At 42.8% G+C, this 141,819-nt stretch overlaps 7 protein-coding genes across 10 annotated transcripts in view; 3 read left to right on the top strand and 4 right to left on the bottom strand.

The window, feature by feature from the left end:
- The window catches only part of LOC148096525 (uncharacterized), a 3,360-nt gene extending 1,077 nt beyond the window's left edge, over positions 1-2,283 (top strand). Inside the window, exons 3-4 of the mRNA XM_087835451.1 lie at positions 1-715; positions 1,427-2,283. The exon at positions 1-715 is cut by the window's left edge and continues 355 nt beyond it. Of these exons, the coding sequence (XP_087691577.1) occupies positions 1-715; positions 1,427-2,283 (1,572 nt within the window). The remainder of the gene's footprint in view (positions 716-1,426) is intronic.
- A 12,123-nt stretch (positions 2,284-14,406) lies between these two features.
- On the bottom strand, positions 14,407-17,650 carry LOC148096524 (uncharacterized). Its single transcript, XM_087835096.1, has 5 exons — positions 17,611-17,650; positions 17,504-17,516; positions 15,788-17,356; positions 14,709-15,682; positions 14,407-14,645 (listed from the first exon to the last, which is right to left on the bottom strand). The coding sequence occupies exons 1-5, from the start codon at positions 17,648-17,650 to the stop codon at positions 14,407-14,409; spliced, it is 2,835 nt and encodes a 944-aa protein (XP_087691222.1).
- Positions 17,651-24,392: 6,742 nt separating this feature from the next.
- LOC148096523 (uncharacterized) lies at positions 24,393-27,690 on the top strand. Its single transcript, XM_087835097.1, has 5 exons — positions 24,393-24,432; positions 24,527-24,682; positions 24,998-25,732; positions 26,531-27,433; positions 27,476-27,690. The coding sequence occupies exons 1-5, from the start codon at positions 24,393-24,395 to the stop codon at positions 27,688-27,690; spliced, it is 2,049 nt and encodes a 682-aa protein (XP_087691223.1).
- A 4,558-nt stretch (positions 27,691-32,248) lies between these two features.
- Positions 32,249-38,246, bottom strand: LOC148096522 (uncharacterized). The gene is made up of 7 exons (XM_087835450.1): positions 38,219-38,246; positions 37,806-38,124; positions 36,721-36,878; positions 35,922-36,549; positions 35,056-35,690; positions 34,635-34,947; positions 32,249-33,029 (listed from the first exon to the last, which is right to left on the bottom strand). Exons 1-7 carry the CDS (start codon positions 38,244-38,246, stop codon positions 32,249-32,251), a joined length of 2,862 nt encoding a protein of 953 aa, XP_087691576.1.
- Positions 38,247-47,468: 9,222 nt separating this feature from the next.
- Positions 47,469-49,779, top strand: LOC148096521 (uncharacterized). Its single transcript, XM_087835401.1, has 2 exons — positions 47,469-47,508; positions 47,738-49,779. Exons 1-2 carry the CDS (start codon positions 47,469-47,471, stop codon positions 49,777-49,779), a joined length of 2,082 nt encoding a protein of 693 aa, XP_087691527.1.
- An 11,220-nt stretch (positions 49,780-60,999) lies between these two features.
- LOC148096520 (uncharacterized) lies at positions 61,000-92,202 on the bottom strand. Its single transcript, XM_087835449.1, is given in 21 exon segments — positions 61,000-61,139; positions 71,264-71,414; positions 71,712-71,919; positions 72,106-72,419; positions 73,869-74,370; positions 75,226-75,301; positions 75,590-75,744; positions 75,988-76,071; positions 76,324-76,458; positions 76,633-78,339; positions 78,826-79,125; positions 80,290-81,156; positions 81,769-81,940; positions 82,457-82,551; positions 82,888-83,682; positions 84,295-84,621; positions 85,015-85,547; positions 86,214-86,660; positions 88,794-89,514; positions 89,847-90,906; positions 92,175-92,202. Coding segments are annotated over 21 exon segments (8,817 nt in total).
- An 8,388-nt stretch (positions 92,203-100,590) lies between these two features.
- Positions 100,591-108,829, bottom strand: LOC148096519 (C-type lectin domain family 12 member B-like). Of its 4 annotated transcripts, none has more exons than XM_087834998.1 (8): positions 108,580-108,829; positions 107,604-107,714; positions 106,946-106,993; positions 102,379-102,447; positions 102,186-102,298; positions 101,799-101,933; positions 101,438-101,544; positions 100,591-100,708 (listed from the first exon to the last, which is right to left on the bottom strand). In XM_087834998.1, exons 1-8 carry the CDS (start codon positions 108,734-108,736, stop codon positions 100,591-100,593), a joined length of 858 nt encoding a protein of 285 aa, XP_087691124.1. In that variant the 5' UTR covers positions 108,737-108,829. The 4 variants fall into 4 exon arrangements, with proteins under 4 accessions (XP_087691124.1, XP_087691125.1, XP_087691126.1 ...); XM_087834999.1 differs by having other exon boundaries at positions 101,799-101,938; positions 102,194-102,298; XM_087835000.1 differs by lacking the exon at positions 106,946-106,993.
- Positions 108,830-141,819: the final 32,990 nt, after the last annotated feature.

Here is a 141,819-nt window from a genome sequence, read left to right as displayed (position 1 = left end):
GCAGCAACAACAACCACAACTTCCCAAATAACAACCACAACCGCAGCAACAACCACAGCCGCCCCAACAACATCCACAACTGTAGCAACAACAACCACAGCTGCCCCAACAACAACCACAACCACAGCCGCCCCAACAACAACCACAGCCGCCCCAACAACAACCACAGCCGCCCCAACAACAACCACAGCCGCCCCAACAACAACCACAGCCGCCCCAACAACAACCAGAACCGCAGCAACCACAACCACAACTGCCCCAACAACAACCACAACTGCGGTAACAACAACCACAACTGCAGCAACAACAACCACAGCTGCCCCAACAACAACCACAACTGACCCAACAACAACCACAGCTGCCCCAACAACAACCACAACTGCAGCAACAACAACCACAGCTAACCCAACAACAACCACAACTGCCCCAACAACAACCACAACTACAGCGACAAAAACCACAACTGCCCCAACAACAACCACAGCTGTTCCAACAACAACCTCAACTGCAGCGACAACAACCACAGATAACCCAACAACAACCACAACTGCAGCAACAACAACCACAACTGCCCCAACAACGTCCACAGCTGCTCCAACAACAACCACAACTGCAGCAATAACAACCACAACTGCCCCAACAACGTCCACAACTGCTCCAACAACAACCACAACCGCAGCGACAACAACCACAACCGCAGCGACAACAACCACAGCCGCAGCGACAACAACCACAGCCGCCCCAAAAACAACCACAGCCGCCCCAATAAAAACCACAGCCGCCCCAACAACAACCACAGCCGCCCCAACAAAAACCATAACTGCCCCAACAACAACCACAGGTGCCCCAATAACAACCAGAACCGCAGCAACAACAACCACAACTGCCCCAACAGCTACCACAACTGCCCCAACAACAACCACAGCTGTTTCAACAACAACCACAGCTGTTTCAACAACAACCACAACTGCAGCGACAAAAACCACAACAGCCCCAACAACAACCACAGCTGTTCCAACAACAACCTCAACTGCAGCGACAACAACCACAGATAACCCAACAACAACCACAACTGCAGCAACAACAACCACAACTGCCCCAACAACGTCCACAGCTGCCCCAACAACGTCCACAGCTGCTCCAACAACAACCACAACTGCAGCAATAACAACCACAACTGCCCCAACAACGTCCACAACTGCTCCAACAACAACCACAACTGCAGCGACAACAACCACAACCGCCCCAACAACAACCAGAACCGCAGCAACCACAACCACAACTGCCCCAACAACAACCACAACTTCCATAATAACAAGCACAACCGCAGAAACAACCACAGTTGCAGCCCCAACAACAACAACTTCCCAAACAACATCCACAACTGTAGCAACAACAACCACAGCTGCCCCAACAACAACCACAACTGACCCAACAACAACCACAGCTGCCCCAACAACAACCACAACTGCAGCAACAACAACCACAGCTAACCCAACAACAACCACAACTGCCCCAACAACAACCACAACTACAGCGACAAAAACCACAACTGCCCCAACAACAACCACAGCTGTTCCAACAACAACCTCAACTGCAGCGACAACAACCACAGATAACCCAACAACAACCACAACTGCAGCAACAACAACCACAACTGCCCCAACAACAACCACAACTGCCCCAACAACGTCCACAACTGCTCCAACAACAACCACAACTGCAGCGACAACAACCACAACTGCAGCAACAACAACCACAGCTGTTCCAACAACAACCACAACTGCAGCAACAACAACCACAGCTAACCCAACAACAACCACAACTGCAGCAACAACAACCACAACTGCAGCAACAACAACCACAACTGCCCCAACAACGTCCACAGCTGCTCCAACAACAACCACAACTGCAGCTACAACAACCACAGCTGCCCCAACAACAACCACAACTGCAGCAACAACAACCACAGCTAACCCAACAACAACCACAACTGCAGCAACAACAACCACAACTGCCCCAACAACGTCCACAGCTGCTCCCACAACAACCACAACTGCAGCTACAACAACCACAACTGCCCCAACAATTTCCTCAGCTGCTCCAACAACAACCACAACTGCAGCTACAACAACCACAGCTGCCCCAACAACAACCACAACTGCCCCAACAATTTCCTCAGCTGCTCCAACAAGAACCACCTCCTCTGCCATCCTCAACAACATCAGCTTCCTGTCAGTTATTATTGCTGTGATGTCACATGTACTCAGCTCATACTGTTAACATTTTTCTCTTCAGTTCACTTCCTGTAAATAATATAAATAAAACAGAAAAATATTTATGAGAATTTATGAAATGTTTAAATTAGCATGTAGCTCGTTCTCAGTGAAATGTGTTTAACTGTTCTCAATTTGTGTGATTATAATGTTCAAAACTGAGCATTTAATCTAATCCCTGTTGCCGTTTTGTTGCCATTTACTGGTGAACTTGAGTATTTTACTTGTGTTTACACTTTTTTTGGGTTGTGGTTTTATTTTGCTGACAGAATATCTGTGTTTGTATTGCATATTTCACCATAGTTTTTCACAGTGTTTGCTGGTAAAGAGGAGATTAAAATACTGGGTAAACATCAGTTGGAGCATGGCCCTTTATTCTATATCAAACATCAAAAATAATTCGAGAGAAGTTACAAAGCATATTCTATTATTGTGTTCCAGGAAATCAAAGAAAATGGCAGACTTCCACCAAATATGAACTCTGCAAATATTGCACCCCTGACCTTACCAAAACAAGTCAAAAAATAAAGACAGACTCTGACCTCCTTAACTAATTCAAAACAGGAGAAAACTGGTGATCAAAAGAAACGGCAGCTCACCCCTACCCACTCCACTTCAACAACTTTGAAGACAGCACTGCAGCCAGCGGCTGCCACAGGTACACTGCTGGGTCGTGAGGAGAAACGCGAGGACCTCTCCCGCCGTGGCACTCCAGCCTCCTTTTAATGGGCGGGTCCTCCAGCTGGTGTATCCACGCACCAATTGGAGCAGGGCCCTGGCACAACTGAATTAACATAAACAGATATATTACCTGCATAGAAAAAACACATGTAAAATGCAAGTTTGTAACACCCCCTTCCAAAAGAATTAAACAACCCTCCTATTGTTTAATTCCCAATTGCTCTTGAAAAGGCGTCAGCGATGACATTTTCCGTTCCTTTCTTGATTTGCAGGTTAAAATCCTGCAAAAGTTGGCAGGAAGTGCTGTGTGGCAGGCAGGAGTTGGACCCAAAATGCAGGCACTCAGACTCGAGGGATGAACTCAGAATGCAGATTTTATTCGAAGACACCAGGAAAAGATACAAAACTAAGGTATACTGGGAAAATATAAACTATACTTTACGGAGAGGCACACGAGGGAACACACAGCTTGAGGGACGACGCGACTCAGAGAAACACAGGGTTTAAATAACGAGACACAGAAGGAGAGCACAGCTGGGGGAAATCAGAACTGACAAGACAAGGAAGCAAAGTAGGACACATTCACATAAGACATGGAACTTCAAAGTAAAACAGGAAATACACAGAGACACAGACCAAAGGGGGAGAGTAAAGCACAGAGAAGCACGAGGGGGGAGCACAGACATGAGGGGCTGGGAAAACATGGAATGAAACACAAGAAGGGGAAGCCCAGTAAACTAAACAACTTAGGACCGATAAAATACCTCCTAGAATAACAAATGAACTTAACATGAAACAGGAACACAGGAAAAACTAAGAACGCCAGGATCCTGACAAAAGTAGTGACCAACGCATAAGTCTCTCATTTGAGTTTTGCATCCGGGAGAGAAACACCAATGGTTTGTGGTCAGTGAATACTTGAATGGGTATAGAGCTGGATCCAATATACACCTCAAAATGCTGCAGGGCTAACAACAAGGCAAGGGCTTCCTTTTCAACAGTGCTGTAGTTCATCTGATGTTTGTTGAACTTTTTGGAAAAATAGCAAATTGGGCGATCCACCCCGCGATGGTCTTTCTGCATAAGGGCAGCTCCTGCACCAGCCGCACTAGCGTCAACCTCTAGCTTGAAAGGGCACCTGAAATTAGGTCCCGTAAGAACAGGGGAACTGCTCAGCAATGCTTTCGCAGACTCGAAAGCAATCTGACAAACAGGCGTCCACACAAAAGGCTTCACTGGGCTGATCAAATCGATGAGAGGAACGACAACAGTGGCGAAGTTCTTTCATGAACCTCTGTAATAACCACACATTCCTAGAAATCGGCGTAGCGCCTTTCTCGTTTGTGGGACCGGAAACTCGACAATAGCCTGTATCTTCACAGTCACCGGCCTTACCTGTCCCTGTGTCCCTGACCCACCTGTTTTCCCAGGTATGTGATGGTGGCTCTGCCAAATTCACATTTGGCCAGGTTTAGAGTAAGCGAGGCTTCCTGAAAACGGCTAAAAACGAGAGAGAGTGTTTGTAAGTGGTCAGACCAGGTGGATGAGTAAATGACAACATCATCCAAGTAGGCATCACAGTTATTCACGCCGGCCAGTACTTTGCCCATAAGGTGCTGGAACGTAGCGGCTGCATTACGCAACCCAAACGGCATAACCGTGTACTGGAGAAAATGATCTGGCGTGACAAAAGCAGATATTTCAGATGCTCTGGGAGTTAAAGGTACTTGCCAGTAACCTTTTAACAGATCAAGTTTGGTTACAAAATGCTGATCCCACTCTATCAATACAATCCTCCATTCAAGGAAGAGGAAATGAATCAGGTAACAGCGTTAACTTTCCTGTAATCATTACAAAACCGAGGAGTGTTGTCAGATTTTGGTACCAGCACACACGGCGAACTCCACGCGCTGGCGCTCGGAATGGCTAAACCGTGTTCTAAGAGATAGCTGCCTTCCTTCTGCATTATCGCTCTTTTCACTGGGTTCACTCGATAGGCATGCTGCTTAATCGGTTTATGTCCTTCCATGTCAATGTCGTGGCACAGGACTGCAGTTTGATGAGGATGATCAGAAAAAAGTGATAAATTATCCTCTGTCAGATCAGTGATGTCAGCTCGAGCGGGCTCAGATAGGTGGGCTAAATATGTCTCTAAATCATTTAAGATCTCTGAATTTTTCAACTGGCCGCTACCCAGCGCTTCACTTTTCTGGAGCAGTCCGTCATCAGAGGGTTCATAAGGAGAAACAACACTAGCGGCGCACACTGGAGATGGCGCACCCGAAGGGCTCCTCGAGTGATATGATTTTAACATATTAATATGACAAACCCTAGACTTTCTCCGACGGTCTGGATCACATAATTGTTGTCGCTGAGTTTCTGTTCCACCACATATGGGCCAGCGAACTGGGCTACCAAACTGGACCCTACCACAGGCAGCAACACCAACACTTTCTAGCCCGGCTGGAAACTTCTGTAAACAGCCTTTTTATCATAGCGAGCTTTCATTTAAGCCTGCGTATGTGTCAGATTTTCCCGAGCTAATTGGCATGCAAGGTGGAGTTTTTCCTGAAGTCTACTAACATAATCAAGGACATTATGTTGAGTTTCAGACGTTTCTGACAACCACTCCTTCAGAAGCTGGAGAGGACCACGGACCACATGTCCAAACACCAGATCCGTAGGACTGAATCCCAAGAATTCCTGAGTGGCCTCCCTGACGGCAAACAACAATAACGGCAGACCCTCATCCCATTCTCTACCAGACTCCGCACAGAACTTGCTCAGCATAGCTTCGAGGGTTTGATGGAATCTCTCCAGAGCACCCTGACTTTCCGGGTGATATGGACTGGATTTCACATGTTTTATCTGCAACTCATCCACAACCTGCGCAAACACTTTTGAAGTAAAATTTGTTCCTCAGTCTGTTTGAATAACCTTTGGAAGCCCGAAAGTAGAGCAAAACTTAATTAGTGCTTTTATTATCGTTTTTGCTTTCAGTGTGCGTAGTGGAATTGCCTCCGGGAACCTTGTTGCTGAACACATTATTGTAAGTATGTATTGGTGTCTGGATTTAGTTTTTGGCAGTGAACCAACACAATCCAATATTACTTTTTCAAACAGCTCACCTATTACTGGAATAGGATGTAGCGGAGCAGGTGGAATTGGTCTATTAGGTTTCCCCGCCACTCTGGCACAGCTGGCTGCTGGCGGAGCTCATGGGCACGTCACTGCAACCCCCCCTGGCTTCTGCTCAGCGGCTGCTGAGTGACCCCTCATCTGGGACTCTCCTCAGCTCTTTCTGGGACAGTGGTGCAGCTGCCCCTCTGTTGGTCTTCCTTGGTCTCTTGTGTTCTGGGGGCCTCTGGATGTCTGGAGTTTTGATCTCCTCCATACCTGCTTCATGCCCTGGAGGACGGGGCTGTGCCCCCCCCCCCCCCCCCCATCCCCACACACACCCTCTAGCAGATCATAACATGAAGGAGCCTTTTAAAACAAGCGCGTCCATGCTCACAGGTGCACACACGGGTGCTCACACACACAAACTACACCCTTTTTGGCTCCGACCTCAAAGCACACTGTGCTGTCGATCTTACGTGCTGCACAATAATGTTTAATATTTAGTATTTACTGTTATATTCACATAGATCATTGTGATGTTGTTTATTCTATTACTCTCGTTTTCTTCTGCTTGTTTTCTTTTTTCTTTCTCAACAGGTGAAACTAAAAAGTATCTGCTGTTATCTGCGGTTATCTGCTGTTATCTAGTTTATTGTGATGGTGTTGTTTTTATTATGTTGCTCTCTGTTGTTTGTTTTCTCTTCTGGTTTTTTATCTCCATACAGGTGATCCAGGTGTTTGTTTTTCTTTTTTTTCTCCCACCCTTTCTCACCATCTCTCCCCTCCTCTATTTTTCTTTCTCTCCCTCTCTTTCTTTCTCTCTTTCTCCCTGTCCTATCCCCCAGTCATGGCTGTCCCGTCTTTAAATAAGGAAAATAAAATAAATACATAATTATAATAAAGGTCAATCAAATGGACCAATATGGCGAGGCCATGATGATCCACTTGGCATCTTTCTGCCTTCAGACAACAATTCTGACGGCTAAAGATCCAAACGGGCAAAAACAAAAGAAAAAAAGAAAAATAAATGACAGGAAGGCATGTGGCTGCAGGATGCTGTGGTAGCCATGCTGGTTCAGTGTGCCGTCAATTTTGAATAAATCCTTGATAGTGTCACCACAAAGCCCCCCCACACTATCACACTTCCTCCTCCATGCTTCATGGTGGAAACTATGCATGTAGAGACCATCGTTCACCTTTTCTGTGTCACACAAAGACACGGTGTTATGGTGGCCCGTAATAAACAAGCCCTCGGCAAGGAACACGCGCCTCTTTAATGAATGCAGCACATAGACTTACATAGTGGATGAACCAGGGTGTTACATAGATGTTTGGCACATTTGGCAGTGCACACTTGTGAGACTGGCGTTGATTGCATGGATACCCTTTCTATGGATGCCCATTATTCATGTTTGTTTACAGCTTGACAAAAGCGGTCGTCCGTGTGTTTAAGCTCACTGTCTAGGCAGAGTATTCTACACAGCACATAGTGCATAGTGAGTAATACATAATTCACTCAAACATACCTCGGGTTATTCTTCTGGTGTTATTAGAATAGAATAGAATAGAATAGAATAGAATAGAATAGAATAGAATAGAATAGAATACTCCTTTACTGTCACTGTACATTTACAGCATGAATGGGGTGCAGGAGGAAAAAACTATAAATGGTACAGACATCAGGAATAAACAGCAAACAGAAGAAACAGTCAAGAGGAATATATACAGAATTACACATTAAAAGAAAAAGTGCTTTGAAGTAGTGCAAAAGACTTGATCTGCATGTGAGTGTCCTGAATGATGAGGGTCACTCAGACCATGGATCAGAGGTCAGAGGTCGTGGGCAGGGATGGGCAGTAGTGTTTGTCAACAGTCTGAATGGCCCAGAGGAAGAAGCTGTTAGTGAGTCTGGAGGTTTGGGGCCTGCCTGACCGACCAGAAGGCAGCGGGTCAAACGGGTGGTGGGCAGGCTCACCTGTGATAGCCCTGGTTTACCTGAGACAGGAGGATCTGGAGAATGCCTCCAGGTGTGTCCAGGTGATATTTTTGGTTAATGACCTTCTGTGAAGCCTTCCTGTTCTCAGTCGTGGTCCCTGAGCACCAAACACCAGGCAGAAGGAGAGCATGCTCTCCACTGAGGAGCGGTAAAGGCTAGCAGCAGCTTCTGGTCCAGGTTATTCTTCCTCAGGACACGGAGGAAGTGCAGATGCTGCTGGGCCTTCGTTACCAGGCTGATGGTGTTGTGGGTCCAAGAGTAGAGTGGACCTGTCTGTGCCTCCTGAAGTCCAGAGTTCTTTGGTTTCAAGGACATTCAGCTCCAGGTTATTTTCTGTGCACTAGCTGGACAAGTTTTTAAAACATAAAAATAAGTTTTATAAGAAGTAACAGGCTTAGATTGTCTAAATAATTGTAATTTCTTTTTATAATTTCTGTTTTCAGCTCCTTTTTCAGGAGAGAATTTCAGCGTTCTCACACAACAATGGAAGCACAAGCTAAATAACTGAGGTCCTAAAATTGGTCCTTCAAGCACTCTAACTGTACAGACGTGTTCATTTGGACACAATGACTGCGATCAGCTAATTAAGATCTAATACAATTACTGAACTGGTTTACAGAGTCAACTGCTTTACACAAGACCAAAACGACTGCACCCACTATCCCTCCTTTATCAAAGTTGGGACTTAACAACATGCAGTTTCGGTCGATGCTCTAAACCCAGACTGCATGGAAGGAAGCAGGGTTTGTCTTTCTGTATGGATTTCATCTGCTTGCTTTACCTTTTCAATAAGCCCAGGTAAAATCACTAAATGTTTGTTTCCAGCTTTATATACTGGAGGAACAACTACATGTTTAAGGACAAAGAGAATTACGCCCTCTAATAGCTTCATATGGCAGCCTCGCCTCTGTCAGTCTGCCCCAGGGCAGCTGTGGCTACAACTGCAGCTGCCTCCAGCAGTGTGTGAATGTGAGAGTGAATGAATAGTGGCATTGTAAAGCGCTTTGGGTGCCTGAAAGCCTATATAAATCCAATCCATTATTATTATTATTATTATTATTATTATTATTTATAATTTGAGTGGCAACTGCCAAAAGAGGATCTTTTGTCTTTGAGTTCTTCAGTAATGTAATCATTTTTTTCTGTTACCAACTTATCCACCAGTTTATATTATCCATCCATCCATCCATCCATTCGCTTCTCCTTTTCAGGGTCGCAGGGGGTGCTGGAGCCTATCCCAGCTGTCATAGGGCGAGAGGCGGGGTACACCCTGGACAGGTCGCCAGTCTGTCGCAGGGCCAACACACAGGGACAGACAACCATTCACACTCACATTCAGTCGCACATTCACACCTAGTGACAATTTGGATTATCCAATTAACCTATCCCCACAAGCTGCATGTCTTTGGACGGTGGGAGGAAGCCGGAGGGAACCCACGCAAACACGGGGAGAACATGCAAACTCCACACAGAAAGACCCCGGCCTGATGGTGGAATTGAACTCAGGACCTTCTTGCTGTGCAGCAACAGTGCTAACCACCGTGCCACCGTGCTGCCCAGTTTATATTACATTTTTTTAATTGCAGGTACAGCATCTTATATATGTATATGATGCTGTACCTTGCACTGAAGGTTGAAGTTATTCTAACATATGGAACAGCAGTAAAGACAGCATTTCAGAAAAACTAGTGAGCAGGTTTAATCTGGCCGGTCTCCAAATCTTCAGTAATATGAGGAGCGGTTATTGAAGCGTGACACTGAAGCTGCTTCTAGTTACATAAACTTTCAGCCACACCTCAGAGTTTAGTCCACGCATTAACAGCTGCTTGGAATTAGCAGCTTAAGCATTTTCCTCAGGGTAGACTCAAGGTGGTTCAGTCTTCACTGAAGAATGCCACACTACTAAGCTGTAGAGCCTTTTCACTGTGCAATACTTTGTTAATATCCAACAGTACAATAGACTTCAATACGTGAAATGTGCAATTCCCTTGTATTCTTATTCATATTTATTCTATTTATCCCTGATAAAGTAAAATCAAAATGTGCCATTATATTAAGATTAAATATTAAGCAAAATGAAATCAAAATAGGGAAATTGTGTATGAAGAACATGACTGATAACTGCTCTGTCTTAAGTTTTGTTATAACACAGATTGCATTACAAGTGGGAAAATTGAGTTTTAAAATGAATTTAACAATAGGTTTTGTTTCTAAGCAGCTCTGAATGGAGTCAGGAGTTTAAAAGATTTAACATGATGATTGAACTGATTTTATTCCTGAACACAGGTTTGGAGGTCCAGAGGACGTGTACTTAGAGAGGAGAATTGCTGAGGGTTTTTTTTAGATTATTTTGGATTTAATTTGAAATAAGGGGCTTTATGATCATTTTATGACTTTTGGGGTGTTTTGATAATTTAGATACGGTAAAACTGAGGCAGAAATTGTTATTTTCATTTTTAAGCTAAAGGATTAAAATGAACTGAATCCTGTTTAGAAGATAAAATGCCGGTGTTCATAATAAGTTGAATACCAAACTTAAAGGGAAACTGTGGGACAGCTTGAATAAAACATATGCTTTGGTGAAAGGAGGGAAGATTTTTGGAGTAAAAATGTTTGATTTCTTTTTGATTTCTAGAATAAGCGGTTATAATGCACGCTTACAGTCACAGACATGACGTAGATTAGTTTCTGGGGTAGAGGTGAAAAACAGTTTGCTTTGTCTTTGCTTAGCAAGAAGTAATGCAGAAGGTGTGAAAATAGGCCTGCTCTGAATAGGTCGACAGGAAGGATATGAAGACTGAGACAGCCATGTAGGGCAAAATGTGGGTGAGCTTGCAACTGAATGTGCGCCTGCAAAATAACAGTTTTTTTTGTACAGGATGTTTATGATCAGATAAGAGAAGAAGAGAGCTTCTTAAAATTGTGTCAAAGGTGTCGCTTACCCAAATGAATAACATTGAAGATTATTTATGTATAAATGATTTTTTATACACACATTGCAATTGTGCTCATAGGAGTTGTCACTCAGTAAAGTGAAGGTCAAAAACGTCGTTCAGCGTGACTGAACTGATATATTGTAGGGATGACCTTGAGTGCCGATGGATGAATGCCAACACGCTTACACACATAATCAGACTAATCCTTTTGATTAGAGAGTCCCGAACATGATAGGTTGAACCAAGTTTGAAGAATTAAGAGAACAATTGATGAACATAATAGGTTATTGAGGCGTAGCAGGGAAAGGTGTTTGTTTATTTTTTTACAGGAGATTCCAGAACCAGAGCGAAACCATGGAGGCGTTGGCGAGAATCCAGGAACCAACCAGAGGAAGGGGGACCCCGAAAAGAAGCACAGCACAGAGAACCACAGTTCCAGCAAATGTGTTGTTTAAGAGACTAAAAGCTTGTTAGACACAAGTTAAATGTGAGCATAAAAGTAATGAAGAGTAATGAGAGGGACTTTAGGAACAGTTTGCAGGATTTCTATGTTGTGTAAATTGCCCAAGAATAGTGTAAAGACCGGATATATGTTACCCATAGAGGGGGTGAAAACCAGGAGTAAATTTTAAATTTTAACTCTATAGAGGCTGTTTCCAAAGAGTAATATGGGACCTTTTAATAGGAAAAGTTAATTATATGTGATTGGATTTTATAGTGAGCATTGAGGGAAGTCAGAAGTGGGGTTAAATTGTGACTCTGGGGTCAAAAGGGGATGGTAGGAAGAGAAGCAACGATAGCTCACAACCCAGCGTGGTGCTGAATAAGGGCGTGATTTATTTGTTTGATTCATTTGTTGCGGATACAATTATGCCATAGTAATAAGGGAACATTGAAAATGTATAACTCGTTGAGGGGACGGATGACCTAAAGGGTTGGGCAATTGAAAGGTTTCATTTTTGATATGATTTCTTTTGTTATATTTTAGCTATTATTCACACATGAAAGTAAACTTAATGGGAGATATTTGGAATAAAAGGGGAAACTGTTGGGATTTAAATATATAATCTGAATGCTTATTTGCTGATTATATTGTTTTATGTATAAGAGAGCCCCAACTCTGAGTACAGTCTGTGCCAAAAGTACTGACAGGAAACTGCATGCTTTTGCAGAGAAAATAGGAGCTGCAGCCAGAAAGTGAAACTAAGCAGAGTCTTTGATCGAAACTTAAAGTGTGTGTGACGTCTAGAGGAAGTATATAAATAACTAGGCTTCTTGTTTGTGCTTCAGACCTGAGCTTGTGTGTTCGTGTGTTCAGGTCCCCGTTCCCAGGAATGTAAAATAAAGATCATTTTTTGAGTTTGACCACTTTGAGCCGTGTCTTTCTTGGCCGCCAGAAGAATTAAAAGAACGGGATTTAATAATACTCTGTATTTATATAGGTGTATATATGGTATATTTCTGCTCACATTCTGTAACTTCTATCGGTGCTGTGCTACTGGAAACTGAATTTCCCGGAGGAACCCACCCGAGGGAGTAATAAAGTTTTATCTAATTTAATCTAACAGCCATCAAACAGGAGACAACACGTCACCAGCAGCTACGTCACAGTAAAACCTGTCCTGTGTCTCCTTTAATTCTATGATGATGACATGTTTCTACAATGTGGTGAGTCATGATAGAGGAATGATCTGTCAGCAATCCAAGTTATCTACCAAAGATCACAACACACACATAAGTGTAATATGTTCTTAAAAAAACAACTAAGCATCTACAACACAAATAAAAACACTCTGATATAACAAACTGTATTAATATAGCGTGTTAATCATTTTATTTATTTTTTATTTTTGAAATGAACTCGTGCTTACATGACTTTTCTTTTTATGTCAGGAGGTCATGTTGAGGCTTGTTGTTTCTGTTTGACATTGACAACACACCTCACAAACTAGAACAGCCTTTATTAAATCCATATATAAAGACTGAATGGAGGCTGGAGTGGATACTAATCATCATTGTGCTTTTACTTAACAAACGAGTCACCTGAACATAAAACATGTTTATTAAACATTAACAAATATTTATGTATTTTATGAGAGCTAGACAAAAGAAGGGTGGAACTTCAATACTGTCCTGGATGCATGCCGACTATAGTTTATGGCCAAGGACTGTGTGTATTTAATGCCAGTTTAGGTTCATTCTTGAATAAATTATTGTGCTTTTAAATTTCCAACAGCATCTTCTTAAACTCACTCACAAAAGCGAAGAACATTTCTGTGCATTGGGTGTGTTGCTGTTTAAATGTATCATCAGACATGCAATAAACTGTAATAGATTGTGCTGTCAGTCAGCTTGTTGGTATATTACCAAATGTCCATATGTGGCGCGGTGGGAGTGAGACGCCTTCCACTGAGCCCTTATTCTCAGTGTGTAATGTAATGTGTGAAACACTGTTTTGGGCTGAGGGACAGGGCTGTAAATCTTGTGCAAACACAAAGAAAGACAGAAACAAAATCAACACAAAGTTTCTGCTTACATCACATTCTTCTGCACCTCTGTGGTTGTAAAAGCAGCTGCATGTGAGTGTCAACTGTTAGTTGTGTTAGATTACCATTGTCAAGTTTAATAATAAAATTGGATATTTAAGTTGATTGTTTACATTACAAGGAGATATCAGACGCAATAAAACCACAGTCATATAGTCTGGATTATCAGAATCACTCATTTTTATCCTTATCTAGTTTTTTTTTTCTCCTTATCTTTCCTCATGTTGTGCATTTTCCATTGTTATACCTCTCTGACCTGTCTTCCCCATGTGATGTTTTCGTGCAATGTATGTATGGTCAGAGGGTATGATGGCGCCGCCATTGCGTGCAATTGGTCGGCAGCCTTAACATGAAATTTCCCACTCGTGGGACTAATAAAGGCATCTCATCTCATCTCATCTCATCTCATCTCATCTTCCAAATACTGCAGGGTCTTTAATTTACAACAGGAAACATGATGAAATAACTATTGTGATTTGCAGCAATATAAATAAAGCTGAATATAACTCAGTATTAACACTGACTATTGTAGAGAAATGATTATTATGAGAAATTATTCTCATCTTTAAAAAGTCAGGAGACACTTATTAATCAGTGCTAAAAGCCTTTATTTATGATAAGCTCAGTGTTGAGATTGTAGACATCACTATATTTTTAATACAGTCCTCTGATCACACATGTTTGGATGACACACAAACATCAGGAAAACATTGAACAACTTTTCTCTGATAGATATAAATAAATAAAACCATAATAAATAAGAATAAATATATGATTAAACATTTGGTTACTTAAACATTTAAAATCGTCACAGTTACTTCAGTTTGTTGCTTCATTTGGAGGATGTGAACTTAAGAAATGTTAAAAAATGATCTGAGTACATGTGACGACAGAGCCAGAACTACTGTAAGGAAGCTGATGTTGTTGAGAATAGCAGAGGAGGTGGTTGTTGCTGTAGCGGCACTTGTGGTGGTTGTTGGAACAGCTGTGGTTGTTGTTGGAACAGCTGTGGTTGTTGTTGGAACAGCTGTGGATGTTGTAGCTGCAGTTGTGGTTGTTGTCGGAACTGCTGTGATTGTTGTCGGAACTGCTGTGATTGTTGTCGGAACTACTGTGATTGTTGTCGGAACTGCTGTGGTTGTTGTGGCGGCACTTGTGGTTGTTGTTGGAGCAGATATGGTTGTTGTTGCTGCGGTTGTGGTTGTTGTTGTTGTTGGAACAGTTGTGGTTGTTGTTGCTGCGGTTGTGGTTGTTGTTGGAGCAGTTGTGGTTGTTGTTGGGCCAGCTGTGGTTGTTGTTGCTGCGGTTGTGGTTGTTGTTGAAGCAACTGTAGTTGTTGTCGCTGCAACTGTGGTTGTTGTTGGAACAGAAGTGGTTGTTGTTGCTGCAACTGTGGTTGTTGTTGCGGCAGCTGTGGTTGTAGTTGGAACAGATGTGGTTGTTGTTGCTTCGGCTGTGGTTGTTGTTGGAACAGCTGTGGTTGTTGATGGAACAGCTGTGGTTGTTGTTGCTTCAGCTGTGGTTGTTGTCGCTGCAACTGTGGTTGTTGTTGCGGCAACTGTAGTTGTTGTCGCTGCAGTTGTGGTTGTTGTTGGAACAGATGTGGTTGTTGTTGCTTCAACTGTGGTTGTTGTCGCTGCAGTTGTGGTTGTTGTCGGAACAGCTGTCGTTGTTGTTGCTTCAGTTGTGGTTGTTGTTGGAACAGCTGTGGTTGTTGTTGCTTCAGCTGTGGTTGTTGTCGCTGCAACTGTGGTTGTTGTTGGAACAGTTGTGGTTGTTGTTGGATCAGCTGTAGTTGTTGTCGCTGCAACTGTGGTTGTTGTTGGAACAGCTGTGGTTGTTGTTGGAAAGGCTGTCGTTGTTGTTGCTTCAGTTGTGGTTGTTGTTGGAACAGAGGTGGTTGTTGTTGCTTCAGTTGTGGTTGTTGTTGGAACAGCTGTGGTTGTTGTTGCTTCAGTTGTGGTTGTTGTTGGAACAGCTGTGGTTGTTGTTGCTTCAGTTGTGGTTGTTGTTGGAACAGCTGTGGTTGTTGTTGGAGCAGCTGTGGTTGTTGTTGTTTCAGTTGGGGTTGTTGTCACGGCAGCTGTGGTTGTTGTTGGAACAGCTGTTGTTGTTGTCGCTGTAGCTGTGGTTGTTGTCGGAACAGATGTGGTTGTTTTTGGAGCAGCTGTGGTTGTTGTTGGAACAGCTGTAGTTGTTATTACTTCAGTTGTGGTTGTTGTTGGAACAGATGTGGTTGTTGTTGCTTCAGTTGTGGTTGTTGTTGGAAAAGCTGTGGTTGTTGTTGCGGCAACTGTGGTTGTTGTTGGAGCAGCTGTAGTTGTTGTCGCTGCAACTGTGGTTGTTGTTGGAACAGATGTGGTTGTTGTTGCTTCAGTTGGGGTTGTTGTCGCTGCAACTGTGGTTGTTGTTGGAACAGCTGTGGTTGTTGTTGGAACAGCTGTGGTTGTTGTCACTGCAGCTGTGGTTGTTGTCGGAACAGATGTGGTTGTTGTTGGAACAGCTGTGGTTGTTGTTGCTTCAGCTGTGGTTGTTGTTGGAATAGCTGTCGTTGTTGTTGCTTCAGTTGTGGTTGTTGTTGGAACAGCTGTGGTTGTTGTTGCTTTAGCTGTGGTTGTTGTTAGAACAGCTGTCGTTGTTGTCGCTGCAGCTGTGGTTGTTGTTGGAGCAGCTGTGGTTGTTGTTGCTTCAGCTGTGGTTGTTGTTGGAACAGATGTGGTTGTTGTTGCTTTAGCTGTGGTTGTTGTTGGAACAGCTGTCGTTGTTGTCGCTGCAGCTGTGGTTGTTGTTGGAGCAGCTGTGGTTGTTGTTGCTTCAGCTGTGGTTGTTGTTGGAACAGATGTGGTTGTTGTTGCTTCAGCTGTGGTTGTTGTTGCGGCAACTGTGGTTGTTGTTGGAGCAGCTGTAGTTGTTGTCGCTGCAACTGTGGTTGTTGTTGGAAAAGCTGTCGTTGTTGTCGCGGCAGCTGTGGTTGTTGTTGGAGCAGCTGTAGTTGTTGTCGCTGCAACTGTGGTTGTTGTTGGAACAGATGTGGTTGTTGTCTCTTCAGTTGGGGTTGTTGTCGCTGCAACTGTGGTTGTTGTCGGATCAGTTGGGGTTGTTGTCGCGGCAGCTGTGGTTGTTGTTGGAGCAGCTGTAGTTGTTGTCGCTGCAACTGTGGTTGTTGTTGGAACAGATGTGGTTGTTGTCTCTTTAGTTGGGGTTGTTGTCGCTGCAACTGTGGTTGTTGTTGGAACAGCTGTGGTTGTTGTTGCTTCAGCTGTGGTTGTTGTTGGAGCAGCTGTAGTTGTTGTCGCTGCAACTGTGGTTGTTGTTGGAACAGATGTGGTTGTTGTCTCTTCAGTTGCGGTTGTTGTCGCTGCAACTGTGGTTGTTGTCGGATCAGTTGGGGTTGTTGTCGCTGCAGCTGTGGTTGTTGTTGGAGCAGCTGTGGTTGTTGTTGCTTCAGCTGTGGTTGTTGTTGGAACAGATGTGGTTGTTGTTGCTTCAGCTGTGGTTGTTGTTGCGGCAACTGTGGTTGTTGTTGGAGCAGCTGTAGTTGTTGTCGCTGCAACTGTGGTTGTTGTTGGAAAAGCTGTGGTTGTTGTCGCGGCAGCTGTGGTTGTTGTTGGAGCAGCTGTAGTTGTTGTCGCTGCAACTGTGGTTGTTGTTGGAACAGATGTGGTTGTTGTCTCTTCAGTTGGGGTTGTTGTCGCTGCAACTGTGGTTGTTGTTGGAACAGCTGTGGTTGTTGTTGCTTCAGCTGTGGTTGTTGTTGGAGCAGCTGTAGTTGTTGTCGCTGCAACTGTGGTTGTTGTTGGAACAGATGTGGTTGTTGTCTCTTCAGTTGGGGTTGTTGTCGCTGCAACTGTGGTTGTTGTCGGATCAGTTGGGGTTGTTGTCGCTGCAGTTGTGGTTGTTGTCGGATCAGCTGTGGTTTTTGTCTCTGCAGTTGGGGTTGTTGGCGCTGCGTTGCAGCAGGCTGTGTAGAAAATCTTACATCATTTTCATATTTCATCACATTAACCACATCTTTATAGATAGAAAATTCTTTGACAAATTAATTTTTTTATTACCAACAACAAGAAGAATGATGACAAACATCTTTGTGATCATGGTGATGCTGATTTTCTGCTCCTGTCTCTGAAAATAAAAATTCACTGTGGTTATTATGATTTAAAGAAAGCATTATTCCTACAATTGCCTTAATTAAGCTTTCTAAAGTTTTCTTGAAAAGAAGTTTGAGATCTAAAACCCATAATATAAAAAAGTTCCTATTCAATTACATAATTGAATAGGAACTTGGGTGGCTGTAGCTCAGTTGGTAGAGCAGGTCATCTACTGATCGGAAGGTTGGTGGTTCGATCCCTGGCTTCCCCAGTCTGCATGCCAAATATCCTTGGGCAAGATACTAACCCCAAATTGCTCTCCGATGCATCCATCGGAGTATGAATGTGTGTGTGAATGTTACTTAGAAAGCACTTAGAAAGATGTGCTTGTCTGAATGGGTGAATGTACAAGTTGTGTACAGCGCTTTGAGTGCTCAGAAAGAGTAGAAAAGCGCTATATAAGAACCAGTCCATTTACCATAATTTAAAGTATAAAGTTTTTCTATAGTACTGTTTTTATACTTTAAATTTAAAGTGTGGACTGAAGGACAATTTGCTTCTTCTACAGCTCTTAGGTTATGTCTTGATTAATAGTCCACATCTCTCAACGAGGTGCTTGTACACATGTAGTTTGAAGCAAAAGCAACAAGAAGAAATTAAGAAATCATGAAGGAAAGGCTCTGACTATGATGACCTTATTGTTACTGACTGTAAATCAGAGCATAAGTCACCACTTCATGTTTATAGTGTTAATCAACTCCAATATTGACATATATCACTCACCCTATACATATATATATATATATATATATATATATATATATATATATATATATGTGTGTGTGTGTGTGTGTGTGTGTGTGTGTGTGTGTTGTGAATGTGTCATATATTATTTATCAAGGGTAATAGCAAGAAAACAAGTAAAAAACAGAAGCATGAAAAAAAACTTCTGAACTATAAGATAAACACAACCCAACCAATTGTTGCCTAAATTACACCATATGTTGCCAAAAAATCATATCCAGAAATAAATATATCAATTCATCTTAAAAATCACATGTAGATGTCAGATATATATTTAATATTAGGGTTACTTACATAGTATTTCTTTGCTTGTAAGTCGTCCACTGCAGTGAAAGAAAGTGATGTTCTCTGACTTCATCTCCTGTTTTTATAAGCAGCCAACATGAACCTGAGGACAAATATGTGCAGGTGGAGTAATGGTCGTTATCGTCATGGTTTAAGGTGTGTGCACTAACCTTTTATTTACCTGCATCTCTCTCCTATTGTCCTCCTGAAACAGTCATCACTTTAATTTTGGCAGTTACACACACACACACGCACACAGACACACACACATATATATTTGTGACATGTTTTGACGTGAGCTTCTACATTTTCTCTGTGTGACTATGACTACATGTGATTGTATCTTTATGGCTACATTAGGACTCCATGTCGTCCATAAAATCTGACAGAATAAAACAAATATTCTGTGATTATTTTTGGATTAAACAAAGCTCATAACCTGCTGACTAGATTTAGACCAAGAATCAACATTTACAGGTTGGTGGTGCTTGGTGGGCAGTCAGCGTCCACATCAAAATAACTCTGATTTCTCTCTTTTTAGTAGAACCATATTTTAAAATTATTCTTTGATTTGATTCACAACCAAAAAACATTCATGTTCATATACACATTATCTCACAAAATTGAGTTCACCCCTCACATTTTTGTAAATATTTTTTTTTACATCATTTCATGGGACAACATTGATGATATGACACTTTGATACAATGTAAAGTAGTCAGTTTACAGCTTGATTAACAGTGTAAATGTGCTGTCCCCTCTAAATAACTCAACACACAGCCATTATTGCCTAAAATACTTGCAACAAAAGTGAGTACACCCTTAAGTGAAAATGTTCAAATTGTGGTTCAGATGGAGTCAAGAATGTTTTGCGGCAACCAGGTGAGGAGCACAAAGACAAGTGTGTCTTTCAAGCATGGTGGTGGGATGTCATTGCTTGGGGCTGCATGACTGCTGCTGGCACTGGAGAGCTAGAGTTAATTGACGGAACCATGAATGCCAACATGTACTGTGACCAGAGATGGGCAGCAGAAAAAAGTAATCGGATTACAGTAACGTGTTACTTGCGACGGTCGTGGCAACAGCTGTGTGCAGACCAAATATTGATAATATATCGAGTGCGGGAGAGAGTATGAGCGTGCAGCATTTAAAGTGTGGAAGTACTGACCTTACTTTGAGTTTGATTTCGTAAAAAGTGACAAAAACATTAGCGTCCCCTGTACAGTGCGTGGGAAGAAAACGTCTTTTTACAGCGAAAAAACCCCTAAACCTCTGAGCAAGGACCGAGTGCGCTGCCACAGGAATGTGAAATCCACAGAGAAACTCGTGGATTCTTCCACTGACCGCAGCACACCTGCACCAGGGTAAACCTCCGCCTGCCCCACTCCTGCTATACAGGTGAAAATAGAGCAACAGGACCGCTAATCTTTGACTTTATTTAATTTCTGCCGTGTTTTACTTGCATCTATTTGAAAGAGTGAGTGTTAACACAAAAACCTTTTTATTTTATATGCTGGAATATGCAGAAAATAGGTTTAAATAATAAAGGATTTGCCCATCATACCTAAACATAACCTGTGTGACCTTTAATAAGCTGCTTCTTGTGGCAGAGAAGCATTTCAAAAGTGTGACAAGACGTTAGTGGAACAGCAATGATCTGTGTGTTTGTTTTCTCAAATCAGCGGATGGCTGCTGTTTCCTGTCGCGACACCAACCCTGAAATATCCACCAGACATCACAACCTACACATATGCAGGTAAAAAATCCTCAGATGTTTAACTGGAGGAATCACCACAAAAAACAGCATTTTGTTACAAGATGAAAAACTGAATGAGAAACTGAAGATTTAATAGTATTTCCTGAGAACCCTCTTTTGAGTGAATGGATTACACAGCAGTGGGGAATAGACTTCATCACAGTAGATGTCTGTCTGAGAGTGCTGTAACTAAGCTTAAGGATATAATTCACCCACTGTTAGCATTTTCAATGCCCCGTACCAACACAGAGCAGAAAAGCTACCTGAAAGCTGCTCCCACAGAAGTTAGTTATCTTGTTAATAATGTTCCTGCTTCACTGCATATGAATCTGGATAATGTTGCTCCTGTGAAAAAGAGAGCCTAAAATCAGAAGTACTTGATTCCTTGATATAACAACAAATGTCTGGTTGTAGCTGTTCCTTTGGCTTCAACCTACAACTGTCACACTGGATGGCCTCCACCCTGTTCCACACATCATTGTGGAGCATCAAGGTTGAAATCTAGCTGTAATTTAATATAAATGTATGCATTTTTTAGCGTGCAACACCGACTACAAGTTGGAATTTGATCATTAAATTAGTTTGGAGTCTTTCCACTGTATGGGGTGCCTGTACCTGATTTTCTTTGTTCTTTAGAGACATAGGGATGAACAGCAGTATGTCAGCAGGTTAGAAAAGTACACTGTGACTACTCCTGTTTTTCTAGTGATGCTCACTCAGTCATATGAGGTGTGGTTTTGGAAGCATGAAACTGAAGTTGCTTCTAGTTACCTAAACCTTCAACCACACCTCATTATTTAGTCTCCTGTCTGTTAACAGAACTAGAACTCGTTGTTTGTGCAGTTGGGTACACAAACAACTCAAAGCATTTTCCACATTCTCAAGGTGGTGGAGTCTTCCCTGAGGAATGCCACATATCTATCAAACAAGAGACAACACGTCACTACTGAGTATTGAGGATGCACCGTAGGCAACTACGTCACAACAAATCTTATCCTGACTCACAAACATCACAACACACGTATGTACCATGTGTTCTAAAAAAAACAATCCTCAAATCCTCAACTGAAGCATCGACAACATGAATAAAAACACTCTTGTACCGGGTGGAGTCCTGTAGTGATGTGTCCAAAAGTTTCCTCTTACAAGATGCTGCTGTCATACTCTCATCTTTTAAGATGTCAAAGTTTAATTGCATGTATGAGCCTTGGGTTGCACCTTATTAGCCCCAGCAATAAGTTTCACCTGAATCCTCCTGGAGCCCTAAAGTCAACAAGAAGCCAGCCATGGTAGCATTTTTGTACTAGTGAACTCTTCCTGGAGATTTGATTGTATCAGTGTGATCCTTGGTGAGTTCAATCTAAAGACCTTGTTGATCATAGATTGGAAAACTTTTAATCTTTTTGAAAAGGGCCTTCTATTTTTTGCCACATGAAGCAAAACTGACTTACAATAAAAATTCAATAAAAATTCACATCGTCCAATTTACATGCTTGATAAATGAGACTGTCTCTGGACATCTGTTTGTCAGTATTAGCTCATTATCATCAGATTTACATGGAAAATGTCCAATGTGTGTTATCAAACACTATTTAGTGGGCACAAGAAGTGATAAAGAAATTGTGCAACATTATAATTAAAATGAAAAGAAGAAGCTCCTGGACTTAACCCTCTCGAGGCAGGCGTTGCTGATTTGCAACAGTTAAAAACTAACGACCTGATTACCCCACATACATATTTTATGAGTTTTTTTACTCAGAAGTACCACTGCAGGACTTGGTTGTGCATTAGTAACAAAAAGTTTAATTTGAGCCTGAGGGGGTTAAAGGATACCTGACTGCCAGCCCACTGAAGTGTGAAGGCCCCATATTTTTCTGCCTGCAACTACCCTTGTACATCTTTTTCTTAATTTGTGTGTATGACGTATAAAGTTTCCTTTTATTATGTGGCTGTTTTGTGGCAAATAAGTTCTGTAAACAGGTGTCTCTTGCAAACCAGATCTCAGTCTCAGTGAATCCCATTTAAATAAAGGATTTAATTATTTCTATTCCAGCTACTCTGCTTAAACGCCTGAGAATTGAGCTTGGAGAAATAAAAGTTTACACCTTTGAAGACCTTAGATTGTAAGAATGCTTTACCCTCACTTTCTCTTACCTGTGTATATTTGAAGATTTGAAGGTGCAAAAGATGAACCAACTCAGGTCTAAACAGTGAAGATAATGCTGAAATGCATTAAACCTCCATTTTAACTGTTGCATGAGTATGGTATGTATTTGTCTGATTAACTGAGAGGCTCAGTCAGCATTTTCAGGTCTTGTTTATTACAGCACAAGTGTGTAAGTGTCTTTTAGTCAGATCTCACCTTGTGTCTCTGATAACTGAGGAATGACTTCCTGCATTAAGTGTTGCAATAACCTAGAAGAAAATGAAAGCAAATAAAAAGCAAATTCCCAACTCTCAAGAACGCCTTTAAAACTGACTTCTTATTTACATTGATGAAAACTTCTTCATTTCAAGTAAATGAACCAGTAATATTTAGAATGTGTGTAAAAGAAAAGACAAAAAGAGAGAAATCAGAGTTATTTTGATGTGGACGCTGACTGCCCACCAAGCACCACCAACCTGTAAATGTTGATTCTTGGTCTAAATCTAGTCAGCAGGTTATGAGCTTTGTTTAATCCAAAAATAATCTCCGAATATTTGTTTTATTCTGTCATCTTTTATGGACGACATGGAGTCCTAATGTAGCCATAAAGATACAATCACATGTAGTCATAGTCACACAGAGAAAATATAGAAGCTCACGTCAAAACATGTCACAAATATATATGTGTGTGTTTCTGTGTGCGCGTGTGTGTGTGTAACTGCCAAAATTAACGTGATGACTGTTTCAGGAGGACAATAGGAGAGAGATGCAGGTAAATAAAAGGTTAGTGCACACACCTTAAACCATGACGATAACGACCATTACTCCACCTGCACATATTTGTCCTCAGGTTCATGTTGGCTGCTTATAAAAACAGGAGATGAAGTCAGAGAACATCACTTTCTTTCACTGCAGTGGACGACTTACAAGCAAAGAAATACTATGTAAGTAACCCTAATATTAAATATATATCTGACATCTACATGTGACTTTTAAGATGAATTGATATATTGATTTCTGGATAGAATTTTTTGGCAACATATGGTGTAATTTAGGCAGCAATTTGTTGGGTTGTGTTTATCTTATAGTTCAGAAGTTTTTCTTTAATGCTTCTGTTTTTTGTTTGTTTTCTTGCTATTACCCTTGATAAATAATATATGACACATTCACAAAACACACACAGATAGATAGATAGATAGATAGATAGATAGATAGATAGATAGATAGATAGATAGATAGATAGATAGATAGATAGATAGATAGATAGATAGATAGATTTAATGGGTGAGTGATATATGTCAATATTGGAGTTGATTAACAGTATAAACATGACGTGGTGACTTATGCTCTGATTTACAGTCAGTAACAATAAGGTCATCATAGTCAGAGCCTTTCCTTCATGATTTCTTAATTTCTTCTTGTTGCTTTTGCTTCAAACTACATGTGTACAAGCACCTCGTTGAGAGATGTGGACTATTAATCAAGACATAACCTAAGAGCTGTAGAAGAAGCAAATTGTCCTTCAGTCCACACTTTAAATTTATAGTACAAAAACAGTACTATAGAAAAACATTATACTTTAAATTATGTAATTGAATAGGAATTTTTTTATATTATGGGTTTTAGATCTCAAACTTCTATTCAAAATAACTTTAGAAAGCTTAATTAAGGCAATTGTAGGAATAATGCTTTCTTTAAATCATAATAACCACAGTAAATTTTTATTTTCAGAGACAGGAGCAGAAAATCAGGATCACCATGATCGCAAAGATGTTTGTCATCGTTCTTCTTGTTGTTGGTAATAAAAAATTTAATTTGTCAAAGAATTTCCTATTCATAAAGATGTGGTTAATGTGATGAAATATGAAAATGACGTAAGATTTTCTACACAGCCTGCTGCAACGCAGCGCCAACAACCCCAACTGCAGTGACAAAAACCACAGCTGATCCGACAACAACCACAACTGCAGCGACAACAACCACAACTGCTCCAACAACAACCACAGCTGATCCGTCAACAACCACAGCTGCCGCGACAACAACCACAGCTGCTCCAACAACAACCACAGCTGATCCGTCAACAACCACAGTTGCAGCGACAACAACCACAGCTGCAGCGACAACAACCACAGCTGTTCCAACAACAACCACAATTGCACCGACAACAACCACATCTGAAGCAACAACAACCACAGCTGATCAGTCAACAACCACAGCTGCCGCGACAACAACCACAGCTGCTCCAACAACAACCACAGCTGCTCCAACAACAACCACAGCTGATCCGTCAACAACCACAGTTGCAGCGACAACAACCACAGCTGCAGCGACAACAACCACAGCTGTTCCAACAACAACCACAATTGCAGCGACAACAACCACATCTGAAGCAACAACAACCACAGCTGTTCCAACAACAACCACAGTTGCAGCGACAACAACCACAGCTGAAGCAACAACAACCACATCTGTTCCAACAACAACCACAGCTGAAGCAACAACAACCACAGCTGATCCGACAACAACCACAGCTTCCTCGACAACAACCACAGCTGAAGCAACAACAACCACAACTGTTCCAACAACAACCACAGCTGAAGCAACAACAACCACAGCTGTTCCAACAACAACCACAACTGAAGCATCAACAACCACAGCTGTTCCAACAACAACCACAGTTGCAGTGACGACAACCGCAGCTGCTCCAACAACAACCACAGTTGCAGCGACAACAACTACAGCTGCTCCAACAACAACCACAGCTGCCGCGACAACAACCACAGCTGAAGCAACAACAACCACATCTGTTCCAACAACGACCACAGCTGAAGCAACAACAACCACAGCTGTTCCAACAACGACCACAGCTGATCCGACAACAACCACAGCTGCAGCGACAACAACCACAGCTGATCCGACAACAACCACAGCTCTTCCAACAACAACCACAGTTGCAGCGACAACAACCACAGCTGAAGCGACAACAACCACGGCTGAAGCGACAACAACCACGGCTGAAGCGACAACAACCACAGCTGCAGCGACAACAACTACAGCTGATCCGACAACAACCACAGCTGTTCCAACAACAACCACAGTTGCAGCGACAACAACCACATCTGAAGCAACAACAACCACAGCTGTTCCAACAACAACCACAGTTGCAGGGACAACAACCACAGCTGAAGCAACAACAACCACAGATGTTCCAACAACAACCACAGCTGCAGCGACAAAAACAACAGCTGATCCGACAACAACCACAGCTGTTCCAACAACAACCACAGTTGCAGTGACAACAACCACAGCTGAAGCGACAACAACCACGGCTGAAGCGACAACAACCACGGCTGAAGCAACGACAACCACAGCTGAAGCAACAACAACCCCAGCTGCAGCGACGACAACCACAGCTGCTCCAACAACAACCACAGTTGCAGTGACGACAACCACAGCTGCTCCAACAACAACCACAGTTGCAGCGACAACAACCACATCTGTTCCAACAACAACCACAGCTGAAGCAACAACAACCACAGCTGATCCGACAACAACCACAGCTTCCTCGACAAAAACCACAGCTGAAGCAACAACAACCACATCTGTTCCAACAACAACCACAGCTGAAGCAACAACAACCACATCTGTTCCAACAACAACCACAGCTGAAGCAACAACAACCACAACTGAAGCATCAACAACCACAGCTGTTCCAACAACAACCACAGTTGCAGTGACGACAACCACAGCTGCTCCAACAACAACCACAGTTGCAGCGATAACAACCACAGCTGAAGCAACAACAACCACAGTTGCAGTGACGACAACTACAGCTGCTCCAACAACAACCACAGCTGCCGCGACAACAACCACAGCTGAAGCAACAACAACCACATCTGTTCCAACAACAACCACAGCTGAAGCAACAACAACCACAGCTGTTCCAACAACAACCACAGTTGCAGCGACAACAACCACTGATGTAGCAACAACAACCACAGCTGTTCCAACAACAACCACAGCTGAAGCAACAACAACCACATCTGTTCCAACAACAACCACAGCTGAAGCAAAATCAACCACATCTGTTCCAACAACAACCACAGTTGCAGCGACAACAACCACAGCTGTAGCAACAACAACCACAGCTGTTTCAACAACAACCACAGCTGAAGCAACAACAACCACATCTGTTCCAACAACAACCACAACTGAAGCATCAACAACCACAGCTGTTCCAACAACAACCACAGTTGCAGCGACAACAACCACAGCTGTAGCAACAACAACCACAGCTGTTTCAACAACAACCACAGCTGAAGCAACAACAACCACATCTGTTCCAACAACAACCACAACTGAAGCATCAACAACCACAGCTGTTCCAACAACAACCACAGTTGCAGCGACAACAACTACAGCTGCTCCAACAACAACCACTGTTGCTGCGACAACAACCACAGCTGTAGCAACAACAACCACAGCTGTTCCAACAACAACCACAGCTGAAGCAACAAAAACCACATCTGTTCCAACAACAACCACAGTTGCAGAAACAACAACCACAGCTGCGCCAACAACAACCACAGTTGCAGCGACAACAACTACAGCTGCTCCAACAACAACCACAGCTGCCGCGACAACAACCACAGCTGCTCCAACAACAACCACAACTGCAGTGACAACAACCACAGCTGCGCCAACAACAACCACAAGTGCAGCAACAACAACCACAGCTGCTCCAACAACAACCACAACTGCAGTGACAACAACCACATCTGCGCCAACAACAACCACAAGTTCCGCCACAACAACCACAGCGTTTCCGACAACAATCACAGCTGCTCCAACAACAACCACAACTGCAGTGACAAAAACCACAGCTGCTCCAACAACCACCACAGCTGCTCCAACAACAACCACAGCTGTTCCAACAACCACCACAAGTGCCGCTACAGCAACAACCACCTCCTCTGCTATTCTCAACAACATCAGCTTCCTTACAGTAGTTCTGGCTCTGTCGTCACATGTACTCAGATCATTTAACATTTCTTAAGTTCACATCCTCCAAATGAAGCAACAAACTGAAGTACCTGTGACGATTTGAAATGTTTAAGTAACCAAATGTTTAATCATATATTTATTCTTATTTATTATGGTTTTATTTATTTATATCTATCAGAGAAAAGTTGTTCAATGTTTTCCTGATGTTTGTGTGTCATCCAAACATGTGTGATCAGAGGACTGTATTAAAAATATAGTGATGTCTACAATCTCAACACTGAGCTTATCATAAATAAAGGCTTTTAGCACTGATTAATAAGTGTCTCCTGACTTTTTAAAGATGAGAATCATTTCTCATAATAATCATTTCTCTACAATAGTCAGTGTTAATACTGAGTTATATTCAGCTTTATTTATATTGCTGCAAATCACAATAGTTATTTCATCATGTTTCCTGTTGTAAATTAAAGACCCTGCAGTATTTGGAAGATGAGATGAGATGAGATGAGATGAGATGAGATGAGATGCCTTTATTAGTCCCACGAGTGGGAAATTTCATGTTAAGGCTGATGACCAATTTCACGCAATGGCGGCACCATCATACCCTCTGACCATACATACATTGCACGAAAACATCACATGGGGAAGACAGGTCAGAGAGGTATAACAATGGAAAATGCACAACATGAGGAAAGATAAGGAGAAAAAAAATAACTCTCCCCAGACAAAGACAAAACAAGTAAACACAAACTGACAAACACAAATTTGTCTTTGTCTTTCTTTGTGTTTGCACAAGAGTTACAGCACTGTCCCTCAGCCCAAAACAGTGTTTCACACATTACATTACACACTGAGAATAAGGGCTCAGTGGAAGGCGTCTCACTCCCACCGCGCCACATATGGACATTTGGTCAGGACCTGTTGTCATCACACTTTAATGCAACAGGTAACTGACACAACTTTTCCCCTCAAATAAACGAGACCTCAAAGAAGACCAATACGAATCTTACTGCAGGTACGAGATTTCTAATTAGAGGACTGAACCTGTTCACAGTCACAGCGGTAAAATGTAGCAGGTCACTTCTGAAAAATGTCACAGAGCATGTGTGAAACAGCACTGCAACAGTCAGTGTTGTTGGCTGTTTCAGGAGGACAAAAGCAGAGAGACACTTGCATTCAAGCCGTTTCTGCACACACCTTTAACCAGGACGATATCTACCATTACTCCACCTGCACATATTTATCTGGATGCTGATGTTATCACATGTCGCTGGCTCATAAAAAAATCACAGTTTCTCTCTGCAGCTGAAACTACCAGTCAGCCATGACACAAATCTGCATTCAGGTAGCCTAATGTAGGCAGACTGGAAAGAACAAGAAAGCATTACTCTGATTTAAAACTTCAGCACCAAGTAGTCTGTGAGTCGTGGAGCCAGAACTCTGTCAGATGGACTCAAAACTCCACAACACATTTCATGTTCAAATGTTGAACCCATTGTGAATTGGACCTTGGTAACATTCAGCTTATCATTTTACTCTAATAATTAATTGTCCAAAACCCCAGATAAGTGATAGTTTAAGATTTTGTTACAATTGTGCCTGTGCTTTGAGACAACAGCTGTTTAGCCATACTGCCATACCACAATCATTTTTATTCAGCAGCGAGCAGTGTCTATCAGCCATGCATCCATTTCATTTATCATTCAATTTCATTAGCTCACCATTTCTGTCGGCAGCAAATGATTTTAAACATTTATTCAATTTTGGACCGTTTTTCAGTGGTCTGTATTTGAGTTTTACACTACTGCGAAAGAAAGCATGTAGAAAACTTTAATGTTTAACTTTCATCATCGATTGAGCCAATATGACAAATTGTACGAGAAAAGCAAAAATACAGTCAAATCCAAATATAGCAAAATGCTGGAGTTTCCAAATGGTCCTCTAATTATAATTCAGAAAATAACTTTCACTAGTGTTTCTTCCCATCAACAAAAATCCGGATCTGTAATTTCGGACCGATATATTTGGTGATAGCAATGTGAAAAAATCACACCGTCTTGTAAATCTAACATGTGAGCACACACACCAATAAAAGCTTCACAATGCAAAACACAATTGTGTCCGTTTATAAATATGTTTATAGTAATATTTCAAAATATTGCAAAAACTATTTTATTTTAACTATTTATTTTGTGTTTGAAGAATTTTACAATGGTACTCCACAATTTTTCTTATTTATGACTGAATTTCTTCACCAGTTTGATAGGTAAGGTTCAGTCAACATAAGTTACTTTTACAGGAAATGTTTTGCAGGAAGTCTTTGCTAAATATTGCACAGAGGTGATTCATGTGTGCAGCAGCTGCTGGCGTCAGTGATCACAACCAGGAACTTTTTTTAATCTCCGGGTGTAAGTGTCTTTTAGTCAGGTCTCACCTTGTGTCTCTGATAACTGAGGAATGACTTCCTGCATTAAGTGTTGCAAGAAGGAAATGAAAGGAAATAAAAAGCAAACTCTCAACTCTCAAGAACGCCTTTAAAACTGACTTCTTATTTACATTGATGAAAACTTCTTCATTTCAAGTAAATGAACCAGTAATATTTAGAATGTGTGTAAAAGAAAAGACAAAAAAGAGAGAAATCAGAGGTTTTGTGGGATTTTTGGCATGGTCCGCCCCCCCCCCCCTCCTTTTTGGTGGTCCTCCTCGGGTCTTCGTACTCTGGGGCCTGTGGATATCTGGGGCCTGTATCTCCTTCATACCTGCTCCATGCCCTGGGTGACGGGGCTATCCCCACACTCCCTAGCAGATCGTTACATGGAGAAACCTTTGGAATACAAGCGTGCTGATCCACACAGGTGTGCACACAGGTGTTCACAGACACGGACTACACCTTTCTTGGCTGCTGCCTCAAAGCACATTGTGCACTGTCGATCTTGCGTGCTGCACAATATCGTTTAATATTTAGTATCTACTGTTATCTACTGTTAGCTAGTTTATTGTGATGGTGCTGCTTTTATTATGTTGCTCTTGTTTTTTTGTTTGCTTTCTCTTCTGTTTTTTTCCTCCATACAGGTGATCCAGGTGTTTTGTTTGTTTTTCTTCCTTTCTTCCCCCCTTTCTCATCGTCTCTTCTCCCCTCTGGTTTTCTTTCTCTCCCTCTCTTTCTTTCATTCTTTCTCCCTGTCCTATCCCCCAGTCATGTCTGTCCCGTTTGTAGCAACCGAAAATAAAATAAATACATAATTATAATAAAGGTCAATCAAATGGACCAATATGGCGAGGCCATGATGATCCACTTGGTAAAGTAAATCCACTTGGCATCTTTCTGCCTTCAGACAACAATTCTGATTGCATGGATACCCTTTCTATAGATGCCCATTATTCATGTTTGTTTACAGCTTGACAAAAGCGGTCGTCCGTGTGTTTAAGCTCACTGTCTAGGCAGAGTATTCTACACAGCACATAGTGCATAGTGAGTAATACATAATTCACTCAAACATACCTCGGGTTATTCTTCTGGTGTTATTAGAATAGAATAGAATAGAATAGAATAGAATAGAATAGAATAGAATACTCCTTTACTGTCACTGTACATTTACAGCATGAATGGGGTGCAGGAGAAAAAACTATAAATGGTACAGACATCAGGAATAAACAGCAAACAGAAGAAATAGTCAAGAGGAATATATACAGAATTACACATTAAAAGAAAAAGTGCTTTGAAGTAGTGCAAAAGACTTGATCTGCATGTGAGTGTCCTGAATGATGAGGGTCACTCAGACCATGGATCAGAGGTCAGAGGTCGTGGGCAGGGATGGGCAGTAGTGTTTGTTAACAGTCTGAATGGCCCAGAGGAAGAAGCTGTTAGTGAGTCTGGAGGTTTGGGGCCTGCCTGACCGACCAGAAGGCAGCGGGTCAAACGGGTGGTGGGCAGGCTCACCTGTGATAGCCCTGGTTTACCTGAGACAGGAGGATCTGGAGAATGCCTCCAGGAGTGTCCAGGTGATATTTTTGGTTAATGACCTTCTGTGAAGCCTTCCTGTTCTCAGTCGTGGTCCCTGAGCACCAAACACCAGGCAGCAGTAGAGCATGCTCTCCACTGAGGAGCGGTAAAGGCTAGCAGCAGCTTCTGGTCCAGGTTATTCTTCCTCAGGACACGGAGGAAGTGCAGATGCTGCTGGGCCTTCGTTACCAGGCTGATGGTGTTGTGGGTCCAAGAGTGGAGTGGACCTGTCTGTGCCTCCTAAAGTCCAGAGTTCTTTGGTTTTAAGGACATTCAATGTCAATGTAAGAAATGATTATTATGAGAAATTATTCTCATCTTTAAAAAGTCAGGAGACACTTATCAATCAGTGCTAAAAGCCTTTATTTATGATAAGCTCCATGTTGAGATTGTAGACATCACTATATTTTTAATATCAGTCCTCTGATCACACATGTTTGGATGACACACAAACATCAGGAAAACATTGAACAACTTTTCTCTGATAGATATAAATAAATAAAACCATAATAAATAAGAATAAATATATGATTAAACATTTGGTTACTTAAACATTTCAAATCGTCACAGGTACTTCAGTTTGTTGCTTCATTTGGAGGATGTGAACTTAAGAAATGTTAAAAAATGATCTGAGTACATGTGACGACAGAGCCAGAACTACTGTAAGGAAGCTGATGTTGTTGAGAATAGCAGAGGAGGTGGTTGTTGCTGTAGCGGCACTTGTGGTGGTTGTCGGAACAGCTGTGGTGGTTGTTGGAGCAGCTGTGATTGTTGTTGGAGCAGCTGTGGTTGTTGTCACTGCAACTGTGGTTGTTGTTGCTGCGGTTGTGATTGTTGTTGCTGCACTTGTGGTTGTTGTTGGCGCAGCTGTGGTTGGTGTCGCTGCAACTGTGGTTGTTGTTGGGGCAGCTGTAGTTGTTGTTGGAACAGCTGTAGTTATTGTCGCTGCAGTTGTGGTTGTTGTTGGGGCAGCTGTGGTTGTTGTTGGGGCAGCTGTGGTAGTTGTTGCTGCAGTTGTGGTTGTTGTTGAAGCAACTGTAGTTGTTGTCGCTGCAGTTGTGGTAGTTGTTGGGGCAGCTGTGGTTGTTGTTGGGGCAGCTGTGGTTGTTGTTTCTTCAGCTGTAGTTGTTGTCGCTGCAACTGTGGTTGTTGTTGGGGCAGCTGTGGTTGTTGTTGGGGCAGCTGTGGTAGTTGTTGCTGCAACTGTGGTTGTTGTTGGAACAGATGTGGTTGTTGTTGGGACAGCTGTGGTTGTTGTTTCTTCAGCTGTAGTTGTTGTCGCTGCAACTGTGGTTGTTGTTGCTTTAGCTGTGGTTGTCGTTGCTTCAGCTGTAGTTGTTGTTGCTGCAGTTGTGGTTGTTGTTGAAGCAACTGTAGTTGTTGTCGCTGCAGTTGTGGTAGTTGTTGGGGCAGCTGTGGTTGTTGTTGGGGCAGCTGTGGTTGTTGTTTCTTCAGCTGTAGTTGTTGTCGCTGCAACTGTGGTTGTTGTTGGGGCAGCTGTGGTTGTTGTTGGGGCAGCTGTGGTAGTTGTTGCTGCAACTGTGGTTGTTGTTGGAACAGATGTGGTTGTTGTTGGGGCAGCTGTGGTTGTTGTTGTTTCTTCAGCTGTAGTTGTTGTCGCTGCAACTGTGGTTGTTCTTGGGGCAGCTGTGGTTGTTGTTGGGGCAGCTGTGGTAGTTGTTGCTGCAACTGTGGTTGTTGTCGCTGGAGTTGTGGTAGTTGTTGGGGCAGCTGTGGTTGTTGTTGTTTCTTCAGCTGTAGTTGTTGTCGCTGCAACTGTGGTTGTTCTTGGGGCAGCTGCGGTTGTTGTTGGGGCAGCTGTGGTAGTTGTTGCTGCAACTGTGGTTGTTGTTGGAACAGATGTGGTTGTTGTTGGGGCAGCTGTGGTTGTTGTTTCTTCAGCTGTAACTGTTGTCGCTGCAACTGTGGTTGTTGTTGGAACAGATGTGATTGTTGTTGCTTCAGCTGTGGTTGTTGTTGGAGCATCTGTAGTTGTTGTTTCTTCAGCTGTGGTTGTTGTCGCTGCAACTGTGGTTGTTGTTGGAACAGATGTGGTTGTTGTCGCTGCAACTGTGTTTGTTTTTGGAACTTCAGTTGTGGTTGTTGTTGCGGCAGCTGTGGTTGTTGTTGGAGCAGCTGTAGTTGTTGTTGGAACAGATGTGGTTGTTGTCGCTGCAACTGTGGTTGTTGTTGGAACAGATGTGGTTGTTGTCGCTGCAACTGTGGTTGTTGTTGGAACAGATGTGGTTGTTGTTGCTTCAGCTGTGGTTGTTGTCGGATAAGCTGCAGTTGTTGTTGCTTCAGCTGTGGTTGTTGTGGCTGCAACTGTGGTTGTTGTTGCTTCAGCTTTGGTTGTTTTTGGAACAGCTGTGGTTGTTGTTGGATCAGTTGTGGTTGTTGTTGGATCAGCTGTAGTTGTTGTTGCTTCAGCTGTGGTTGTTGTCGGATCAGCTGTGGTTGTTGTTGCTTCACCTGTATTTGTTGTCGCTGCAATTGTGGTTGTTGTTGGAACAGCTGTGGTTGTTGTTGCTTCAGCTGTGGTTGTCGTTGCTTCAGCTGTAGTTGTTGTTGGAGCAGCTGTAGTTGTTGTTTCTTCAGCTGTGGTTGTTGTTGGATCAGCTGCAGTTGTTGTCGCTGCAACTGTGGTTGTTGTTGCTGCACTTGTGGTTGTTGTTGGCGCAGCTGTGGTTGTTGTTGCTGCGGTTGTGATTGTTGTTGCTGCAATTGTGGTTTTTGTTGGCGCAGATGTGGTTGGTGTTGCTGCAACTGTGGTTGTTGTTGGAGCAGCTGTAGTTGTTGTTGGAACAGCTGTAGTTATTGTCGCTGCAGTTGTGGTTGTTGTTGGGGCAGCTGTGGTTGTTGTTGGGGCAGCTGTGGTAGTTGTTGCTGCAGTTGTGGTTGTTGTTGAAGAAACTGTAGTTGTTGTCGCTGCAGTTGTGGTAGTTGTTGGGGCAGCTGTGGTTGTTGTTGGGGCAGCTGTGGTTGTTGTTTCTTCAGCTGTAGTTGTTGTCGCTGCAACTGTGGTTGTTGTTGGAGCAGCTGTGGTTGTTGTTGGGGCAGCTGTGGTAGTTGTTGGGGCAGCTGTGGTAGTTGTTGCTGCAACTGTGGTTGTTGTTGGAACAGATGTGGTTGTTGTTGGGGCAGCTGTGGTTGTTGTTTCTTCAGCTGTAACTGTTGTCGCTGCAACTGTGGTTGTTGTTGGAACAGATGTGATTGTTGTTGCTTCAGCTGTGGTTGTTGTTGGAGCATCTGTAGTTGTTGTTTCTTCAGCTGTGGTTGTTGTCGCTGCAACTGTGGTTGTTGTTGGAACAGATGTGGTTGTTGTCGCTGCAACTGTGTTTGTTTTTGGAACTTCAGTTGTGGTTGTTGTTGCGGCAACTGTGGTTGTTGTTGGAGCAGCTGTAGCTGTTGTTGCTTCAGCTGTGGTTGTTGTCGCTGCAACTGTGGTTGTTGTTGGAACAGATGTGGTTGTTGTCGCTGCAACTGTGTTTGTTTTTGGAACTTCAGTTGTGGTTGTTGTTGCGGCAGCTGTGGTTGTTGTTGGAGCAGCTGTAGTTGTTGTTGCTTCAGCTGTGGTTGTTGTCGCTGCAACTGTGGTTGTTGTTGGAACAGATGTTGTTGTTGTCGCTGCAACTGTGGTTGTTGTTGGAACAGATGTGGTTGTTGTTGCTTCAGCTGTGGTTGTTGTCGGATAAGCTGCAGTTGTTGTTGCTTCAGCTGTGGTTGTTGTGGCTGCAACTGTGGTTGTTGTTGCTTCAGCTTTGGTTGTTTTTGGAACAGCTGTGGTTGTTGTTGGATCAGCTGTGGTTGTTGTTGGATCAGTTGTGGTTGTTGTTGGATCAGCTGTAGTTGTTGTTGCTTCAGCTGTGGTTGTTGTCGGATCAGCTGTGGTTGTTGTTGCTTCACCTGTATTTTTTCTTGCTGCAATTGTGGTTGTTGTTGGAACAGCTGTGGTTGTTGTTGCTTCAGCTGTGGTTGTCGTTGCTTCAGCTGTAGTTGTTGTTGGAGCAGCTGTAGTTGTTGTTTCTTCAGCTGTGGTTGTTGTTGGATCAGCTGCAGTTGTTGTCGCTGCAACTGTGGTTGTTGTTGCTGCACTTGTGGTTGTTGTTGGCGCAGCTGTGGTTGTTGTTGCTGCGGTTGTGATTGTTGTTGCTGCACTTGTGGTTTTTGTTGGCGCAGATGTGGTTGGTGTTGCTGCAACTGTTGTTGTTGTTGGAGCAGCTGTAGTTGTTGTTGGAACAGCTGTAGTTATTGTCGCTGCAGTTGTGGTTGTTGTTGGGGCAGCTGTGGTTGTTGTTGGGGCAGCTGTGGTAGTTGTTGCTGCAGTTGTGGTTGTTGTTGAAGCAACTGTAGTTGTTGTCGCTGCAGTTGTGGTAGTTGTTGGGGCAGCTGTGGTTGTTGTTGGGGCAGCTGTGGTTGTTGTTTCTTCAGCTGTAGTTGTTGTCGCTGCAACTGTGGTTGTTGTTGGAGCAGCTGTGGTTGTTGTTGGGGCAGCTGTGGTAGTTGTTGCTGCAACTGTGGTTGTTGTTGGAACAGATGTGGTTGTTGTTGGGGCAGCTGTGGTTGTTGTTTCTTCAGCTGTAATTGTTGTCGCTGCAACTGTGGTTGTTGTTGGAACAGCTGTAGTTGTTGTTGCTTCAGCTGTGTTTGTTGTCGCTGCAACTGTGGTTGTTGTTGCTTTAGCTGTGGTTGTCGTTGCTTCAGCTGTAGTTGTCGTTGCTGCAGTTGTGGTTGTTGTTGAAGCAACTGTAGTTGTTGTCGCTGCAGTTGTGGTTGTTGTTGGGGCAGCTGTGGTTGTTGTTGGGGCAGCTGTGGTAGTTGTTGCTGCAGTTGTGGTTGTTGTTGAAGCAACTGTAGTTGTTGTCGCTGCAGTTGTGGTAGTTGTTGGGGCAGCTGTGGTTGTTGTTGTTTCTTCAGCTGTAGTTGTTGTCGCTGCAACTGTGGTTGTTCTTGGGGCAGCTGTGGTTGTTGTTGGGGCAGCTGTGGTAGTTGTTGTTGCAACTGTGGTTGTTGTTGGAACAGATGTGGTTGTTGTTGGGGCAGCTGTGGTTGTTGTTTCTTCAGCTGTAACTGTTGTCGCTGCAACTGTGGTTGTTGTTGGAACAGATGTGATTGTTGTTGATTCAGCTGTGGTTGTTGTTGGAGCAGCTGTAGTTGTTGTTGCTTCAGCTGTGGTTGTTGTCGCTGCAACTGTGGTTGTTGTTGGAACAGATGTGGTTGTTGTCGCTGCAACTGTGTTTGTTTTTGGAACTTCAGTTGTGGTTGTTGTTGCGGCAGCTGTGGTTGTTGTCGGATCAGCTGCAGTTGTTGTTGCTTCAGCTGTAGTTGTTGTCGCTGCAACTGTGGTTATTGTTGGAACAGATGTGGTTGTTGTTGCTTCACCTGTGGTTGTCGTTGCTTCAGCTGTAGTTGTTGTTGCTTCAGCTGTGGTTGTTGTCGGATCAGCTGCAGTTGTTGTTGCTTCAGCTGTGGTTGCTGTCGCTGCAACTGTGGTTGTTGTTGCTTCAGCTTTGGTTGTTTTTGGAACAGCTGTGGTTGTTGTTGGATCAGCTGTGGTTGTTGTTGGATCAGCTGTAGTTGTTGTTGCTTCAGCTGTGGTTGTTGTCGGATCCGCTGTGGTTGTTGTTGCTTCAGCTGTAGTTTTTGTCGCTGCAACTGTGGTTGTTGTTGGAGCAGCTGTAGTTGTTGTTGCTTCAGCTGTGGTTGTTGTTGGATCAGCTGTAGTTGTTGTTGGATCAGCTGTGGTTGTTGTTGGATCAGCTGTGGTTGTTGTTGCTTCAGCTGTAGTTGCTGTTGCTTCAGCTGTGGTTGTTGTCGGATCAGCTGTGGTTGTTGTTGGATCAGCTGTGGTTGTTGTTGGATCAGCTTTAGTTGTTGTTGCTTCAGCTGTGGTTGTTGTCGGATCCGCTGTGGTTGTTGTTGCTTCAGCTGTAGTTGTTGTTGGATCAGCTGTGGTTGTTGTTGGATCAGCTGTAGTTGTTGTTGCTTCAGCTGTAGTTGTTGTTGCTTCAGCTGTAGTTGTTGTTGCTTCAGCTGTGGTTTTTGTCGGATCAGCTGTGGTTGTTGTTGGATCAGCTGTGGTTGTTGTTGGATCAGCTGTAGTTGTTGTTGCTTCAGCTGTAGTTGTTGTTGCTTCAGCTGTGGTTTTTGTCGGATCAGCTGTGGTTGTTGTTGGATCAGCTGTGGTTGTTGTTGGATCAGCTGTAGTTGTTGGTGCTTCAGCTGTGGTTGTTGTCGGATCCGCTGTGGTTGTTGTTGCTTCAGCTGTAGTTGTTGTCGCTGCAACTGTGGTTGTCGTTGCTTCAGCTGTAGTTGTTATTGCTTCAGCTGTGGTTGTTGTCGGATCAGCTGTAGTTGTTGTTGCTTCAGCTGTGGTTTTTGTTGGAACAGCTGTGGTTGTTGTTGGATCAGCTGTGGTTGTTGTTGGATCAGCTGTAGTTGTTGTCACTGCAGTTAGGGTTGTTGGCGCTGCGTTGCAGCTGGCTGTGTAGAAAATCTTACGTCATTTTCATATTTCATCACATTAACCACATCTTTATTAATAGGAAATTCTTTGACAAATTAAATTTTTTATTACCAACAACAATAAGAACGATGACAAACATCTTTGCGATCATGGTGATGCTGATTTTCTGCTCCTGTCTCTGAAAATAAAAATTCACTGTGGTTATTATGATTTAAAGAAAGCATTATTCCTACAATTGTCTTAATTAAGCTTTCTAAAGTTATCTTGAAAAGAAGTTTGAGATCTAAAACCCATAATATAAAAAAGTTCCTATTCAATTACATAATTTAAAATATAATTTTTTTCTATAGTACTGTTTTTGTACTTTAAATTTAAAGTGTGGACTGAAGGACAATTTGCTTCTTCTACAGCTCTTAGGTTATGTCTTGATTAATAGTCCACATCTCTCAACGAGGTGCTTGTACACATGTAGTTTGAAGCAAAAGCAACAAGAAGAAATTAAGAAATCATGAAGGAAAGGCTCTGACTATGATGACCTTATTGTTACTGACTGTAAATCAGAGCATAAGTCACCACTTCATGTTTATAGTGTTAATCAACTCTAATATTGACATATATCACTCACCCATTAAATCTATCTATCTATCTATCTATCTATCTATCTATCTATCTATCTATCTATCTATCTATCTATCTATCTATCTATCTATCTATCTATCTATCTATCTATCTATCTATCTATCTGTGTGTGTTTGGTGAATGTGTCATATATTATTTATCAAGGGTAATAGCAAAAACAAACAAAAAAACAGAAGCATTAAAGAAAAACTTCTGAACTATAAGAGAAACACAACCCAACAAATTTCTGCCTAAATTACACCATATGTTGCCAAAAAATTCTATCCAGAAATAAATATATCAATTCATCTTAAAAGTCACATGTAGATGTCAGATATATATTTAATATTAGGGTTACTTACATAGTATTTCTTTGCTTGTAAGTCGTCCACTGCAGTGAAAGAAAGTGATGTTCTCTGACTTCATCTCCTGTTTTTATAAGCAGCCAACATGAACCTGAGGACAAATATGTGCAGGTGGAGTAATGGTCGTTATCGTCATGGTTTAAGGTGTGTGCACTAACCTTTTATTTACCTGCATCTCTCTCCTATTGTCCTCCTGAAACAGTCATCACTTTAATTTTGGCAGTTACACACACACACGCACACACAGACACACACATATATATTTGTGACATGTTTCAACGTGAGCTTCTACATTTTCTCTGTGTGACTATGACTACATTTATGTGATTGTATCTTTATGGCTACATTAGGACTCCATGTGGTCCATAAAATCTGACAGAATAAAACAAATATTCGGAGATTATTTTTGGATTAAACAAAGCTCATAACCTGCTGACTAGATTTAGACCGAGAATCAACATTTACAGGTTGGTGGTGCTCGGTGGGCAGTCAGCGTCCACATCAAAATAACTCTGATTTCTCTCTTTTTGTCTTTTCTTTTACACACATTCTAAATATTACTGGTTCATTTACTTGAAATGAAGAAGTTTTCATCAATGTAAATAAGAAGTCAGTTTTAAAGGCGTTCCTGCGAGTTGAGAGTTTGCTTTTATTTTCTTCTAGGTTATTGCAACACTTAATGCAGGAAGTCATTCCTCAGTTATCAGAGACACAAGGTGAGACCTGACTAAAAGACACTTACACACTTCTGCTGTAAAAAATTGAATATAGCCACTGAGTACCGCTGGCCATGATTAAAAATGCAGGTTTAATGTATTTCAGCATTATGTTCACTTTTCAGACCTGACTGGGTTCATCTTTTGCACCTTCAAATCTTCAAATATACACAGGTATCAAAAAGTGAGAGTAAAGGATGCTTACAGTCTTTCAAGGCGTCAACTTTTATTTCTTTGAGCCTAAAACAACACCAGTGTGAGTCAGTCACTTTATGTAAATAGTTTATTTGTAAAGACTTTAGATATATACATCCTTCATTGATCCCACGAGGGGTTTTTTTCTTGTAACAGCAGCATAATAAAGGGTAAAAAAAAAGTACAGTTAGAATAAACCACAAATTATCAACGCAGTTAAAATAATAGTACCACAGATACCCAGTAAGTGTCTTATACTGTAACACAGTTCAGGAATTTATATATATATATATATACACAACATATTTCTGCTTTGTTGAACTTTTTTTATGAATCTTGTTGCTCTGGTGCAACTCTGGAAATTAATTGATGCCGATTTGTTCATTAATTTATTCTGAAGTTATTCCAACACATGGATTGTCCTTTAGTTTTCTGGAGATATGCATATGAACAGCAGCACACACAACAGTTTATAAAATATTGCTGAGCAGGATTGATCCCGGCCTTTCTCTGACACACAATCAGTCATATGAGGTGTGGTTATTGAAGCTGCTTCTAGTTGCATAAACTCGCAGCCACACCTCATAGTTTAGTCTCCTGTGCATTAACAGATGTTGAGAATTAACATTCATTGTTTCTGTAATGAGGTCCAAAACCAGCTTAAAGCATTTTCCAGCATGTACTTGAGATGGTTGAGTCTTCACTGAGGAATGCCACATATCCGTCAAACAGGAGACAACACGTCACACGAAAACCTGTGTGACCTTCAGTTCTGTGATGATGCATTTCTATATTGTGATAAAACATGATGTAGGAAAATGGAGATTCTGTTAGGCAACAACACAACAAAACTAATATCACAACACACACGTATGTACATTATGGACTGGAGAAAGTCCCTAGATCTTCAACTGAGGCATCTACAACACAAATAATAACATGTCTTGACCCACATCGAGATGTCCGGTCTGTGTCTCTGGGGCTCCTGAGTGCCCGTTGGGCCACAAGGGGGTGAGGGAGGATGGGGTGCAGTTGATACAGTTTGGGTGGATGTTTGCAGTGACTCAAACTTACACCAGCCTGGGATCTGTGTGTAGTCTTGGGAAGTCCAACAGGTAGCCAGGGAGTGCTCCACTCTCCCTGTGGTAGGATTTAGGAAATAGGGGTGCTTACTAGCGCTCTCTTTCTGAGGGTAGTCCTCTACCCAGGATAGGCGGGGATATTGTCCCTGCTGCTCGCTGCTGGTTGTTGTTTCATTTTTTATTTAAGATATCTCAGGGATAAAATGTGTTGTCAAACTTCTGTGCACTAACAGAAAGGAGAGTTTCACTGGTCTGGCCCACATAGACTCAAAATGAGGTGAATGTGTTTCCAGATGTAAAATGAGTTTGACCTCGCTGCCCTAAACCCAACAACAAGTCAATTTTTGGGTAAAGTGTAATTTTGGTGGTGTTTTTACTGTAGTCAAACCTTGTATTTTCATGAACTCCTAGAGACTGAATTGGAGTAGCATGATCTTTGGTGACTTCTTGATGTTAATGCTCAAAACTTTTCAGTTTTCATGAAAAATCTTGATTATTTTCTACAGGACATGACATTATCATCACAAAAACATATTGTCCAATCTGTCCCAAATGTTACAGGTTTGATGAGAGTCAGTGTGTCGAGACATCTATGTGTCAATGCTGTAGCACCACCTGTTGGTAGCATTAAATAAGCAACAGGTGATAAACAGATGTACGTGAGATTTCTGTTGTGGATTTCAAAGGATACACAACTACATGACATATCAGACGATGTCTTCCCGGGACAGGAAGTGACCACCAGCCTACTTCAACTGCAGCACACTTCAACGTGCGCTGATGTGCAAGTTCCCATCATCACTGCTGGCAGCTTTAATTTATTTTACTTTTCAAAAGAACTCTACCTTTCGTGACTTTAATCTTCAGGACAGGTCATGTTGAGCCTTGTATTGTCTGTGTGACATTGTGAACACACCTCACACACTAGAACAGCCTTTATTAAATCCATATATAAAGACTGAATGGATGCTGGAGTGGATACTAATTGTCATGGTTCTGGGTCAGTTTTGACACAGTATTTTGAGTTCTCATGTTTTGGTTTGATTTTGTATTATGGATTATTTTCTGATTCTCTTGTTGTGCTTTGTTGATTATTATTCGAATTCTATGTTTCAGGTCATTCTGGTTGAGGGGTTAGTTCTTAGGTTCAGTTTTGATGCCCTCGTTTTTCTGCAGGTTTAGTTCAGTGTCTAGTCTGCGTCTTTGTGTTGTTATTTCCTGTTTCTTGTTTTATTGTGAAGCTCCGTGTTTTATGTGAGTGTATTCAGTTTTGCCTCCCTTGTCTCATCTCATCAATTACTTCCAGCAGCATTCGCCCCACAGAAGGAGCTTCGGGAGCTCATAATGGGCGTGCATCACCTCATCCCAAATCACAATGAACACTGGTGCTCCACAGGGGTGTGTACTGAGCCCTCTCCTGTACTCTACACCTACGACTGCACGGCCACTAACAACTCCAACATCATTGTGAAGTTTGTGGACAACACTACAGTGGTGGGTCTTATCACCAAAGGTGATGAGACGGCCTACAGGGAGGAGGTCAGCGCCCTGACCCACTGGTGTCAAGACAACCATCTCACCCTCAACGTCGCAAAGACAAAGGAGTTGATAGTGGACTTCCGGAGGTGCAGAGAAGTACACGCCCCCATCACCATCAACGGTGCTGCTGTGGAGAGAGTGAGCAGCTTCTGCTTCCTTGGTGTACATCTGGCTGAGGATCTTACGTGGTCAGTACACACAAACAAAACAGTGAAGAAGGCGCAGCAGCGCCTCTTCTTTCTCAGGAGACTGAAAAGATTCGGCATGAGCCCCCGCATCCTCAGGACCTTCTATCGCTGTGCCAATCAGAGCATCCTCACTGGATGCATCACCACCTGGTACGGCAACAGCACCGCTTACAACAGCAAAGCTCTCCAGAGAGTATTGCAGTGCTCTGACCGGATAATTGGAGGTGAGCTTCCCTCCCTCCAGGACATCTACAGGAAGCGGTGCCTGAGGAAAGCGGGGAGGATCATCAAGGACTCCAGTCCCCCCAGCCATAAACTGTTCAGACTACTTCCATCAGGAAGGAGGTTCTGCAGCATCCGGTCCTGAACCAGCAGACTGAGAGAAGCTTTTTCCACCAGGCCATCAGACTGCTGAACACTTCATAGACACCTCAGCTTCACTACTGGAACTTCAACATTATGCACTCCACACTGTATATAAATGCCACTTGTTTTGCACATTTCCAACTGCCAACCTCTGTATATTTTATTTTATTGTTTATTCTATTTAATTTTTATGTCAGGGTCCGTGGTCCTGTGTCTATGGAGTCTGTGTGTGATGCTCGGGTAGCCACACCCCCGGGCTGGGACATCACCGGCACACCTGCTTTCCATCGGGGCGATTACCTGGAGGATTACTTAACCCTGCGCTGACGGATGCTCCACGCCAGTCCGTTAATCACCTCTCTGTGGTAACTAGACTCCCGTGAAAGTGCTAATGTTTTATTTGAACCGCGTTAAATCTGCCTTCGTGTGTTTAAGAGTTCGATCCGGCGTCCAGTGTCTGCCACCTGCCTGTCCTCCTGCTCGATTGGATCACCTGGTGCATCATCTGGCCTCGTCACTAACTCCACGGATTCCCTTCTCACGGACTTTCCCACTCCCCCCCCCCCCCCCCCCCCCCCCCCCCCGAGCCCCACGGTCCCACTCCGATTGTAAGCCTGCTACTCTAGTCCTGTCTTGTTGTGTTCCCTGCTTCCCGGCTCACTAGTAATTTTCTCCCCTTTCTGTTGCAGCCTCCCACGGTCCCGATTCCGGCTTCCCCGTGTTATTTGCTCCTCTGGTTTTCCCGGGTCGCCTTTTGTTATTTTCAATAAAGCGTCCTTTCCTGCTAGCACTTGAGTCTGCTTCTGGATCCTTTTGTGCACACGCGCCTCGGTGCATGACATTTTAAAGTGTGTGTGTGTGTGTGTGTGTGTGTACACACACACGTAGATATACATATTTAGTATAGACATTCAGTAATGCGCATACAATCTTATATTGTACATATATTTATTCATATAATTCTCAGATTTAGCCATTCTTATATTTTGCTTGTTCTTATGTTATTGTATTTTTACACACCTGTCTTGCTTGTGAAGCTCGCACACAAGAATTCCACTCACATGTAGTGTACCTGCACATGTGATGTGACAATAAAAGTTTGGTTTGATTTGAAAGATTGTGTTTATTTAATGCCACTTTAGATTCAAATCAATCAATTCATGATGGCCATGTGCTTTTAAGTTTCAAAGAGCATCCTCCTGGAAGCTTTAAACTCAGTCACATATGTTATATAAAATTGCTTTTTAAAAAATGGTGTGATTGCAGTACTTTAATATACCTTTACTTCACTGATTCAATTTTACATTCAAATGATGTTTTCCTGATCATTTGGTGCTTGTCACACTGTTCACTTTTATCATGTTGTGTGGATTAGTTCAGATTTGTGACATTACTGTTTTTGCATTCATGGTTTTCATATTTGTTTGTAAGATGGCTCTGCAAAGCTAGAAGATGCATCTTAAATGGGTTTTAGTTTTGATAGAAAGAATTTAAGAGAATGACCACGAAAGCTAAAGCCCTGCAGCATCCTCCTGACAGTAAACAGCATATTAATAACAGATGTTTTCATCATGGAAAGCACCGTGATAAACAACTTTAAGTCCTTGGAGCTATAAACAGAAAATAATAAAGTCAGAACAAAAGAGCCCAGAGAATGAAGAGTCACCACCCAAAACTGAAGAACATTTCTGTGCGTTGGGTGTGTTGCTGTTTAAATGTATCATTAGACATGCAATAAACTGTAATAGATTGTGCTGTCAGTACTCTTGTTGGTATTTACCCGGAAATTTAAAAAAGTTCCTGGTTGTGATCACTGACGCCAGCAGCTGCTGCACACATGAATCACCTCTGTGCAATATTTAGCAAAGACTTCCTGCAAAACATTTCCTGTAAAAGTAACTTATGTTGACTGAATCTTACCTATCAAACTGGTGAAGAAATTCAGTCATAAATAAGAAAAATTGTGGAGTACCATTGTAAAATTCTTCAAACACAAAATAAATAGTTAAAATAAAATAGTTTTTGCAATATTTTGAAATATTACTATAAACATATTTATAAACTGACACAATTGTGTTTTGCATTGTGAAGCTTTTATTGGTGAGTGTGCTCACATGTTAGATTTACAAGACGGTGTGATTTTTTCATATTGCTATCACCAAATATATCGGTCCGAAATTACAGATCCAGATTTTTGTTGATGGGAAGAAACACTAGTGAAAGTTATTTTCTGAATTATAATTAGAGGACCATTTGGAAACTCCAGCATTTTGCTATATTTGGATTTGACTGTATTTTTGCTTTTCTCGTACAATTTGTCATATTGGCTCAATCGATGATGAAAGTTAAACATTAAAGTTTTCTACATGCTTTCTTTCGCAGTAGTGTAAAACTCAAATACAGACCATTCAAAAACGTCCAAAATTGAATAAATGTTTAAAAGTCTTAATATTAACAATGGTCAACACCAACAGCATATTCAAAACAAGCCCTCAGATACATAAAAATACGCTGTAAAAAGATTCCCCATCACTAAAATCACAACTGACTTACAATAAAAATTCAATAAAAATTCACATCGTCCGAATTAGATGCTTGATAAATGAGAGTGTCTCTGGACATCTGTTTGTCAGTATTAGCTCATTATCATCAGATTTACATGGAAAATGTTCAATGTGTGTTATCAAACACTATTTAGTGGGCACAAGAAGTGATAAAGAAATTGTGCAACATTATAATTAAAATGAAAAAAAGAAGAAGCTCCTGGACTTAACCCTCTCGAGGCAGGCGTTGCCGATTTGCAACAGTTAAAAACTAACGACCTGATTACCCCACATACATATTTTATATATACAGTGTTATTTCATTTCAAGTAAATGAACCAGTAATATTTAGAATGTGTGTAAAAGAAAAGACAAAAAGAGAGAAATCAGAGTTATTTTGATGTGGACGCTGACTGCCCACCAAGCACCACCAACCTGTAAATGTTGATTCTTGGTCTAAATCTAGTCAGCAGGTTATGAGCTTTGTTTAATCGAAAAATAATCTCCGAATATTTGTTTTATTCTGTCAGATTTTATGGACCACATGGAGTCCTAATGTAGCCATAAAGATACAATCACATGTAGTCATAGTCACACAGAGAAAATGTAGAAGCTCACGTCAAAACATGTCACAAATATATATGTGTGTGTGTCTGTGTGCGTGTGTGTGTGTGTAACTGCCAAAATTAAAGTGATGACTGTTTCAGGAGGACAATAGGAGAGAGATGCAGGTAAATAAAAGGTTAGTGCACACACCTTAAACCATGACGATAACGACCATTACTCCACCTGCACATATTTGTCCTCAGGTTCATGTTGGCTGCTTATAAAAAGAGGAGATGAAGTCAGAGAACATCACTTTCTTTCACTGCAGTGGACGACTTACAAGCAAAGAAATACTATGTAAGTAACCCTAATATTAAATATATATCTGACATCTACATGTGACTTTTAAGATGAATTGATATATTTATTTCTGGATATGATTTTTTGGCAACATATGGTGTAATTTAGGCAGCAATTTGTTGGGTTGTGTTTATCTTATAGTTCTGAAGTTTTTCTTTGATGCTTCTTTTTTTTGTTTGTTTTCCTTCTGTTACCCTTGATAAATAATATATGACACATTCACAAAACACACACAGATAGATAGATAGATAGATAGATAGATAGATAGATAGATAGATAGATAGATAGATAGATAGATAGATAGATAGATAGATAGATAGATAGATAGATAGATAGATAGATAGATAGATAGATAGATAGATTTAATGGGTGAGTGATATATGTCAATATTAGAGTTGATTAACACTATAAACATGAAGTGGTGACTTATGCTCTGATTTACAGTCAGTAACAATAAGGTCATCATAGTCAGAGCCTTTCCTTCATGATTTCTTAATTTCTTCTTGTTGCTTTTGCTTCAAACTACATGTGTACAAGCACCTCGTTGAGAGATGTGGACTATTAATCAAGACATAACCTAAGAGCTGTAGAAGAAGCAAATTGTCCTTCAGTCCACACTTTAAATTTAAAGTACAAAAACAGTACTATAGAAAAACATTATACTTTAAATTATGTAATTGAATAGGAATTTTTTTATATTATGGGTTTTAGATCTCAAACTTCTATTCAAGATAACTTTAGAAAGCTTAATTAAGGCAATTGTAGGAATAATGCTTTCTATAAATCATAATAACCACAGTAAATTTTTATTTTCAGAGACAGGAGCAGAAAATCAGCATCACCATGATCGCAAAGATGTTTGTCATCGTTCTTCTTGTTGTTGGTAATGAAAAATTTAATTTGTCGAAGAATTTCCTATTCATAAAGATGTGGTTAATGTGATGAAATATGAAAATGACATAAGATTATCTACACAGCCTACTGCAACGCAGCGCCAACAACCCCAACTGCAGTGACAAAAACCACAGCTGATCCGACAACAACCACAACTGCAACAATAACAACCACAACTGCTCCAACAACAACCACAGCTGATCAGTCAACAACCACAGCTGCCGCGACAACAACCACAGCTGCCGTGACAACAACCACAGCTGCTCCAACAACAACCACAGCTGATCCGTCAACAACCACAGTTGCAGCGACAACAACCACAGCTGCACCGACAACAACCACAGCTGTTCCAACAACAACCACAATTGCAGCGACAAAAACCACATCTGAAGTGACAACAACCACAGCTGTTCCAACAACAACCACAGTTGCAGCGACAACAACCACAGCTGAAGCAACAACAACCACATCTGAAGCAACAACAACATCAGCTGATCCGACAACAACCACAGCTGCAGCGACAACAACAACAGCTGATCCGACAACAACCACAGCTGTTCCAACAACAACCACAGTTGCAGCGACAACAACCACAGCTGAAGCGACAACAACCACGGCTGAAGCGACAACAACCACGGCTGAAGCGACAACAACCACAGCTGCAGCGACAACAACTACAGCTGATCCGACAACAACCACAGCTGTTCCAACAACAACCACAGTTGCAGCGACAACAACCACATCTGAAGCAACAACAACCACAGCTGTTCCAACAACAACCACAGTTGCAGCGACAACAACCACAGCTGAAGCAACAACAACCACAGATGTTCCAACAACAACCACAGCTGTTCCAACAACAACCCCAGCTGCAGCGACGACAACCACAGCTGCTCCAACAACAACCACAGTTGCAGTGACGACAACCACAGCTGCTCCAACAACAACCACAGTTGCAGCGACAAGAACCACATCTGAAGCAACAACAACCACAGCTGTTCCAACAACAACCACAGTTGCAGCGACAACAACCACAGCTGAAGCAACAACAACCACAGATGTTCCAACAACAACCACAGCTGTTCCAACAACAACCACAGTTGCAGCGACAACAACTACAGCTGCTCCAACAACAACCACAGCTGCCGCGACAAAAACCACAGCTGACGCAACAACAACCACAGCTGTTCCAACAACAACCACAGCTGAAGCAACAACAACCACAGCTGTTCCAACAACAACCACAACTGAAGCATCAACAACCACAGCTGTTCCAACAACAACCACAGTTGCAGCGACAACAACCACAGCTGTTCCAACAACAACCACAGCTGAAGCAACAACAACCACAGCTGTTCCAACAACAACCACAGCTGAAGCAACAACAACCACATCTGTTCCAACAACAACCACAGCTGAAGCAAAATCAACCACAGCTGTTTCAACAACAACCACAGCTGTAGCAACAACAACCACAGCTGTTCCAACAACAACCACAACTGAAGCATCAACAACCACAGCTGTTCCAACAACAACCACAGTTGCAGCGACAACAACTACAGCTGCTCCAACAACAACCACTGTTGCTGCGACAACAACCACAGCTGTAGCAACAACAACCACAGCTGTTCCAACAACAACCACAGCTGAAGCAACAACAACCACATCTGTTCCAACAACAACCACAGTTGCAGAAACAACAACCACAGCTGTTCCAACAACAACCATAACTGTAGCGACAACAACTACAGCTGCTCCAACAACAACCACAGTTGCAGCAACAACAACCACAGCTGCTTCAACAAAAACCACAAGTGCAGTGACAACAACCACAGCTGCGCCAACAACAACCACAGTTGCAGCGACAACAACTACAGCTGCTCCAACAACAACCACAGCTGCCGCGACAACAACCACAGCTGCTCCAACAACAACCACAACTGCAGTGACAACAACCACAGCTGCGCCAACAACAACCACAAGTGCAGCAACAACAACCACAGCTGCTCCAACAACAACCACAACTGCAGTGACAACAACCACATCTGCGCCAACAACAACCACAAGTTCCGCCACAACAACCACAGTGTTTCCGACAACAATCACAGCAGTTCCAACAACAATCACAGCTGCTCCAACAACCTCCACAAGTGCCGCTACAGCAACAACCACCTCCTCTGCTATTCTCAACAACATCAGCTTCCTTACAGTAGTGCTGGCTCTGTCGTCACATGTACTCAGATCATTTAACATTTCTTAAGTTCACATCCTCCAAATGAAGCAACAAACTGAAGTACCTGTGACGATTTGAAATGTTTAAGTAACCAAATGTTTAATCATATATTTATTCTTATTTATTATGGTTTTATTTATTTATATCTATCAGAGAAAAGTTGTTCAATGTTTTCCTGATGTTTGTGTGTCATCCAAACATGTGTGATCAGAGGACTGTATTAAAAATATAGTGATGTCTACAATCTCAACACTGAGCTTATCATAAATAAAGGCTTTTAGCACTGATTAATAAGTGTCTCCTGACTTTTTAAAGATGAGAATAATTTCTCATAATAATCATTTCTCTACAATAGTCAGTGTTAATACTGAGTTATATTCAGCTTTATTTATATTGCTGCAAATCACAATAGTTATTTCATCATGTTTCCTGTTCTAAATTAAAGACCCTGCAGTATTTGGAAGATGAGATGAGACGAGACGAGACGAGACGAGACGAGATGAGATGCCTTTATTAGTCCCACGAGTGGGAAATTTCATATTAAGGCTGCCGACCAACTGCACGCAATGGCGGCGCCATCATACCCTCTGACCTTACATACATTGCACGAAAACATCACATGGGGAAGACAGGTCAGAGAGGTATAACAATGGAAAATGCACAACATGAGGAAAGATAAGGAGAAAAAAAATAACTCTCCCCAGACAAAGACAACACAAGTAAACACAAACTGACAAACACAAATTTGTCTCTGTCTTTCTTTGTGTTTGCACAAGAGTTACAGCACTGTCCCTCAGCCCAAAACAGTGTTTCACACATTACATTACACACTGAGAATAAGGGCTCAGTGGAAGGCGTCTCACTCCCACCGCGCCACATATGGACATTTGGTCAGGACCTGTTGTCATCACACTTTAATGCAACAGGTAACTGACACAACTTTTCCCCTCAAATAAACGAGACCTCAAAGAAGACCAATACGAATCTTACTGCAGGTACGAGATTTCTAATTAGAGGACTGAACCTGTTCACAGTCACAGCGGTAAAATGTAGCAGGTCACTTCTGAAAAATGTCACAGAGCATGTGTGAAACAGCACTGCAACAGTCAGTGTTGTTGGCTGTTTCAGGAGGACAAAAGCAGAGAGACACTTGCATTCAAGCCGTTTCTGCACACACCTTTAACCAGGACGATATCTACCATTACTCCACCTGCACATACTTATCTGGATGCTGATGTTATCACATGTCGCTGGCTCATAAAAAAATCACAGTTTCTCTCTGCAGCTGAAACTACCAGTCAGCCATGACACAAATCTGCATTCAGGTAGCCTAATGTAGGCAGACTGGAAAGAACAAGAAAGCATTTCTCTGATTTAAAACTTCAGCACCAAGTAGTCTGTGAGTCGTGGAGCCAGAACTCTGTCAGATGGACTCAAAACTCCACAACACATTTCATGTTCAAATGTTGAGCCCATTGTGAATTGGACCTTGGTACACAGCAAAATCTCCAGTGTTAAACTGACACTAGAGAGTGTCTATATGAGTCCATTCCTCTGAGTGTTAAATATAATACTGTTGAGTGTTAAATGAACACGTTTGACAGTATTGTATTTTTAAAAGTAACCTAGTCAGTTTTGAAGATTAACAATGACTAACACTTAGCAGTGCTGATTTTCTTACACTGGAAAATAACTCAAAATGTTAGAAATATTCAAAAATAGCTACATAACTTTTTTGTGCTTTTTTTCTGTGCCCTTTTGTTATCGCTTCTTGTCACTGATGTATTGGCTGCCTTAGTCTATGATCGCCTGGTGTCACAGCCTTTTATGTTCCAAACACCAAAAAAGTCCCAGAAAAGGCCGTGGGTGGCAACGGGAGGTTTGTTTTAGAACACACTTCTGACTCCATGGTTTAAAAATCATATGCCGTTTATTTCGTGGAAAATTATAAACAAAAATCAACCAAATAACTTCTTAAAACTTAAAATTAAACTAAAGTTAATTTAATTTGCTTTAACAACTTCAAAAGTGTTCAAAAAATCATTTTCTAACCCTCCCGTCTTCCCATCAGCCATTTGGCAAACAAAAAACCATGTTTACCACACCCCTCCAGGGTGCTCTTAATCCCCTGATTAATGGGAGGGTCCATAAGCCAATAAACCAATCACTTTCCAAAACCTTTTCCACTAAAATGAATTACAAATTTACATAACAAAACTAGGTCAGCATATTCTTACAACTAAAGAAAAAACAAAAATGAATACAAATTGCGTTTTATAAACATTCAACAAAAATGGCCACAACATTTCTGTGTAACATGAATCATATCTGTCTGAGTGGCCATCACAAAAAGCAATACCATTCATTTTCTTCAGTAGTCCATATACATCTTCTTAAAAAACAAACAAAAGGAAAGGTCAATGTTCTATGATTTCAAGTCTTTAACATGTGTTTACTTTGTGTCTATTGAAAAAGGTGTATGTTGCATAATGGAGTGACTTTGAAACTGACCAGTTAAGAGCCTTGTCTATAAATGCAGATGTTATCTTTGCTCTGTTACCAAAGTTCCACTCAAGCTGCTTTTTGCCTCAACATAAGCTGTCTGTGGACTCATGTGCATGCAGCTTCTCACTATAACTCCTTTGTCCCACACGCCATCAGACTGTTTAACTCCTCTCTGGAGGGGAGAGGGAGGGGAAACACGAGGACAAAGGAGGGGGGGACAACTAACTAAGCTGTAGTGCCTCTCCACTTCACTGTGCAATTACCTTTTGTGCAATACTTTTTGTTAATAATCAGCAGTGCAAAAGACTCCATACTTGAAATGTGCAATTCACTTGTAGTTTTATTTTTATTTTTATTCCTATTTATTCTATTTATCCCCTTTGTATATTGTATCTATATATGTCTTTGTATTTATATATGTGTGTATATATATATATAATATTCTGTAACTCTGTAACTTCTGTCGGTGCTGTGCTTTTTTGGAAACCAAATTTCCCAGAGGAACCCACTCGAGGGATTAATAAAGTTTTATCTATCTATCTATCTATCTATCTATCTATCTATCTATCTATCTATCTATCTATCTACTAAACTGCTGGGCTGTCCTGTAGTAAACTGTTCTAAATAATAAAGCCTATCCTGCATGTTATCAGTCTTAGTTTCTATTCCTTGCTCAAATGCCTTAAGAAAGGATCTAAAATGCAAAGGATCACCACCAAAAACAGGAATTTCTATTGCTGGAAGCAGTGACAACCTCTGTTGTTTTACAAGCATCTCAGTAATCTCATTTTGCTTTCTCATGATCTCTGTTAGGGCACTGCTGTGGACATCAACCTGAGAAGAGATTGGCCTTGGGCTTTCCTCTTCTGGTTTAACCTTAGCAGGTGCATGTGTCTAAAGGCGCTTTCTTTGTTCTTGGAGCCTTTTGAGCTGTAGCAGCAGGTATGAACTCAGTAGATGTTCCAGAAGGAGCTTCTGATTCAACCTCAGCCCTGGAATCCAGGCTCTGCCGATCCTGAGCAGAGGTGAAAATTTGCATTTTTGCATCTGCCATAATCAACTTCTATAAGTAGTTTAGAAGAAATGCTGGTTAAACAGTATAATCAAGATTTTGTGGAGAACCAGTGTAATGAGCGTGCAGAAATGTCTGTAGAAGATAAACAGTTCATGATCATAATGTCAGAGTCAGCTGTACTTGATACGGGCAGACTTGGAAAAGAAAGAGGGAAAAACAACAGCGGGGAAGAGGGGCGGGGATAAAGGGCAAAAAACAAAAACCAACAAAATAAGCAGACAAAAAATCCATATATCAATCACCTGAATCACCTGTTGAGAAAGAAAAAAGAAAACAAGCAGAAGAAAACGAGAGTAATAGAATAAACAACATCACGATGATATATGTGAATATAACAGTAAATATTAAACATTATTGTGCAGCACGTAAGATCGACAGCACAATGTGCTTTGAGGTAGGAGCCAAAAAGGGTGTAGTTGCATAAGTGCATGGAGGCAGGACCTCACAGCAGAAGCATACTCCATAATGTGTTGTACATTATTATATGTATATTATATGTAACGTGGTATTTTTCAATTATTGTATTTACCAACATCAAGAAGTCACAAGCAAAGAAAGACCACACCATGGTGCATATTTAAACAAGGAGAGTTTACTGGTCAAAATTATTTATTAAACAAATAAACCCCAAAAAATACACGTTCAAAACAACACAGCGGCCCAATATCAGACAGAACTCCACTCTGTCGAGTGGGCAATCTTTATGAAGCAGTTGGTTTTCTTTTGTGGATTCAAGCTGCTCTTCATATTTTTGGCCACCAGGTGTCACCAGAGAGGACTGTGTTGAAAAGCTTCGAGTAATGAACCGTTTTTCAACACAAGCTTCAGAAAGCGTCATCTGCCCATCACTAGCTTTTTGTATCCCCTAAACCATGATGTTGAACAATCTTTGTTTTCAGGTCATTTGAGGGTTGTTTTGAGGCTCCCATTTTGCCACATTTCAGAGAAGATGCAAAGAGGAGAAAACTTGCAATTGGCCACCTTAAATACCCTTTATCACGATTGGATTCACCTGTGTATGTAGGTCAAGGGTCAATAAGCTTACCAAACAAATTTTGTGTTCCAAGAATTAGTGCTAAAGGTATTCAAATCAATAAAAGGAGAAGGGTGCCCAAATATATGCGCCCGCTTAATTTTGTTTAAGTAACTATTGCAGACTTTCTATGAATCCTATAAACTTCATTTCATGTGTCAAATATCATTGTGATTGTCTGCTATATGATATATTTAAATGAAACTGCTGATCAAAACAACCAAAGTTTTGTAAAGGAAAATCATAAAATGTATCAGGTTATGAATGATTAGTCTAATTATTATTTATGTGTGTAAGAGTGTTTGCATTTACCCCTCAGCACTCAAAGTCCTTCACGATTGCAATGTGTGCATGAAAATAATTATAACCACTTACTTTAGTAGAAGAAATCAAAAAGAAATCAAACATTTTCAATCTTAAGCATCTTCCCTTCTTTCACAAAAGCATATGTTTCATTCAGCCTGCTGTCCCACAGTTTCCCCTTCAGTGTGGTGCTCAGCTTCTCATGAACATTTTATCTTCTCGCCTCTGGCTGTGCGCCCCGGGGTGGCTGTGGCTACAATGTAGCTGCCATCACCAGTGTGTGAATGTGTGGATGGGTGAATGACTGGTTGTGTAAAGCGCTTTGGGGTCCTTAGGGACTAGTAAAGTGCTATACAAATACAGGCCATTTACCATTTAAACGGGATTCAGCTTATTTTAATCAGTTAAGCTTAAGCATGAAAACAATGATTTATGCCTAAGTTTTACCGTACCTAAGTCATCAAACACACAAAAAAGTCCAAACTGTAGCTTTGGCTTGCCCAACTGCTCTTGTAATCGGCGATCAATGGGAGACTGTGCCCAAAGCTTTTCATTAAAGGTAAGTTGGTGATTCTGTTCTCAGACATGTGAAGCTAGAGACACCGGCAACCATAGTCAATTGTCTTCCAGGGGCCAGAGCAGGCGACATTGAAGGAAATTTAAAACTGCTGGCTAAGGGTAAACGTAAATTCAATAAAATCATAATTCACGTCGGCAGTAATGACACCCGGTTACGCCAATCGGAGGTCACTAAAATCAATATTGAATCGGTGTGCAACTTTGCCAAAACAATGTCGGACTCTGTAGTTTTCTCTGGTCCCCTCCCCAATCAGACCAGGAGTGACATGTTTAGCCGCATGTTCTCTTTAAATTGCTGGCTGTCTGAGTGGTGTCCCAGAAACGATGTGGGCTTCATAGATAATTGGCAAACCTTCTGGAGGAAACCTGGTCTTGTTAGGAGAGATGGCATCCATCCCACTTTGGATGGAGCAGCTCTCATTTCTAGAAATATGGACAAATTTATTAAACCCCTCAAAACATGACTATCCAGAGTTGGGACCAGGAAGCAGAGTTGCAGTCTTACACGCCTCTCTGCAGCTTCTCTCCTCCTGCTACCCCCCCAAAAACCCATCTCCATAGAGACTGTGTCTGCTTCCAAAAAGACAAAAAACAAACTAAAAACCAGCAACAAACAACTTAAACATTTACAAAGAAAGAACAATACAGTATCCACATCTGAACCAAAGAGTAAAACAGTGAAATGTTGATTATTAAATATTAGGTCTCTCTCTTCCAAGTCTCTGTTAGTACATGACTTAATAAATGATCAACAAATTGATTTACTCTGCCTTACAGAAACCTGGTTGCAGCAGGATGATTATGTTAGCTTAAATGAATCAACACCCCCGAGTCATTCTAACTACCAGAAATCTCGAAGCACAGGTCGAGGGGGCGGTATGGCAGCAATTTTTCACACCAGTCTATTAATTAATGAAAGACCAAGACAGACTTTTAATTCATTTGAAAGCCTGATGCTTAACATTATCCACCCCAGCTGTGAAACTCAGAAACCAGTCTTACTTGTTATCATCTATCGTCCACCTGGGCCTTACACAGAGTTTCTGTCTGATTTCTCAGACTTTATATCTGATTTAGTTCTGAGCTCAGATAAAATAATTATTGTGGGTGATTTTAACATCCATGTAGATGCTAAAAATGACAGCCTCAACATGGCATTTAATCTGTTGTTAGACTCAATTGGTTTCTCTCAAAATGTAAAAGAACCCACCCACCACTTTAATCACACTCTAGATCTTGTTTTAACATATGGCATAGAAACTGAACATTTAACAGTGTTTCCTGAAAACCCTCTCCTGTCTGATCATTTCTTGATAAAATTTACATTTACAATAATTGATTACGCAGCAGTGGAGAGTGGACTTTATCAAAGTAGATGTCTTTCTGAAAGCGCTGTAACTAAGTTTAAGAATATAATCCAGCCACTGTTATCATCGTCAATGCCCTGTACCAACACAGAGCAGAGCAGCTATCTGAACGCTACCCCAACAGAGGTCGATTATCTTGTTAATAATTTCACCTCCTCACTACGTACGACTCTGGATACTGTAGCTCCAGTGAAAACTAAGGTCTCTAATCAGAAGTACATGACCCCGTGGTATAATTCTCAAACACGTACCCTCAAGCAGACGACTCGTAATCTGGAGAGGAAATGGCGTGTCACAAATTTAGAGGATCATCATTTAGCCTGGAGAAATAGTTTGTTGCTTTATAAGAAAGCCCTCCGCAAAGCCAGAACATCTTACTATTCGTCACTGATTGAAGAAAATAAGAACAACCCCAGGTTTCTCTTCAGCACTGTAGCCAGGCTGACAAAAAGCCAGAGCTCTTTTGAGCCAACCATCCCTTTAACGTTAACTAGTGATGACTTCATGAACTTCTTCACAAATAAAATTGTTAAGTTAGACTCTTTTTTTCCAATCGATCTTTCTGAGTTAACGTCAATAATTACTTCCTCCAAACCATCAACGTGTCTTTTAGACCCCATTCCTACAAAACTGCTCAAAGAAGTTCTGCCATTGATTAATTCTTCGATCTTATATATGATCAACCTATCTCTAATAATCGGCTATGTACCACAGGCCTTCAAGGTGGCTGCAGTTAAACCTTTACTCAAAAAGCCATCTCTAGACCCAGCAGTCTTAGCTAATTATAGGCCAATCTCCAACCTTCCTTTCATATCAAAAATCCTTGAAAGAGTAGTTGTCAAACAGCTAACAGATCATCTGCAGAGGAATGGTTTATTTGAAGAGTTTCAGTCAGGTTTCAGAGCTCATCACAGCACAGAAACAGCTTTAGTGAAGGTTACAAATGATCTTCTTATGGCCTCTGACAGTGGACTCATCTCTGTGCTTGTCCTTCTTGACCTTAGTGCAGCATTCGATACTGTTGACCATAATATTCTATTAGAGCGATTAGAACATGCTGTAGGTATTACAGGTATTGCACTGCAGTGGTTTGTATCATATCTATCTAATAGACTCCAATTTGTGCATGTAAATGGAGAGTCCTCTTCACACACTGAGGTTAATTATGGAGTTCCACAGGGTTCAGTGCTAGGACCAATTCTGTTTACATTATACATGCTTCCCCTAGGCAGCATCATTAGAAGACATAGCATACATTTTCACTGCTATGCAGATGACACCCAGCTCTATCTGTCCATGAAGCCAGATAACACACACCAATTAGTTAAACTGCAGGAATGTCTTAAAGACATAAAGACTTGGATGGCCACTAACTTTCTGCTTCTCAACTCAGATAAAACTGAGGTCATTGTACTCGGCGCTGAAAAGCTTAGAAATTTGGTATCTAACCAGATTCTTACTCTGGATGGCATTACCTTGGCCTCCAGTAACACTGTGAGGAACCTTGGAGTCATTTTTGACCAGGATATGTCCTTCAACGCACATATTAAACAAATATGTAAGACTGCGTTCTTCCATTTGCGCAACATCTCTAAAATTAGAAATATCCTGTCTCAGAGTGACGCTGAAAAACTAGTTCATGCATTTATTACTTCCAGGCTGGACTACTGCAATTCATTATTATCAGGATGTCCAAAAAACTCACTGAAAAGCCTTCAGTTAATCCAAAATGCTGCAGCAAGAGTACTGACAGGGACTAGAAAGAGAGAGCATATTTCTCCTGTTTTGGCTTCCCTTCATTGGCTTCCTGTTAAATCCAGAATTGAATTCAAAATCCTGCTCCTCACATACAAGGTCTTAAATAATCAGGTCCCATCTTATCTTAATGACCTTGTAGTACCATATCACCCTATTAGAGCACTTCGCTCTCGCTCTGCAGGCTTACTTGTTGTTCCTAGAGTATTTAAAAGTAGAATGGGAGGCAGAGCCTTCAGTTTTCAGGCCCCTCTTCTGTGGAACCAGCTTCCAGTTTGGATTCGGGAGACAGACACTATCTCTACTTTTAAGATTAGGCTTAAAACTTTCCTTTTTGCTAAAGCATATAGTTAGGGCTGGACCAGGTGACCCTGAATCCTCCCTTAGTTATGCTGCAATAGATGTAGGCTGCCGGGGGATTCCCATGATGCATTGAGTTTTTCCTTTCCAGTCACCTTTCTCACTCACTATGTATTAACAGACCTCTCTGTATTGAATCGTATCTGTTATTAATCTCTGTCTCTCTTCCACAGCATGTCTTTATCCTGTCTTCCTTCTCTCACCCCAACCGGTCGCAGCAGATGGCCGCCCCTCCCTGAGCCTGGTTCTGCCGGAGGTTTCTTCCTGTTAAAAGGGAGTTTTTCCTTCCCACTGTCGCCAAAGTGCTTGCTCATAGGGGGTCATATGATTGTTGGGCTTTTCTCTGTATCTATGAAGCGCCTTGAGGCGACATTTGTTGTGATTTGGCGCTATATAAATAAAATTGAATTGAATTGAATTGAATTGAATTGAAGTGACAGTTTCTATGTCTGCTGTCGGCAGTCCGTGATGGCATAATTCCCTCACACACCTTTAGAAATATATTTCCTTAGAAAACTGGTGACATGTTCAATACTTCTTCTGTTCTTATTAGGACACAAATAAACACATAGTTTAAAACAGCCAACCGTGACCAAAATGTTGTATAAAGTTTCTGCTTTTTCTTGAGTCCAGACATCTGTGTACCATTAACACTCAATTTAAAAAACAAATAAACAAACAAACTTGCTCAGTGTGACATCAGCAGAGGACATCATCGTTCAGGATGTCATGTTTTAGCTTTAGTTGCATATGTGAGAGGATTTGACTGAGGTACACGGTTATGGCTCCTAGCTCACCGTCTCCCTTTAAAACACCTAGAGTCCCACAGAGCAGCCATTTGGCTTTTCTACGTTTAAAACCCGCCTACCAGCCAAATGGCTGGTTCAGTATCCTGAACTGAACTGAACTGAACTGTGAACTGCTGCTTTTGTTATGTAAATAAGGTGGTGCTGAGCCACTTGGAGTGGTTAGTTTCATGGGCCACAAGGAAACTTGTGTTTCTGTTTGCCATCTTAGGGAGAAATCAACACACATGGGTGTATTTCCTTTGTTGCTGAAATTTATTGATAAAAACTGTACAAAAAAACCCAAAAAACAACTATTTGTACACATACTTACAAATAATAATAAAAAGTGAGTGAGTACATTTCAACATTTTCAGCAATCACTCACTATCCTGGCACTGCCATGGTATCTGTAGTCTGCATTTACCACACGTGTATCTGTAGCAGTTACACATCGCACAGTGGCATGATTGTTCTTGCATTTGTGTTTGACCTGACACATGGCTCTTTTTCAAGGGCTAGGTGTGGAGGGTTGTGTCCAAAGCAACTGTTCTTTTCTTGTCTTCTTACCAACCATATGAGAGTTAGCCAACTCTCTTGCAAATGTACTTCCCTTGCCAAGATATGGGAAGACATTGCAAATGTACTTGGATTTTAGGTCGCAAGCCACCCAAAACTTGATCCCAAACGTCAGGTTTACTTGCAATATACTGCAGGGTTAGGGTTATACTGTGGGCTTCCCACGTTTTCAGCTTTTAGCAGCTCCCCACCCCCACACACAAACAAAGAGGCAGTTGGCAGTTAGAAATCAGCAATCATTCACACACCCCCACTCCCCCACTTCTCAAGTAACAACCTAATTTACATATGAATTGATGCTAAAAGTCTAGCCGATTTAGCTTCCACTTGGCTGACTTGGGTTAGAAAAGCCTGGGACTTCCAGTGATTGTAGAAACACCACTGAGCTTTGAGCACCACAAATTCAAAGTGTGGACTGTATCTATGCAGGAAATCAAGACTGTTCTGAAGAGATCAGTTTGCTCAGGGTGTAGTCTCTCACTGCTGCCACTAGATGTCACCAAAGTCTTCTTTATGTTTCTTGTTCTTTTGCCCTAATCCTCCAGCCGTTCATCCCACACATCTCACATATTTGAATTTATTTATTTCAAATGGACAGTGCATATATCAATGTAAATATGCCAGATTTAGCCAGAAGGCCACTTTTCATCTGTAGTCCCTGGCAGGTCAGACAAAAATGATACGTAAGGAATTTAGCACACGATCAGACAATGTACAACAATGTAGTCTAGTCAACAAATACATAAGATTATAACAATGAAATGCAAAACAACAAATAAACAAAAAACATACAGGATTGCACACAGTAATATGAAACAAGTGATCACAACCAATTTTTTAGATTAGTTTTAAACGTGTTGAAGGTAGCACATTGTCTTATTACATGTAGCTTCCAAACTGCAAATGCTACTTCCTTTTCTTCGCCTTGTTCCTTGTGATAAGAGTCAGAGGATTCATTCTATCACCTGCCATGTTTCCTCCGGCCTCCTTGACCTCCAGCTCAACTCCCCCATTGCTGCCCACGTCCCTTGCAAAGGAGAGGGGTACTGGGTGGCCGAGGATAAATTATGTTCCTGCAACCTGCGGCCTCACACTGCTGCAGTCATTTGCAATGTACAAGTGACTTCCTGAATCCCAGGCTTGCAGCCTCAGATTAGAGGCGTCAGCTGCTCGGGCCTTGTCAGTCCCTGTATGTCTGAGGAAGCAAAGCTCTCGCCATCACCATTCCTCAACATCGTTGACTGTTTCCCAGCAGGCGGCTCTGCCTTTGTGTTCTGATGCTGGACGGGCTAACATCTCACCCACTGAGTAAGAGAGACTATGATACATATGTTAGCCATGAGTAAAGAGATTTAAGAGTAGAGATTGACTCTTATGTGTCCAGGCAATCTAAATCAGAGTGTTTTGTTTCTGAATTTTCTAACAGAGAAAAGACTGTTAGTTATACTACTAAACCAACAGTGGGGAGGCACACTCAAACTCTTTTTGAGTGTTCTTGGGGTTTTGTTAATCTTGTTAAAAATCTTTTGTTTTGGGTCTAGGTATAAAGAGTTTTCTGTTTATGAGCCAACCCATCAAGCTGTCATGTGTTTTTCAACCAGCTCGTATAACGTTCGTATAACATTATCTACACTTTCTGACTGCAAGTCAAGCTCACAGCAAAAAGAGCTCAGACTGTGTTAACTTTCTGTTTTCTGGATCTGCTAATGTTGAACTATCTATAATTAAGCCTGACTGTGTTCCTGAGCTGGCCCCTCCTGAGACTCAGGTTAGCTACCCAGAGTCTGTTTGGCTCAAGACTAAGACCAATGCAAATATGCAGGAAACTTTAACTCTGTTTTCTTTCCAAGCCTGGAATCAAACAGACCATTGCCTTTTGTACTCATAAAGACTTTTGTGCCCCCTTGCCGCCTCAAGTGACAACTTTAACTCCTTTTCCTGCTCCCAGGTCAGCAGTTCTCCAGCCTTCCTGGTCATCATGGTGAGTCCAGCCGTACCAACTCCTCGGGTGGGAGCGGCTAGTGACCAGCAGGTGCTCGATCCCATTAATGTATCAGCTGGAGGCTCAGGAGAGCCTGACCAGCATCCTTGTTCACCAGCTGGGGGCTCTGGAGGGCCAGTCTACCCACCTGCTGCTCAGCCAGAGGTCTGGGCAAGGCTACGCGACAGCCAGACACCTGCCAAGCCACCTGAGTTGATTGGTGGTGGAACGTCACCTGCTTCATGTTTTGTAGCTTAGTTACCACACCAGGAGTTTGTTCTGTACTCCTGCATCTATCCTTTCATCTTTTAATGTATCAATATTTTACAAATCTTTTCTTTTTGCAGACTAAAGTTGGCTTTACACAATGTTTGAATGAATGGACTTCTTACTGAGGTAAAGGGGCTTCAACGTCAGAAACATATCCAGCTTTTAGTGATTTTTTGAAGTAATTGATCCATCATCTTCATTAGTTCTCTGCATTTATCACTGAGCCATGATAGGTCACCTTTTTTGTTGAAATAAAGGTGACCCACCATGAAATATTTAATTATGGATAGAAGGTTTCACTACTTATTGTAACATCATCACATGGAATAATTTTAGTCCAATTTAGCTCCTTTCCTAATTGAAATATTGGCCTTTTGGGGACTACATCATGAAAAGACGATGAATTAACTGCATGTTTTAGTTCGTTTTCTTACCAAAAAAGAGCTTCATGGTCAGAAAGCCCAGTTAAGAGATTATAAGTTTTGTGATTTCTTTCAGATTAATTCAAAAATAAAAGATCTATCCTTGTCTTGGACTGTTTAAGTATACAGGTTGGCCCATTAATTAATTCGACATTATTGAACTGTTGAGTTATCAGGTTTTTCGTATCTTTTTTATATATAGAACAATAAGAGCAGCTGTACGAGTAATAAATGGTATGAAGAATATAATGTCCAGGGTTGTGCAATCCACATTTGTGTCTTGTGCAGTGCAAATATGCTTAAAGTGATTTATTTAAGTGACTTGTGATAAAGTGATTCGATTAGATGACCCCGCAGTGTAGTTGTGCAGTGGCCACCAGTGTAATCAAATGTCCAGAATGTCCAGTGTAAGAACCATATGTGTGGGTCAGTGCTGTGTGGTGGTGTGATTGAGAGACGTATCGCCTGCAGGAAGAAGCTCCTCCTCAGTCTCTCTGTGTTGGTCTTCAGGGAGCGGAATCTCTTTCCTGACCTCAGCAGAGAGAACAGTCTGTTGTTGGGATGGCTGAGGTCCTTCACGATCTTCCTGGCCTTGGTCCAGCACCGCCTGCTGTAGACTGAGTGCAGGTCAGGGAGCTCGGAGCGGATGGTGCGCTCAGCTGATCGCACAACCCTCTGTAGAGCTCGTCTGTCCTGCATGGTGCTGTTCCCGAACCAGGTTGAGATGTTTCCCGTTAGGATGCTCTCTATGGTGCACGAGTAAGTTCCTGAGCATATATAAAAAAAAAAAAAACACCCAGCACGCCCCTGCGGGCGGTTTATCCTTCAAGCTCCTCTACCAGAGGCCTGGGAGCTTGAGGGTCCTGCGCAGTATCTTAGCTGTTCCAAGGACTGCGCTCTTCTGGACAGAGATCTCCGATGTTATTCCCGGGATCTGCTGGAGCCGCTCACCTAGCTTGGGAGTCACCGCACCTAGTGCTCCGATTACCACGGGGACCACCGTTACCTTCACCCTCCACATCCTCTCGAGCTCTTCTCTGAGCCCTTGGTATTTCTCCAGCTTCTCGTGTTCCTTCTTCCTGATGTTGCTGTCATTGGGAACCGCTACATCGATCACTACGACCGTCTTCTTCTGTTTGTCTACCACCACTATGTCCGGTTGGTTAGCCACCACCAGTTTGTCCGTCTGTATCTGGAAGTCCCACAGGATCTTAGCTCGGTCATTCTCCACCCTTGGGGGCATTTCCCATTTTGACCTCGGGACTTCCAGGTTATACTCGGCACAGATGTTCCTGTACACTATGCCGGCCACTTGGTTATGGCGTTCCATGTATGCCTTGCCTGCTAGCCTCTTGCACCCTGCTGTTATGTGCTGGATTGTCTCTGGGGCATCTTTACACAGCCTGCACCTGGGGTCTTGCCTGGTGTGATAGACCCCAGCCTATATATATATATATATATATATATATAATACTCTCTTTTTGTTGCAAGTTAATTTAATGATTTGATCATTAAATTAGTCTGAAGTTATTCCAACACATGGAGCTTTTTTCTTAATTCTGTGGAGATACAGGGATGAAGACAGGTATGGAAAGTTTAAAAAAGAATAGAATGCCTTTTAATGTCACTATACACATGTACAATGAGAATAAAAGCAACTCCTGCGGGGGGTGAGGTACGCAGTTCTGTGGCGCTATATACATATTCAAGAAAAAAAGTGATTTTATATATACAGTGTGGGTTATTGCACGTATTAAATAAATTGAAAGTTTAGAAAATAAAGCTGAGCAAGTTTGATCCCGACGCACGCTCAGTCATATGAGGTGTGGTTATTGAAGCTGCCTCTCGTTACATAAACTTTCAGCCACACCTCATAGTTTAGCCTGTTGTGCATTAACAGGCGCTCAGAATTAGAATTTATTGTTTTGTGCATTGAAGTCAACAAACAACTTCAATCATTTTTCTGGAGTCTTAGGAGGTGGTTGAGTCTTCATCGAGGAAAGACACATATCCGTCAAACAGAAGGGACACGTCACTGGCAGCTACGACACCATGAAACCTGTCCTGTCTGACCTTTAATCAGCTATTTCTGTCATTAGGTGTTTCTAAAGTATGATTGAGACATAATAGAATAATCCTTTATCCTTTGTTAATAGAGACATAATTGATAGAGACATGATTGAGACATAATAGTTTAATACTGACGATCTGTCAACAACATGTTCTAAAAAAAGTCCTCAGGTCTTAAACTGGTGGAGTCCTGTTCTGCAGGCGTGTCCAGAAGATTTATCAGCAAAATTTTCTCTAATCATTGGTGGGAGATGCTACTGCTTTTAAGATGTGAACGTTTCATTACAAGTAAGAGTCCCGGGTTGCACTTTGTTTTATGGCACATTATCAGATATGGTGAGCTGTATCATATCTGACAAAAACATTTTCTTTATTAAACTCTAAACACAGTGACACTCTGATCTGACACCTCCCCGAATATGGTGCCATTATTAACCTCATATATGTTTTAAATTCAAGCCAATATTACAAGACAATAATTTTAATGGATCTTTATCTAGCATAGTTTTATTTTATTACAGGGTGATTTGTTGCTCATTAGAATAAACCTCTTTGTTAAACTCTAAAATTCCTTTTTACTAAAGCATATGTGGTGGGGGCGTGGTCTGCGGTGCATTCATAATTTCATAATAGATGTGTTCATTATGAAAATCACCATAACAAACAACTTTGATTTCTTGGAGCTATAAAGAGATCCTAGAACAATCAAAACAAAAGAGTGAATGAAGACAGTCACCACCCTAAAGTATAGAATATTTCTCTGCATTGGGTGTGTTGCTGCTTAAATACATCATCAGACTGTAATAGTCTGTGCTGTCAGCCAGCTTGTTGGTATTTACCAGGAGAATAAAAAAGAATCTACATGCTTTTGTTAAACATGTTCCTGGTTCTGATCACTGATGTCAGCAGCTGCACACAATGAATCAAACAAACAAATTCCCCATGCGTGGGACTAATAAAGGTCATCTTATCTGTTATCTTATCTGAAACATCTCTGCGCAATATTTAGCAAAGACTTCCAACAAAACATTTCATGTAAAAGTAACTTATGTTGACTGAACCTTACCGCCTACTGGTGTTGGCCAGAGGGGCCGATGGCGCGATATGGCAGCCTCGCTTCTGTCAGTCTGCCCCAGGGCAGCTGTGGCTACAACTGTAGCTGCCTCCAGCAGTGTGTGAATGTGAGAGTGAATGAATAGTGGCATTGTAAAGCGCTTTGGGTGCCTTGAAAAGCGCTATATAAATGCAATCCATTATTATTATTACTGAACCTCAGTCAGTCAATACGGCAGTTATGTGACAACACTGTGGTGTTGGGGATGAATGTGTGAAATGAACCAGGATTTGTAGTTTGAGATAGAGATATCAAAAAATGTCTTAGGACAAAAATGGCTGGTTCTATGATTTAAAGAATAAAGCTTTCCAGTAAAGTGCCATATTTGTCACATGGCAAAAGACAATTAGTCTTTGTTTGTACATAAATGTTTGTACATAAAAAAAAAATTAATGAAAATAAAAAAGGGATAATTTCATGTTCATAGTCTTACAATCCCCCAGCAGCATAAGTCTTGAGCAGTTTTGTAGGAATGGGGTCTAAAAGACACGTTGATGGTTTGGAGGAAGTAATTATTAAAGTTAACTCAGAAAGATCAATTGGAGAAAAAGACTCTAAATGAATATCAATGTAACTGAAAGTAGCTGTAGATAATATTACATCTGTGGGATTACAGCCCGTTCTCACTCCCGAGGCATAATATACTGATTTGTCACATCCCGCGGCATTCCTAAGGAAAGCGAAAGGTGACCGTTTGCATTCTTATGCTACACGCCGGGTTACGCATGAAATCCAGTAGAATGACGCTCCCACGGTAATACGTGTTCCAGCCCAAACCATAACCTTATCCCTAACCTTAGCCAGCACTTTAATAATGTTAAATAGTGTTTTCCAAAGCGATTTAAGTAAAATAAATGTGCACGTGTAGATTCATTCCAAACGGTTCTCATATTTCCTCACTTTTCTGATCTCATCATATAGGGACGCGTTGGGTGCCTGGAAGTGTAATATACAGACGATTTGCCACCTAGCGTAAAATGTTACGCTTTGGGAGTGAGAACGTGTTGGAGATGATTATGAGTAGATTAAGAAGTAAAATTATTAACAAGATAATCGACCTCTGTTGGAGTAGTGTTCAGGTAGCTGCTCTGCTCTGTGTTGGTACAGGGCATTGACGATGATAACAGTGGGTGGATTATATTCTTAAACTTAGTTACAGCGCTTTCAGAAAGACATCTACTGTGATAAAGTCTACTCTCCACTGCTGTGTAATCAATTATTGTAAATGTAAATGTTATCAGGAAATGATCAGACAGGAGAGGGTTTTCAGGAAACACTGTCATTGTCATGGTCCTGGGCCAAATTGGCCCAGCATTCTTAGTTTTCTTGTATTTTTGTATTTTGTTCCTTATGCCGTGGTTCCTAGGTTCTGTTAAAGATGTTCCTTATTTGATTACCTCCTGTGTGCCCCTCTGTGTATCTGTGAGCCCTCGTTTCCCCTCCTTGTGTTTCATTCAATGTTTTCCCAGCCCGTTATGTCTGTGCTCTCCCTCCTCCTGTCTGAACCTCTGTGTACTTCCTGTTTTACTTTGACAGTCTCTCGTCAGTATGTGTCATGTTGTGTTCACTCCTGCCCTGTCTCGTTACGATTATCTGTGTCAGCTGTGTTCCCCGTGTGCTCCCACTTCCCTCGTTAACCCTCTGTGTATTTATGTGCATGTCTCCCTCAGTTCAGGGTCGCGTCGTCAATGTCTCCTCCCCGAACCTGTGTGCCTTTCTGTGTGCCTCGGTCTTCTGTTAGCATTCCCAGTTTAGTTCTGTTTCTTTGTAAGGCCTGCAATAAAGCAGTGATTTTGAGTTCAGTTCCTGTCTCCGTGAGTTTTGCGTTTGGGTCCTCATCTGCCTCCACACAGCCAGTTCATGACAGTTATACTGCCTGTATTTATCAGTAATGTACCAGAGGCCTTCAAGTTGGCAGAAGTTAAAAAGCCATCTCCAACCTTCCTTTCATATCAAGGAAATGGAAATGGAAATCAAATCCTTGAAGGAGTAGTTGTCAAACAGCTGACAGATCATCTGCAGAGGAATGGCTTATTTGAAGAGTTTCAGTCAGGATTCAGAGCTCATCGTGTCAAAGAGAGTCGGGATTAAATCAGACAGATATAATTTATGTAGGCTCTCAAATGAGTTATGATCTGATATGGATGAGGACTCAGGTTTCATTTTAAAGCTGGGAAAACCAAAATGTCTTTTAACTGTGGTCAGAGTGAAAGGATTACTCTCCTGCTGCATATTGAATGTTTATGTGAGAACAGTGAGCTGTCTGCAGCACAGAATGTGAAGACCAGCACAACAGTGATAAACAACAAAGCCTGTGTGTTTGTACTGCACATCAGAGCCAACGACAGGCTGTCATTTGACTGAGGAGCGGTAAGACACTGCATACAAGACACTGAGTTGAACATGTTTCTCTGTATTCACATAAAAATGCATCTATTTACTCAGAAAAGTCTTTTTAAAAATCTGGCTGATTTCTGTATGGTTACATAATCTATCCATCCATCCATTCGCTTATCCTTTTCAGGGTCGCGGGGGGCGCTGGAGCCTATCCCAGCTGTCATAGGGCGAGAGGCGGGGTACACCCTGGACAGATCGCCAATCTGTCGCAGGGCCAACACACAGGGACAGACAACCCGGAGGGAACCCACGCAGACACGGGGAGAACATGCAAACTCCACACAGAAAGACCCCGGCCTGATGTTGGAATTGAACTCAGGACCTTCTTGCTGTGCAGCAACAGTGCTAACCACCGTGCCACTGTGCTGCCTGGTTACATAATCCTTCCTTATGAAACCATCCTATCTAATGACTTCATAATGAAATCAACCCAGGCTGGTTCCAGACAGCAAAGCTGACTGGTGAATAAAGGGCAAACATTTGATGCGTTTCCGCTCACAATATAGGGACTGACAGTTAACAAAGGAGAGCACAATAGAAGAAATGACACACCTGCTAGTTTCTCTCTATAATAATACATCACATTTACAATACAGTATATTTGCCAAGTCATACTCTGAGTTTCTCTGCATGAAAACAAAAATAAAGGAAAACAGAATCTAAGAATGGCTGGAAACATATGAGATTGTAAATATATGCTCTGACAAAAGTCAAAAGAACAAACTGGACAAGCTCCTTGACGTGCAATTTAAATATTCCAGCTTTGTGGTGCCTTATTTAAACAAAAATATAAGAATCACGTAATGGAACTTTTCTTAAGAAATAAATGTGGAATCCATTCATTCACATTAAATAATGTGAAAATAAGTACGATGCATCCCAGTTTACTGAGGTGTGAGAAATACATCCACACACTTACTGGAAAAAAAACAGCAGAGAAAAGTGAGTTGGGCCGTTATATGTGAGGAGCAGTGTAGCTTTGCTAACCCTCGTGTTGAGACGTTACATACCTGTGTGACAGCTGAACAAAAAAATCAATGAAGTGAATCCAAAGAAAGAAAAACAGGGATTTATCAGCCACAAAGGGGGTGACTTTATATTTCAGGTTTACTGGACTGCATTAAGAGCTATATGTGTACCTGAGTTTAAGAACATGCAGCTTTATCTGGCCTGAATGAAACCACTGCACCTGCATTTGGACAAACCAGTCTGGGTTGTGCCTCTTATCTGGACCCCTCCCTGTCAAGCTATGTCATCCACCTCTAGCTGAGTGGGGAGACACACCCAGACTGGCAGTCTATGTATGCACTCTAACCTGGAACATACTGGCTCAGTTCCCTGAAGCTACTCCACCATCTGCTTACCTTTCTAACTCCATTCAGAGTAAGGGTCTGCCACATTAATGCCACTCCTAACCAAATAACATTAAACATGTTTAAGGGAACTTTTGTTCATATCTTCTCAAGAAGACATCGCAGATGAAGGTCAAATGTACCTGAATGAACTTGTCTATTGATCTCTCAGTCAGAATCACACACTAACTGTCACAATCCTGGGTCTTATGACCCAGCGGTCTCAGTTTCTTGTGTTTTATCATTTTGTATTATGATTTGAGTCCACCTTGTTAGTTTAGTCCTGGTCCCAAGGTTGTCATGTTTGGCTTTTGGTTGTTAGATTTCCGCATGTCTTTGCTCCTTATTGTCCTCTGTGTACCTGTGTTCATATAGCTCTGGGAATTTTCAGTTCTGTGTCCTCCCTGTCTTTTTATGCATTTATGTGTTTCGTCTCGCGTCGTCCTTCAGTTTTGTGTGTATTTCCCTGTGATTTCCCTGTGCCTCCTTGTGAGTTAGTTTTAGTTCTCCCCAGTGTAGTTTTGTATCGCCCTTTGCCTTTCTGTTAATAAAGCTGTGTTTTGAGTTTATCTACACGTGTTGTGAGTCTTGCATTTGGGTCCTCACCTCCCTGCACACACCCAGTCCCTGACACTAACATAACTCAGCTCATTTAAACATTTCACATTTTCACGTCCTTCAGTTTTTAATTGTTGCACTTACAGGATGTGAGCTGGACAACATTAATAATCTTAATGAGGTACATGTGACATCGGCGACACAGCTACTGAGATGAAGCTCATTTTGCAGCAGAGGTGGTTGTAGTTACAGTAGCTGTGGTTGGAGCAGCTGTGGTTGGAGCAGCTGTGTCTGAGAGCTGCATGAAGCTGTAGTGAAGAGAAACTGTTTGATCAACTGAACTTTTGGTACCACATGTACACTGCAGTCTAAAGTCTTAGACATATGAAGTTACATCATAATTTAATAGAACTTGTTACTTGTAAGCTGTACACCACAGTGAAAGCAAGTGTGATGTTTTATAAGCCAGCGACATGAGATAACATCAGCATCCATATAAATATGTGCAGGTGAAGTAATGGTAGATATCGTCCTGGTTGAAGGTGTGTGCAGAAACGGCTTGAATGCAAGTGTCTCTCTGCTTTTGTCCTCCTGAAACAGCCAACAACACTGACTGTTGCAGTGCTATTTCACACATGCTCTGTGACATTTTTCTGCTGCTACATTTTACTGCTGTCACTGTGAACAGGTTTGTAGAGAAACTATTATTGGAGAAATCATTCTCATCATAAAACAGTCAGGGGACACTCATTAATCAATGCAAAGAGACTTTATTTATGATAGTTTTGAAAAGTGCAATGATAAGATCAGTGTTGAGATAGCAGACATCACAATATTGTTAATATTAGTCCCCTGATCACACGTTTGGATGATACACATACAAACAACATCTCAGGGAGGAAAACATCAAACAGGTCTGACCCCCCCCCCCTAGAACTAAAATAAATAAGAATTCAAATATGCTTTACAACTTGGTTACTTAATAATTTCAAAACTTCACATGTACTTTGGTTTATTGCTTCATTTTCAGGATATGAACTTAAAAATGTTAAAAATATGAGCTGAGTACATGTGACATCAGAACCAGAACTACTGTAAGGAAGCTTGTGTTGTTGACCATGGCAGAGGAGGTGGTTGTTGCAGTAGTTCTGGTTGTTGTTCTGGTTGTTGTTGGGGTAGTTGAGGTTGTTGTTGGGGTAGTTGCTGATGTTTTTGTAGTTGTTGTACTTGTTGTTGGGATACTTGAGGTTGTTGCAGGGGTAGTTGTTGATGTTGTTGTAGTGGTTGTACTTGTTGGGGTAGTTGTGGTTGTTGTTGGGGTCATTGCTGATGTCGTTGTAGTGGATGTAGTTGTTGGGGTAGTTGTGCTTGTTGTTGGGGTAGTTGCCGATGTTTTTGTAGTGGTTGTACTTGTTGTTGGGATACTTGAGGTTGATGTAGGGGTAGTTGTTGATGTTGTTGTAGTGGCTGTGGTTGTTGTTGGGGTAGTTGAGGTTGCTGTTGGAGCAGCTGTGGTTGTTGTTGGGGCAGCTGTTGTGGATGTTGTTGGGGCTGCAGTTGTAGTACTTGTTGGAGCACCAGTTGTAGTTGTGGTTGTGGTTGTTGTCACTACAGCTGTAGTTGTTGTTATTGGGGCTGCAGTTGTAGATGTTGTTGGGGCAGCTGTTTTGGTCGTTGTAGGGGCAGGAGTCGTGGTTGTTGGGGCTACTGTTGTGGTTGTGGCAGTTGTTGTGGTTGTTGTTGGGGCAGCAGTTGTTGATGTTGTTGTTGGAGCAGCAGTTGTGGTTGTTGTTGGGGCACCTGTTGTAGTTATTGTTGGGGCACCTGTTGTGGTTGTAGTTGGGGCACCTGTTGTGGTTGTTAGAGCAGCTGTGCTTGTGGCTGCAGTTGTGGTTGTTGTTGGGGCAGCTGTAGTTGTCGTTGTTGCCGCAGCTGTTGTGGTTGTAGTTTGGGCAATTGTCGTGGTTGTTCTTGGTGTAGCTGTAGTTGTGTTAGTGACAGTTGTGGTTGTTGTTGGTGCAGCTGTAGTAGTTGTTTTTGGGACTGAAGTTGTGGTTGTTGTTGGTGCATTTGTAGAAGTTGTTGTTGGGGCAGTTGTTGTGGTTGTTATTGGTGCTGCAGTCATGGTTGTTACTGCAGCAGTTGTGGTTGTTGTTGGGGCACCTGTAGTAGTTGTTTTTGGGACTGAAGTTGTTGTGGTTGTTGTTTGGGCAGCTGTAGTTGTTGATGTGGGGGCGGTTGTTGTGGTTGTTGTTGGGGCAGCTGTAGTTGTTGTTGTTTGGGCAGTTGTTGTGGTTGTTTTTGATGCACCTGTAGTAGTAGTTGTAGGGACTGCAGTTGTTGTGGTTGTTGTTGGGGCACCTGTAATTGTTGTTGTTTGGGCAGTTGTTGTGGTTGTTGTTGGTGCACCTGTAGTAGTTGTTGTTGGAATTGAAGTTGGTGTGCTTGTTGTTGGCGCAGCAGTTGTAGTTGGGGCAGCTGTAGTTGTTGTTGTTGGGGCAGGTGTTGTGGTTGTTGTTGGTGCCACAGTTGTGGTTGTTGTTGGGGCAGTTGTAGTTGTTGTTGTTGGGACTGCAGCTGTTGTGTTTGTTGTTGGGGCAACTGTAGTTGTTGTTGTTGGAGCAGCTGTAGTTGTTGTTGTTGGGACTACAGCTATAGTTGTTGTTGTTGTTGGTGCCACAGTTGTGGTTGTTGTTGGGGCAGTTGTAGTTGTTGTTGTTGGGGCTGCAGTTGTAGTTATTAGCACAGCAGTTGTGGTTGGGGCAGCTGTTGTGGTTGTTGTTGGGGCAGCTGTAGCAGTTGTTGTTTGGGCAGCTGTAGTTGTTGCTGTTGGGGTAGCTGTAGTTGTTTTTGTGGGGGCGGTTGTTGTGGTTGTTGTTGGTGCTGCAGTTGTGGTTGTCGTTGGGGATGCCGTTGTAGTTGTTGGCTCAGCAGTTGTGGTTGTTGTGGTTGTTGTTGGTGCAGCTGTAGTAGTTGTTGTTGGGGCGGCTGTTGTGGTTGTAGTTGGTGCACCTGTAGTAGTTGATGTTGGGACTGGAGTTGTTGTGGTTGTTGTTGGAGCTGCAGTTGTAGTTGTTGGCACAGCAGTTGTGGTTGTTGTTGGGTTAACTGTAGCAGTTGTTGTTTGGGCAGCTGTAGTTGTTTTTGTTGGGGCAGCTGTAGTTGTTGTTTTGGAGGCGGTTGTTGTGGTTGTTGTTGGGGCTGCCGTTGTAGCTTTTGGGTCAGCAGTTGTGGTTGTTGTTGGGGCAGCTGTAGTTGTTGATGAGGGTGCGGTTGTTGTGGTTGTTGTTGGTGCACCTGTAGTAGTTGTTGTTGGGGCAGCTGCTGTGGTTGTTGTTGGGGCAGCTGTAGTTGTTGGGGCAGCTGTAGTTGTTGATGCGGAGGCTGCAGTTGTGGTTGTTGGGGTAGCTGTAGTTGTTGTTGGTGCAGCTGTAGAAGTTGTTGTTGGGACTACAGTTGTTGTGGTGGTTTTTGGGGCTGCAGTTGTAGTTTTTGGCGCTGCAGTTGTGGTTGTTTTGGTTGTTGTTGGTGCAGCTGTAGTAGTTGTTGTTGGGACGGCAGTTGTTGTGGTTGTTGTTGGGAAAGCTTTAGTTGTTGTTGTTGGGGCAGCTGTTGTGGTTGTTGTTGGTGCAGCTTTAGTAGTTGTTGTTGGGACTGCAGTTTTTGTGGTTGTTGTTGGGGCAGCTGTAGTTGTTGTTATTAGAGCAGATGTTGTGGTTGTTGTTGGGGCAGCTGTAGTTGTTGTTGTGGTTGTTGTTGGAGCTGCAGTTGTAGTTGTTGGCACAGCAGTTGTGGTTGTTGTTGGGGCAACTGTAGCAGTTGTTGTTTGGGCAGCTGTAGTTGTTGTTGTTGGGGCAGCTGTAGTTGTTGTTTTGGAGGCGGTTGTTGTGGTTGTTGTTGGGGCTGCAGTTGTGGTTGTTGTTGGGGCTGCTGTTGTAGTTGTTGGCGCAGCAGTTGTGGTTGTTGTTGGGGCAGCTGTAATTGTTGTTGTTTGGGCAGTTGTTGTGGTTGTTGTTGGTGCACCTGTAGTAGTTGTTGTTGGAATTGAAGTTGGTGTGCTTGTTGTTGGGGCTGCAGTTGTAGTTGTTGGCGCAGCAGTTGTGGTTGGGGTAGCTGTTGTGGTTGTTGTTGGGGCAGCTGTTGTGGTTGTTGTTGGGGCAGCTGTAGTTGTTGTTGTGGAGGCGCTTGTTGTGGTTGTTGTTGGTGCTGCAGTTGTGGTTGTTGTTGGGGCTGCCGTTGTAGCTTTTGGGTCAGCAGTTGTGGTTGGTGTTGGGGCAGCTGTAGTTGTTGTTGTTGGTGCAGCTGTAGTTGTTGTTGTGGAGGCGCTTGTTGTGGTTGTTGTTGGTGCTGCAGTTGTGGTTGTTGTTGGGGCTGCCGTTGTAGCTTTTGGGTCAGCAGTTGTGGTTGTTGTTGGGGCAGCTGTGGTTGTTGTTGGGGCAGCTGTAGTTGTTGATGAGGGTGCGGTTGTTGTGGTTGTTGTTTGTGCACCTGTAGTAGTTGTTGTTGGGGCAGCTTTTGTGGTTGTTGTTGGGGCAGCTGTAGTTGTTGTTGTTGCGACTGACGTTGTTGTGGTTGTTGTTGAGGCAGCTGTAGTTGTTTTTGTAGGGGCGGTTGTTGTGGTTGTTGTTGGTGCTGCAGTTGTGGTTGTTGTTGGGGCTGCCGTTGTAGTTGTTGGCGCAACAGTTGTGGTTGTTGTGGTTGTTGTTGGGGCGGTTGTTGTGGTTGTTGTTGGTGCTGCAGTTGTGCTTGTTGTTGGAGTTTCAGTTGTAGTTTTTGGCAAAGCAGTTGTGGTTGTTGTTGGGGCAGCTGTAGTTGTTGGGACAGCTGTAGTTGTTGTTGTTGCGGCAGCTGTAGTTGTTGTTGTGGAGGCGGTTGTTGTGGTTGTTGTGGGGGCAGCTGTTGTTGTTGTTGTGGGGGAAGTTGTAGTTGTTGTTGTGCGGGCGGCTGTAGTTGTTGTTGTTGGTGCACCAGTAGTAGTTGTTGTTGGGACTGAAGTTATTGTGCTTGTTGTTGGGGCTGCAGTTGTAGTTGTTGGCACAGCAGGCTTGGTTGTTGTTGGGGCAAGTGTAGCAGTTGTTGGGGCAGCTTTTGTGGCTGTTGTTGGGACTACAGTTGTTGTGGTGGTTGTTTGTGAAGCTGTAGTTGTTGTTGTTGGGGCAGCTGTAGTTGTTGTTTTTGGGGAAGCTGTAGTAGTTGTTGTTGGGACTGCAGTTGTTGTGGTTGTTGTTGGGGCCGCTGTAGTGGTTGTTGTTGGGGCTGCAGTTGTGGTTGTTGTTGGGGCAGCTGTAGTTGTTGTTGTTGGGGAAGCTGTAGTGGTTGTTGTTGGGGCTGCCGTTGTAGTTGTTGGCGCAGCAGTTATGGTTGTTGTTGGGGCTGCAGTTGTGGTTGCTGGCGCAGCAGTTGTGGTTGTTATTCGGGCAGCTGTAGTTGTTGTTTTTGGGGCACCTGTTATGGTTGTTGTTGGTGCACCTGTAGTTGTTGTTGGGACTGCAGTTGTTGTGGTTGTTGTTGGGACAGCTGTAGTTGTTGTTATTGGGACTGCAGTTGTTGTGGTTGTTGTTGGGGCAGCTGTAGTTGTTGTTGTTGAGGTAGTTGTTGTGGTTGTTGTTGCGGCTGCCATTGTAGTTGTTGGCGAATCAGTTGTGGTTGTTGTTGGGGCAGCTGTAGTTGTTGTTGTGGGGGCGGTTGTTGTGGTTGTTGTTGGGGCTGCAGTTGTGGTTGTTGGCGCACCAGTTGTGGTTGTTGTTGGGGCTGCAGTTGTGGTTTTTGGCGCAGCAATTGTGGTTGTTGTTTGGGCAGCTGTAGTTGTTGTTGTTGGGGCAGCTGTAGTTGTTGGGGCAGCTGTAGTTGTTGGGGCGGCTGTAGTTGTTGGGGCGGCTGGTGTTGTTGTTGTTGGTGCACCTGTAGTAGTTGTTGTTGGGACTGAAGTTATTGTGCTTGTTGTTGGGGCTGCAGTTGTGGTTGTTGTTGGAGCAACCGTAGCAGTTGTTGGGGCAGCTGTTGTGGTTGTTGTTGGGGAAGCTGTAGTTGTTGTTGTGGGGGCGGTTATTGTGGTTGTTGTTGGGGCTGCAGTTGTGGTTTTTGGCGCAGCAGTTGTGGTTGTTGTTGGGGCTGCTGTTGTGGCTGTTGGCACAGCAGTTGTGGTTGTTGTTGGGGCAGCTGTAGTTGTTGTTGTTGGGGCAGCTGTTATGGTTGTTGTTGGTGCACCTGTAGTTGTTGTTGGGACTGCAGTTGTTGTGGTTGTTGTTGGGGCCGCTGTAGTGGTTGTTGTTGGGGCTGCAGTTGTTGTGGTTCTTGTTGGGGCAGCTGTAGTTGTTGTTGTTGGGGTAGCTGTTGTGGTTGTTGTTGCGGCTGCCATTGTAGTTGTTGGCGCATCAGTTGTGGTTGTTGTTGGGGCAGCTGTAGTTGTTGTTGTGGGGGCGGTTGTTGTGGTTGTTGTTGGGGCTGCAGTTGTGGTTGTTGGCGCAGCAGTTGTGGTTGTTGTTGGGGCAGCTTTTGTGGTTGTTGTTGGTGCAGCTGTAGAAGTTGTTGTTTGGGCAGCTGTTGTGGTTGGTGTTGGGGCAGCTGTTGTGGTTGTTGTTGGTGCAACTGTTGTAGTTGTTGTTGTGAATGCAGTTGTTGTGGTTGCTGTTGGGGCAGCTGTAGTTGTTGTTGTTGGGGAAGCTGTTTTGGTTGTTGTTGGGGCAGCTGTAGTTGTTGTTGTTGGGGAAGCTGTTGTGGTTGTTGTTGCGGCTGGCATTGTAGTTGTTGGCGCATCAGTTGTGGTTGTTGTTGGTGCAACTGTTGTAGTTGTTGTTGGGAATGCAGTTGTTGTGGTTGTTGTTGGGGCAGCTGTAGTTGTTGTTGGGACTGCAGTTGTTGTGGTTGCTGTTGGGACAGCTGTAGTTGTTGTTGTTGGGGCGGCTGTTGTGGTTTTTGTTGTTGCAGCTTTAGTAGTTGTTGTTGGGACTGCAGTTGTTGTTGTTGGCGCAGCAGTTGTGGTTGTTGTTGGGGCAGCTGTTGTGTTTGTTGGCGCAGCAGTTGTGGTTGTTGTTGGGGCAGCTGTAGTTGTTGTTGGGGCAGCTGTAGTTGTTGTTGGGGCAGCTGTAGTTGTTGTTAGTGCAACTGTAATAGTTGTTTTTGGGACTGAAGTTGTTGTGGTTGTTGTTGGGGCAGCTGTAGTTGTTGTTGGGACTGCAGTTGTTGTGGTTGCTGTTGGAGCAGCTGTAGTTGTTGTTGGGGCGGCTTCTGTGGTTGTTGTTGGGGCAGCTGTAGTTGTTGTTGTGGGGGCGGGTATTGTGGTTGTTGTTGGGGCTGCAATTGTGGTTGTTGTTTGGGCTGCAGTTGTGGTTGTTGTTGCGGCTGCCATTGTAGTTGTTGGCGCATCAGTTGTGGTTGTTGTTGGGGCAGCTGTAGTTGTTGTTGTGGGGGCGGTTGTTGTGGTTGTTGTTGGGGCAGCTGTAATTGTTGTTGTTGGCGCAGCAGTTGTGGTTGTTGGCGCAGCAGTTGTGGTTGTTGTTGGCGCAGCTGTAGTTGTTGTTGTGGGGGCGTTTGTTGTGGTTGTTTTTGGGGCTGCAGTTGTTGTTGTTCGCGCAGAAGTTGTGGTTGTTGTTGGGGCAGCTGTAGTTGTTGTTGGGGCAGCTGTAGTTGTTGTTGGGGCAGCTGTAGTTGTTGTTAGTGCAACTGTAATAGTTGTTTTTGGGACTGAAGTTGTTGTGGTTGTTGTTGGGGCAGCTGTAGTTGTTGTTGGGACTGCAGTTGTTGTGGTTGCTGTTGGAGCAGCTGTAGTTGTTGTTGGGGCGGCTTCTGTGGTTGTTGTTGGGGCAGCTGTAGTTGTTGTTGTGGGGGCGGGTATTGTGGTTGTTGTTGGGGCTGCAATTGTGGTTGTTGTTTGGGCTGCAGTTGTGGTTGTTGTTGCGGCTGCCATTGTAGTTGTTGGCACATCAGTTGTGGTTGTTGTTGGGGCAGCTGTAGTTGTTGTTGTGGGGGCGGTTGTTGTGGTTGTTGTTGGGGCAGCTGTAATTGTTGTTGTTGGCGCAGCAGTTGTGGTTGTTGGCGCAGCAGTTGTGGTTGTTGTTGGGGCAGCTGTAGTTGTTGTTGTGGGGGCGTTTGTTGTGGTTGTTTTTGGGGCTGCAGTTGTGGTTGTTCGCGCAGAAGTTGTGGTTGTTGTTGGGGCAGCTGTAGTTGTTGTTATGGTTGTTGTTGGTGCAACTGTAATAATTGTTGTTGGGACTGCAGTTGTTGTGGTTGTTGTTGGGGCAGCTGTAGTTGTCGTTGTGGGGGCGGTTGTTGTGGTTGTTTTTGGGGCTGCAGTAGTTGTTGGTGGGGCAGCTGTAGTTGTTGTTGGGGCAGCTGTAGTTGTCTTTAGTGCAACTGTAATAGTTGTTGTTGGGACTAAAGTTGTTGTGGTTGTTGTTGGGGCAGCTGTATTTGTTGTTGGGACTGCAGTTGTTGTGGTTGCTGTTGGAGTAGTTGTAGTTGTTGTTGGGGCGGCTTCTGTGGTTGTTGTTGGGGCAGCTGTAGTTGTTGTTGTGTGGGCGGTTATTGTGATTGTTGTTGGGGCTGCAATTGTGGTTGTGTTTTGGGCTGCAGTTGTGGTTGTTGTTGGGGCTGCAGTTGTGGTTGTTGGCGCAGCAGTTGTGCTTGTTGTTGGGGCAGCTGTAGTGGTTGTTGTTGGGGCAGCTGTTGTGGTTGTTGTTGGGGCAGCTGTTGTGGTTGTTGTTGGGGCAGCAGTTGTGGTTGTTGTTGGGGCAGCTGTTGTGGTTGTTGTTGGTGCAGCTGTAGTAGTTGTTTTTTGGGCAGCTGTTGTGGTTGTTGTTGGGGCAGCTGTAGTTGTTGTTGTTGGCGCAGCAGTTGTGGTTGTTGTTGGCGCAGCTGTAGTTGTTGTTGTTGGGAATGCAGTTGTTGTGGTTGTTGTTGGGGAAGCTGTAGAAGTTGTTGTTGGGGCGGCTGTTGTGGTTGTTGTTGTGGCAGATGTAGTAGATGTTGTTGGAACTGCAGTTGTTGTTGTTGTTGTTGGGGCAGCTGTAGTTGTTGTTGTTGGCGCAGCAGTTTTGGTTGTTGGCGCAGCAGTTGTGGTTGTTGTTGGGGCAGCTGTAGTTGTTGTTGTGGGGGCGTTTGTTGTGGTTGTTTTTGGGGCTGCAGTTGTGGTTGTTCGCGCAGAAGTTGTGGTTGTTGTTGGGGAAGCTGTAGTTGTTGTTATGGTTGTTTTTGGTGCAACTGTAATAGTTGTTGTTGGGACTGCAGTTGTTGTGGTTTTTGTTGGGGCAGCTGTAGTTGTTGTTTTTGGCGCAGCAGTTGTGGTTGTTGTTGGGGCAGCTGTAGTTGTTGTTGTTGGGAATGCAGTTTTTGTGGTTGTTGTTGGGGCAGCTGTAGTTGTTGTTGAGACTGCAGTTGTTGTGGTTGCTGTTGGGACAGCTGTAGTTGTTGTTGTTGGGGAAGCTGTTGTGGTTGTGTTTGGGTCAGCTGTAGTTGTTGTTGCTGGGACTGCAGTTGTTGTGGTTGTTTTGGCTGCCGTTGTAGTTGTTGGCACATCAGTTGCGGTTGTTGTTGGGGCAGCAGTAGTTGTCGTTGTGGGGGCGGTTGTTGTGGTTGTTTTTGGGGCTCCAGTTGTGGTTGTTGTTGGCGTAGCAGTTGTGGTTGTTGTTGGCGTAGCAGTTGTGGTTGTTGTTGGGGCAGCTGTAGTTGTTCTTGTTGGGGCAGCTGTAGTTGTTGTTGTTGGGGCAGCTTTTGTGGTTGTTGTTGTTGCAGCTGTAGAAGTTGTTATTTGGGCAGCTGTTGTGGTTGTTGTTGGGGCAGCTGTAGTTGTTGTTGTGGGGGCGGTTATTGTGGTTGTTGTTGGGGGTGCAGTTGTGTTTGTTGTTGGGGCGGCTGTTGTGGTTGTTGTTGGGGCAGCTGTAGTTGTTGTTGTTGGGGTAGCTGTTGTGGTTGTTGCGGCTGCCGTTGTAGTTGTTGGCGCATCAGTTGCGGTTGTTGTTGGGGCAGCTGTAATTGTTGTTGTGGGGGCGGTTTTTGTGGTTGTTGTTGGGGCTGTAGTTGTGGTTGTTGTTGGGGCTGCAGTTGTGGTTGTTGTTGGGGCTGCAGTAATGGTTGTTTTTGGCGTAGCAGTTGTGGTTGTTGTTGGGGCTGCAGTTGTGGTTGTTGGCGCAGCAGTTGTGGTTGTTGTTGGGGTAGCTGTAGTTGTTCTTGTTGGGGCAGCTTTTGTGGTTGTTGTTGGTGCAGCTGTAGAAGTTGTTGTTTGGGCAGCTGTTGTGGTTGTTGTTTGGGCAGCTGTTGTGGTTGTTGTTGGGGCAGCTGTTGTGGTTGTTGTTGGTGCAGCTGTAGTAGTTGTTGTTTTGGCACCTGTTGTGGTTGTTGTCGGGGCAGCTGTAGTTGTTGTTGGTGGGAATGCAGTTGTTGTGGTTGTTGTTGGGGCAGCTGTAGTTGTTGTTGGGACTGCAGTTGTTGTGGTTGCTGTTGGGACAGCTGTAGTTGTTGTTGGGGCGGCTGTTGTGGTTGTTGTTGTTGCAGCTGTTGTGGTTGTTGTTGGGGCAGCTGTAGTTGTTGTTGGTGGGAATGCAGTTGTTGTGGTTGTTGTTTGGGCAGCTGGAGTTGTTGTTGAGACTGCAGTTGCTGTGGTTGCTGTTGGGACAGCTGTAGTTGTTGTTGTTGGGGCGGCTGTTGTGGTTGTTGTTGTTGCAGCTGTAGTAGTTGTTGTTGGGACTGCAGTTGTTGTTGTTATTGTTGGGGCAGCTGTAGTTGTTGTTGTTGGCGCAGCAGTTGTGGTTGTTTTTGGGGCAGCTGTTGTGGTTGTTGTTGGTGCAGCTGTAGTAGTTGTTGTTTGGGCACCTGTTGTGGTTGTTGTTGGGGCAGCTGTAGTTGTTGTTGGTGGGAATGCAGTTGTTGTGGTTGTTGTTGGAGCAGCTGTAGTTGTTGTTGTTGGGGCAGCTGTAGAAGTTGTTGTTTGGGCAGCTTTTGTGGTTGTTGTTGGGGCAGCTGTTGTGGTTGTTGTTGGTGCAGCTGTAGTAATTGCTGTTTGGGCAGCTGTTGAGGTTGTTGTTGGGACAGCTGTAGTTGTTGTTGGTGGGAATGCAGTTGTTGTGGTTGCTGTTGGGACAGCTGTAGTTGTTGTTGTTGGGGCGGCTGTTGTGGTTGTTGTTGGGGCAGCTGTAGTTGTTGTTGGTGGGAATGCAGTTGTTGTGGTTGTTGTTGGGGCAGCTGGAGTTGTTGTTGAGACTGCAGTTGCTGTGGTTGCTGTTGGGACAGCTGTAGTTGTTGTTGTTGGGGCGGCTGTTGTGGTTGTTGTTGTTGCAGCTGTAGTAGTTGTTGTTGGGACTGCAGTTGTTGTTGTTATTGTTGGGGCAGCTGTAGTTGTTGTTGTTGGCGCAGCAGTTGTGGTTGTTTTTGGGGCAGCTGTAGTTGGTGTTGTTGGGGTAGCTGTTGTGGTTGATGTTGCGGCTGCCGTTGTAGTTGTTGGCGCATCAGTTGCGGTTGTTTTTGGGGCAGCCGTAGTTTTTGTTGTGGGGGCGGTTTTTGTGGTTGTTGTTGGGGATGCAGTTGTGGTTGTTGTTGGAGCTGCAGTTGTGGTTGTTGGCGCAGCAGTTGTGGTTGTTGTTGGAGCAGCTGTAGTTGTTGTTGTTGGGGCAGCTGTAGAAGTTGTTGTTTGGGCAGCTTTTGTGGTTGTTGTTGGGGCAGCTGTTGTGGTTGTTGTTGGTGCAGCTGTAGTAATTGCTGTTTGGGCAGCTGTTGTTGTTGTTGTTGGGACAGCTGTAGTTGTTGTTGGTGGGAATGCAGTTGTTGTGGTTGCTGTTGGGACAGCTGTAGTTGTTGTTGTTGGGGCGGCTGTTGTGGTTGTTGTTGGGGCAGCTGTAGTTGTTGTTGGTGGGAATGCAGTTGTTGTGGTTGTTGTTGGGGCAGCTGGAGTTGTTGTTGAGACTGCAGTTGCTGTGGTTGCTGTTGGGACAGCTGTAGTTGTTGTTGTTGGGGCGGCTGTTGTGGTTGTTGTTGTTGCAGCTGTAGTAGTTGTTGTTGGGACTGCAGTTGTTGTTGTTATTGTTGGGGCAGCTGTAGTTGTTGTTGTTGGCGCAGCAGTTGTGGTTGTTTTTGGGGCAGCTGTAGTTGTTGTTGTTGGGGTAGCTGTTGTGGTTGTTGTTGCGGCTGCCGTTGTAGTTGTTGGTGCATCAGTTGCGGTTGTTTTTGGGGCAGCCGTAGTTTTTGTTATGGGGGCCGTTTTTGTGGTTGTTGTTGGGGATGCAGTTGTGGTTGTTGTTGGAGCTGCAGTTGTGGTTGTTGGCGCAGCAGTTGTGGTTGTTGTTGGAGCAGCTGTAGTTGTTGTTGTTGGGGCAGCTGTAGAAGTTGTTGTTTGGGCAGCTTTTGTGGTTGTTGTTGGGGCAGCTGTTGTGGTTGTTGTTGGGGCGGCTGTTGTGGTTGTTGTTGGGGCAGCTGTAGTTGTTGTTGTTGGGGTAGCTGTTGTGGTATTTGCGGCTGCCGTTGTAGTTGTTGGCGCATCAGTTGCGGTTGTTGTTGGGGCAGCTGTAATTGTTGTTGTCGGGGCGGTTTTTGTGGTTGTTGTTGGGGCGGTAGTTGTGGTTGTTGTTGGGGCTGCAGTTGTGGTTGTTGTTGGGGCTGCAGTAATGGTTGTTTTTGGCGTAGCAGTTGTGGTTGTTGTTGGGGCTGCAGTTGTGGTTGTTGGCGCAGCAGTTGTGGTTGTTGTTGGGGTAGCTGTAGTTGTTGTTGTTGGGGCAGCTTTTGTGGTTGTTGTTGGTGCAGCTGTAGAAGTTGTTGTTTGGGCAGCTGTTGTGGTTGTTGTTTGGGCAGCTGTTGTGGTTGTTGTTGGGGCAGCTGTTGTGGTTGTTGTTGGTGCAGCTGTAGTAGTTGTTGTTTTGGCACCTGTTGTGGTTGTTGTTGGGGCAGCTGTAGTTGTTGTTGGTGGGAATGCAGTTGTTGTGGTTGTTGTTGGGGCAGCTGTAGTTGTTGTTGGGACTGCAGTTGTTGTGGTTGCTGTTGGGACAGCTGTAGTTGTTGTTGGGGCGGCTGTTGTGGTTGTTGTTGTTGCAGCTGTTGTGGTTGTTGTTGGGGCAGCTGTAGTTGTTGTTGGTGGGAATGCAGTTGTTGTGGTTGTTGTTTGGGCAGCTGGAGTTGTTGTTGAGACTGCAGTTGCTGTGGTTGCTGTTGGGACAGCTGTAGTTGTTGTTGTTGGGTCGGCTGTTGTGGTTGTTGTTGTTGCAGCTGTAGTAGTTGTTGTTGGGACTGCAGTTGTTGTTGTTATTGTTGGGGCAGCTGTAGTTGTTGTTGTTGGCGCAGCAGTTGTGGTTGTTTTTGGGGCAGCTGTTGTGGTTGTTGTTGGTGCAGCTGTAGTAGTTGTTGTTTGGGCACCTGTTGTGGTTGTTGTTGGGGCAGCTGTAGTTGTTGTTGGTGGGAATGCAGTTGTTGTGGTTGTTGTTGGAGCAGCTGTAGTTGTTGTTGTTGGGGCAGCTGTAGAAGTTGTTGTTTGGGCAGCTTTTGTGGTTGTTGTTGGGGCAGCTGTTGTGGTTGTTGTTGGTGCAGCTGTAGTAATTGCTGTTTGGGCAGCTGTTGAGGTTGTTGTTGGGACAGCTGTAGTTGTTGTTGGTGGGAATGCAGTTGTTGTGGTTGCTGTTGGGACAGCTGTAGTTGTTGTTGTTGGGGCGGCTGTTGTGGTTGTTGTTGGGGCAGCTGTAGTTGTTGTTGGTGGGAATGCAGTTGTTGTGGTTGTTGTTGGGGCAGCTGGAGTTGTTGTTGAGACTGCAGTTGCTGTGGTTGCTGTTGGGACAGCTGTAGTTGTTGTTGTTGGGGCGGCTGTTGTGGTTGTTGTTGTTGCAGCTGTAGTAGTTGTTGTTGGGACTGCAGTTGTTGTTGTTATTGTTGGGACAGCTGTAGTTGTTGTTGTTGGCGCAGCAGTTGTGGTTGTTTTTGGGGCAGCTGTAGTTGGTGTTGTTGGGGTAGCTGTTGTGGTTGATGTTGCGGCTGCCGTTGTAGTTGTTGGCGCATCAGTTGCGGTTGTTTTTGGGGCAGCCGTAGTTTTTGTTGTGGGGGCGGTTTTTGTGGTTGTTGTTGGGGATGCAGTTGTGGTTGTTGTTGGAGCTGCAGTTGTGGTTGTTGGCGCAGCAGTTGTGGTTGTTGTTGGAGCAGCTGTAGTTGTTGTTGTTGGGGCAGCTGTAGAAGTTGTTGTTTGGGCAGCTTTTGTGGTTGTTGTTGGGGCAGCTGTTGTGGTTGTTGTTGGTGCAGCTGTAGTAATTGCTGTTTGGGCAGCTGTTGTGGTTGTTGTTGGGACAGCTGTAGTTGTTGTTGGTGGGAATGCAGTTGTTGTGGTTGCTGTTGGGACAGCTGTAGTTGTTGTTGTTGGGGCGGCTGTTGTGGTTGTTGTTGGGGCAGCTGTAGTTGTTGTTGGTGGGAATGCAGTTGTTGTGGTTGTTGTTGGGGCAGCTGGAGTTGTTGTTGAGACTGCAGTTGCTGTGGTTGCTGTTGGGACAGCTGTAGTTGTTGTTGTTGGGGCGGCTGTTGTGGTTGTTGTTGTTGCAGCTGTAGTAGTTGTTGTTGGGACTGCAGTTGTTGTTGTTATTGTTGGGGCAGCTGTAGTTGTTGTTGTTGGCGCAGCAGTTGTGGTTGTTTTTGGGGCAGCTGTAGTTGTTGTTGTTGGGGTAGCTGTTGTGGTTGTTGTTGCGGCTGCCGTTGTAGTTGTTGGTGCATCAGTTGCGGTTGTTTTTGGGGCAGCCGTAGTTTTTGTTGTGGGGGCCGTTTTTGTGGTTGTTGTTGGGGATGCAGTTGTGGTTGTTGTTGGAGCTGCAGTTGTGGTTGTTGGCGCAGCAGTTGTGGTTGTTGTTGGAGCAGCTGTAGTTGTTGTTGTTGGGGCAGCTGTAGAAGTTGTTGTTTGGGCAGCTTTTGTGGTTGTTGTTGGGGCAGCTGTTGTGGTTGTTGTTGGTGCAGCTGTAGTAATTGTTGTTTGGGCAGCTGTTGTGGTTGTTGTTGGGACAGCTGTAGTTGTTGTTGGTGGGAATGCAGTTGTTGTGGTTGCTGTTGGGACAGCTATAGTTGTTGTTGTTGGGGCGGCTGTTGTGGTTGTTGTTGTTGCAGCTGTAGTAGTTGTTGTTGGGACTGCAGTTGTTGTTGTTGTGGGGGCGTTTGTTGTGGTTGTTTTTGGGGCTGCAGTTGTGGTTGTTGGCGCAGAAGTTGTGGTTGTTGTTGCGGCAGCTGTAGTTGTTGTTATGGTTGTTGTCTTTGCAACTGTAATAGTTGTTGTTGGGACTGCAGTTGTTGTGGTTGTTGTTGGGGCAGCTGTAGTTGTTGTTGTTGGCGCAGCAGTTGTGGTTGTTGTTGGGGCAGCTTTAGTTGTTGTTGTTGGGAATGAAGTTGTTGTGGTTGTTGTTGGGGCAGCTGTAGTTGTTGTTATGGTTGTTGTTGGTGCAACTGTAATAGTTGTTGTTGGGACTGCAGTTGTTGTGGTTGTTGTTGGGACAGCTGTAGTAGTTGTTGTATGGGAAGCTGTTGTGGTTGTTGTTGGTGCAGCTGTAGTAGTTGTTGTTTGGGCAGCTGTTGTGGTTGTTGTTGGGGCAGCTGTAGTTGTTGTTGGTGGGAATGCAGTTGTTGTGGTTGCTGTTGGGACAGCTGTAGTTGTTGTTGTTGGGACAGCTGTTGTGGTTGTTGTTGGCGCATCAGTGGTGGTTGTTGTTGGGTCAGCTGTAGTTTTTGTTGTGGGGGCTTTTTTTGTGGTTGTTTTTGGGGCTGCAGTTGTGGTTGTTGGCGCAGCAGTTGTGCTTGTTGTTGGGGCAGCTGTAGTTGTTGTTTTGGTTGTTGTTGGTGCAACTGTAATAGTTGTTGTTGGGACTGCAGTTGTTGTGGTTGTTGTTGGTGCACCTGTAGTTGTTGTTAGGACTGCAGTTGTTGTGGTTGTTGTTGGGACAGCTGTAGTTGTTGTTGTTGGGGCAGCTGTAGTTGTTTTTTTTGGGGTAGCTGTTGTTGTTGTTGCTGGGGCAGCTGTAGTTGTTGTTGTTGGGGCAGCTGTAGAAGTTGTTGTTTGGGCAGCTGTTGTGGTTGTTGTTGGTGCAGCTGTAGTTGTTATTGGTGGGAATGCAGTTGTTGTGGTTGCTGTTGGGACAGCTGTAGTTGTTGTTGTTGGGGCGGCTGTTGTGGTTGTTGTTGTTGCAGCTGTAGTAGTTGTTGTTGGGACTGCAGTTGTTGTTGTTGTTGTTGGGGTAGCTGTAGTTGTTGTTGGCGGCGCAGCAGTTGTGGTTGTTGTTGGGGCAGCTGTAGTTGTTGTCGTGGGGGCGTTTGTTGTGGTTGTTGTTGGGGCTGCAGTAGTGGTTATTGGCGCAGCAGTTGTGGTTGTTGTTGGGGCAGCTGTAGTTGTTGTTATGGTTGTTGTTGGTGCACCTGTAATAGTTGTTGTTGGGACTGCAGTTGTTGTGGTTGTTGTTGGGACAGCTGTAGTTGTTGTTGTTGGGGAAGCTGTTGTGGTTGTTGTTGGGAAAGCTTTTGTGGTTGTTGTTGGGGCCGCTCTAGTTGTGGTTGTTGTTGGGGCCGCTGTAGTGGTTGTTGTTGGTGCAGCTGTAGTAGTTGTTGTTTGGGCAGCTATTGTGGTTGTTGTTGGGGCAGCTGTAGTTGTTGTTGGTGGGAATGCAGTTGTTGTGGTTGCTGTTGGGACAGCTGTAGTTGTTGTTGTTGGGGCGGCTGTTGTGGTTGTTGTTGTTGCAGCTGTAGTATTTGTTGTTGCGGCTGCAGTTGTTGTTGTTGTTGTGGGGGCGTTTGTTGTGGTTGTTTTTGGGGCCGCTGTAGTGGTTGTTGTTGGGGACGCTGTAGTTGTTGTTGTTGGGGCCGCTGTTGTGGTTGTTGTTGGTGCAGCTGTTGTGGTTGTTGTTGTGGCTGCAGTTGTAGTTGTTGAAACAGCAGTTGTGGTTGTTGTTGGGGCAACTTTTGTAGTTGTTGTTGGGGCTGCTGTTGTAGTTGTTGTTGGGCCAGCTGTAGTTGTTGTTGTTGTTGAGGCTGCCGTTGTAGTTGTTGGCGCAGCAGTTGTGGTTGTTGTTGGGGCAGCTGTAGTTTTTGTTGTTGGGGAAGCTGTAGTGGTTGTTGTTGGGGCTGCCGTTGTAGTTGTTGGCGCAGCAGTTGTGGTTGTTGTTGGGGCAGCTGTAGTTGTTGTTGTGGGGGCGGTTATTGTGGTTGTTGTTGGGGCTGCAGTTGTGGTTGTTGTTGGGGCAGCTTTAGTTATTGTTGTTGGGGCAGCTGTAGTTATTGTTGTTGGGGCAGCTGTAATTGTTGTTGGGTCTGCAGTTGTTGTGGTTGTTGTTGGGTCAGCTGTAGTTGTTGTTGTGGGGGCAGCTGTTGTGGTTGTTGTTTGGGCTGCAGTTGTGGTTGTTGTTGGGGCTGCAGTTGTGGTTGTTGTTGGGGCAGCTGTAGTTGTTGTTGTTGGGGCAGCTGTAGTTGTTGTTATGGTTGTTGTTTGTGCAGCTGTAGTAGTTTTTTTTGGGAATGCAATTGTTGTGGTTGTTGTTAGGGCAGCTTTAGTTGTTGTTGGGACTGCAGTTGTTGTGGTTGTTGTTGGGGCAGCTGTAGTTGTTGTTGTTGGGGAAGCTGTTGTGTTTGTTGTTGGGGCAGCTGTAGTTGTTGTTGTTGGGGCAGCTGTAGTTGTTGTTTTTGGGGTAGCTGTTGTGGTTGTTGTTGGCGCATCAGTTGTGGTTTTTGTTGGGGCAGCTGTGGTTGTTGTTGTGGGGGCGTTTTTTGTCGTTGTTTTTGGGGCTGCAGTTGTGGTTATTTGCGCATCAGTTGTGGTGTTTGTTGGGGCAGCTGTGATAGTTGTTGTTGGGACTGCAGTTGTTGTGGTTTTTGTTGGGACAGCTGTAGTTGTTGTTGTTGGGGCCGCTGTAGTGGTTGTTGTTGGTGCAGCTGTAGTAGTTGTTGTTTGGGCAGCTGTTGTGGTTGTTGTTGGGGCAGCTGTAGTTGTGGTTGTTGGTGGGAATGCAGTTGTTGTGGTTGCTGTTGGGACAGCTGTAGTTGTTGTTGTTGGGGCGGCTGTTGTGGTTGTTGTTGTTGCAGCTGTAGTAGTTGTTGTTGCGGCTGCAGTTGTTGTTGTTGTTGTGGGGGCGTTTGTTGTGGTTGTTTTTGGGGCCGCTGTAGTGGTTGTTGTTGGGGCAGCTGTAGTTATTGTTGTTGGGGCAGCTGTAGTTATTGTTGTTGGGGCAGCTGTAATTGTTGTTGGGTCTGCAGTTGTTGTGGTTGTTATTGGGACAGCTGTAGTTGATGTTGTTGGGGCGGCTGTTGTGGTTGTTGTTGGTGCAGCTGTAGTAGTTGTTGTTGGGACTGCAGTTGTTGTGGTTGTTGTTGGGGCCGCTGTAGTTGTTGTTGTTGGGGAAGCTGTTGTGGTTTTTGTTGGGGCAGCTGTAGTTGTTGTTGGGACTGCAGTTGTTGTGGTTGTTGTTGGGGCAGCTGTAGTTGTTGTTGTTGGGGTAGCTGTTGTGGTTGTTGTTGCGGCTGCCGTTGTAGTTGTTGGCGCATCAGTGGTGGTTTTTGTTGGGTCAGCTGTAGTTGTTGTTGTGGGGGCGGTTGTTGTGGTTGTTGTTTGGGCTGCAGTTGTGGTTGTTGTTGGGGCTGCAGTTGTGGTTGTTGTTTGGGCAGCTGTAGTTGTTGTTGTTGGGGCAGCTGTAGTTGTTGTTATGGTTGTTGTTGGTGCAGCTGTTGTAGTTGTTGTTGTGGCTGCAGTTGTAGTTGTTGAAACAGCAGTTGTGGTTGTTGTTGGGGCAGCTGTAGTTGTTGTTGTTGGGGAAGCTGTAGTGGTTGTTGTTGGGGCTGCCGTTGTAGTTGTTGGCGCAGCAGTTGTGGTTGTTGTTGTGGCAGCTGTAGTCTTTCTTGTGGAGGCGGTTATTGTGGTTTTTGTTGGGGCTGCAGTTGTGGTTGTTGGCGCAGCAGTTGTTGTTGGGGCTGCAGTTGTGGTTGTTGGCGCAGCAGTTGTGGTTGTTGTTGTGGCAGCTGTAGTTATTGTTGTTGGGGCAGCTGTAGTTGTTGTTATGGTTGTTGTTGGTGCAACTGTGATAGTTGTTGTTGGGACTGCAGTTGTTGTGGTTGTTGTTGGGACAGCTGTAGTTGTTGTTGTTGGGGAAGCTGTTGTGGTTGTTGTTGGGAAAGCTTTTGTGGTTGTTGTTGGGGCCGCTGTAGTGGTTGTTGTTGGTGCAGCTGTAGTAGTTGTTGTTTGGGCAGCTGTTGTGGTTGTTGTTGGGGCAGCTGTAGTTGTTGTTGGTGGGAATGCAGTTGTTGTGGTTGCTGTTGGGACAGCTGTAGTTGTTGTTGTTGGGGCGGCTGTTGTGGTTGTTGTTGTTGCAGCTGTAGTAGTTGTTGTTGCGGCTGCAGTTGTTGTTGTTGTTGTGGGGGCGTTTGTTGTGGTTGTTTTTGGGGCCGCTGTAGTGGTTGTTGTTGGGGACACTGTAGTTGTTGTTGTTGGGGCCGCTGTTGTGGTTGTTGTTGGTGCAGCTGTTGTGGTTGTTTTTGTGGCTGCAGTTGTAGTTGTTGAAACAGCAGTTGTGGTTGTTGTTGGGGCAACTTTTGTAGTTGTTGTTGGGGCTGCTGTTGTAGTTGTTGTTGGGGCAGCTGTAGTTGTTGTTGTTGTTGAGGCTGCCGTTGTAGTTGTTGGCGCAGCAGTTGTGGTTGTTGTTGGGGCTGCCGTTGTAGTTGTTGGCGCAGCAGTTGTGGTTGTTGTTGGGGCAGCTGTAGTTGTTGTTGTGGGGGCGGTTATTGTGGTTGTTGTTGGGGCTGCAGTTGTGGTTGTTGGCGCAGCAGTTGTTGTTGGGGCTGCAGTTGTGGTTGTTGGCGCAGCAGTTGTGGTTGTTGTTGGGGCAGCTGTAGTTATTGTTGTTGGGGCAGCTGTAGTTATTGTTGTTGGGGCAGCTGTAGTTGTTGTTGGGTCTGCAGTTGTTGTGGTTGTTATTGGGACAGCTGTAGTTGATGTTGTTGGGGCGGCTGTTGTGGTTGTTGTTGGTGCAGCTGTAGTAGTTGTTGTTGGGACTGCAGTTGTTGTGGTTGTTGTTGGGGCCGCTGTAGTTGTTGTTGTTGGGGAAGCTGTTGTGGTTGTTGTTGGGGCAGCTGTAGTTGTTGTTGGGACTGCAGTTGTTGTGGTTGTTGTTGGGGCAGCTGTAGTTGTTTTTGTTGGGGTAGCTGTTGTGGTTGTTGTTGCGGCTGCCGTTGTGGTTGTTGTTGCGGCTGCCGTTGTAGTTGTTGGCGCATCAGTGGTGGTTGTTGTTGGGTCAGCTGTAGTTGTTGTTGTGGGGGCAGCTGTAGTTGTTGTTGTTGGGGCAGCTGTAGTTGTTGTTGTGGGGGCGGTTGTTGTTGGGGCTGCAGTTGTGGTTGGTGGCGCAGCAGTTGTGGTTGTTGTTGGGGCAGCTGTAGTTGTTGTTGGGACTGCAGTTGTTGTGGTTGTTGTTGGGGCAGCTGTAGTTGTTGTTGTTGAGGTAGCTGTTGTGGTTGTTGTTGCGGCTGCCGTTGTAGTTGTTGGCGCATCAGTGGTGGTTGTTCTTGGGTCAGCTGTAGTTGTTGTTGTGGGGGCGGTTGTTGTGGTTGTTGTTTGGGCTGCAGTTGTGGTTGTTGTTGGGGCTGCAGTTGTGGTTGTTGTTGGGGCAGCTGTAGTTGTTGTTGTTGGGGCAGCTGTAGTTGTTGTTATGGTTGTTGTTGGTGCAGCTGTTGTGGTTGTTGTTGTGGCTGCAGTTGTAGTTGTTGAAACAGCAGTTGTGGTTGTTGTTGGGGCAGCTGTAGTTGTTGTTGTTGGGGAAGCTGTAGTGGTTGTTGTTGGGGCTGCCGTTGTAGTTGTTGGCGCTGCAGTTGTGGTTGTTGTTGGGGCAGCTGTAGTTGTTGTTGTGGGGGCGGTTATTGTGGTTGTTGTTGGGGCAGCAGTTGTGGTTGTTGGCGCAGCAGTTGTTGTTGGGGCTGCAGTTGTGGTTGTTGGCGCAGCAGTTGTGGTTGTTGTTGGGGCCGCTGTAGTTGTTGTTGTTGGGGCCGCTGTTGTGGTTTTTGTTGGTGCACCTGTAGTTGTTGTTGTGCTTGTTGTTTGGGCTGCAGTTGTAGTTGTTGGCACAGCAGTTGTAGTTGTTGTTGGGGCCTCTGTAGCAGTTGTTGTTGGGTCAGCTTTTGTTGTTGTTTTTGGGGCAGCTGTAGTTGTTGTTGTTGGGGTAGCTGTTGTGGTTGTTGTTGTGGCTGCCGTTGTAGTTGTTGGCGCATCAGTTGTGGTTGTTGTTGGGGCAGCTGTAGTTGTTGTTGTTGTGTCGGTTTTTGTGGTTGTTGTTTGCACAGCAGTTGTGGTTGTTGTTGGGGCAGCTGTAGTTGTTGTTGTTGGTCCAGCTGTAGAAGTTGTTGTTGGGTCTACAGTTGTTGTGGTTGTTGTTGGGGCTGCAGTTGTGGTTGTTGTGGTTGTTGTTGGAGCAGCTGTAGTTGTTGTTGTTGGGGCAGCTGTTGTGGTTGTTGTTGGGGCTGCCATTGTAGTTGTTGGTGCAGCAGTTGTTGTTGTTGGGGCAGCTGTATTTGTTTTTGTGGGGGCGGTTGTTTTGGTTTTTGTTGGTGCAGCAGTTGTGGTTGTTGTTGGGGCAGCTGTAGTTGTTGTTGTGGGGGCGGTTGTTTTGGTTGTTGTTGGGGCTGCAGTTGTGGTTGTTGTTGGGGCAGCTGTAGTTGTTGTTGTTAGTGCACCTGTAGTAGTTGTTGTTGGGGCAGCTTTTGTGGTTGTTGTTGGGTCTGCAGTTGTTGTTGTTGGCGCAGCAGTTGTGGTTGTTGTGGTTGTTGTTGGTGCAGCTGTAGTTGTGGTTTTGGCAGTTGTGGTTGTTGTTGTTGTTGGGGATGCTGTGGTTGTTGTAGGAGCAGCTGTGGTTGTTGTCTGTGCTTTGCAGCAGGCTGTAAGGAATTTTTGTGTCAGTGTCATATTTTGCCACACACAATTGTAGACAATGTCAAACTCTTTGAAGTGTAAAGGTTTTACTTACCAAGAAAGAGAATGAAGATCAGATACATATTACGAATCATGGCCATTTTTCTCTGCACTGATCTCTGAAAAGTTTGTTCATCATGGTTATTATCAGCTAAAGAAAAGATTAAATGCAGAATTTCTCCACATTTGTGTTAATAAAGATTTATTAACTTACTGTTAAATTATTATGAGGTTTGAGTTCCACAATGGAAATACATCTTTTTTAAAAGTACATATTAACAAATACCACTTTGATATTCTACTGTGGTCATTCCTGGTCCCTACTTCAATATTAATTGTATTGTAAGTTTTATTTTACTACTTTTAATCATAAATATCTTTGGTCCTACCATTTTGTTAATATGCTTCTCTTGCAGTTTTTTAGTTTTCGTAATTGGTATTGCTCTGCAATCATTTCACTTTTCTCAATAAGGTGGTTGCTAAGGTTGAGTTACAACTAAAAGTTAGACAAGGAATTAACAAAAATGATCATTTTAATGTAACTGATTGTAAATAAATGTACAAGTCAAAAGTTCACTCATATGTTCTTTGACACACTTCGTCCCATATGTAATATATTCCTCTTTATAAATGAATATGATTTTCATTATTCTCAGTTGTTTATCCACTTTTTTCATAAAAAATGATTCAAGATTGTTACTAATGATTTCTAAACATTTTTCATTTTTGATAAACAGAAATAGAACAATTAAAACATTTAGAAATATATGTACAAATTTAAATTGCTGCCTAAATTGCTAAATTTGTTGCCAAAAGATCATATCCAGAAATACATATACCAATTCAACTTAAAAGTCACATGTAGATGTCAGATATATATTTAATATTAGGGTTACTTACATAGTATTTCTTTGCTTGTAAGTCGTCCACTGCAGTGAAAGAAAGTGATGTTCTCTGACTTCATCTCCTCTTTTTATAAGCAGCCAACATGAACCTGAGGACAAATATGTGCAGGTGGAGTAATGGTCGTTATCGTCATGATTTAAGGTGTGTGCACTAACCTTTTATTTACCTGCATCTCTCTCCCATTGTCCTCCTGAAACAGTCATCACTTGAGATTTGACAGTCAATAGGCTGTTATACGCACACATATTTCTGGCCTTTTTTTTTCTTTCTAACTTGAGCTTCTACATTTTCTCTGTGTGACTAAGGTTATTCTTGTGCTGGATGTGATTGTATCTTCATGGCTATGTTAGGACTCTATGTGGTCCAATAAAATGACCATTTTGGGATAATAAAATCTGACAGACTAAACAAATATTCCGTGATTAGTTTTGGACTAAATAAAGCTCACAACTGGCTGACAATATTTAGACCAAGAATCGACATTTACAGGTTGGTGGTGCTTGCTGGGCAGTCAGTGTCAACATCAAAACAACAATGGTTTCTTTCTTTCTTTCTTTTTTTTTTGTCTTTTCTTTTACACACATTCTAAATCTTACTGGTTCATTTAATTAAATTGAAGAAATTTTCACCAATTTAGGTAAATGAGTCACTTTTAAAAGTGTTCTTGAGAGTTGGGGGTTTGCTTTTTATTTGCTTTTATTTTCTTCAAGGTTATTGCAACACACACACAGGAAGTCATTCCTCAGTTATCAGAGACACAAGGTGAGACCTAACTAAAATACACTTACACACTTGTGCTGTAATAAATTAAAATTATCGAGCCAGTGAAAAGTAAGTAGTAAATTTATTTATATAGCACTTTTTAAGACAAGAAGCTATTACAAAGTGCTTCACATGAGAATATTAAAGCATATCAAAAAAACAATATAACAATATAAAGGAAGTATAAAAGCATATCGACTAAAACAACATATTACACACAAACATTACCAGAGTGTCTGTCTAAACAGATGTGTTTTAAGCTGTTTTGTTTTATTTTGGTTTTGCCTGTCCCGTTTGGATCTTTAGCCATCAGAATTGTTGTCTGAAGGCCAAGAAAGATGCCAAGCGGATTTATTTTACCAATTGGATCATCATGGCCTTGCCATATTGGTCCATTTGATTGATCTTTATTATTATTATTATTATGTATTTATTTTTATTTGATTTTCGGTTGTTACAGACAGGACAGACATGACTGGGGGATAGGACAGGGAGAAAGAATGAAAGAAAGAAAGGGAGAGAAAGAAAAATAGAGAGGAGAAGAGATGGTGAGAAAGGGGGGAAGAAAGAAAGAAAACCAAAAAACCACCTGGATCACCTGTATGGAGATTTAAAAAAAAAGAAGAGAAAACAAACAAAAAAGAGCAACATAATAAATACAGCACCATCACAATAAACTAGCTAACAGTAGATAACAGTAGATACTAAATATTACATGTTATTGTGCAGCACGCAAGATCGACAGCGCACAATGTGCTTTGAGGTAGAAGCCAAGAAAGGTGTAGTTTGCGTCTGTGAACACCCGTGTGAACACCCGTGTGAACACCTGTGTGGATCAGCACGCTTGTATTCAGAAGGTTTCTCCATGTAACGATCGGCTAGGGAGTGTGGGGAGCCATAGCCCCGTCCCCCAGGGCATGAAGCAGGTATGGAGGAGATACAGGCTTCAGACATCCAGAGGCCCCAGAATACGAGGACCCAAGGAGGACCACCAGGGGGGCAACCGTGCCACCCTCCTGGGAAGAGCTGAGGAGAGCCCCAAACAAGAGGTCACCCAGCAGCCACAGAGCAGAGGCCAGAGGGGGTTGCAGTGGCGTGCCCGCGGGCTCTGCAGGCAGCCAGCTGTTCCAGAGAGGACCGGGCCTCAGGCCCAGAGGCCTGAGGGCACCCCACCCCCTGGAAGGGGCCCAGCCGGGCCACAGGTGCCAGGCCTCGCCAATCGGCCACCAGGAGTGAGTCAGTACATACATGAGCGCCCAGCCCCAGACACCAAGAACCACCAACACACCAACGTCTGAGGGCATCGGCCACCAGCAGGGAGTGTGGTGAGGGGAGATAGGCCTCCGTACTTTGGAGGGCCTGAGATGTTCCCAGAGAGGCGGAGTCTAAGACCCAAGCTGACATATAGACACAGATGAACAGGCGCACGCGGACACAAACTTGCATTCCCACCCCCATATACACAAACAAGCTGTTTTTTAAAAGAAGTCACCGAGTCAATGGTGCGTAGCGGGGGAGGTAAACTGTTCCACAGTATTGGAGCTAGGGTTTGAAAAGTGCGATCCCCCTTTGTTTTCAGACGGGTCATGGAATAGTCAGGAGACCACTATCAGTGGATCTAAGAAGAGAAGCTCAGTGATATAGGTCGGGGCCTCACCTTGTTAAGACATAAATGTAAAAGTGAGGACTCGAAGCCAGTGCAGGGATTTTAACATGGGAGTGAAATGGGAGAAATTTATTTGTGTGGGTAAAAAGCCTTTCTGCAGCATTTGAGGTGATTTAAGGAAGCCTTAGACCAGGGGTGGGCAATCTCAGTCCACGAGGGCCAGTGTCCCTGCAGGTTTTAGATGTGTCCTCGAACCAACACAGCTGATTTAAATGGCTAAATTAGCTCCTCAACATGTCCTGAAGTTCTCCAGAGGCCTGGTAACGAACTAATCATGTGATTCAGGTGTGTTGACCCAAGGTGAGATCTAAAATCTGCAGGGACACCGGCCCTCGTGGACTGAGATTGCCCACCCCTGCCTTAGACAGACAGGAAAAGAGTGCATTACAATAGTCTAACCGGGAGGAGATGAAGGCATGGACAAGCATATCCAGTTCAGCTTTGGAGTGTCCCGATTTCCAAATATTGAGGATAAGAACAAACCAACACTGGCCCAGAAGAGTTCAGTCAAACGATGATTTTATTGAACACACGTGTGGGGAGATGTATACTGTAACACAATCAGCATAGATCCCCGCCCAAAAGCTCAATTCAAAATGGTTTTAATATGTCAGGGTTCAGCCCCTTCATGCGTCAGCACAGAGTATGAAATGCATCAGTTACAGTAAATGATCAACTGAAAAGCTAAAAACAGTTAAACAAGTTCCCCTTTATCGATACATTTTACCATATATGGCAGTCTGTCTCAACCTTCTCGCCTTCCAGATGTTTCCTGTTGACTTACAATTTTCTTAACTCCTCTTCCATCACTAGTTGCTAGGCAGGCACAAATGCATAGGGCAAGCTAAATGGACTCCATTTCTGGACTATCTTTTATAATTATTTGTATTTGTGTATGCATTAACCTTCTATTGCTCAAAGTCACTTACACCATGTATCGTCGGGACCATCACGCTAGACGAAGCTTACGACCTTAAACTGACTGAGCATCAACTCTTTTATAGGCACAAATTGCAATGTGTATATCAAATCGCTACAGCCACACTTGTAATAGAGGTTTTAATAAAATGCTCATGATGCAAGCCATGTTTAGCAATGATATATTTTCCTTTATTCCCACAGGAGACAGTAGTCCTGAGTTTGGCAATATTTCTTAGATGAAAAAAGCAAAGCAGGTCACAGATTTAATGTGAGTATCAAAAGACAGAGATTGATCAAAAATCATCTCAAGATTCTGAGCAGTGGCTTTTATCGAGGATGACAAAGGACCTTAATGTTGACTAATTTGGGGCTTGATACTCTCTGGAGCAAGAATTAAGCACTCAGTCTTGTCTGGGTTCAGCTGCAGAAAATTATTTGTCATCCCTTAAGACAGTCCATTAGAGATGTATAGTCCATCAATTGATCTGATAAATACATACTATACAATCAGACTTGCAGTCAGAAGCCGCCCTCTGCTGGCCATGAGTAAAATTGCATGTTTTATGCATTTCAGCATTGGCTCCACTTTTACATGGAAAGTACAGGCTACAAAAATAACGCCATAAGTCCCCTGTACTGGTTGTTGTTGGGGCAGGATGGGCTCAGAGTTGAGCTGCTGCTCCTCCACATCGAAAGGAACCAGTTGAGGTGGTTCAGGCATCTGACAAGGATGCCTCCTGGGCACCTCCTGAGTGAGGTGTTCTGGGCATGTCACAGCCCCGGGGCAGATCAAGGACACCCTGAAGAGATTATATCTCTCAGCTGGCCTGGGAACATTTTGGTGTTCGCTTTGACAAGCTGGAGGAGGTGGCCAAGGAGAGGGAGGTCCAGGATTCTCTGCTTGGGCTACTGCCCCCACAACCTGGCCCCAGATAAGAAAATGGATGGATGGATGAGCTTGTGGGGATAGGTTAATTGGAAAATCCAAATTGCCATTAGGTGTGAATGTGCGAGTGAATGTGAGCGCGAATGGTTGTCTGTCCCTGTGTGTTGGCCCTGCGACAGACTGGCGACCTGTCCAGGGTGTACCCCGCCTCTCGTCCTATGACAGCTGGGATAGGCTCCAGCGCCCCCCACAACCCTGAAAAGGATAAGCGGAAGCGAATGGATGGATGGATGGATGAATGGATGGATGAATGGTGTGATGCAGAATGTTGTTAAGAGTTATTAGTGGTCTATTCACTCATCATGGATATGCTAGTTAGCATGATAATTAGTTTCACTGCTAAGCAGATTTTGCCATTTCGGTTGGTGTGTTGCTGTTTTAATATGATTAGCACTTCAGCGTTTAATGTAGAATAAGCTGTGATTTATCTTATGTTTGGCGATATGACCAAAAATATTTATCAGGATATACATTTGAAAATTTGAAACAATGATATAATTGACACTAGACAAAATACTTAACAAGGCTCGCTTGCTGAGTGAAGCGGAAAAAAAGTGCGAGAGAGAGGGTGAGAGAGAAAAAAAACCCACAGCTCGCGATAAGGAGCCAGCTCGGGTCGTTCACATCAAAGACCCGGCTCTACGAGCCATTTCGTTCGCGACCGACCCATCACTAATGTTTTCAGAAGTGCTCCGACGTGATCTGATTAGTCGACTAATCGCAAAAATAATCGGTGACTAGTCGACTATCAAAATAATCGTTTGTGGCAGCCCTAATCCAGAGCACCCCACCCAACCGCCACACCTTTCTCGCGTCCATTGCCACCATGTGCCCCATTTACATTTCTGTCTGCCCCCTCATATATGCCAGTCTAGAACTGGCCCAGTATCATAGGATATTAAAATAATGAGAACCTGATCCTAAAGTAATGGGGTATTAAATCCAATGTGGCTTTCATCATTCCAGCATTGTGTAGGCTGGTTTGCCTACAAAACACAACAAATATTAGCCCGCAAAACCACAGTACACAAAGCAGCATAGCACAACGAATTCAATTCAAATCAATATAAGACTCATTTGTAACTTACATCAACAATTATGTTATGATAAATTACTTACTAACTACAACACATACAAACTTACCTTTGTGGGAATGCTTGGAGCAGACTAACATGTGAGCTGGAGTGTTCTGAAACGTCATATTTGCTCTTCGAATATCCGCAATCCAAGCCCTCCATCGCCTCTTCATGACTTCGGAAACTTGACTTGAATAATTTTTCTTCCACAAAGGAATCCAATGAAAACCGATGTCCTTATCCATCGGCGTCCTGTCATGCAACCAGATATGATGGTTAATAATACAACAGCTTGTTGCCATTCTTTGTGTCTCTGTTTATCTCTGTGTGCAGTGTTGAGGAGTAACGGAGTACATGTACCGCCGCTACGTATTTTAAAATACAAAATATGAGTAACTGCATTCGGTTACAGTTACTGTTTAAAAAGGTGGTATTCAGAATACAGTTACATTGTTCACATGAATGGCGATATTTTCCTGTTTCATATGTTAGCTTATTCTTTTTCTATTTTTAGTTTCCACGCCGGTGGAAACCCAAACAAAACACACATTAAGAGGCTGTAATGTCACCTCTACTGGCGACCCGCATAATGACGTGAAGAAATATTTTTAAAAATTATTCACTAAAAATGATTTAATATGAAGGCAACAGGCAGAATGCTACAGGTATAGCTCTAAAGAATGTAGCATCATGGGCAGTGTAGTCTGTGCTGCAGGGAGAATGGACTGCCATACCCGTTATGTGTCTGTGAGCGAGGGAGGGAGAAAAAGGAAAAGTACGAGCTGTCACGGAGCAGAAACGGGAGCTGGAAGCATGTAAATATAATAATAACCACTGCAGCCAAGAAGAGAGCCTGACGAGCCCAGTTGTAAGTAAGCTATTAAGACTCGACTGTACACCGTGTTCGTGTTTTCCTCCAAAAACAAGATTTGAGGTGTTACCTCCTTTGACAGTATCACAGTATCACCTTAAAGCACTTGTTGCAGCTGCTGAGTTTGCATCTTTTGCTGTGAAGCACAGCCAGACTTTTGACCGCTTCGCCTTGGGCATTTTTAATCTGTAGCTCTGCTCTAAAAGAACGTACGTACCTGGGCCCGCCTACTATCCTTGGAAACATAAAATGATTGGCTAGAATTCAAAGTGTGTGACATCTCAGGGAAAAAAAGCACCGAAATGTGCGCTGCTTTTCGGTCTGGTTACTACCGTTTATTACCGGTACCCATCCCTAGTGGAGAGCAGACTTTATCACAGTAGATGTCTTTGTGAAAGTGCTGTAATTAAGTTTAAGAATATAATCCACCCACTGTTATCATCGTCAATGCTCATAGAGCAGAGCAGCTATCTGAACGCTACTCCAACAGAGGTCGATTATCTTGTTAATAACTGAGACTCTTCACTACGTACGACTCTGGATACTGTAGCTCTGGTGAAAAATAGAGCCTGGAAAGAGAAGAACTTGACTCTGTGAACTTTTTGTGTCTGTCTCTATGACCATGTGTCGTCCTCTGCTATTCTCTTGTGGGGTGTCCCACAGGGCTCAGTTCTAGGCCCCCTAAATTTTTTTTAAATCAACAGACTTTAACCGTGTCCACTGTGAGGGTTGTTGTTTCTGGACTTTTCCTTTCTGTCATGCTGAAATGAACTTTGACCTTCAGTGTGTTAAGCAGGCAGCTCGCTGCAAACTAAGCAGGAAGGTAAAGTTGTGTTTTGATGTAAGTGAAGAAGAAGAAGGAAAGCTGTTTTAAACGGATTCATCTTCACTTATTCACACGTTGTAAGTTTGAGAAACTGAATTTGTGCTGGTTTCAGTCTCTTGGTTCCTGATTTGTAGCTAAAAATAAGAAGCAGCTACTTTCAGCTGTTTGAGAGAAACTGAAGAAGACGTTTACTGAAGTTTTAGGACCAACAGACTGATGAATAAACCAAGTAAACCAAAGTAAAGACAAGCTGCACTTTGACTTTTATTAGAACAATTTGCTGGAACTACAGAGTAATGAAGTACTTCAAGGTTTTGTGTGGATGACTTCCAACCTTACTGTACAGCACAGAGCACAGAGGGACAATATATGTAATCAATATATGATGCAGAATGAACAAGTAAAGACTGTAAGCTGAGTCTGAGGCTCATGCAGGACATTTCATAGTGAGGTGTCTTTGGTTGGATTATTCAAACATTTACATCAAAGCACCAAACTCATTTCTCACAGATGAAGGTCATTGATCCAGAACTGTACCGCATCCATCTCCCATCATAGACACAGCAGGCTCCATAGTAACCAGAATAAGGATTCTCATATCCTTCTGCCCAGAACCTGTCAGAGAGATCAAATCTGATATGAAACTGGACTAAACTCATAACTATTGTCACATTCATATAAATATGAGTCTCTTTTGGAATATTTCCAATATTTCCTGTATTTCTTTCCCAGGTTTCTCGCCCACTTTCCCTCCTTTAGACTTTTCTCTGAGAATCATCATGCACACTAAAACAGCTTTCAAGCTTTGATGAATATGAAATCTTCCTGCTGTAAAAATGGAGAATAAAAAGAAGTCAGAGCTGACTTTCTGCTGTTTGAAACTGTTTTGTCAGCTGTTTACAGACATCACTTTGAAATGTGTGTCTATCAGGTCATATTTACTGAAACTTCTTCCTTCATATGTTCTGAAGTTTTACAAACACCAAAGAAGAAGAGACAGGAATTCTCTGAAACAGTTTTTGTTCTGTGAGAAAAGAAACATTACAGCACAAAAAACATGAAGACAAATTGAACAAAGTGAAATGTGTCGGTCGCTGCTTTGAACATGTTTCAATCCTGATTTCTTCAAACTGACTTGTTGTAACTGAACGTCATCACAGACTGCAGATGAAGAGAGTTCAAGCACAGCTGTTCATTCAAAGGAGGATTTCTGCTTTTCTTTACATTCAGTTTGTGGGGCTGTTGGAAAATAGCTCAACTCATGTATTGCTGATCTATCTTCCAAAACATCAATGTTTCACTTCTAAATAATAACTCTGGAATAGAAACAAACTAATGTCTCACCTTTCTGTCAGCGGTGATCCGTCCACCCATTCCCATTTATATTCTCCTGATGTCTCTTTGAATCTCAGACCAATCCAGGAGTATACTCCAAATTCATTGACAAATTCCTGTTTGAGAAGAGACACAAATATTGTCTCCAGTCATAATTCAGCACTTCTGTTGTGGTGACATCATCTTGTGAATATGTCTGAAGGAAGAATAAATGTGATGAAACTTTTCTTCCATTGTGCAGAAATCAGAGAGAAATCCATCAGAGTGGAAACAGGAAGCAGGTCACAGACTGACAGCAGGTCAAAAACACAAGTAACAGATGACTGTCAGCTCCATCAAAGATCACACAGACATGAACAAACACACCCACCTGTTCCTCTTTGCTGTTTATCATCACCAGATCAGCTCCTTTATCCTGACAGTCTCTCCTGCTGTCAGACCAAGTTTTCCTCTCACTGGATATAAAGTAACAGCTGCATCCAAATCTCCTCCATCCTTCATCACACTTCCCTTAAAGTCAAACACATGTTTTAAAGTCAGACTTTGTGTCATGTTGTATCACATTAATCTTTGGTCCCTGTCATTTTCCCTGTAAATACTTCATTTAAACTCAGGTTTTCTCTCTTATTCATAATTAACTGAAACTTACATTTATACAGAGAAACTGTTACACAGCATCAAACATTTAGGATTCAAAACAAAGACACAATCAGGTTATCACTGTGTAACACTGATGTTTTCTATTAGTTATTCAAACTTTATTACCTTCTATCTTCTCCTTCAGCTTCTTCACTTCTTCCTGTAGCTGACTGTGGTTTTTACTCAGTTCATCATAACTGCTCTGTAACTGAGTCAGGCTGGTTTTTGTGTCTTTAGAGAAAAACAGATTCAAATTAAGTTAAAATGTTCTACAAATATATCTGTGATATAAGAACTTGGTGTTTGCTTACCTTGAAGTTCATCCTGGAGCTCAGTGTGGCTGTTCTTCATTTTGTTGAATTCACTCTTGTTCAAAGCATCTGAAATATTTCAGTGAAATCAAAATAAAATAAAATAAAATGAGTGAAACATTGAACAGAAATAATCTTCTTCCTCTGCTTTGTCAAATATCAATAAGAGTCAGAAACTTGCAGCCATTGTTCTTTAACATGTCCTGTGGGTGGAGGTGTTAGAACTACAGGAAATCTGATGAGCTAAATACGTATCAACTGTGAACAAAAACCACTGACAAGATTCAGAATAATTGTGCTTCAGTGTGGAGGAAGAAGGTGAAGAATCAAACAGCATTTCTACACCTGTAGTCAGAGATGTTATCTATATGCTTTGAAAGAATAGATTCTGACTCATGTGACATGTGCCTGTTCTCACTGAAAATGTCTTTTTACATTCAGTCAAAGCTGCTCTGAGGCTTCAACACTTCCTCTTTCTGCTTATTTATAATTAATAAATGTTTCTTCCTGCAGCTTCCAGGAACTCCTGTTACAGTTTTTCCTGTTTTCAGACGTCCTTTTGCAGGCGTCTCTATTCTCACATCACAGATGCGTGATGTTTCTCCTGATTCAGCATTAAGTCTGTCACAGCTCCACCAGGACCTAAAGGTCAGCTGAAGATCATCAACTGATTTAAAACCTAGAATCAAACCACCTTAAAATCCAAACATCAGCAGCTGCTGGGAGTTTTCTCTGTGTTGTTGTTTTCTATTAGTTATTCAAACTTTATTACCTTCTATCTTCTCCTTCAGCTTCTTCACTTCATCCTGTAGCTGACTGTGGTTTTTACTCAGTTCATCATAACTGCTCTGTAACTGAGTCAGGCTGGTTTTTGTGTCTTTAGAGAAAAACAGATAAAAATTAAGTTAAAATGTTCTGCAAATATATCTGTGATATAAGAACTTGGTGTTTGCTTACCTTGAAGTTCATCCTGGAGCTCAGTGTGGCTGGTCTTCATTTTGTTGAATTCACTCTTGTTCAAAGCATCTGAAATATTTCAGTGAAATCAAAATAAAATAAAATAAAATGAGTGAAACATTGAACAGAAATAATCTTCTTCCTCTGCTTTGTCAAATATCAATAAGAGTCAGAAACTTGCAGCCATTGTTCTTTAACATGTCCTGTGGGTGGAGGTGTTAGAACTACAGGAAATCTGATGCACACAGCACACAGAAAGGCACTCCAGAGGGTCATCAATATGGCCCAAAAAATCATTGGACATCCTCTTCCCTCCCTGAAGGACCTGTACAGCACTCGCTGTCTCAAGAGGGCCCGCAGCATCCTACGGGACGGTACACACCCAGGACACCGGGTGTTTAAGCTGCTGCCGTCCGGCAGGAGGTCCAGGCTGCTGAGGTCCCGGACAAATAGACTCAAGGACAGCTGTTACAACAGGACAACAGTCCTGATCAATGCAAATAGCTGACCTGATTGGCTACCTCCCTGGACTTTTTTAGGGGGGAGGTAACAATGTTTAAAACAACAATAACAATAATAATATTTATATTTATAACAAGGTGCAATAATAATTAATGTGCAATAATAACAGTGTGCAATAAAAATACACTTATTCTTCTTTTTTTATTACTAAGTTATTATACTGTGTTGTGTTGTTTGTGTTGCGTTGTGATGTGTCATATCGTGTCGTGTTGTGTTATATGTAGTGCCGACGTAGGACAGTTTCCCAATTTCATTGTACTATTGTACTATGTATGACTGTGCAATGACAATAAAGAGTTATCTTATCTTATGAGCTAAATACGTATCAACTGTGAACAAAAAGGAGGATATTAAATAGTATAATCAAAAAGGGCTCAAAAAATAAGAATTATCCAGATTATTTTAAAAAAGATAAAGATATTGTGCTTGATAAAACTAAAGACATTGCAAATGAATTTAATGATTTCTTTGTAAATGTTGGCTTTAATTTAGCAAAAGAAATTCCAGAGTCAAGAAATAATAACGACCTAAATAAACATATTACTCAGAATGTGTCCTCCATGTTTATTGGTGCTGTAACTCATAGAGAAATAATTAACATTGTGAAGACATTTAAAAATAAAAAGTCCACTGACTGTTTTGGTATTGACATGATATTAGTTAAAAGTATTATAGAATATATAGTGCAACCTTTTGCATACATTTGTAATCTGTCCTTTCAAACTGGTGTATTTCCCTCACAAATGAAAATAGCAAAAGTTATTCCAATCCATAAAAACGGAGAGAGAAGTCAGTTTACCAATTATAGGCCAATATCACTGCTCCCACAGTTCTCAAAAATTTTAGAAAAGTTATTTGTTAATAGACTTGATAAATATATTGAGAAGCATAATCTCCTAAGTGATAACCAATATGGCTTTAGAGTGAAAAGGTCCACTTCGATGGCAGTGATGGAACTTGTAGAAGGGATATCTAATGCTATAGATAATAAGGAATATACTGTTGGTGTTTTTATAGACTTAAAAAAGGCGTTTGATACGATTGATCTATATTAATGAATAAACTAGAGAGATATGGCATAAGAGGGTTAGCATACAAGTGGATGAAAAGTTACCTGGATGACAGATATCAATATGTCGAATTCAATAATGTAAAATCTAAGCAGTTGAAGGTAACTTGTGGTGTTCCTCAGGGCTCTGTGCTGGGCCCTAAATTATTTATATTATACATAAATGACATATGTAGCATTTCCAAACTGTTAAAATGTGTATTGTTTGCTGATGATACCACTCTGTATTGCTCAGGTAAAAACCTAGAACAGCTTCTGACTACAGCGGAAAAGGAGTTAAATATATTAAAAAACTGGTTTGATGTAAATAAGTTATCATTAAATATAAAGAAAACAAAATTGATTATTTTTGGCACTAGACAAATGAAAAATGTATCTAAAATCAGGGTTAATGGAATTGAAATTGAAAGAGTGTACGAAAATAAATTTCTTGGAGTGATAATTGATGATAAGCTGAGTTGGAAGTCTCATATAAACCATGTGAAAACAAAAATGTCAAAAACCATTGCTATTCTCTATAAAACAAAGCATGTCCTGAACAAAAAATCATTATACACACTCTATTGTACTCTGTTGCTTCCATATATGACTTACTGTCTGGAGATATGGGGTAATGCATATAAAACGAACACTCTTCCTATTTTCAAGTTGCAAAAAAGAGCTATAAGAATTATAAACCAATCAAACTATATAGAACCAACTAACATTTTGTTTATTAATCTGAATACCCTGAAATTTTATGATTTAGTTGAATATAAAATGGCACAGATAATGTATAAAGCACAAAATAACTTGCTTTGCCCCAGTACTCAGAAGCTGTTCAAAGTCAGAGAGAGTCAATATGACTTAAGGGGAACAGATTTCTTTAAAAAAAACAAGATAAGGACAAATATAAAGCAGAGATGTGTTTCTGTTAGAGGAGTTAACCTGTGGAATAGTTATGACAGTGATTTAAAAAGGTGTAGTTCATTTTCCTAGTTTAAAAATATGTTTAAAAATAGAGTATTAGAAAAATATATATATCAAGAATGAAAAGAGCAAAAAAAAAAACAAAAACAAAAAACAGAAAACCTCTTGATTCTTTTGCTTTGATGTAGTTACTTACTAAGGTGGTGGTGTTTTTTCTTGTTTGTTTGTTTGTTTGTTTTGTTTTTGCTTTGTTTGCCTTCTCTCACCAACCAATCACAGCAGATGGCCCCGCCCCTCCCTGAGCCGGGTTCTGCCGGAGGTTTCTTCCTGTTAAAAGGGAGTTTTTCCTTCCCACTGTCGCCAAAGTGCTTGCTCATAGGGGGTCATATGATTGTTGGGCTTTTCTCTCTGTATCTATGAAGCGCCTTGAGGCGACATTTGTTGTGATTTGGCGCTATATAAATGAAATTGAATTGAATTGAATTTTATTATTTGCTTCGAGCCCTGTGTACAGGAGCTGCATGCTAAAAGATCTTTTGTTAAAAGGGTTGGCGTAATAAGCAAATGCTTCAGCCAATACCTTTTGATTAGCCTTGTCTCATGCTTTCTTGCTTTGTGGTAAATCTTTGTTCTGTCTTCACTGAGATATTTGAATGCTAATCAATAAACATATCAATCAATCAAAATCAACTGTGAACAAAAACCACTGACAAGATTCAGAATAATTGTGCTTCAGTGTGGAGGAAGAAGGTGAAGAATCAAACAGCATTTCTACACCTGTAGTCAGAGATGTTATCTATATGCTTTGAAAGAACAGACAACACTGGGAATCAACACTTCCTCATATCACAGGTGTTTCCATGTGATCAGGTACTTCCTGTGGAAGTGCAGCTCTCACTGTGTGTTTCCTGTTTCACTTCGAAGGAGTTTGTAGGGCTGAGCTGCCTTTGACTGTGAACAGTTTCTCCTGTTTATGTTAGTTTGGGAGGTCAGCTGCTGTAATTTGGTTTGTTTCTTTTTTTATCTTAACACAAGAAGCTGATTCAAAATGTAAAATCAGTTACCTTTCAAATCCGTCTCCAACTCTGACAGTTTTTAATAGTTTCTTACCTTCCATCTCGTCCTTCAGCTGCTCTTTTTCCAAACTCACCAAAATATCTGGTTAGAAATGCAACAAAACCAAAGATTTAAAATTTAAAATGATTTAAATAAAGTTTTTCATTTTCCTATGAGATGAATGGAGCTAACGTTAGCTTGTTAGCTACCTGCTTAATACACCAAGTGAACTAACTAGTCGCACAATGACAGACGGCCACTGTCTAACATAGTGTGACTGCACCTGCATCAGTCTGCAGCAGATGCTGCTGCCTGTCTGCTTTGTTGAGATAATCACAGAATCACCGTGTTGAGTGAAGAGTTTGAAGGAACAACAAGAACATTCACTCCACCTCCACAACACACACAAGATATGAGCCAGGAATCATGCACACAGACACACACCTGCTAATCAGTGCTAAGTAACAGACTCATGAAATACTAGAAGCTCAGTCAGCAAAACCAACGTGTTGGTCAGGCTGTACCACACAGCAGCTCATATTATTGATCAGAGAATTCCATTTAAAATGCCACCGTGCAGTTTTTATGAAGAGGAAACTATCCTTAGAGACCAAAACTCATTTGGTCCTGAATGGAAACATGTTTTTAAGGCAGCAAAGGTGCTCATTTTAACATGGGAGTGTATCATGAGCATGATAATAAAACTCCTCACAGCGTGTTGTGATTCCAGCCAGAATCAGCAGATACAGAACCACCAGCTTCACTTCAACAGCTCTGAAACGGCTTCTTTTCACAGCTGGAAGCTTCTCCTGGGCTTTTATTTCTACGAAGGCAAAATGGAGAAAATCATTTGTTAATTTAATTATTAAACATGTTTTAATCATAATTTGTTTCCCATTTTTCAAGCGTATTTTATTGGTTTATCGTCAGAAAGACTTTCCACCTGCAGCCGACCTGATGATGAGCTGAACAAGTTCATTCTAGCAGTTTTGATATTTACAGGAGACTTTGTCACATGTTTGTCTTCAGGTGACTTTTACATATGTGAGAACAGAGACTCTGACAGAGAAACGCTTTGATGTGACTCAGAAACAGACGAATGTGTATCAGCCGTGTTTCACACAAAGACCAGATCATGAAGACAATGTTGGTTATTATAATATGAATATTATGTCATTAAAACAATATCTCCATGATTTGCTGAAATGAAAACAGAGTTGTTATTCATTGGTCTGATTTCCTGTCAGCTAAAACTAGCTGTGAAAAGTGTGCTTTGAGCAGTTTCCGTGGTTATACTCGCTCCACAGTGTCGACCAACACTTCCTTGTTTCTTCTATTTCTGCCTTCACCACTGATCTGTGAGATAACTCCTCCAACACTTTTCTGTCAGCTTGTGGAGACTGAAGAGTTTCTACACTTACTAAAATAACACACTGATACTTTAAACTAGACAATTTTTATCATTTATTCTCTAAATAAACAGAAAACATTAAAAATATAGAAACATATAAACCATAATAAGAGCAGAGACTGCACACCTTCACCAAAGCTTGAACTTTCCTCCACACTATGAATAAACTGAGTCTCTGGACCCAAAAGCTTTGATGGATCTGTATTAGTTTGATATTTTATTGAGAAGATGGAAACAGTCTCTCCTGATTCCTGATCCCTCAGTATTTGATACTTACCTCCGTCCTGTGTTGAAACAGGGACCTGATGGTCTGTGCTGGAGTCCACATTCTCATGGAGGAGGACCAGTCCCTCCAGTCTCTCTCCTCTGTCCTCTCCTTTGCTGTATTTCACACTCATGCTCAACTCTGGATCCTCATCGATGATGGAAGACATTTTAAGATGCTCAGTTTTCAGCAGTATCAGTTTCCTGTACAGCAGAGCTGTCACTCAGTCGCTGTGTTTCTCTGTTAACTGGAGCTTTTCTATGTGAAGCTGATTCTGATTCTGCAGTAAATCATAAGTAAATGTTGGTCCTCTGTATTCTGATGCTGCTGTCGCTTCGTTTCCTCTGTCTCTCTGTGAGCTGCTTTGAACAGGAACTACAGACGTTATGACAGGAAAAGCTGAACCACATTTTTTTCATAGTTAGAATTAAAACTGATAACACAAAGTCCAGATAAACAGAATCAACTTTCTGGGTTTATTGAAGGTTTGTTCAACAAATTAAACTAAATTTCCTTCAAAATAAAATGTTTGCATTTTATTTTATTTATTTATTCATTCATGGTTTGAGTTTATGAACTCTACTTTTTCACAGATATTTCTTTGTTGTTGTTTTTTGGACAGAGACCATTGAAACAGTAAAGAAAGTGGGGGGAGAGAGAGGGGCTGAGCTGCAGCACAGAGCCTGGGCTGAACACGAACCTGAGACTCTGCAGTACTTTTTACTGCTGCTAGTTTTTCTGTCCTGACAGATGTGATGATCTGATCTGTGACTAAATAAGAACACAGAAGTGTTTATATGACAGCCGAGTCACATGATGGAACAAATTTATAGGACAACATGATAAAAGTGCATCTGAACGGTATCAGGCTGTGATGTTTCCTTTATAGTGGACAGAAATATTTGCAGTGGCACAAATAATTTGTAGCATCTTGTTGAAGAACAGCTGATTGTTCTGTAAATAGTTTGAAATGGTTATTTAAAAAATCAAGGTAAAATTAAATGGATGCAAATAACTTTGTTGTTTGCATAACTTGTGCATATGATTTTAAAATTGACAGTTTATATTTGCATTTAAAGTTATGAAATATGATCATTAAACATGTTTGTGGTTGTTACAGTTTTTTGTCTGATTTTGATCAATTGTGTTAACACAGTTTGTCAAAGTGAAAACATGACTGTAAATTCAGACACGTGACGTTGTGCTGAAAACAATGAGACCAAACAAGGCAAGTAAATAGTTTTTAAAGGTGAAATGTGGAGGAAACATCAAAAGTAGTTGGACCCCAGAGATTAAACATTTTTTTAAAGTAACACAAAAGTTACTTTTCAAGTAATTAATTACTTTTAGAATCTAGTAACTCAGTTACTAACTCAGTTACTTTTTTGAAGTAGTAACTATTACTATAATTAATTACTTTTTCATAGGAACTTGCGCAACACTGCTATCTACACACTCCAAACACATGAAACATGACAAATCTCTCACATCTCAAGACTCGCTGTCTCTCTCTCTCTCTCTCTCTCTCTCTCTCTCTCTCCACTTTATCTCGGCTGTAACATCTGATGATGTAAAATGAGGTCACGAGGATGCGTGGCACATTAAATGTTGCACAATGTATTTGTGAGTTTCATATCAGATAAGAAAAACATTTTCAGAAACCTGCAGGTCTGACAGCAGCAGGTGTATCACTCCTGTTTCTAGGACATTCGCGGCTAAAACACTGTTAAAAGTGTAGTTGGTGACAGAAAAACGGGGTATTTTAAAACTACACCACCACCATTGCTGCCTGTGATTTGAAATGCATTCTGGGATACCTGGCTGCCCCAAGTCTACACAAGCAATCGATTATCTAGGATCGACCTGTTTTGACTTACTTTGCACGGCAACAATCAAATGTTAGAGAAGCTGCATGGGCAGCGTTAACCCCGCCCCCTGCGTTTGATGGGTAATACATGCACCAGCGTTACGTATTTAAAATACAAAATATGAGTAAATGTATCCGTTACAGTTACCGTTCAATAGGTGATATTGAGAATACAGTTAGTTTGTTGAAATAAATGGATTACATGGCGGTATTTTCCTGTTTCATATGTTAGGCTATGGTCTCTCTATTTTTGGTAATTCCACGCCGGTGGAAACCCAAACAAAACACGCAATAAGAGCCTCTAAAAATTATTATACAAAAATGATTTAATATGAAGGCAATAGCAGAGTGTTCCAGGCATCGCCCTAAACAATGTAGCCTCATGGGCAGTGTAGTCCGTGCTGCAGGGAGAATGGACTACTGTACCCGTTATGTGTCTGTGAGCGAGGGAGGGAGAAAAAGGAAAAGTACGAGCTGTCATCGAGCAGAAACGGGAGCTGGAAGCATGTAAATATAATAATAACCACTGCAGCCAAGAAGAGAGCCTGACGAGCCCAGCTGTAAGTAAGCTATTAAGACTCGACTGTACACCGTGTTCGTGTTTTCCTCTGAAACAATAAGTTCTGTTGGAGCAGCCTTTCAACGCCTCTCTCTGTCTCTGCTAGCAAAGTTGACCCAGACAACAAAGTAAAGCTAGTTTTCAGCTACGAGCCCGACATGAACCCAACGTATTAGCCAGAGGTCCCTTTACTACGGTTCAGAGCTGCGGACCTGTTTTATATACGAATAGTTTTCTACACGAGATTGCTGCAAAAAGTGCAGCCTTACCTAATGTCCACCTACTGTTACTCATTTATATTAAGATTTAAACATCTAGTTGGTATGGCGAGTAACCTTCAGTAATAGTAATAAATCACATTCATGTAGTTGTAAAAAGCATGGTAATATATTAAGTAATCCAAAGTATTCAGAATACATTACAAAATACATTTTGGGGCATGTAATCTGTAATCTTTAGTGTAGTGTAAAGTAACCTTCCTGTCTGTCTGTGTGACTGTTGTCTTGAATTAGCCCGCGTGCTAGCCACTTGTACCAATCCTTTGCGGTTTTGCCCCAGAAATGACGTCACATGTTTGAACTCTATTGAAAAACTGCAGGAGTTCTTCATTTTAGCCAAAGGTGTTTCACATTCATGTGTAATTTCTTGCTATCGTTACAAAGGAGGGGAGGAGTGCGCAGTTAACACACAGCAGATACATTTATTATTTACACATTACTTATTTACCCTACAAGCTTTGAAAGCTGCCGCTTGTTTCCACCTAGAAGAGCAGAAAAGGTCGTTCCTGCTTCCCACTCAGCCAACTTTTTTTTACCATCTTTTATGTTTTTTGATAAACCTGTCTCTATCCTCCGCAGCACAGCCATTTTCCTTATCTCCTATTCCTTCTTTCTCCTTCCCTTTGTTAGGAAAAAAAGGAGCTAGCCCTGCAGCTTTTAAAAGAGGTTTCTCACACGGTCTTTCCTGCCGCCTCCTCCATTTGCTCTGCCCATCGGTGGCCATGCCAACAGCTTCAGGCCTGTTTTCTTTTGGGGTCTTCAGCTTGTGCTTCTGTCGACTTAAAAGGAAGGCTGAAAATCATCAAACTGGCTGCTTTTAATGTTTGCTGTCACCAGCAGGAGCAGAGGACGGATGGAGGAGAGGTGGCAAGCACCAAAGAGCAAAGATGTGAGTGTCTGTCAAGGTTTTTTCTAATGAGTTACCGCGGTGCCGCACCGGGAGTGACACAGACCAACACGCAAGAAACAAACACCGGCAGCAGTGAAGCGTTCAAAGACACTGTGAAGCAGACGAGACTGTTTTCTCCTCAGAGGGTTGCTCGCTCTCACCCGCTGCTGGCTGAACAGGAAATGACACCGTGAGGTCACAGCAGGCTGGAAGCGCCGATGGGTCAGAAAACAGGGAAGGTGAGACGAGGAGAAAATCTTTGGAGCCTTGAGATGTTCAGAGAAATCACTTCTCTATGTGACAGAAATATGTTTTTCCTTTAGTTATAGGACGTAGTTCACAGCAGCAGGGTGTATTTTGTCGTTGGACTAGATGCACTCTGGTATTGTGGCGCTCAGAGCTCTTAGGGCTGATCTCCTGTCGGGGATTACACTCATCAGTTTGACCTTGTTGTCACTTTTTTATTTACTGGTGGATTTAAGTATGGAGTAGCAGTATTTGCAGAAGAAAACAAGTACTCAAACACACCGCTGTTTGAGTACAGAGAGACAGACACTGTCCAGTTCTGTCCACACTGAGAGTGTAGTGTTTTTGGAGTGCTGATGTAAAATGACTGTGGTTACAGCGTCACATGTGTCCTCGTATCTGCTCTAATCTTTGCTCTCTCGTCCAGTGTGTTCCCCCTGTCTGTTTATTCGTAGCTGATGTCCGCTAATATACGGTAAATACTGGATTCTATACAAGAGTTTCACCAAATTTGCAGCAGAGACTTCTTGGATAGTCTGTTTGCAGACAGCTTTACGGCTCCAACAGCACACACAATTAGCTGAGGTGAAGCCTAGCAGGCAGCTAGCAGCTACCGCTGTCTGCGTCACCATCCACCTGTCGGTCAAAGAGGTCACGACCCTAACAGCACCCCTACAGACCAAAACAGTGTTTAGTAGCAGGCTGTTAATGTCTGCTGTGATGCTGGAGACATTAACATGGGGGCAGACTCATTGGTAGAGACAGCTACATGTGGCCATTGAAGGAACTGCAGTTTTTGGCAATTAGATGCCAACTGAATGTCTTTTAACTTCACTCTCAGCATACATGGCATCAGCTTGTAGTTTATAACCATACAGCCTGGTAATGAGACAAGCATTCAAGATAAATACACACATCATGAGCATCTTGTCGACTGCTTCTAGCTGTGATCTCGTGTGTTGTTTGAGGCTCCTCAACAGTCGGGACTGGACCTGTGGTGCTAAAAGCTGAGGCTGAACACACCACTCAGTCTGTCAGGTGAGGCGATTCTTTCAGTGGCTGAGGATGTAGCTGCAAGGTAAATGTGAGCACATCAAGGTGGCTGAAGGTGGCTGGGGGACATCCACAGATAGAGGTGGCAGACTGACACATGGCAAGAACACAGACACACACACAGGAGCATGTTGTGGGGCATAAACCAGAATACAGACTCACACATGGTGGGGTTTGTTATTTTAGAATAAAGGCTCTGATTCCATAGCATCTGCTTCATCGATGGGAACCTCAGAGTCGGAGAAACAGAAGCAGTTAAACTGTTTGGAGGACCACTGAGAAGACTGCAGTTCATCCAGGCTGCAAATGGACTGTGTGTGTGTGTGTGTGTGTGTGTGTGTGTGTGTGTGTGTGTGTGTTGGCATAGTACTACTCCTCTAACAGTATTTTCACTACTTCTCTGTAATTTTTCCTCATGTTTATGCTAAATACCTAAAAATAAAAATGAAGGTGATAATTAAGTTGTCAAAGCTGAAAATATCTGTTGGTACATCACTGCTGTTAGAGAGTTCTCCCACAGGCTTCTCTGTTAAAATGTTTTAGGATTTTGTGTTTGATATCAGCTCTAGTTTAAATACGATGCCCATTTTCTGCTGCCTGTCTTGGTTTGGGATCTCCTGCTCCAAAGCCCCCTCCTCCAGCTCCTCTGAGGGGATACCGAGGTGTTCCAAAACACTTCCCATGTAAGACGTGAGGTCTCCGAGTCAGGTGACTGAACCGCTTTGGCAAATAGTTTCTGGGTTATGAGCCAAACCAGGTGCAATTAAAAGACTTCTGTGAAGAAAAAGTCAACCTCGTCCAAAGCTGAATGAGCCTCGTTCGCCGTCGTCCTCTGGAGTCCCCATCAAACCTCAGCTGTCTGATCCTCAGCTCGTCAAACTGGCTAAATACAGTTCAACTGGTTTCCAGTAAAAACGCCGCCTGTTAAATGTGTGTGTGTGTGTGTGTGTGTGTGTGTGTGTGTGTGTGTGTGTGTGTGTGTGTGTGTGTGTGTGTGTGTGTGTGTGTGTGTGTGTGTGTGCTTTCACGGAGCTGCAGCTAATAAAGGTTAAATGAAAAGATCAGAACAGGCTGAGCAGCTGAAACAAGGCGACCGGGGGAGGTCGGACGGCAGCGATGAAGAAGGCACGCTCCTCCTCCTCCTCCCGTCCACTGTGATGATGTCATTTTTTAAAGCAGTGAAAGCTCATTATGGACGCAATATCAACTCCATTATAGATTTAAGAAATCCTTCTGCTTAACCGGGCCATCAATCATTCTCAACAGTGAAACATTACTTACAGCAGCTGCACTCAGAGCCGCAGGCGCAGGTTTTAAAAGGCTGATTGGATTTTATTTATTGGCACCACCATGGAGCTTTTCAGCCGTGTGGGCGAGCCTAACAGGCTGCACAGGTTTGTTTGGTAATTAGCAGACTTTTTTTAAAAACTGGCAGTTTGACTTTAATTCTCATTTTGCATATTGAGTAAAAGAAATCAACCGTGAGAGCAGAAGAAGAAGAAGAAATGAGCATCAGGTCTGTATTCCCTCCAGTTGTTATATCAGTATTGTGCACAGTCACTGAGACATGGCTTTAAAACAAGAGCCTTTATGGTACATCAGCTTAGGTTTCTTATAAGTTTCTTGCTTTGATAAAAACATTTGAAGTTTCCCTAATCAGACTCTTCTTCAGCTGTTCTTGTCCAAACACAGCAGCACTGAGTCCTGTTCCTGTAAATCTCACTCGGCTCGTTACATAAAGGAGCATTAAAGGGAACAAAAGAGCAATTTTCACCCTCGATCTCTGCCAAATGACATGAAAGATAAACTCTGTCCTCCTCTGAACCGTCAGCTCTCTGCTCCAAAAGGTAATGAACTAATTAGGACGGAGGCTGACCTGGGACGACTGCTCCCGCATCAGCTCTAATTCAGTCGCTTGTGGCTCCGAAGCTTCCAGTTAGTTTCACTTCTTTGATGTTTGAAACAGGAAAAGAAAAAGAAATATATATATTGGACATTTTCTTTATTCAGCTGCACGAGGACGAGGTGGTGACTCCTGTTAGCCACCAGCAGATTTCCGGTGACCTGCACAGCCGTGACAATTTTCCCTTTGAAGATCATTTTTCCATTAGAACGAGGAGGTGCAGAGGTGACAGTCATTACACAATGCTGATGAAAGTTGTGCGAGGCGTTTAATCATGCTGCATTGGTTCCACATGAAGATACGGCAGGAAGACTTGTGCACAGAACTAATGTTTTTATGATAACAAAGGGAGAACAAACCTCTTCAGATAAGAAGCTGAAGGCAAAATTACTCCCGAGTTGCTTCTTGGAAACTCAGAGGAGTGAGTCACACCTGCAGACATTCAGCTGGCCCAACCATCAACTAGTAGGCTTGGCAAAGCCCCAAAATTTACCCCCCAGCAAGACCGTCCTATGTCGGTAATAATTCTAATGAACGTGCGCACATGATGGGAAAACACCCCACAATGAGTTGAAACATTAACTTCTTCTTTATTGGATTTAAAAATCTTATTTGTTTTCATGTGTACCCATTTTCAATAAAATCAACTTTAATAGGAAATAACTGGGCATAGATTCTTCTCTCTCTCCTTTTTGCCACATTTACAAGTAACCTATATTTGCTTGTGGGGCAGAGATAGCTCAGTAGGTAGAGTGGTGGCCCCGTGATCGGAAGGTTGGGGGTTCGACTCCACTGAACGGTTACCCTGAGGTACCGTCCCTACACACTGCTCCCCGGGCGCTGCATTGGTGGCTGCCCACTGCTTCACTGGGTGAATGGGTTAAATGCAGAGGAGCAATTTCCCTATGGGGACTAACACATACACATTATTACATATTTGACAGCCCATATGGCCACCCCTATGGAAACATTCTGGAAGCACCCCTGTCCACAGCGCATCTTTGCCCAGTCTCCCTGCCCCTCACCTCCAGTCGGTCTCTCTGGTGGCTGCTCCTGTCACGATCCTGGGTCTTATGACCAGTGTTTTGAGTTTAGTTTATTTGGATGTTTATATGATTAAGCTCATGTGTTTTTCTAGTTCTTTGTTATTAGATTCTCCTTGTGTCTTCCAACCCCTGTTAAGTCTCCCCTGCTCTTCATGGGTTGTCATGTCTGCGTCTCATTATGTTTCCTATTTTATTTTGAAGAGATCTTGTGTTTTTATATTATGGATTATGTTTTGAGTCCTTCGTTGTACTGTTTCTTGTTTCCCTAGATTTCAGTTATGGTTATCATAGGTTTAGTTCTTTGGCTTTGTAATATGGCTTCCCTGTGTTCAATGTTGTGTCTACTGTGACCTTTTTGTACCATGTTTCTGGTCCCTATGTTCTGTCTTCTCAGTTGCTGTTAAGTTTGCATGTTTAGAGTTCAGTCAGTGTGTTTCCTGTTTTACTTTGAAGGTCCACGTCTCATGTGAGCGTTTCTAGTTTTGCTTCCCTTGTCTCGTCCGGCCTGATTACTCCCAGCTGTGCTCTCCTTCTGTGTTTCATTCCCTCGTTATCCCTCTGTGTATTTAAGCCCTGTGTTTCTCTTTGTCAGTGTCGTAGTCTCCCTCATGGCTGTGTTTCCGTGCCTTTCAGTTTACCCATGTCCCAGTTTAGTTTTCCATGCCATTCTGCAATAACGCAGCTTTTTAAGTTTCATTTCGTTGTTGTGAGTTTTGCGTTTGGGTCCTTCTCCTGCCTGTACACAGCCGAAACATGACAGCTCCTGCCTAAGCCTTGCTCTGCTGGTGGTTTCTTCCTGTTAATAGCTACAAGTATTTAAATAACACATTTTTTCTCCTCACTTTCACCAAGCATCTGCTCACAGGGGGTCGTCTGATTGGTGGGGTTTTCTCTGTAGAACTGTTGTCTTTACATTATCAAGCCCTTTGAGGTGACTCTCGTTATGACTTGGTGCTGTATGAAACGAAAGTGAAAGGCCATAGATTTATTAAAGGCATTTACAGAGACTTGTACCCGACCAGAAGTCAAAGGGAGTTTTCCCCTGCTAGCTCTCTGCCAACTTGACCAACAGAAGGCCAAAGGTCAAGTCAAGCCTCAAACTTTATACCCCTCCTGAAAGTCAGCTGCCTCACCAACCTGTTGGCTATTATATGCAATCTGAACAATTGATGAAGGAGATTGCTTAGTTGGAGGGCTCATTGGTCAGGTCATAACTCTGCCGGTCTGAAAACTGTTATACACTCAGACTAGCTGGATACAGTGGGTGGTGAGAGGGAGGTCTGAACCTGATGCTGCTCACCTGGTTCATTTGCTTCATTGACTTGATTAAAATGTGATTCAATATTTGGATTTTGTGACTTGTGGCCTCTGTTTAGGACCTCTGCTCATAATACCAGTGTGAGGTGGAAGAGTTCACTGTGAAGACAAAAATCTAAAACTGACAGACTGAAAGAAAACAAAGATTGTGTTTTCATGAGGAGAGAAATATGAATACTTTAATAATCCCACAGTGCTACGTGGTCAAGATTTTATTTTCTGACCAAGGTCAGGTTGTTCTTTCCTGCCGCGGTGGATGTGTGTTTGTTGTGGTGCTCTCGTGTACTTTGTGTATCTGGTCTTTGTTGCTCGTGCATTAACGTGATGGGTTCACTCCCAGCTGGTCCATTAGCACGGCAGCGACGAGGCTCTCTTTAAAACTCTGATAACACACAGCTGTCCATCAAAGTGCCCGAGCACAATTAACAGCTGCGTGCACATTAACGAGCTGATGCATTCACAGGGTAATACAATCAGAGATCCCTCCGTGAAAGGTAATGAGTCGAATCAGTGTTATTAGTCCCTTTGTCCCAGTCAGGAACACATTAGCACAGCCACGAACACAAACCTGCAAAATGAGGAAGCACACGTGTGCACAAAGAAAGAAAATAAACTGCAGGTAATAAAAAGGACTGTAAAATTATTTTGTTTTAGGAGCTGAAACTTTCACATGACTTTACATTACACTGAAAGATATATAAGGTAAAATGTCTTCTCTTTCCACATAAATAACCATGTTTAACACTACAATGCAAAAAAGGTGCATTATTGAAAGCATGGCCATAGCTGCTAGCTGTCTGCTAGGCTTCACCTCAGCTAATCTGAATCACTGAGTTGGACCTCTGGACCACGTGTGCGCTTTTTGGACCTTTTTAAAGAATGTTAATAATGCCCAATATGACTCATGTGCATCTAATTGTACTAACAGACAAGTCTCGGGTTTAGTTTGGGTGAAATTCTAGGATTTTGTTTAGATGTTACTGAACACAGATGTATGTGTCTGTGTGATACAGTGTGATACAAGGACTGTGTCATGATCCTGGGTCCTTTTGACCCAGCGTTTTGTGTTCTCTATTATTGTGATTTTGGTTCTGTTCTTCCTCTGTTTAGTGTTTATTTGGTTCTGCCCATGTATTCCTGTGTTAAGTCCGTGTTTCTTAGTCTGTGTCTTGGCATGTGTAAGTTCCTGTTTTATTGTGAAAGTCTGTGTCTTATGTCAGTGTGTTCTGTTTACGTTTCCCCTGCCTCGTCAGCTGGGATGTCTTCCAGGTGTGTTCCCCTCCTGTTTCCCATCCCCTGATTCTTGCCGTGTGTATTTATAGTGTGTTACTCGTCCTCGTTGCTGGTTCGTCTGTGTTGTTCCCCTCTATGTTCTCGTGTATTCTCCCTGCATCTCTGTTTCTCAACTCAAGGTTTCAGGTTTGTTTTTGCGTAGCTTTTCCCAGTTTAGTTTATTCTAAGGTTTTGGATTTCTTCCTCCTCGTCCCTGTTTGTTTCACCCTTTTGTTAATAAAGCTCGCTCACAACTTGAGCAGTCTGCATCTTGGGTCCGTTTATATTTTCCCCGTGACAGACTGAGTATCATGAAGCGCTGCGAGGAACCAGGACTCAAGAGGCAAAACAAGAACTCAAAAACTGCTTTGTTGCAGGTGATGTTCCAAAATCACAAAAATATAAAAAACGGAAAGCTGGAGCTAGGAATGCAAAAAATGTGAAAACCAGGGAGGACATGACTCCAGAAAACACAGCGCAAAGAACACCTAGCAGTGACAGAAGACAGCAGGAGACAGAGACAGTGAATACAAGGCAGGTGATGAAGCTAATGAGGGATAACGAGCCACAGGAAGACAAGCCTGACACAGACGGAAGGTTAACAAACATGGAGACGTGACTCAACAGTGGTGGGGAGAAATGTATATGTACCGCCATTACGTATTTAAAATAAAACTGTATTCCGTTACAGTTACAGTTTAACAAGGTGGTATTCAGAATACAGTTACTTTGTGTTGTTACTACCCCCACAGCAACAGACAGGCTCGGTGGAGCGATAAAAGACTGAACTGTGTCACTATTATTGTTGAATAGATTTTTTTGTACCTTAACTGGGTTCCGGAGGCAGTTTATAACTTTAGCGAGGATCGGGACATTAATCAATTACGCTGCATTATTGACGTCTGCAGTCGGGTCTCTCATGTTCGCGCTGTTTACGTAGCTCTGTTAGCTTGATTGATTGACATTAAAAATCTGAAGGTTTTATTTTGTGTGAGGCACTGCTGTCCACTGGGAGCACTGTGGATTTGGCCTTACAGCCTTACCTCACAGCAAATGCTTTTATTTTGTAGGTCAATGGTGTAAAGATCTCAGAACACCTGTTCAACCAGTAATATTAACTTTGATCTGGCGCCAGGCTGCACTTACCACGTCTGCTTTATTGCGCTGTGGGCAGATACACATCTTTCAGAAGCATTAATCTCCCACCTTATTTGCAACATTCTTGCATTTAACTGTTTTTTATGTTCTTTATAGATTTGTATCAACATTTCAGCATCTAATAATGTCTCTCACTGGTGTAGACCACACTCATAGGGATCATTTTGTGCAGAAGAAGAATCATGTGATATATGAGACATCCATTTATTAAAAAGCAGAGAGCCATAACCGAGATATCTGCCATCTCCAGCTGTGGTTTTAGGATTTGTCGGGCAGGTCTGTGTTGAAGTTCCTTTGTAATGTAACCCCCTGTTGTGTCTCATTAGAGTTAGTTTCCCCCTAAAAGCTTAAACCTTGAGGATGTGCATTGAGGTGACTGTTGTTGTAATTTGGCTCTATATAAATCAAACTTAATTGAAGTAAATGTGCAGAAGCCACATTTTCAGCTTCCTCATTATCATGTGAGAGCAGCAAAACAGTAGTCGTGTAGTCATTACTGATGATGTAATGACAAAGTAATAATAATTTGCTGTTTTAACCTTTATACACTGTTCATATTTTATGTCTTCAAAGGTTTGTATGTATTCAAGTGTATCCACCAAATGCTGACCCACAGTTCAAAATGTTATTTCATATTTGTGACTGGAGGATTATTTCTTTGCTGTAGCAATTCTTCCAGGCAATAAATCTTACACAGTTGAAAAGCTGGGTCACTTCCCCTTGAATGGTGCCACATTTGTAAGGTTGAGCAGCACAGTGGGTTGTGAAAAATCTGCCAAATCTTGTCTGCCAGTGTCAAACAGCTTGTTTTGCTACTCAGTCTTGTTTGGGGCTTCTGGTACCCCTGATTGAAACAATCGGGGACTGTGGGTATTTGTACTTGCAGATACAAAGCACAAGTACCAAGAGACAGCCAAACATCTAATATACTCTGATTTGTGTAGTGATTATCTAGCCTTAGAGACAATTCAGAGTGCTTTTAACTACACTTTCACAGCACTTTATTCCATTCACTCCTGCTCTACTGTTACACCAGAGGTTTCTTGTGGTTAATTAAAAATAACCAATGACTATCTGCAGGAAACTGGGCAAATCTGAACATAGGCAGTTAGTAACAATGTTAATGTTTCCCTCAAACGCTATCCCATAAAGATTCACACAGGAATAACAGACCACACAGACTTGGAGCTAAAATTCACCTGAACAGATATGGGTCACATCTGACCTGGTATAGAATCAATGCACAAAAATATGACATTTAAAACTTGTTTTACATTTTGTGTATTTTGGGTCACGTCAATAAAGTGACCAAATTTGAAACATTTACCCAGTATGTAGTAACAGCATGCGAGGTTTAATTAAGGGAATCTCATTCTCATGTCACTTGTATGGCAATGTAAGGACACATGAGCAAAGTTTCATGAAACACAAGCGTATGAGATACGATGCAAAATACTTGGGACACATTGCACACGTCTGGGGTTCTAATCTGAATGAAAAACTACAAACAGAGAGGCAGAAATTATACACAGACGCCGAGGATGAATCATGTTTCATGTGAACTGTTTCCAGGTCTGCTTGGAGTCCAGCCGAAGCATTTATACACAGTGGGCAGAGCCTTGTAGTGGAGGACTTTATGGACAAGTTGATGTAGGAGATCAACTTGACTTCTCAGGCTAACCGGCTTTGTCCTCCACATCTCATCCTTTCACACCATTTGACTGTAGCAGTTCTTTCAGGAGACTTAATACTACATTATTATTGCAGATACTTCAGACTGTTCCATCATGTTATTCTTAAACAGCGTGGCATTTCCTTTGCATTTTCTGGTGTCCTTATTTTGACTCCACCTTGCATTGTGCCATTCAGCTGAAGGTTCATTTCTAAAATTGAATTCATAGTTCAGCTCAACATTGAAGCGAATAATCTCTGGTTGAAATCAAGCCTAAAATGCATCAGAGTAAATGTTACCCCTGAGCCAAGAGCCCAGCTCTTCTAAAGTTTGAATAAGTTAAACGTTTAATGAAACCATCCGTGAACCTGTCCCTGAGGGAGAATCATTCACTGTCAATAGGAGCTACTTTTTCAACTCTCTCTCAGCCCGTTGTGTAAAAAACGATCCTATAGCCATCAGTTGAATGGGGGCAGACGGTGATGCAAATGGAAGCCAAATAGCCTTCTCTGCCCGGGCACCAGCCCAAAAATCCTGAGGTTCTATCTCTGGTGTGATAAGAGACACTGTAGCACTTTCCACAGACCATTAGCTGTGGATTGATGAGTGATTTGATCACCGCTGGCCGAGGACCAGTAACGAGGGCCCGTTCAGGCTCTTGTTGTTAGCTAAAGCAGCAGAGAGCGTCCCTCGGCTCTCTCACAGCTCATCTCCTTTTCAGCTGCCCATTACTTTCTTACCTTCAAATCAGTGTAACCATGAACACAGACTTCAGTTACTAATAAAAGTGCTGTTGCTATAGAGTCTAAAGTGAACTGCTTGAGTCAAACCTTCAGCATCTTTAAACAGGAAAGAAAGAAAGAGAGGAAACCAGACATGTGTCTACGTGAAGAACAGAGTGTGTTGAGTAACTCGTTCATACTTATGGTGGTTGAAATGTATTTTTACCTTTAAGGCCGTACCTCATAATTACACATTAATTTGATCCCTTTGCACACAGTTGTGTACTGGAGAGTAGTTTGGCATGTAGTCTGTTGCCCTGATACTAACAGCTGTTACGACTGTTGTCGTAATTTTAATATGTAAATTTGAGTGTGCAGGTGCTCCTCCATGATTGGTGCATCCAGGATCGTACCGATTGGCTAATAACCGGGAGGCAGCGCATAAGAAGACACCCCCAGGAACTGCAGGTCATTCATCCTCAACCCAACCCAACCAGCAGACTGTTCACTGTTTCACTATGTTGGTTTAATGTAGGAGCCTGTAGGGGTGGACCGCCTTCTTGTTTGATTAGTTTTCTCCTGTTTTTGTCAGGCAGGGAGGAAAGTAATTGTCGTTTGGTTTAGTTCTTTTGACTAGGTAAGTTATTTACTCTTGAATAGGCGACCTTTTGTTTGTTGTTTTGGCCTTGGGTTCACCCCCAAGTTATAATTCGCTCCCTTCCTTTGTTTTTTAAATTCACTCATTGTAAATAAATCACGAAGTATTCATTGTGTGATGTGCTGCTTGGGACGGGGATGAATCTTTATGTTGTGGTCTGGCCGCGCCTAGACGGGCCATAACACAGGCATAAACAGGGAGAGGTCCCTTGATGGGGGCGCTGGAGATGGCACGATAAGGCCTAACCGGAGGACAAGAGATGGTTGCCATGGTTATGTGAGAAGTGATATCTCCTTATAGGGAGATTTCCAAAAAGTGCAGGAGATGAAATGTGAGGCGACATGGCATCTAAAGGCTTTCCTCCAACCATTTCGACCAATCATGTTAACATGCTGTTTTTAATACATGCAATAAAAGTGTTTACTGCCTGAGTGCAGCAGCTTTTGTCTCTGAGCCAGAGAGACGGAGGTCCACGGTGTCGTTTAGTTTGAAATTCCAGCTGTTTGATAATAAACTGGAAAAACGTATAATTTGAGCATATTTGTCTTCTCTCATAAAATACAAAACAAAACTCAAAGCTAAGGCTTCTAGGAAGGCCACTGTTCAGCACTCAACTATCACATACTCATGACTAAATCTGACTATCAAAGATAAAAAAAAAAACAGGAAGTGTGGCCTTGTCTCTCACAGATCTTCTTCCCCGTTAAGCATCATTTACTCATTCATTCATGCCAATAGTTCCCTGCACATATTAGCAAAACATCAGGCTGGCAGAGGCAGAACTGATGAAAGGAGTCTGATACTGAGTTGATGATTCAGTTGTCAGCTGCTTTTAGTGAAACTGTCTTAGTGATGTTAAGTCATGGATAAAAACTTTTTTAATTTTAACAATCGTAAAACAGAAGCAATTTTATTTGTCCCAAATCGATTTTCTGACCCTCCAGATGTTGATTTTGCTGTTTTGACCCCTCATTTAAAGAGTTCGATCACAAATCCTGGAGTAAAGATCGATTCTGCACTTACCTTTGATGACCACGTGAATGGGGCGGTAAAATCAGCATTCTACCACCTCAGACGTCTATCGAAGGTCAAGCCCTTTCTCTCCAAACGTAACTTAGAAACTGTAATTCATGCTTCTATTACATCACGCCTGGATGACTGTAATTCCATTTTAAGGGTTGGGCAGAGAACCCTGTCACGCTTACAATTAGTGCAAAATGCTGCGGCTCGAATTTTAACTGGTAGAAGGAAATTCGACCTCATCACTCCGGTTTCGGCCTCTCTGCATTGGCTTCCAATCGAATTTAGGATCCGTTTTAAACTTCTTTTATTGGTTTTTAAATCTTTAAATGCTTTGGCACCCGTTTATTTGTCCGATTTGTTGAAGCCTTATGTTCCCACTCGTTCCCTCTGGTCAGCTGAGCAACTGCTGCTTTCAGTCCCCAGTTCACAGCTGAAACTCGGAGCAGACCGGGCGTCCTCTGCTGTGGCCCCGTCGCTTTGGAAAAATCTTCCTCTTCACATTAGACAGGCATCATCAGTACCGCTTTTTCCAGGTTAAAAACCTATTTTTATTCTCTGGCTTTTAACTCTGTGGGTGACTGACATTTTTATTAATTTCTATTAATTTTATTGTTTTGTTCATTTTTCTTTTTTTCTTTTTTTTTTTCCCGCCTGTCCCGTTTGGCTCTTTTGCATCAGAATTATTGTCTAAAGGCGAAGAAAGATGCCCAACGGATTTACTTTACCAAATTGACCATCCCAGCCTTGCCGTAATGGTCTATTTGATTCATCTTTTATTGTTTATTTTATTTATTTATTTAATTTTTTTTTTTTCACTTGCTAGATACGGGACAGACTTGAATGAGGAAAAGAAAAGGGAGAAAGGAAGAGGGGGGAAAACAGCGGAGAAGAGGGACGGGGATAAAGGGCAAAAAAAACAAAAACCAACAAAATAAGCAGACAAAAAAAATACATCTATCAATCACCTGGATCACCTGTTGAGAAAGAAAAAAGAAAACAAGCAGAAGAAAACGAGAGCAATACAATAAACAACATCACGATGATATATGGGAATATAACAGTAAATACTAAATATTAAACATTATTGTGCAGCACGTAAGATCGACAGCTCCTAAACAAAAACTAAATGTTGTTCAGTTCTTATATTATTATAATTTACAGCTGTATTGTTCAGCACTTTGGTCTACCAGGTGTGTTTTTAAAGTGCTAAATAAATAAACAATGATAATGATGATGATGATTAACAAATCAAAAAATCTCACTTAAAAAAAAAAGCTGTATGAAATGTTTCCAGTGGAGAGTGTCATTGTTGCTAGACAACCTGAGCAGCACTTGGTAGGCTGGCCATTTAAAAGCCTCACTTCTTCTGGTCTACGTAGACCGCGAAGGCCAGGTCCTTCAAAGCATGCGAGCACTGAATTGGGGAACGCCATGGTGTAGGTCCCTGTACAACAGGTGTCGCCACTTAGACAATACCTCTGCATCAGCAGTAAAGCCGTAAAACCAGCATGAGCGTAACCACAACAACAGTACACAAGGCTAAAAACATTCAAGAGGTGCAGACCTGCAGAAATGGAGGCTCGCAACAGTGTTCGTGGCCTCCGTTTGACATCAGCTGTGTCGTACGCTGCCGCCTGCCAGGCGCTGGACGGTGAGTGTAACAGCACCGTAATACTGTTTATGACAAGAAGCATCACAGCTGGCTGTTAATGAGCCAATTAGCATGCAGGGTGTGCTCACGCTGACCTCAGTCCAGCAATGAAAGTGCCAATGTGAACCTCTCCATGAGACGCTGAAGAGAAAGAACATTTCATCTAAAGAAGAGGCGACAGCAGGACGCACAATGGGAAGACGTTGATCCACCAAAGGCAGCGTGATGCCCTGCTGGAAAGCCGTGGGTCGTGGCAGTCATGATGTTATTTGGATGGATAATCAGAGTCAGAAGACTTTATTTATCCCCGAGGGGCAATGAACAAACAACAGAGCAGCATAACGTTGAAATAACGATAGAACCATACTGGTGAACTCTTTTAGCGCTCTGTCACAACAACCTGAGGGTGAGTCCTGACCACCTCATCTGTGATCTGTCTGGATAATAAAAGGCCAACATTGCCATTTCTGCCAACGGTACTCAGTACTTCTGCTGACATCACAGGAAATCCATCCCCAAGATGGCCCAACTCATTATGTAGATCTTCGACTGCCGTAACAGGGGTTAATTTCACCCAGCCAATCAGGTGTTGCTGCGACAGTAATCTCCATCGGTCCATCAGAAGTGTGAGCATGTAAGCGTTTGATTCAAAGGTCCTTAAGTATAGTTAAAAGCACTCTATGATTTTTTTTGTGATTGGGTGAATGACACGCTCCGGCTGAGTAGAAAGGTGCCATAAAAGTACCGTTACATGAAGTCTCACTGATGCTCCCGCTCTGCTCACCTTACTTCACAGCGTTGAACCGCTGGTGGATGTTCGCAACACGCCTGCACGTTATTCACATGAATGTACGTAGCAGCGAAATTTCAACACTGCGGGATTATTTTGCTCTGCTGTTTGGAACTGTGACAACAGTGTCTGCAAATCACTCGAGTATTAGTGGCATTTAGCAGTGTGTTTATGTGTACTTCTCTCTGCCAGTGTGCTAGATGCTTCATCTCTGTGAAATCTATTGTTTAATGTTGGGTGAAAAACTGAAATCGCTGCTGAAGTTGAAGCAAACTGTAGTAAGTTTGGTTGGAAAATGAGAAGCTCATGTGTCAGCAGCCATCACACCTGCATCCACGGAGCACGACTGGACCTGCAGAAAGAGCCGGAGCTAGCTCGCCTCTCGTACTGTCAGGACACAGTCGGAGCTGTTCATGCCGAGTCTTTGTATCCTTGACAGCTACACTGTTCTTTAACAGAGCGAGCCTGAGGGTTCTGCTATTTGCTTAAGCCCTGCTGAGAGGAGCTGTGGCCACGTAACCACAGTAACGATTACATACGTCTCTCAGCAACAACCGACCCCAACATAAATGATGTCATCTGCCTCGCTGGCCCTGCCTTCATCATCTGTGACACATGCTCGCTGCTCGCCCCAGTTTGTGTGCTCGTCCCTCTGTCACCATCAGAATAACTAACATGTCTGTTTTGGGGAGTATTTAGTTATTATTGTAACTATGGTCCTTTTTGCTGTGACTGAGGAGGAAAAATGACAAACATAGCCCCGGCTCTCTGCTCTGTCGGCGGCACAGCCTTAGCTTCCAGGTCTGCAGCATGAAGCCAGTGGCGGCCATGTTTAAACCTCCTATTAGTTCAGCTCAAGTTCTACTTTAGTTTCTTGACAACAAGACAAGATGCTCATTTTGTAAAATATGGTCCAGCAAGCATTCTTCGGTTTCTGCAAGTCCCCGTGATGTGTGCTTTTTAAGTCTGCAACAGTGACAATGCTCCAAGGTTCCCAGCAGAGAGTCAAACCCTGTGGTTAAAATGTTACAGTTTTTTACAGCCGCTAGGACACATGTCTCAATACTTAGGTCACTTTTGCAAAACTCTTCACACAATTCTCCTAACTGACCTTCAGCTTGGCACAGCAGTGCATTTCACATTCAAAATGCACTACAACTACCAAAACACTTTATTCAGGTCTCAAATAAACTCATTCTTCCAGAACACTAGCAAAGGTTGACAGCCGACAAACACACTTTGTCACCCACAAAACAATGACCTAAAAAACACTAACAACATGTAGCATTACAGTGTTTTCTTGTGTAAAACAAGGACACATCTCTGTTTATAATTTCAATATATGTTACTGGAATGAATCAGACATCATGCAGAATTCGTTAATATTTGTTTATGTATTTTTATTTTTTTGCACTAAGTAATCCCAAAATACAAGAATTTGTATACACACCATCCACTGATACACATACAATAGTAATGCTAATCTACTCGGTCTTCTCCATTTGGCCACAGGTTCTCATCCACATCACATCTTATGTCATCTAGGGCAATACACCGAGGAAAGAATCTTCTGGCATGCCTGATCCATCCCTGGCAATCTTCTGCTGATATCTCCAGGCATCCAGCATTCATTGCATCCAGGAGGGACATTTGATCATGTGGATGATGGTCGTAAACCTTCCACCACCATGAGGATAAGAATTCCTCTATGGGGTTGAGGAATGGAGAGTAAGATGGGAGGAAAAGAGACTCCATTCTGGGATGGGCTGCAAACCACTCGGTGACTGCACGGGAGTGATGAAATGCCACATTGTCCCATACAATTATAAATGTTGGCTGATTCCTTCTCTCCGCATCCCTCTCCTCACCTAGCACAACCCTTCCATAGAGATCATGCAGGAACGCAAGGAGCCGTTCAGTGTTGTATGGCCCAATTAGTGGTGTGTAACAGCAGTCCATCAGTGGATATTGCTGCGCACATTGTGATGTTGGCACCCCTCTGGCCCAGGACATTCACTGTGGCTCTCTTCCCAATCACATTCCTCCCTCGTCGCCGTGCTTTGGCCAAGTTGAAACCTGCCTCATCCACAAAGATGAAAATGTGGTGTGTTTGCCTGCCTTCAATCTCCATGACTCTCTAACATAAATCCACAAGGCAACATAGTAAATTTGTAAAAATTGTCTTTGTGTGTGTTTGGTTTTGTTCAAAAACAGATCTGTATTTTATTGTGATCTTACCTGGACATACTGGTTCCTGAGTTGCTTGACATGTTCAGAGTTCCTCTCAAAAGGCACAGTGTACAACTGTTTCATCCTGACCTGATGTTTTTTCAGGACTCTAGAAATTGTTGTTATGCTTACACTGTGAATATTTGCGAAAGTAACGTTGTCTGCCAAGACTCTGTGTCTAATTTCAGTGAGTTTTATCCCATTGTTTCTGATGACCATATCAACAATGGCAGTTTCCTGCACATCAGTGAAAATCCGTCCTCTCCCTCCTGTGTGAGGGAACCGTTGAGTCCTATGCAGAAATGCAACAACAATTACACAAAAGCTTATTTACTTCTGAAATGTGCAAATGCCCTTGCAGAATACAAGTTACCTGTTGGTTTGCCGGAAAACTCTAACAACAGATGCCACTGTAGAGCGTTGCAGATTTGGCTCTCTCTCTGACCAGCCTCTCTCATTGAGTGACCATGATTTACTACATGATCAATTACAGTAGCTCTGATCTCATCTGAGACTACAGCTCTTGATCTTCCTCTTATTCTTCTTCCACCACGCATACGTATTCCTCTCCCCCTCCCAGCCACTCTTCTTCCTCTTTCAGCCACTTCTCCATTTCTGGCTGGGTCCATGTTTACATCACAAAACAAACCTATTCAGCAGTTGTCTCCTTTTGTAATGAAATTGAAGGAGTAACACCTGTGTAGATGTTCATCTACAATGAGAATCAGCTGTGGCTGGTTAAACTGCATTTTTAGATTTAAAATATGTTTCAATAAAATATTGCTGTTGAATTTTGCTGTCTTATTCAGTTTTGCATTATGTTATTGTTTTGACCATAAGTTTAACAGTTTTGAAAACAGTATGTAAGTACATGCAAAATGTCCTGTACGTACAAAGATGTTTGGCAGGTGTTGTGTCTGAGTGAGAAAATAATTCATGAAATTTGAGAGATGTAGTCATTGAATGCATTTTGTGCCAAAACAATGATAACTGATCCTCAGTTTAGCCCACATAGACTTCTGTTGTGCTCACTGTGTGAGGAGTTTTGCAAAAGTGACCTAAGTATTGAGAAATGTGTCCTAGCCTCTGTAAAAAACTGTAATGCAGAAGCGCCAAAAGCTGCAGTTCCTCCAATGTCCACTGGAGGCTGGTTTCAGTCAGTCCCCACAGTGTTTGTAGCACTGCTGCACAGCGGGGGTTACATAAGGCATCCCTGTGGGATCTGGAGCTGCATGAGCACAGAGCACACTACAAGGTTTTGGCACTTCAGTGTTTTCTTCATTTTTCAGTCCAAAATTCTCTGATTTTAGCTGCTTGGCACCGATTATGTTGAGAACCAGCTGTTGATCTCAAAGTGCTCTGTCCATCTTTTATGTGCAGTCTATGGCCAGTCCTGTCGGGTCGCCATCAGGGAGCTCTGCTATTGGTTGGATGTCACAGTTGAACCATAAAAATGATTAAAAATGTTTGAATCACATCTAGCAGCGGTCAGCAAATCTGACCAATGAAATCTGTGCTTTCTGGACGGCTCTGTATAACCAAATACCACTTGAACATCTTCTGTGTCCAAATGAGGAAAAACATTTTCCAGGAAACGCCAACAGTTTGGCTCGCATGAAATCCAAGTTTATTAATAATGAGCTGTGATGCTGCTTGTAATGCAGCCGATGCTGGAAACAGGAAGTGAAAGCTGTTCTGAATGTCAACACACACACACAGTGCTCGTGTGTTTGTGGTGGAAGATTTCGAGCAGCAGGCCGCCTGGTCAAGCGCCGCTTGGCCGCCGTCCTCTCAACAGTTTGTTGTTTGCCACCCTGCTGGAGATTTAGGACAAGACTGTGGCTATTTGGTGCTCCTCCAGGCCAGCTGGTGCACGGTTCAAGCTGTTGATGGCAAATTATCATCCTATTAATCTCAGCGAGTGCTGGGCCTTTGTCAACAGTCTGCGCTTTAAAAGAAAGAGATCCTCCATTCACAGTGCATCATCACTCCTGAGGGCAGCCGCCGCCAGGCAGAGACGACGGCGAACTGGAGGCAAGAACTAACGCTGCTGCTTCCTGTGTGTCCATTGATATCGCCTCACTTTATATTGTACGGTAAAGGTCCCGCAGTAATACAAAGGAAACAACTAGAGGGCTTCATCTTCCATTAAGTTTCACTGTATGATCACAGCTACCAAAATCCTGCAGACCTTTGAACCTGACGTTCTTCCTGTTGGTGACACGTGGCTTCTGCTCTGATTAGTTGAACGTCTGAGCTGCAGAAGTTTTTTTTGCCCGAAAACAGTTTTTAGAGATAATATAAGGTCCAATCTGAAGCAGCCTATTCAAAGGTTACATCTAAATTTATGGCTCACGTTTTAAATTAAAAATCGAGACAAATTCAAATGTGGTTTTATCCTCATCTGAAATAGTTTGTGATTTATTTCTCATGGGATTGGGTTTCTATTAATTATTTTAGTCATTAATAATTCAGATTTAATGGATCTCCTCGCTTGTGTTTCTTACCGTTTACCTTTCCCCGTGTCTTCCGTCCTTTTGTTGACCTGGGTGTTATCACTTCCTGCTTCTACCTGCGTCTTCTTCTCAGCCCGAGTGTCTGTTTACGTTCCCTGACTTTGATGATTCTGGGATTAGAGACGCCTGCGGCTCCAACACCAGTGAAACTATAACCAATCTGTATGTTAGCATCCGCAGGCGTCAGAGCGCGAGTGTGGCTCTGAACAGCTGTGTTAACATTAGCAGATGTTTCAGGCTCTGTGCTGTTGCCACGGTTTCACATCGCCTCCTCATCTTTTCTTTCTTTGGTTGCCAAGTTCTCTCGTCTTTACTGTCAAATGCAGCAGGGGTGTGGGGCGAGTAGAGCACTGTGTCTGTGTGTAAATCTGTTTTTGAATCACGTCGTGTTTGAAGAACTACTCGTAACTTTTAGCTTTGAGGCAAATTACCAAGTTTCAGAAACAGTCTGAATTAATATGATCAAGAACAGGTAAAAATAAATAACATTTATACACTTCACAGAGGTTTTTACAGACTTTGTTTAAGAGTTTTAAAAAGGCTGAATTAACATGTTAAATGCAAAACTGCATAAAAAGCTTGCAGTCAGTAAAACTACCAGAAGCATAGTTTGTGTATGTGATGATGCTCAATCATCCAGGTAAGTAAATCTCCAAAGGTTGATTCTGTTCATCTGGACGTAGCGTTTTGTGGGAGAAACGTTTCGCCATCATCAGGTGACGTCTTCAGTCTCAGCTGACTGCAGGTTTCAATCTTATAAACAGCACATTTGCATAATGACTGAAACCAGCCCACTGAAGGAACAATGGGCTGGGAGGTCAGATCTTAATTATGCAAATTCTCATGACCACTGATCAACAACCACTTTCCCTTTTCACGTAAATGGCCTCCTTGACTCCGCGCTCAAGATGGTGATGAGAATTTGCATAATTAAGATGAAGGAACTGACCTCCCAGCCCATTGTTCCCTCAGTGCTGCTGGTTTCAGTCATTATGCAAATGTGCTGTTTATAAGATTGAAACCTGCAGCTGAGACTGAAGACGTCACCTGATGATGACGAAACGTTTCTCCCACTGAAAATGTCTAGATGAAGAGAGTCAACCTTTGGAGACATAGTTTGTGTAATTCTACATAGGTTTGTTTGTTAAGGGGTGCTGTGTAACTCTGGGACTTTTCACCACAAATGTCAGGCATATATGAGGGGGCACATGGTGGCAACGGAGGTGGCAAAGGGGTGGGGGTTGGGTGGGGTGCTCTGGATAACAGTTTTTGTCATGTAATTGGACTGTACTTTTTCAGGCCTCTACCCTAAAAAGGCCTGACCAACTTGGGTGTCCCACCTGAAGGCTAAGCTTCTGCTGGTCTAGCTTTTTCACTGAGGCACACAACCCCCCCGACCATGTTAAGGTGGCGATCCCTCAAGGGGAAAACAGATAAGCAAAAACCAAAACAGCAAAAAATAAAATATTTCTCATTAGATTCCAACAAGTGAAAACATTTACCTTAATTGGATGGTCTATATCAAATATATTCAAGCCCAGCAATAACACTTCTCACTACTGCCAATATTAACAAAACTAAAAAAAAACTTTCACCAGGTCCTGAAAAATAAAACTGAAAAATAGAAATACAGAATAAAATATCTATCAGATCTTCACAGCCAACAACATAAAATCTATCTTAATTCAATTTGCAAAATAAAGTAGGAATAAAATAAGACGTTCATTTCATGAACGCTCAAATTAACAGAGTCACATTAAACGCACCTCGTTGCCTGAAGTAGCTTTCTTCGCAGCTGCGCTTCACCTCAGAGGTAGGTTAATAAATTGGATTTAACTTAAGACAATACTTTCACGTGTTCTTTATATACTCGAGTCCAGCTTAAAGGCGGTGGCGAGATGCGTAAAACGCGCAGTGCACCCACTTTACGCACAACAGTCCGTGCTGCGCGCTCCACCAAGTTTTAAAACAAAGTCCCGCAGTTAAAAGGACATTTAAAAAAAAAAAAAAAAAAAAAAAAAAAAAAAGTTTCTAACAAATACAAAATGAAAACATTAAAATACTTCACTGTCAGTTACAGTCGCTATGATTTTGATGACAGATATTTGCTGCATCATTTTTCTGCCCTGTGTTGCTCTAAGTAGTTATAAGACTTACATTTCATGAATGTTGGGAAAATCTTTAAAGACTATTCTTATTTCATTGTGGGTTTTTTTGGACACATTTCTAGTTAATTTTTGTAGCTCACGAGCTCCAGGAGGTCAGAGTTTAGATGTGTGATGTCATCAGTAAGCGCAGAAAAAGAAAAAGTGGCTGTATCCCAATTCAGGGTCTGCAGCCTTAACGATCCTCAAGGGCCGCGTACTCAAAGACCGCTAAGGCCGGAAGTGCGAGGCTTGTGAAATGGGACGGTCTAGCCTCCGTTGCGCTGCCCAGGTTGCCTAGCAACCATGATACTAACAGCTGGAAACGTTTCATACAGCTTTGTTTGACAGAAATGAAGGAGAAAATCTTTTGTTCATTTGTTTGTTTCTACATGAGCTTTGATCATTCTCTGATTAAGCTCAGCTATTGAACGGCGTATATTTTAAAGTAAAGGCTTTAAAAACCAAGTTAGTACAAACGTCACTAATGTCACATGACTTTGCCGACATGTGGCCAACAGGAATGTTTTCATGTTCTTCGTTATTAAACATTTGCACATAAATAAGTGACATAATATTCAGTACTTACTTAAAGTTTACTCTTCGGCCGCCCTCTTTTTCCGGCATAATTATCCACACCCACCGCCGCGCTATGCATTCTGGGATATGTTGGGCCACGAAGTCTACACCGCCACGTCCTTAAAATTCAGGGAAATGAAGGATGCATTTGAGGGCCGCATTTCGAGCAGCCTCCGAATTGGGACAGTCTTCGTCGCGTCGCGGTGACGTAATCGGCCTTAAAATGCGGCCTTTGAGGCTGCAGACCCTGAATTGGGACACAGCCTGTGTCTGAGACATGATGAGACGCTGCTGCCTGTAAACTCCAAACCTGAACTGAGGAGAACAAAGTTGCCAAAAGGAGAATGGAGTCATGTGTCACCTGCCTACTGACAAACCTGACACCGGGTCATTTGCGTACTAACAGTGATGTGATGTTTAGCCAGCAGCTTCCACTACTTCAGGTGGCTCAGAGGTTCTTGTTGCTGGACCGATGTACAGGCTGGCATCTCCCTGGACCCGGCTCTTGAGCCGTTCCTGGATTCCCGAGTGTGTTTACCTGAGCAGTGTGTTTGGTTCTGTGTGCAGCGTGTTGGAGTACGAGAGCGGAGCAAGAATGAGTGGAAGCCCTTTTCCTCCCTTCCTTGGATCCTTGGAGCCCCGATCATTCCTCACACTTTGTACTTGGTTCACTCGGTGTTTGTTTCCATCTGTCCGTCTGCGCTCGAGTCCGTTCAGCCAGCCCTGACAGTTCCAGCTTTTACAGATGCTTTTCTAATAAAGTTATGTAATGCAAATATATGAATATTTTAATATTACATTTATTTTTTGGTAATACAAAAAGAAAGAAACTGAGAGACGCTGTGGATTCTGGGATAATTACAGCGGAGTGTGTTGAGTTTCTGACATTTACAGAACCAGGTGAAGATGCACCCGTCTAAACTCTGGATAATAATGGACGTGGCAGCGTTCTGTATCAGCCAGCTGTTCAGTTATTAAATCAACACCCTCATGATGCTGAGGAGAGGGGGCTGAAGGGTTTTAGTTAGCTGCGTACAATAATTAAGGTTCAGCACACACAGGGATGGCTGTAGCTCAGGTGGTAGAGCAGGTCATCTACTGATCGGAAGGTTGGTGGTTCGATCCCTGGCTTCCCCAGTCTGCATGCCAAATATCCTTGGGCAAGATACTAACCCCAAATTGCTCTCCGATGCATCCATCGGAGTATGAATGTGTGTGTGAATGTTACTTAGAAAGCACTTAGAAAAATGTGCTTGTGTGAATGGGTGAATGTACAAGTTGTGTACAGCGCTTTGAGTGCTCAGAAAGAGTAGAAAAGCGCTATATAAGAACCAGTCCATTTACCATTTACATAGGCTTGCTTTTGATTAGCTAAGACCTCCTGGCATTAGGGGGTATTTTCACTGATTTATTTTGGTGTTTAACTCCATAGAGGTCTTTTCAAAATAAAGGAAAGGATCAAAATTGGAGAACACTTCCAGGCCGGTGGGCAGTTTTTCCCTGATAACAAAAGAACGGGACACCAGTGCCACCAGCATCCAGTAAGGAAGAAAAACATAGTTTACTCCCATTTTATAGTTGTTGTCGTGCAGTTTACAGTTAAATTTATGAAAGATGCAGACAATGTGACAGGAACAAAATCACATTTTTTGCATTAACTTAGACTTAGAGCTTTTTATTGTCATTGTGCAGTTTCTTGCACAGCGAAATTGGGTAGCTGAACCACAAAGGTGCTAAAGTAAGAAGAAGAGAAACCGATATACAACGAAGGCGGAAAATAAATAAATAATTAAATAAATAGAATAAGATAAAAAAGTGTATATGTATACATATGTGAGTGGAACTACATACATGGTGTTTGTGTAGGAAACAGACTGGGACCAAAAATAATTGCACAGAACATGGAAAGACTGAGAACAAGGTGATTCCCAAAGAGCTGTGAGCAGGAAACCTGGTGCAGCTAAACATGCAGAACCACAACAGTGCAAACTGAACTGATGCATCAGTGTGAGCCTCCCCCAAATCTGATCTGACTTACTAAATGTATTATAAATGAGGTCTCAGTTGTAAGTTTTTAATTTTACATTACATGCTCCCTTTGGTCCCAGCTGCTCTAATAAATGAAGCCATCGAGGGTAAACACAAATATTAAGAGCTGAGAGAGGTGAGGGACGGGCAGGGTCGCTCCTTTCACCGCTGAATCATCTCGGAGACGGGATTGAAACGACTGAATGGCCTAAACTGAAATAGCTGCGGTTCAGCTCAGAGGAGAAAATGAAGGACTGTTATGTGATGGGCTGACACAGCTGTAAAGATTCATCCCAAGTGCGCTTGTGCTTTGTATGAGACTCGATCTGCTTATGTAAGTTTATTTATCTGTGTATCTAAATATGTCACTATTAAACCAGCCACTGTATCGTCCAATCGAAAGCTGCGTTTTACCATCTGAACCTTTACTCTGGTCTTTAGTCACCTGTGAGAGAAAGTTCTGCAGTGTTCTTTATGATGTGACACGTTTCAGAGAAAGCTTATATATACTGGACGCAGCTTTGACAGGAAAAGCAGGAAATGACATCAAAATCCTTTTGAACCAATGCAGTCGCCCCCTGCTGGCCATTAGGACTTCAGCGCTGGCTCCACTTCGTACACCTGGAAGCTACGATCATGTTTAATCTTCACATCATAATCAAGTCGTGTTGATTATAACCATCATAATCAACACGACTGAAAGAAAGTCAGGCGCAGGTTAAAGTCCAAAAAGAGGTTTTTATTTAACCCCAAACAAATTTGGTTCCATTACACAGTAAAATCTCAATCTTGGGTCCATAACAGAGTCAAAGTAACAGAACTCAACAGCTGACAACAACCATTAACTCAAACTGACCTCGCTAAACGAGACAAAGGGAGACTTGAACAGTGGCTGATCAGCTCACAAAAACAGGTTTCTGTGTGTTCTACTCATTATACTAACGGAAACTAACGCACCAATGGCCCAGAGCCATGACATCACCCTACCTGCAGGTCTCCACGTAGGCTTGCTCCGCCCCTTCTCCACTGTTTAGCTCATCAGCCGTGGGACTGCAGCTGCCACTGAGATCATACAGTGTAAACTAAAATCTGCACTTATTTTAAACCCAGTGTTATGTGATTGTATAAGTAAAGAAAGAAAAATATATGTGGAGCGTTGTGTCGCCTCCACTGTAACACTGATGTGTGGCAGATCTTACGGCTGTGTGGCTGTCACTGCAGCCGTCACAGCGACTATGGTGGAATTTCTTTATGACGTCAGCTCAGCTCAGCCACGTCTGTGCTGTCGGGGCCTCTGGAGCGTTTCAGCCTGAGAAACATGTGCAGTCAGTTTGTTCAGGTTTGGTAAGTGAATCCTGCCTTCGTCCCTCAGAAGCAGAGCTGCTCAGTGTCAGGAGATGCTCCTGCTTGAAATGAGCAGGGTGTCCTTTAACATCTGGAACAGCTGCCGTCTTTTTAAAAATACGAGACGTCTGTTTTGTTTCACGTGGAACTAAAAACACTTCCAGGAGTCCGGCTGTAATCCAGCTCTGCTTGCTCCGGTTTTATCGCCACCTCAAAGGATCATATTATCAGTAATTTGTCCCTGAAGCCGAGTCCACGGTGATCCCGCTGTTTTCCCCCACAGTCACGCTACAGCGTGGGAGAAGCTTCACACAGGAAGTGGAAGACTCGGCTGCAGTGTAGAGGTTTCAGTCCAAAATCTGAATAACCCCACGGTGAAAACAACGCACCTGCACCGTGCAGCACTGAACTTGTTGCATTTGTAACTGGGCCACATGCTGAACCATAACAACCACAGCAGCCGTGTGAGTCACAGTTTGACTTCCTCCTGGTCTCGTTGTTTCTCCCAGCTGTGTCTCATTCGTCGTTATCTCTCTGTGTATTTAAGCCTTTTGTTACTGGCTCGTCTGCTTGTCATCCACTGCTAACCTTACATGTCTCAGATGTTCATGTATTTAACAGTGATCCTGTGTTTGGTTCATGTTGTTTTTCAGCCGCCAAAGTCACGTCTTTTGTTATCATCCAGTTCTGTTTCCAGTTCTTGGATCCACTGCTTTCCTCTCCACACAGTCTGACTCTACCAGGTTGGAGGTTCGCGACTTCATCATTATGGTGACAGCCTTTAAGCAGACTGGCAGGCTGTGGGGGGGCGTCGGGGCTCAGAGCACCAACGTGGTTTAAGCTCTGTCTGTGTCCATCTTTTAAAGAGCTGTAGGTGGTTAGAAACCCAAGCTTGCACGAGCATGAAGCGTGAAGCAGCAGTCGGCTGAGCCAGCACCGACTCTGGTCCAAGCTTCTGTTGGGTTTGTAATAAAACATCATCCAAACTGTTGACTCAGTGTCTTCTTTAATAGATGTGCACATTACGTTTTTACAGCAGCAGACATCCTGCCAAGGCCGTGGTGTCATCCCGATCCTATCACGCCAGACAGCCATCATAAAACACTCGATGTGACTTCAGGTTCCTCCTCTGCTAACATCCCAGCAGAGCTGTGCAGCCATAAAGGCCGTTAAAGGCAAATCTACCTGATTACTGTTGATTTTTGATTCTTCTTTCCCAGCTAATCAGTGCAAAGTGCAGTGGGATGGGTCGGTGTGTGGGTGTGTCACAGTCCTGCGCCGCTGTTTTGGGTTTTTAGTCGGAGTGCTGGGTTCCCGCTGAGCTCATCCTCAGCCAGGATTGAAGCACCAGCTCTGACATCCGTCTCACCCAGATAGTTTGCTGGTGTTGTAGCAGTAGTGCTTTACAATAACACAAAGAGTTCCAGTGTAACCTCTGTGTTCGTCTGTTCCCAGTTAGACTCCTGCACAGCCCACTGGTCCCCACCGAGCTGTCCTCCCTCCGTGCATCAAATCACCATCCTGCTCACCCTCCTGAGACTCAGAGTGACTCCAGTGAATCCTCCTCCGATTACCCAGGTAGGCAATCATCATACTGCACACCGGGACCTTAATGTGGACGTCCCAAAGGTCAGGGTCACGTCTTGATGAACTGAACCCTTAGCTGGATGAATATAATAGAAATGCTCTCACTGGTTCATGTTCCAGCATCAAAGTGACAAATGCAGACGGAGCACACACAGGAAACAAGAGACTGTAGCAAATTCAACATAAGAAAGCTGTTCAGTTATTACAAATAACATGTTTCAAACAAATGTGCAGCTGAGTTTTTTATAAAGATGCTTAAAAACAAAAACAGACGATTTTACAGAAAACTGTTCAAATAACAACAGATGGAAAGGAGATGTTATGTTTGTTGGGAGCAATGATCCAGCGTGTATGAAGTAGACTCGCCATGATTAACTCGCCGCTCTCTCACTGGTCCCTGTAAACTAAACTGTCCTCTATTGGCCGACACCTCCGTCCTGCTTGTTCTTGTTAATAATCAGTCAAACAGATGACGGAGCTCACTGCAGGACAACAATCCCTCTGCTTGAGTTTATTTGGCACATAGCAGTGTGTAAACTGTAAAACAAAAAATAAATAATTAATAGAAAAAAATAGAAACACCCTTTATTGTCATTGTGCATGTACAATTAGAATTATAGAAAAGTAGAAAGAAGTTTCTGGTTGATTGGAGGTTAAAAAGAGCCTCAGGTGTGAGGACAGTCTGTGTGGGAGTATCCTGAGTGACGAGGGTCACCACGGCTCAGATTGGTGAGGTGGGTGGGCAGGGGTGTGGAGTGGAGTGTTTCACCAATGCGAATGCGTTTTCAAACAAAAACGCACCTTTTCTCTCCATTTTGGCCTCCTGTCCACACTGAGACGGCGTTTTGAAAACGCTCTCCAAAGGGGAAACGATGACAGATTTCAGTCATGTGACCAATTAAACTGAGACAGTGGAGGGCATTACAGTGTTTTGTTTGTATTAAAGATTAATATCAGTTGTGTAGATGCTCCAGAAAGCTTTTCTTCACATTCTTTCATCCTCACTCGCTTGTGCAACTTTTAAAAACGTTTAAAAACTCGGTGCTTTTCCTCGACATGTTGTTGCGACGTTTCAAAGAGCCGGAAATCAGCAGCAGACAGAAATAGGGCGGGTTGAATCGTCTTACACTTCACGCGTGCGCAGTACAGGAACGTAGCATCTCCATGTGCATGAACAACTGTTCAGAAACAATTGGAAACGACAGTGTGGACGCAGAGCGTTTCTGGAAAACGCCATTTTCAAATGTATCCGGGTTAGTGTAGACGTAGCCTGAATGGCCCCAGAGGAAGAAGCTGTTAGTGAGTCTGGAGGCACCGACAACAGGGCAGCAGGTCAAACAGCTGGTGGGCGGAGTCACCTGTGATGGCTTTGTTTACAGTAAATGGATAAAGTGCTTCACACAACTTGCCTCGCTCACTCATCCACACAAGCACTTTTTCTTTCTAACTAACACGCATTCACACACCATGTTAGTCCGAAGAGCAACACGGGGTCAGCGTCTTCCCGACGAGCAGACGGCGATCAAACCAGCCTGACCTACAGCCGCCTCATATACCCTGTCACCAGCACTATGTAGCTAACTGTTGCTCAGACATGTTGCATGTGTTGAGGCCTGTGTGGTTGAAGCACAACCAGTTTGCAGACGTGCACAAAGGTTTTTGCTGTGAGAAGCATCGTGGTTAATTTGAGGAATGAATTTCCTCCAAAATAAATGGAGCGTTCAGACTGATGTGCACAGAGCTGCATGAAGAGCAACAAACAGACACGACGGGTTTAAAAGAGTGTGGACAGTAAATGTGAGCGAGCTGTATGTATAACAGCAGCTGTAAGTGTGAGTGCAGGGAGATGCCGTACAGTCAGCGACAGCAGGAAACTCAGTATTCACGTTTGTGCATAAATACAGCTCGCGTCTGACGAAAGCCTGAAGTCACCAATAATTAGCAGGTTCACGGCTCATGTTCCACTCTCCGGATCGGATTAGCTGCTGTCTGCAAGCAACAATGAGTGAGTGGGCGTCTGCACAGGCAGGTGGAGAAGGTGGAGCTCAGATCCTGTTTACAGAAGCCACGTGAGGTGCAGCTAATCAGAGGAGAGCGTGATTGCAGGCAGGCGCTAAAACGGCTTAAACGCACGAAGAGCCGCGGCGCTGCTTAAAGGTTTGTTAAATAATGACTGTGCGTGACTCCTCCTACTGTACGAGTCAGTAACTCTGCTATTGGATTGCACCAGCAGACGCCTCATTCCTCTGAGTTTCACAGCCAGCATCTGCAGCTAAAAGCATCTTTTATCAAGTTTGTGTGCGTGCCTGCAGAAATGACAGCCATCATTTGACCCAGTAGTGTCAATACAAAGTATTGATTAGAGCAGGAAAACGAACTGATGGAAATGTGTTTCAGACGTACTCGGGTCGTGTTCGGATCGATGCAGGCGACTGATGAGAACAAACAGAAATGTGGGGAAATTGAACGCCGGGAGACTTTATTCATGCTTTAGCATAAAGTCTCTGCTGTGATCGATGAACACAGAGCTCCAATGTAAACATAAAAATAATCATGCATTGCATTTATACAGCGCTTTACAACTCCACTATTCATTCACTCTCACATTCACACACTGGTGGAGGCTGCAGGTGTAGCCACAGCTGCCATATCGCACCATCGGCCCCTCTGTCCAGGGCAAAATGTGCCAAACAGCAGGTCGCCTCCATCTTTAAAACACTG

The sequence above is a fragment of the Neolamprologus brichardi genome, chromosome 22, assembly GCF_056152115.1.
Source record: "Neolamprologus brichardi isolate AB-2024 chromosome 22, ASM5615211v1, whole genome shotgun sequence".
Classification (NCBI taxonomy): domain Eukaryota; kingdom Metazoa; phylum Chordata; class Actinopteri; order Cichliformes; family Cichlidae; genus Neolamprologus; species Neolamprologus brichardi.
Note: the sequence above shows the minus strand (reverse complement) of the source record. Positions and strands in the feature narration are given on the sequence as shown.

What these genes read in the sequence shown, in the direction of transcription:
- LOC148096524 (XM_087835096.1), bottom strand. Translation starts at nt 17,650, where the DNA reads ATGATCACAAAGATGTTTGTCATCATTCTTCTTGTTGTTG. An exon ending in ACTGAAGCAACAACAACCAC is followed by an intron (nt 15,683 to 15,787) that starts ATCTGTTCCAAC and finishes GACAACAACCAC; the next exon opens with AGCTACAGCGACAACAACAA. An exon ending in TGCTCCAACAACAACCACAA is followed by an intron (nt 14,646 to 14,708) that starts GTGCCGCCACAA and finishes CAACAATCACAG; the next exon opens with CAGTTCCGACAACAATCACA.
- LOC148096523 (XM_087835097.1), top strand. Translation starts at nt 24,393, where the DNA reads ATGATCGCAAAGATGTTTGTCATCGTTCTTCTTGTTGTTG. An exon ending in TGCCGCGACAACAACCACAG is followed by an intron (nt 24,683 to 24,997) that starts CTGCTCCAACAA and finishes CAACAACCACAA; the next exon opens with TTGCAGCGACAACAACCACA. An exon ending in TGTTCCAACAACAACCACAG is followed by an intron (nt 25,733 to 26,530) that starts TTGCAGCGACAA and finishes CAACAACCACAT; the next exon opens with CTGTTCCAACAACAACCACA.
- LOC148096522 (XM_087835450.1), bottom strand. Translation starts at nt 38,246, where the DNA reads ATGTTTGTCATCGTTCTTATTGTTGTTG. An exon ending in CATCGTTCTTATTGTTGTTG is followed by an intron (nt 38,125 to 38,218) that starts GTAATAAAAAAT and finishes TTTTCTACACAG; the next exon opens with CCAGCTGCAACGCAGCGCCA. An exon ending in ACAGCTGATCCAACAACAAC is followed by an intron (nt 36,879 to 37,805) that starts CACAGCTGATCC and finishes TCCAAAAACAAA; the next exon opens with CACAGTTGCAGCGACAACAA.
- LOC148096521 (XM_087835401.1), top strand. Translation starts at nt 47,469, where the DNA reads ATGATCGCAAAGATGTTTGTCATCGTTCTTCTTGTTGTTG. An exon ending in CATCGTTCTTCTTGTTGTTG is followed by an intron (nt 47,509 to 47,737) that starts GTAATGAAAAAT and finishes CAACAACCACAG; the next exon opens with CTGCCGCGACAACAACCACA.
- LOC148096519 (XM_087834998.1), bottom strand. Translation starts at nt 108,736, where the DNA reads ATGTCTTCCATCATCGATGAGGATCCAGAGTTGAGCATGAGTGTGAAA. An exon ending in GGCTGGAATCACAACACGCT is followed by an intron (nt 106,994 to 107,603) that starts GTGAGGAGTTTT and finishes ATTTCTAACCAG; the next exon opens with ATATTTTGGTGAGTTTGGAA. An exon ending in GCTCCAGGATGAACTTCAAG is followed by an intron (nt 102,299 to 102,378) that starts GTAAGCAAACAC and finishes TTTTCTCTAAAG; the next exon opens with ACACAAAAACCAGCCTGACT.